Genomic DNA, 144,179 nt, shown 5'->3' with positions numbered 1-144,179 from the left:
CTTAGTTACCCTAACACAGCCCGTGTATTTACTTGTTCCATGATGATCCACAGCAGGGCTTGAAATCCTCAAGACCTTGATTTCCAGGCTGCTGTATATTCGAATAGAAATAGTGCAAGGATCACTTTCACCTCTGCCTACAGTCCTAGTTATTCTATTAGTCTGTGTATCATCCCCCAAGCTGTCTGTGTTCAAACCACCTATTGCTGCCTCAGTAGCATCAGTGAATATTCTTGCACCCCTTTCTATTTAAGTGTGTCCCATCCCTATCCCTATAAAATCAGTCTATTCTGTTAACAAGCACAGACCACACACAAAAAAAAAATTCTACTCCATGATCTTTGTACAGTCTCTCCACGGCTGAATTGATTGACAAGGCTGTCAACATGTACTCTCTCTCTCCTGTCGTTTCTGGGCAGAATTGCAGACAATTTCAAATTTAATCCTAACTTGCAAATTATTGCCCAGTATTGCTTTTGTAATACTGGGCAATAATTTGTACACTATTGTAAAAAGGATAGATCCTCTTTACACAATATCGTTCCCATTTCCCTAACAATAGAGTCATTGATAATAAGTACCTCCTGTGGGACCAGCACAGGAGATACTTATCCCCTTGAGGATTGCTTCTATTTCCTGATGCAAAGTTGTAGTTTCTGGCATTGAGTTGGGCATCTGAGAGCTTGATGGCCCCTCCCTATCCCATTTTAATTTCTTCGAGGGCATCCACCCTGTTCTTCAAGTTCTCATAAATGCTGATCAGAATGCTGTCTTTATTAATGTCTAATTTCTTTACATCCTTTTCACCAAATGCAGAGATATTCCCCTTGGTTGTATCATGTCCTGTTCCAAATAGGTCCGCAAGGCCATGATTCATAGGTAAACCCCACCCCGAGCGTTCTACCCTGAGCCACAGCATTCCCATTACTTTGAGTCTGTTGCTTTTCTGCCCTAGTCTGAGGCATGATTTCCATTTTAATTCAATTTACTTTGAGAATACTAGTCTAAACTGATGGATACCTGAATGCAGCGATATGTAATCATGCTATCAAAGTTACATTACATGTATTATGCTATACTGTTATGTTCATAGAGTTTTAAATTAGCAGTGGACTTACTAGAAATAAAATTTCTTAGCTAAAATGAAAATATACACACCAAGCTACATAACCAGAACTGTCGAGCAACTTATTTACCACAATTAAAACCTTATAATTCCACTATTGTGTACTTCAATACTAGTTATGTGATATGATATTTGTGCCCAATTGCTGCTACAAAAGTTGTATATATATTAAGCTGTAACTTACAAAATCTCTAGCTAAATTTAAAAATAAGCTAATAAATGTGAGGTGGACTATTAAACTATTTATTGAACTCAATTTAATATGCTAATTAAGTAAAAAAAAAGTAAGAAATTCTATAACTTATCTAATTGTAAAAAAAAGGCAAAATTTTTCAAAAAACTTTTCCATTTCCAAGAGTTCAATCCTTTGTCTGCACAATTCAGTTTTAATAAGTTTTCTTAAAATTTCAGTTTTTCTTTCATAATTTATTGTGAATTAAGGTAATATAATTTATTGTATGTAGAACATAAACCTACATAAATGTATAATAAAAATTATATTTCTAAATGATCTTGAACTTAACTTACCAATAAAATTAAGTGCTTAGTGCGGCAGGGTACGTGATACCCCCCCCCGTGACCTTATTATCATGCTAATTTACCACTACTAATGTACAACAAATACTGGGTGTCTATTCTAAGATGAGTAATAAACAGATCCTCTAGCTCTTAGACACTAAAATTTTGGCATTTATTAGATGATAACATACAAATTAACTGTGATGGGGTGTAGGAAACCTGCTGCACTAACAGAGGATTAATAATTTCCAAATGTTAATTTTTTTTCAGATTAGATATTTCCTAGATTGTATGTCATTGTTACTGTGTTTGTAACCTATAAAATCATTCATTTCACAAGACATTCTGTTCACAGTGTATTACTATATTACTTAATTAATAGTACAGTATGTAGTATGTATTTAGATTTGATTGCTGAAATCATATTGCACAATTTATATCTTATATTAAAAAATACTGGACAATCAGAATACCCATACCAGAAGCAGCATTCGAACTTGCGACTTTTTCATAGGCAACATTAACCGCTGAGTCAATATGTCATTATGGGTTAACATTTTGGCTTAATACTGGTAACTGTCATTCTGTAGAGAGTATAGTGATCAGAGCCGCTGTGTTATCTAATAAAAATAACAAATTACCCCTGAATATGTACACTGTACTGTGTGCATAACCTTTAAAAAAAAAAAGTCTTATATGTGCTGGGCCCCAAGGATGCCAGATTTTTGAGATTCTAGTGTATTTAATAAAAGTCAGTTAATTGAAACAAAAATATGTAAAATGATAATTGATAAAAAAAACTTCCGAGTAAGCAACCATTACAATGAATTTCATTTTTTCAAATTATTGAAATTGACTACACTGACCTTTGTAAATTGAACATCTCTGCATAGTGAACACTTCTTACCTAATGTAGAAGAAAGTGTTTCCAGACTTTAAAGAGGCTTCACTGTATATTATAAGAAAAATGAGACTCAGTTCTATACAATGTGAGAACATTTCTAGGACAGAATTCTTTAATGCCCAGTCTCAATATAGACACTCACAGTAACTTTCCTTAAGTATGACTATTGTTTTTTCACTGATGCTATACAGAGTAACTGTGAATTCTTCATTTAGTTCTATGACTGTATGTCAGTTACTTTTTTTTTTTTTTAACAGAGATAACCTGGAAAAAGAACCCACAGAAATGTTCAAGGTTCAGGCCTAAATGAATGTCGGAGAATTAATGAGGCTTGTTTGTTTGTTATTTGGTTTTTAGGAGCATTAGCAACTAAGGCCATATTGCTCCGGGGATATGCGGTGGTCATTCCCTGACCTTTCCGCATCCTCTGTATTTTGTGGTGACGGGCTCAAACAATGAGGCTTGTGACAGAGAATAAAAATGCATGGGATGCATATAAATTATCAGGCGACACAGAAGCCTATAGCAGGTGTAAGCTAGTCTGTAATCAAGTTACAAAGGAGGTTAGGCAGGTGAAGGCAGATTACAAGAAATCTTTGGCAAATGACGCAAAGAAAAATAGCAAGGAGTTCTTTACTTATGTAAACTCTAGAAGGAAGGGGATGAATCAAATTGGTCCACTTAACGTAGATGGTTCGACTATTGATGATCCTGCTCAAGTAGCTGATAAACTGAATGAGTATTATGCATCTACTTCACACATAAGGAGTTATTCAAGGAGGTGAATGCCAGAAGTTTATCAAACTAACAGGGAGCTAAGTGATTTTATAATAACTGAGAGCAAAGTGGAGGAGAAATTGTTGAAGTTAAACATAAAAAAGGCACCTGGGGCAGATGGAATCTATCCAGTTATAATGAAGGGGGCAGCAAGGGAAGTAAGCCATAATTATGAGAGCATCCTTCGTGTCAGGGGTGGTCCCCAAGGACTGGAGATGTGGTAATGTATCCCCAATTCACAAAAGGGTGACACAAATAATTATAGACCTGTTAATTTAACTTCTGTTCCGGAGAAAATAATGGAGTCACTGGTTAAAGAGGTGATACAGGTTCACCTAGACAAGACAGCAGTAATAGCTCAGACACAGCATAGGTTTGTTAAGGGGAAGCCTTGTCTGACCAATCTGATTGGATACTACGATGTGGTCACAAAGGAACTGTATGCAGAAAATAATTTTGATATCATATACTTGGATTTCAGGAAAGCTTTTTATACTGTTGCACATGGAAGACTGCTGTATGTACAAATTGGAGCAGTATGGCATTAAGGGCAAGTTACTGCAATGGATAAAAGGATGGTTGAGTGGGAGATGGCAGAGAGTGGTAATAAATGGACACTGCTCTACATGGACTAATGTTATTAGCGGAGTCCTCCAGAGTTTGGTGCTGGGCCCATTGTTGATTTGTGTATTTATCAATGATATTGATGAAGTTATATCAGGCTTAATGTCCAAGTTTGCAGATGATACAAAGGTTGGCAGGGTTGTTAATGACAGTGAAGACAGTATGCTACTGCAACAGGATCTAGAAAAGTTAGGCAGATGAGCTGAGAAGTAGCAACTGAAGTTTAACATTGACAAATGCAAAGTACTCCATATGGATACCAGTAACCCAAGAAACGTACCAACTGTGTGGTACTGCACTCAGGGAAGTGGAGAATGAAAAAGACCTGGGGATAATTGTGCAGTCAGATATGAAGTTCTCTGAGCAGTGGAGACGGGTGCCAGAGCAGGTCATGGAGTTTTGTCAGTGATATATATAGGAATTTTGCTAGCAGAGACAAGGGGATGATTATCCCTTTGTATAAGGCAATGGTCAGGCCACTCCTTGAATACTGTATACAGGTCTGGAGGCCTCATTTTATGAAGGATGCAGAGTTGCTAGAACGAGTACAGAGAAGGGCAACAAGATTGGTGATAGGAACAAAGGGGTGCACTTACGAAGAAAGGCTTAAGTTCTGCAAGTTGCAGCATCTGGAGACGAGGCACCTGCAAGGTGATGTGATTGAGGTTTATAAGGTCTTGAATGGTTTGAGCAGGCTGAATGCTGACAGGATACTTCTGTTTGCTCAGATTAAGAACCTGAGGGAACATAGATTCAAATTGAAGAAAGACAGTTGTAGAATAGATGTGTGGAAGTTTGCCTTTAGCTAGCTGGTAGTTGATTGCTGGAACAGACTTCCATCTGTTGTTGTGAAAGCTGATAGTTTAAATAAATTTAAGGCTGAACTAGACAAACATTTGGAGTGACCGAATGGGTGAAATGGAAAGTTTTTTTTTTTTTTTTTTTTTTGATGATGCTGTATAAGCTTGCTTTCTTGCGTCATATGCCTCAACTAATGCTAAATTTCGACTGTGCATATGGTGATCCGGGTCATTTTTATCCTGTCTAAAATATTGATTTGAGACTGCAGTCAGGTATGTGCTTATTTCAAATGGTCTAGAAATGCCCTTGCTATATTTAATCTTGGTTCGTATTTTAGCAAAAGTGTTAACTTGTGTGTTTTGGAAAAATGGAGAAATGAATATACCGTAAAGGATAAATGGTATGCATATCAGTGATTGGTCTAAAGATTTGGTAGCCGTATCATGGACAGAATATCAAGTGTCTTCCTAGTCACTTATTTCCACCATGTGGAAAATTTCATATCAGATTGAATTGTAACACCTAAGTCATTTCGTCTTTAACCACTTTTTGTCCCCCGTTCCTGTTCATATGTGATGTAAGATTTCTGTTCCTCAAATGTATAATCTTACATTTAGAAGCATTGAACTTTAACTGCCATTTTTCAGACCATATACACAACTTATCCAAGTCTTCTGGAAATAACATTGCCTGTCTTGAATTTTTAACCACCAATCCCACCTTCAAATTATCAGAAAACTTTGAAAGCTTCCCTTCGATACCCTCATCAGTATCGTTTATGAAAATTTGTAATTGGAGAGATCCAACACCGAGCCCTGAGGGATTCCACTTCATGTCCATCCTGAAGGCCGAACATTTATGACAATCCTCTGTTTCCTATCTTTTAGACATTCTGCAGTCCAGCATACGATCTTACCCGTAACTCCCACTTCTTACAGTTTATATAGCAGCTTTCCATTAGGGATTGTGTCAAAAGTTTTACTAAAGTCTAGATATATGTCAAAAATTGTTACCTGTATCCAAATTTTATTGACTACATAGTGGTAATTTCCAAATTAGTCAGTGTTACCTTCCCTTAATGAACCTATGCTATACTATTCTTGTCAAGCTCCTTAACCTATTCACAATACTATTCTTGTCAAGCTCCTTAACCTATTCACAATACTATTCTTGTCAAGCTCCTTAACCATGTTGCATCCTTAACTATTGACTTTCCCTACTATAGAAATCAAACTCGACTGACTTCTAGTTACCTAACTTCTACTTACCTAATTTAGAGTGAATGGATGGGTGAAATGGAAGGTTTTTTTTTTTTTTTTTTGGCTAATGCTGCATAAGCTTGCTTTCTTGTATCACATATCTATGCTAATGCTAACTCCTCTTTATCATCACCTTTGTGAATTGGGGAGATGCCATTCTCCAGTCCAAGGAGATCTTCCCAGAGTCTAATGATGTTCTCATTAATATACCCAACAATTTGATACATTCATATGCAGCCTTTCTAATAATAACTGAATATGTACTGTCCTTCCCTGGAGCATTGGCCTACTTTAACCTCAGTAACTTTTCTAGATTATTCTATCACAATTATAGCAATATGACTCCTTCCGGAGATTTGAGCTTGCTTTTGACTAAATATTAAGTGATATCTGTTCAATTTATTTATCATCTCTGCTAGGCTGTCTATGGACACTCCAAATACTCATTTTTGTACGAGGCCTCCCTATCCCTGTTCTTAGCTCTCTTGCTAGTGCTTTCTTGTAATCAATTTTATATTTAAAATTCAGTACTTATTTATTTTTTTATTTATGACTACCTCTTTTGCTGTTGCTTTTAATATACAATACACCCATGAGACAAAACATTATGACAGTCTACCTAACAGTGTGTTGGGCTGCCTTTTGCCATGATAACTGCTTTTACCTGGTGTGGCATCAACTCCATGAGACCATGGCAGGTGTCCACAGGTATCCTGGGCCAACTGGACAGAAGGTTGTCCCAGAGTGAGGCACTGGTGTGGACTGGCGATTGCTGCATCCCACAAATGTTTGATGGGATTGATGTCAAGTGAATTTAATGGATTCTGGTTATTTGGGCCACCGGTTAATCGGGACAGCCATTTATTTGGGGCAAATCTTAAAAAATAGAACCCAGTCGGGAAAATAGCCAGTGTTTACTTCGCTTAATTGGGACAACATGCCGTTTGATCGGGGCAGGAGATTGCAGCACTGGAGCACCCTATGATTGTCTCTGACTGTATCACGTGGTTCGGTCGGATTTCTGGAGTTCACAACCATAAAACAAAAACAATTAGCAGTCACATGTTTATTGGGCTTTTCTGTTAGTACAATCTATCATAAGCGGATAGTAAACTCGATCTTATTGAATTTGCGATAATAACGACAGCTGGAATTCTGTGGGTTATTATGGTGAAATGTGTTTACACTTCCATGGAATCTTCAATCATATAAAAAATTTAATTTTCAGAATCTTCTCTTCATTTCTATTTTTAAAGCTTCGTAACTCGTTACTCCGTTCTCACTTGTGCGTATCGTGTTATTTGTAATTTGTGCGCGCCATGTTCTTTGTTATTGATTGCTTATCTTTTTACTGTTTTAAATTTTAACCCCCACCCACAAATGTCAGTGAGCAGAAATGTCAACTAGTTAGTATGTACATATTACAGTACGTATTAATTATTCCTATTATCATGTATATTCTTCCAATTTTCACGTATCATTTAATTTTTTAATTGGTAAGGTATTAAAGGATAAATTTGTGCTCAATGTATCTTTACTTTTATAGCCTGTGGGTATCATTCTTCCTATTTTTGCTAATTAGAATCGCTGTTTAATAGAATTAAAATTCAATTCACAAACGTGATCACAATGAACAGCGCTTACTACACGTCGTATAGTGAACCGTACTTTACTATGGTGAGTCCATCGTAACGTGGTTTGATTGTACAGTGAACCAATTGTAAAGCGGGGGTCCATTGTATTTTTAACTATTTGCGTGAAACTTCGGATAATTGGGGCAGCTGCTTAATCAGGCCAAAATGCACTAGTCCCGGTGCATTCCAAATAACCGGAATCAACTGTATATGAAATGCTTGAACATGATCCTTGAACCATTCCTGCACAATGTGGGCTTTGACACCGATCATTGTCTTGTTGAAAGAGTCCGGTGCCATGTGAATACACGTTGATAATGTAGGGCAAAACTTGGTCCAAAACAATGCCAAGGTAGGGTCTGACAGTAAGGGTGTATTCAGTGGGGTTTAAGATGACCTAATGGCCATGATATTATCCCCCAAAACCATGCTACCACTGCTGCAGGCCTGTTTTTGCCCAACTGTCCAGTCTTGTTGCAGCTGTTTACCTACTAACCGTGGAATATGTACTCGTCTATTTACATGTTGGAGCCGAAACCTTGATTCATCAGACTAGGCAACTCTTTTCCAGTCATTAAATGTCCAGAAACAGTGCTCCTGTGCCCACTACAGCCGTAGGTGTCGATGACGGCCAGTCAGTCTGAGCAAATTAACATCGTTTACTCTATTATTATTATCATTATTATTAGCCATATGGTGCAAAGAAGCCTGAGGCTTATGCTGCACCAGCCAAAAAAAAAAAAAAAAAACAACAATTTCTGAATTACCCTGAGAGAGAGAGAGAACAAGAGTCAGAAGTAGAAAGGAATCACCAAGAAAGAGAATAATGATGATATCCAGCTCAGGACCCTGGGTGTGCCAAGCCCATACTCACAATATGTGAGCCCCCAAGGTTACTGTAAGCTTATCCGTGGTGTGCTCAGAAATGTTTCTTTGTGCACCCTGGTTGTAGCCTGTCATTAATTGAGGGATTATAAGTCATCTGTTATCCTGGACAGCACCTGCCAACGACCATTCACCTAGATTGTCAATTAGCAGTGATCAGCATGTCCGCATGTTGGACGGTTGTGTTCCTCTTCAGACCGTTCCCACCATATCTTCACTACAGTGGCCCTCTATCTGCTAAGATGCTGCCCCCCCCCCCATCTTCCTAGCACTGCATATAATTGCCTGTTCAAACTCCATCAGATCCTTCCCTTTTCACATTTCATGGACTTAGTGCTGATGAACTGTCAGGTACTCCTCGTGCCATCATTATACATGCTGAGCTGGTCAGTGACATCACTCCTAGGTGTTGTGGGATGTATTCACTCATGGAGACGGGAGTGGTCATAATGTTTTCGCTCACAAGTGTATATTCCATGAGCCCCATATGCAGCTGCAGTTTGTCTTCCAACTTCCTCTAAGTTATCACAATGTCATTTAACTTCCAGGCAGTATTAAGTAGACTGCTGTCCCTTCTCTTTAAATTTTCTATAAATTCATTTTGTGTGATGAATTTATGCCCTCTCAGGCAATTATTCTGAGCAAGAGGAAGAATCCCTTCCATCAGCATTCAGCATGCTCAAGCCATTTAAGGCTTTATACACCTCAATCAGATCACCTCGTAGGTGCCTAGTATCCAGACACGGTAATTTGGAAAACTTAAGCCTTTCTTTGTAAGAGCAACCCTTTGTTCCATTCACTAAACTTGTTGCCCTTCTCTGTACTCATTCCAACAGCTCTACATCCTTCTTAAAATGAGGCCTCCAGACCTGTAAACAGTACTCAAGGTGTACTGTATACAGGTACACCTTGTATACAGTATACCTTGAGTAATCCAGTTATTACCGTAAGATCACCGCAGACATTCCAAGCAAAGGCAAAAGCCAACAGCATGAAGTAGAGGAACTGATGAAATGCATTTCCATTGTGCAGCAAAAGTGCTTTTAAACTTAATTTTGGGACATCAATAAATATATGCTGTTCATTGGGATTGCATTCAATTTCCTGACCATTGCCTTATACAAAGGGATAACCACCTCCTTATCCCTGCTAGAAAAATTCCTGTATATCATTGACAAGACACCATGAGCTACTCTTGCAGACCATCTGCACTGCTTAAAAAACTTCATATCTGCCTGCACAATTACCCCCAGGTCCTTTTCACCCTCTACCACTGTGAGTGTGGTACCACAGAGTTGATACGTTACTCTGGGTTACTGCTTCCCATATGCAGTACTTTACATTTGTCAATGTTAAACTTCATTTGCCACCTCTCAGCCTATCTGATCAACCTTTCCAGATCCTGTTGCAGCAGCATAGCATCAGTAGTGTCCTTAACAACCCTGCCGACCTTTGTATTGTCTGCAAACTTGGACATTAAGCTTGATATACCATGATCAATATCATTTATAAATACAGAAAACAATAATGGAGCCAACACTGAACCCTGGGGGACTCCACTAATAACATTAGTCCACGAAGAGCAGCATCCATTGATTACCACTCTGCCTTCTCCCACTCAACCATCCCTTTATCCATAGCAGCAGTTTGCCTCCGGTGCCACTCTGCTCCAATTTGTGCAGCAGTCTTCCATGTGCAACAGTATCAAAAGCCTTTCTAAGGTCCAAATATATGAAATCAAAATTATTCTTTGCATCCAGTTCCTTTGTGACTACATCATAGTATCCAATCAAATTGGTCACAAGACTTTCCTCCAACAAACCCATGCTGTGTCCGAGCTATAACTGAAGTCTTGTCTAAATGATCCTGCAATGCTTCTTAAACCAGTGCCTCCTTTAATTTCCCTGGAACAGAAGTTAAACTAACAGGTCTGTAATTTCCTGTCTCCCTTTGATCCTCTTTTGTGGATTGGGGTCACATTTGCACATTTCCAGTCCATGAGTACCTCCCCTGAGCCATAATTATGAGAGCTTCCAAGGAAGCTCTCATAATTATGGCTAAGGATTTGCTTACTTTCTTTCCTGCCTCCTTTAATATAACTGGATAGATTTCATCCATCCCACGTGCCTTTCTTATGTTTATCTTCAACAATTTCTCCTCCACTTTACTCTCAGTTATTACAAAATTATCTAGCTTACTACCAGAGTTTAATACGCCTCTGGCATTCCCCTTCCTGTAACTCCTCATGTGTTAATGTAGATGCAAAATATTCATTTAGTTTGGTAGCTACCTGAGCAGGATTATCAACAGTTGAACCATCAATATCAAGTGGACCAGTCTGATTTATCCCCTTCCTTCTAGAGTTTACATAAGTAAAGAACTCTTTGCTGTTTTTCTTTGCATCCTTTGCCAAAGATTTCTTGTAATCTGCCTTTGCCTGCCTAACCTCCTTTATGACTTGTTTACAGACCAGCTTATATCTAAGGCCGACCGGGCTAGCCAGGTGGGTAAAGCGCCTGCCTGGCAACCCAAAGGTCGCGGGTTCGAATCCCGCCTCGGGCTTGGATCAAAGTACTTCAAAAACCTTGGGAGGTGCACTATGGCCACAGAAGCCGATGCGCCAATAACTACCAAACAAACAAACAAACAAACAAACAACTTATATCTATCATAGGGATCTGTGTCACCTGTTTTTTTTTTTTTTTAATGAAAACCCCAAACACGAAAGGTATCAAAACCTATAGTACTTAGTACCGTGCATGGGTTGAAGCAGAAGTATGGGGGGGGGGAGCCGGAAACTTTGCTCTAGAGACGAAACATGGGTTTCACCACTTCAAGCCTCCAATAAGCAAAGTGGTGTTAAGTGATGCAAAGCATTTATATGTATCCCATGCATTTTTCTTCTCTGCCACATGTCTAATTTGTTCATCTGACATCCATTTAGACCTAAATCTTGAACAATATTTCTTAGTTGGTATGAAAAGCCTAGTAGTTTCCAAGATTATTTCTTTGAATGCATTCCATTTTGAATTTGCTATTGGTAACATCATCAGTTGGTCCCACCATATAGAATTTAAATACTGTCTCAGACCACCATAGTCACCTTTACGAAAGCAAAAACCCTTCCCTTTATCCCTTTGAGTAAATCCCACTTCAGCACACTGTGATCACTGCCACCTAGTGGATCCTTTATCTGCAGATTCTTAATGCATGAAGAATCACTACTGATAATCAGATCAAGAGTATTACCCTCTCTAGTTGCCTTCTGAACATTCTGCTGTAGAACACAATCATCCAATAAATCCACAAAGCCTTGCTAGTGTGTGTGAGTGACCAACCCACAAATTCCAGTCAATCTCTGGGAAATTAAAATCCCCCATTATAAGACACTCTGATTTACTGGCCCACTCTATTTCTCTGCACAACTGCTCATTATACTCGTCAGATTCATTAGGCCTATAACACACGCATACTCTCATTTACCTTTTCCCAGTGTTTATGTTACACCAAACTGACTCAACATTGCACTGTCCACCCATGCAATTGGATGCACATCCTTAGATTTTGTTTCTTAACTAACAGCATAACCCCTCTTTCCTTCCTACCCTGTCTGTCCTTTCTGTACACATTGTACTCCCCAAATTCCAATTCTGCACTGCTTATATCTGTGTGACACCATGTCTCTGATATCCCAACAATATCTGCTTTTGATTCCTTGATCAGCAATTCAAATTCATCAAATTTATTTACTATATTTCCAGCATTAGTGTACATGCAAGTACTGTATACATGCACCTGTTCTTATTCTTAGTTACCCTAACACAGCCCATGTATTTAATTGTTCCATGATGACTTCCAGCAGCTCTTGAAATCCCCAGCAACTTGCTCTCTAGGCTGCTGCTCGTTACAATAGCAGCAGTGCAAGAATCACTTTTGCCTCTGCCTGTGGCTACTGTTAATCTTTTAGTTTGTGAATCCTCCCAAGCTAGCAATTTTCCCACCCACCTAAGACTCCTCGATAGCTTCAGCAGATATTCTTGCACTCTTTCTATTTAAGTGTATCCCATCCCTGTAGAAGTAGTCTCTCCTGTTAGCAAGCACAGACCACACTGAAAAAAATTCTACCCCATGAGCCTTGTACAATCTCTCCAGGGCCGAATTGACTGACAAGGCTCTCATCATGTACTCCCTCCTATCGTGTCTGAGCAGAATTGCAGATACTTTCAAATTCAACTCTAGCTCACGACTTTTTTTCAACATTGACCTGTACTTGTTAATTAAATCTGCAGATCTCTTACTCTTGAGGTAATTAGCTCTGACATGTACAAGAATATCACCTTTTGTGCCCTTGAAAGATGATATCTGCTGTACAATGTCATCAACTTTTGCCCCTGGCAGACATACCCTGGTCCTGTTCCACCTATCCTTTTTGCATAATATATTCCCTGTCTCTCTGACAATAGTCACCAACAATAACTAGTTCAAGTAGATGTGGGTAGCTTCAATAAATTTAAGGAAAAATTAGATATATTATTAGAAATAATTGCTAGATGAGATGGGTAGTGTTTTTTTTTTTTTTTTTTTTTGGCTAATGTGTAAGCTTTCTTCCTTGCATCATTTGCCTGTACTACTACTACTAATAATAATAATAATTATATACAATGGTATCACTCCTTGCATAAAGTACCTTCAACTCTTGATTTTATGGACCATTAGGGCAAAGAGATAACCATTCATTATTGCCAAATGTCCATTAAATCAAGTTCAAAACCATTTGTACCTTACCTAATTGAAAATTTACTCTGTATGTTTATGTATTAGGAACCGTGAAATAAAGTTAAACAATGAAAGAACAAGTTTTAATTTACTCTGACTTTTTGGTTGATATACACAGGTGTAGTAGAATATAATTTACAATGTTGCCATGGTCTCAGTTGCCAGAGTTGTTATTATTATTTTTTTTTTTGGCTGGTAAATTGAGGGTTTAGTGTATTGCACATCCCTGACAATGGAGTGGCCAAGAATTAACTGCCTTCTGTGGGACCTACACCTTCTGCTTGTTTATCCTGCCGTGTGGCCAAATGCATGGGGCTAGACTGCAGTGTTCATTTAGACACTGATTACTTGATAAATCTTGATTTAATTTCTTTGAAGATAGTGGCCCTATTCTGAAAACACTAAAATTCATCCAGCCAAATGCTAAATCTCTGCTTAATTTCAACATTCTCTCTCTCTCTCTCTCTCTCTCTCTCTCTCTCTCTCTCTCTCTCTCTCTCTCTCTCTCTCTCTCTCTCTCTCTCTGCACCTAGCATATACAAAATCATCATCTGTGATTATGTCCAGCTACAGTCAGGTCTGTATGGTATGTACTGACCTGATTTACGTGCATCTATGGACCTTACAATACCATTAGCAGTGCATGCAATGCACTAAGGCCACAATTTATAGAACTGGCTTTTGCAATTCCCCTCAGGCCAATGTATCCTCACTGCTCTGGGCCCTATGCTTTGCTGCTCTAGGCAGAGGCTTAATTTCAGTTAAAAAGTACATTAGACCTACTTTGATACTATACTACTACCACAGCAACAGTATGCCATATACAAGTATAATAGTAGTAATACACTATTCCCAGTTACTATAGTGATATATATGTATATTATTTAAAATTTATAAACATACGTTAATTATATACCTATAGAATAACCTAAATGGGTTGTTCAATAATTATACTTATCTCTGTACTCTTCAGAAATTTCCCATTTCTTATGAAGTTCACTCCAAATTAGTGGCTGCAATGGCTAAACATATATAAAAACAAAAAAATAATAATGATAATTAAATGTTCCTTAAATGTTTAGATAAATATCAAATAACTGCATAAATGAGACAGTTATGCAAATTTGCATAATACCTTCATTAGTTCATAAGTGTCCTATAGTCACAACTATTTATTTACTACCATTTACAATGATAGTTAAGAAAAAAACTTTAAAATTATCACAAAAAATTACCTGCATTTACAAGCACACAAGGGTATCAACTGACATACTCTCTTGAAAAAGAAAAAAGAAAAAATCATGGCAGTACACCATGGACTCTCCTTGCCACCTGTTTGTACTGTACAGACAACTTTGGATATTACCATATTATAATCCCTTTCTTCCTCTTTTTATTCATTTTTATTTAAGTTCCTTATTTATACTTCGTTGCTTCAAATTCACTTTATCAAAACTTTGCATTTTGCCATTTTAGGACATAATTGCCAGATATCTCATTATCCCTGAAGGCTATTGAAATTAACTTAAAGACCATTGATTAACATCAGTTCTTAACCAAGTTTCCCGGTCTTTACATGTGGTGTGCAAATTTTGATGTCATGCCATTTCCCTACATCAGTGTCATTTTAAAAAAAAATCAGAAACAGGAGCAATGCAAGCTCTGGTCCACGACAGACTCCACTTCTCACCCTAGCTCATTATGAATAGTAACCATTAATTACAACCCTTTGCCTCCTGTTGGTTGCCATCCCATCTGAGGACCTTTCCTATGATCCCAATATGTTTCAGATTGTACAGCAGTTCCTATGCACAATCAAGTCAAATGCTTTGATAAAGTCGTAATAATTAGAATTTCCTTCATTCAACTCACCTACAGGCAGCAGGTTGTTGGACATTGGATTAAACTGCCACCCATTGTGGCAGAGGCAAGTGAGCCTGGCTAAATTTAAAGCAGAATTAGATAGATACCTTGTGGGAATGGTATGAATATACTGTGGTATATTATCAATTTGGCTGCTTCTTACTTTTGCCACTTACCCTGCAATCCCACTTCTTTGTTGTAGTGTTTAATAAAGGCACATTTTCCTTTACTTGATACTTCAATATCGCACTCACACAATAAACAGGCCATGTTCTCATTCCCCAGTGATGCTTTTAAATAGTAGCTCATATAATAATAGCATCATAAGCTTTTTTTTTTTTTTTTTTTTTTATGAAAACCCCAAACACGAAAGGTATCAAAACCTATAGTACTTAGTACCGTGCATGGGTTGAAAGAGAAGTATGGGGGGGGGGGGTTGCTGGAAACTTTGCTCTAGAGACTAAACATGGGTTTCACCACTTCAAGCCTCCAATAAGCAAAGTGGTGGTATTGCACCAGTTGATGAGACATCTACCACATAGCATCATAAGCTTTTAAATAATAGCATCATAAGTGCTAATTTGACATTTCAAATTACAAAGTATAGTAAACTGGACAAAACTAATTTAATATGTATTATTTATATAAAGATTACAAAGTTAAGCTCTGAATCTAGCTTAACTTCTGCCCATATGTAACGTGCCAACGATATTAATAGTTAATAAATAATTTTTATTATTATTATTTTTTTTTTTAACTTCCAGAATGCCATTCCGGTAGAAGGAAAGCCCCATATACATATATAAATTAAAATTTCAGTTAATTAATAAATTATATAGTAACAAAAAGAAATAAAGCTATTCCAAACTATGGTATAACCCAGGCACTAGGGAATCGGAAGATGAATCTGTGGTAACCAAAGATGAAAAAAATATAACAGTGGAAGAACTAGAGTTAATATTACAAAAATCAAAAAACCGAAAAAGCCCAGGCATAATAGACAATTTGAATGTAGAAGTATTTAAATATGGGGGCACCTTACTAAAAAACGCACTACTAAAATTATTTAACATCATATGGCATAAGCAACAGATACCCAAAGATTGGGAAACAGGAATAGTAATCAATTTACACAAAAAAGCTACAGAAATAACCCTAACAACTACAGAGGGATAACACTGCTGTCAACTGCTGCAAAGCTATACTCTAATATACTAAAGAATAAACTTAATAAATACAGTGAACAATTCTTAGAAGAAGAACAATGTGGGTTCAGAAAAGGGAGAAGCACGATAGATGCCATTTTCTCAATACAACAAATTTTGGAGAAAAGAAGAGAATTCAATCTACCAACATTTCTGCTGTTTATTGATTATGAAAAAGCATATGACAATGTAAACCGGGAAAAACTCTGGCAGATTCTACGTGAAGAAAATACCCCAACCCAACTCCGGAAAGCGATCCAAAGCCTATATAAAAACTCAAAAGTCTGTATAAAATATTCTAATGGCCAACTATCAGACCCAATTAACACTAATAAAGGAGTCAAACAAGGATGTGGACTATCACCAAATTTATTTAATATCTACATCAATAAAATTCTTAAAGAATGGAAACAAACAATTAACAACGGAATACAGTTGAACAACAGGAATAAAATCCAAACTATATTATATGCTGATGATCAAGTAATAATTGCAAAATCCGAAGATGAACTACACATAGCAGCAAATGAACGTAATAAAATAGGTAAAAAGTACGAGATGAAAATCTCCACCTCAAAAACAAAATCAATGGGATTATGTGGAAAATTGTTATTGATGATAAAATAATAGAACAAATATCTGACTTCACCTATTTGGGAAATTTAATATCAAATGAAGGGAAAGACAACCACACTAAACTACAAAAATATAATAAAATGAATGGAACGATTAAACGCCACTTCAGAAAACAAATGACAACTGAAACAAAATTATGACTGCACAACATCACTTCAAAACCAGCCCTCTTCTACAGCTGTGAGACTTTGGGTCATAAATAAGAAAGATGCACACAAACTAGAAGCAGCACAAATGAGATTTTTAAGACCATTATTAGGCTTTACAAGACTAGACCACCAAAGAAATTTAGATATCCACGAGAAATTAAAAGTAGATAACATAATAAATGACATAAAACGGTATCAGGAAAAATGGATCAGCCACATAGAAAGAATGAACCCAGACCGGATCCCAAAATTGGCCTTTTTAACTACAAACCTACAGGCAAGAGAGATGTTGGTCGACCAAGACAATGATGGCAAGATCAAGACCACCTCCAAGAGCTACAACGGAACAGGTCTTAAAAGACCTAAGCCGGACCAAGTTCATGATGATGATGATGAAGAAATAAAGCAAAATAAAGAAAATTCTTTATTTTGCTTTATTTCTTTTTGTTACTCTTTATAATTTATTAATTAACTGTAATTTTAATTTATTTTTTAAAATGGTTGTAATTAGCTTACTAACTATAACCATTTTAGCTTAGCTTATTTGCTAGGCACTGCGCATACTCCTACCTATAGTCTAGTTGATTTTATATCCTAGTTCCCTATTTATACTTCATTTTCCAGTTAGCATTGTGGCTTTGTGTTGTGAGAGTGCTTAAGCAATCTAAGTTTAATTTTTCACTGCATAAGGGCCATTTATGCAAATCTATCATCAGTAAACTGATAGTGTATTGTTAGTTGCTGTTCAATGCATTGATTTGTGTAGCATTTTAAATGCAGTGATTCCACGACTGTTGTTGTCGTCCTCTGGCCTTCCGATGAGATGGGACTTTGGTCACACTATTTTTATTATTATTTAAAAAAAAAATTTTTTTTTTTCGTTGGTCATGTTGGTGTGATTAGTTTACAGTGTCAGATTTGTGATTTTTCACATTATTTGGCCACAGTGTTTTCAGAGGATACTAGTCTAAATCAATTTATAATTGGCTCATAAATTTGCTGTATTAGCTCTCTAACCCAAAATTTTTAGGTATGTATTCATTCCACAACACTCTCTCAGTTTAGTTTCCCCTTTCTGTTTTCTTAAATGTTTTTGTATTTTTGTACTGGTTTTCATTGCATTCACTTTTTGCAAAGCTTAACTGTTCTTCTGACCTATTTTAATTTGAATATGTAAGACAATTTACATTATATATGGAGTGCCCCCCGTAGCCGAGTGGTCAGGAACGGGAGTGCAGTAGCATGCACTCTTTGAATAGACCGAGGTTCAAGCCCCTGACTGCTAAATACGGTCGATCTGCCAACCCGCACTGGACCATCATGGCAGATTATGGTCCATTTCCCTCAGCATGAATTGTTGAGGAGGCTTCCATCCTGCAGTTTACCTTTTTTTTTATACAGCTGTCCTTGAAATTGACGTCAGTATTTATTGAAGGAATGATTCTTTAAAATACAAGGAGAAAAGGCTACACTCAGTTTTAAGTAAGAGCAGTGGGTTTTGAGTTAGTGTTGAACAGATTAGTAATGTTGTTTCCTCTTCGAGCATAATGTCACAAAGTGGGAAATGCAAATCAGATTATTACACAAAATGTTATGTAAATTGCCATACTTTATTTTTTATAAAATGTGTGATGAAAATGCAAGGCTGCAACGAACAGATTGTTGTTGTGTTAACTTCATTACATGTATGGCGAGTAGTTCATTAATGTTAGGAATATGCATACATTTGCTTTGTGTATGGTGTATGTGAAGGAAATACTAGAGCTGCAGCCACCGAATACCAATGTCATTTTCCACCAAGGTGACACTCTAATTGGTGTGTGTCTGTCAATGCTCACCGAAATTTGAAGGGATGCAGTACAGTGAAAGGACATCATGACCAAGGCCAGCCCTGATCATATTCTATGCAAACAGAAGAAGAGGTGCTGGATATCATGACATTAGATCCCTCCACCAGCACAAAAAGAGTTTCTGCAAGAACGGGTCATCTCAAAACCTTCGTTTGGCACACACTGCATGAACATGGGCTGTATACATACTATATGCAGAGAGTTTAGGCATTGCAAACTGCTCATGTGCATTCACTTGCACATGAGCAGTTTTGTTTATGGATACTTAATCATATGAACAACAGCTCTGACTTTCTTGACGGTATCCTGTGGACTGATGAGGCAACATTTGCACGAGATGGGATGTTCAACATGCACAATCTCCATACATGGCTAGTAGAAATTCCTCACACTATTCGGCAATCCAATTTCCAAGTAGAATTTTAATGTCAAAATGTGGGCCAACACTGTAGGAGATAGTAGGAGATAACTTTATTCATCACAAGTTCCCTGCCTGCCTAAACACTGATCATTACAATTTTTGCAGAGGACATTGCCAAAACTTCTGGAAGATGTTCGTTTAAGTGTACATGCCAATATGTGGTTTCAGCACAATTGAGCACCTCTGCATTTTGGGTGACAAGTAAGAACATTCTTAAATGATTGTTACTGGAATCACTGGATTGGTTGTGGAGGTCCCAGTTCTTGGCCTGCACACTCTCCTAACCTTAGCCTGTTAGATTTTTGTGTGTGGAGTCACATGAAACAAAATGTTTATGACAGAGATTAACAACTGGGATGACTTTTTGAATTGCATTCACGAAGCTGCCACTGCTATTAAACAACAAAATGATATTCGCACTTCTACTGGACTCTTTCACTGTGTTCAAGCCTGTCACAGAGCACTTATTTCAAACATGTTTTGTGATATTTCTTATAATCATGTTTCAGTTTGATTGCAGTACTAATAAAATTTATTTACTCCTAACATACAATGTTATTGAGTTTCTGAGTGCTCTTCAATTGATAGCTAAATTTTAATCAATGAACATTTATTCTGGATTTCTTGATAACCATGTACAATATGAGTAACATTATTCAGATATTTAATAATAATTAAAAAACATTTTTACATAAATAAAACATTACTAATTAAAGTAAGCTTTTTCATAATGATTGCTTTTCATAAATTTACTATTATATGCTAGAGGCAGAAATGGCATCACTAATATCTTTAATGCTCTAACTCAAAACCTGTTGCTCTTATTTCAAATTGAGTGTAGACCTCTCTCTCTCTCTCTGTGTGTGTGTTCATTTATTGTTATTTTTTGGCTGATGCTCTAAAAATTCATGTCCTTCCATCATTTGGTACAGTACAGTTATTACCCACTTATTCTTGTAATGCCTTTATGGATTAGTGATATACTGGTACTTCTGAAGCATTCGTGAATGACTTTTAATGTTGTTTTCATATATTCTCTCGCTGCTTCCTTTAATAATAAGTGGGCCCTTGTTAATCTACTAGTTTCCACATTGTTGATGTTACAGTGCTCAGGTTTACTAGCTTCCCCTTGCCGGGTAAGGACTTTCATCTGTAAAGCTTGATGCAAATTATCCATTCAGTTCATTAGCTGGGCTATCAATAACTATCCCAATTTTTTATATAATGGACTATTCTGATCTGATTTTTTCTTTTTTCTGTGTATTTACATATGTGTAAAACTCTTTGTTCTTTTTTTGCATAACCTATTTCACATGCTCAGCCATTTTTGTGGTACTGTTATATACTGCAGAGCTTTTCATTGCTTTTTAAATGTCCAATACTGTCTTTTTTGCAACATTGCCAGATGGAACACATCCCCTCATGTACTATCTGTCAGACGCCATTTTTTTATTATATATAATTAATATTTAGATATTTTTATTGAATTGAAAATGGTATTTTATTAATTAGGATTTGTATAATTTATTCTCCTTTTTTTGTTATTTAAAATATTTTGTGCTCTGTTTTTTCACAGAATTTTTCGTTATACCCTTTCCCCATGGCCATGCAAATGGGGGGTGCATTGGATGTGCCGCACTAGGCCCCTGATCTAGGGGACCCAATTGAGGGAGCCATTAAAGTCTCAAAATAAACAAGGCCCTTTAAATGTTTTGCATCTGGGCCCCCAGGTACCTTTGCACAGCACTGCCTGTCCCCTCAATGTCCAATCTGTCATATAGCTATTCCCCTTTGAAAAAAGCAGTTTCCAGAAAAATAAACATGAGTAAAAACACCCAAAGTATATGTTATAGGTGCAAATATATTATCTGTAATTCATACCGCAACCTATCCTTAAGTGTAGGTATGGAGAAAAATTATGGCTGCTAGACAAGTGGCATTTGTACTTTCCAACTAATTAAAAAAAAAAAAAAAAAAAAACATTTGCTTACACGGGATCAGTGAAAGAACAAACAAACAATAAAACCCCCACAACCAGAAGTCGCATGGGGTTGAGGTCCAGTGATCGGAGTAACCAAGATGTCTGGAAACAAATGGCTGATGTCCCGTTCGTCTGTAAAGTGTTGCTGTAACAATCTTTGGACACAATGGTGGATCCACATCCACCATGGTGTGCCACCAAGATGGTGGCACACCATCTTGCATGAATATGGTATCCTGAAGGCACCCACATTGTTGCAGCTCTGGTATTGTGAAATTTGTCGACATTTCATAACATCGCTGTCCAGTGACGGAACAGGTGCGGGGTCCAGTCGGTGTTACCTGTTCAAAAAAATATGGCCCAGTCATGAATGTGGCCATAAATCCACACCACACTGTCACTTTTGGAGAATGCGACGGGACCTCTTGGATAACTCAAGAGTTTTCTGTTGCCGAAATATGACAGTTGTGTGTATTCACTTGTCCGTTTAAGCAGAAGTGGACTTCATCACTCCAAAGGATGTTCCATGGCCAAGTGGTATCCACTGTCATTCGCACCAGAAACTGAAGTGCATATGTGAAACAAATATCTCCATCACCATGCTTTAGCTGCTGTAGCATGTGCATCTTGTAAGGATAGTACTGCAACACCTGACACATTACTAACCTTACAGTGGAATACGGCATGTCCACTTCATGAGAAACAGCTGACACACTTGCGCTACCACATGGAGATTGACTTGATAAATCCATGACAGCTATAGCCACATCTTCAACAAGAGAGGAGTCCACTTGTTTTCGACCTCTACCTGGTTAAACACCAAAATGTCCTGTCACTTCAAATTTTGCAATCATTTTGCGGACAGCACAAGCAGTCAAAGGTCCACGCCTTATGCGCTTCTGACTCCGGAATTCTCTGATAGCCGCAGCTGCATTGTTGCTGTTCTGATAGTACAGCTTCACTAATAGTGCCTTTTCCTGCAACATTGTTGGCATTGCTGCTGTAGTGCAGGCAAACATCTACTGTATGATTTTGAAGAGATTGCTTTGCTTTTATACAGTACAGTAGAGCTGAGTAGTGACACTGTGGCAATAACTTACGATTATGCAAATAACGTAAGTTATTTGCATAATCATAACTAAGATAGTTACATGCCATACATTGACTGCATTGCCTTCATGTACCTGAAGGCAATGGAGTCAATATGTTGTAACTAATTTTTTTCCCAATAAATGGCGAGTGCATTCTTTATTGTACCTGTTGTCCAAATCTCTCTTCAGTACGAGCCTTAGAACTCACTCCAGAGCCCTCTACATAGGGATACTTTAATTTTAACAACCCTGTATTTATAAATTTAAAAATTTTATAATTTTTGTTTAAATTTTTAAAGATAAATTTCATATAAGTTTTTTTTTATTTATGAAATATATAAAAGACACTTTCAAAAAATCACTTTTGTATGGCACAATATTATATACTCTACGCTAGCATGACTGACTCAGATGTCCCATTTTTGAGTGAGGAGCATTCCATTGTTCCAACAAAGATGAAGTAGGATACCAAAGAGTGTTTATTTTAACAGTGTCATTTTATTTAGAAGTTACGTCACACATACATTTGATTAATGATATTTTTCCCCAATTTTACATGGGTTTGGTCAGGTTGATTATACAACAGGTAATACTCACAGATACAGCTAACATTATTCATATGACCAAAATGTGATCCATATAATGTTCCATATAATCCATATAATGTTTCAGGTTAAAAGTGTTACAGAAAAAAGAAAAAAAAAAAAAAAAACGATAATGTTCAATAAGAATGCATTTTGTGAAAATGTATTCAGCCCTTCCTTTGAGCAACAGGACCTCATTTGGGCCCTAATCCCAGAAATATACATATAATTTAAAATCCGTATGAGAGGTTCTTGGAGAATGCAAAAATCAAACTTTTACCTCTGCCTACACAAGTAACCCCATATTTTGGAAATCCAACGTTAGAGCAATGTGTTTGATGGATTCAGGATTTCTTATCAATGGGTTGAGCTGATCCTCCCCCCCTGCATCTCAGCTTTGGAATGGATCAATAAATATTGAGGGTCTTCAGCCTTCTGCAAAGAAATTCATTTAAACCTATACACAAAAATTAATATTACCAAAATATCTACAGTTATAAATGAATTAGCAGTTGCTTTTATATAATTTGATGAGACTTGTCATCTTTAACCACAGAGTTTCATGTATTTGCAAAATAAATTAAAAAGTTTATTAAAGAGTATTAAAATAAATTTCACTTTTTTAAATGCATCAAACTTTGCAATTAAAAGTCTCATTAAATGATATAAAAGCAATTGCTAATTCACCTATTAGATAGTTACTCTTGAGATTTAAGGCTTTAGTAATTGGCATACCTAATTGCATCACAGAAATATTGCTATGCAGATCTGCCTGGAAAACTACCAGATTTACAAGAAAACATTTCAGGAAATTGTGGCAAGAGATTATCGCTTGACTCTCAGAATGATGGTTGCTGAGTTAGATATGAATAAGGAGATGATTCATCAAATTCTGCATGAAGATTTAGGGAAAAGGAAAGTCTGTGCAAAATTTGTCACATAGCCTCATGAATGAGCAGAAGCAATGAAGCCTGTCATGTGAAGATGTCATCCAAAAATTGTCAAGATTTTCACTCCAGGTGCCTTTTCTGTGATGAGGTTTGACAATTCCTCTTCCACTTTCCTCTCAGTTATCTCAAAATCATTGGATTCAGGAGAGTTCCCTATGCACTGGAGATATGCTGCAAATGTTTCCCCAATTCTTAAAAAACTTCATGTGTGAATGTAGATGCCAAATACCTATTCAGGTTTGTCAACAACCTGGACAGGATTATAGTTACACTATCATCATCAAGTGGACCAATGTGATTCAACCCCTTCTTTCTACTGTTAATATAAGTAAAGATATCTTCTGCTGTGTGCCTTGGCATTCTTTGCCAGAGAAATGTTTTGGAATCTGCCTTAGCTTGCATAACTTCCTTTTTGACTTGATTACAGCTAGTTTATAATTACCATAAGCTTCTGTATCATCAGATAATATTTATGCATCCTATGCATTTTTCTTCTCAGCCACAGGTCATAGTTCATCTGACATTCACTTAGGTCTAAGCCTGGAATGAGTTTTTAAGGTATTGAATTCATTTTGAAAAGAAGGAACAGCTTGTGTTATATTCAAACTGACTTCTTTGCTTGTAAAGTTTTTTTTGGCTTAAAATTTGTGCAAACTAGTCAGGTAGGGGAGAAATATTCTTTAATAGTTTTTTTCCAAAGGTCAAAAATTCACTCCATAATTTTCCATATAAAATTCCTTTTTTAAACTCTACTTGTTTCTTGTTGATTTATGGCGACCCATGTCAGGGATGGATTTAGGACCTAAAAACCAAAAAAAGTGCATGTAAACATAAGTCTGATTTCACCTTGTTTCTGACAGCCATTTTTGTGTTCCAGTAGGAGTAGAAGGGTTTTAGAAGCATCAGCGACTAAGGTCATGTTGCTCCATGTGTTCTGTGGTTGATTTTCTGTTTGCTGCATGAAAAACCCAAGTTTCTGGGAGAAAACATGCTGCTCTCACCTTAGACCAGAGGTTCCCAAACTGTCTCGGTTCACAGCACCCTTAGTGTCCCAGTAATTTTTTCACAGCACCCCTATGCCAAAAGAAATACCTAACACAGTGGTTTTCGACCTTTTAATATATACCTGTATAATAATTTTATTCTTTATATGGAGGTACTAAATAAAAATCGATTACAGATCACCACAAAATTAAAAAGATACGGTACAATGGATACCGTACACCTTTTCATAATGAAATAAATAATAATAATAAATTTAAGTAACTTAAACACAAATTACACAGCACCCCAAGAATGTTGTTGCGGCATCCTGGTTGAAAACCACTCACTGCCTTAGACCAACTAACTCAACCACATGAAAAATGCCTATAAAAATTCTTTGCATCATCAACAGGACTCAAACTCGGGTCTTTCCCATGTGGTGTAGGGAAGATGGCAATTTTAACAACTGTGCTACCCACAAGCGATTTATGTTCTAGCAATTCTTTCTATAAACTGAGTTAGCATAGCTGGCTTCATTCAACTGTTTACAATCAGTATTTCATAAAGGGCCTTGCTCTAGTTATATAATAACTACAGTAATTTCAGTTACTTCTGACAAGGGCACTACATTTGGATTATTGGTGCTGTGCATTTGCCATGATAATGCAGGCTTATTCAAATTAGGGGGTGGCAGATGTGCATTTCATGTATGGACTTGCTACATGCAATGCAGCTAAGGCAAGATGTCTGTATGCAGAAAACTTAATTGTCATGTGCGAAATAAGTTTGCGCAGGTAGCAAGTCATCTCCCACACTGGATGGAAAACATCCAGGTTCAAATCCTGTCAATGTCATGAGGAACTTTTATGGGCTTCTTTCACTCTGTCATTAAGTCTCAGGTAGATAGCAAGATTTTTTCCCCTGGGAAGTCGGGCTTTTCGTTCAGAAAACACTCCATTTGCAAACATAATACACTTGGCCAGATGAATAGTCTGGGTGGCCCTAGTGACATTTTTTGTACCAAATAAGACTTTACAGAGAACACATGAATGCTGTGTGGAGACTGGATCACCACATTTGTGTAAACGAACCAATTTCTGAAAGGCATTCCAACAAATCTGAGATACCTGGAACTTTCGAGCAGGTAAGAATGTCTATGACGAGGCTTTTTCAGGCTTGTATTCAGCGCACAGTCGTCATTTTTTATTATTTCCTGTAAACATAAGCAGATAGTTGCTGGAACACAAACATGGCTGTAACACAGAAACAAGCTGAAATCAGACCTACGTTTGCATAATTTTTTATTGTTTTCAAGTCCTGAAGCGGATCCCACTTGTTATTATATACTCTGTATATATACAGACATGTAGTTGTATATAGTAGAGTGGCACAAGAACATTTGTGGCACAATGTGATGATACAGACCTCTGTAAAACAGCCAGAAATGTATTATTTCTGTGCGATATGTGTGTAGTGTTAGTTTTTTCAGGCCACTTTGTCACCAGGAAGGCAATCGGCTGGAAACCCTGCCCAATGCTTGTCTACACCATGAAGTGGGCCACAACTAAGTCTGAACTGTGTCTGACGTGACTGTCTCGTACAGAATGTTCAGAGCAATTTTGGGATCATTCTATATGTATATAAAAAAATTAGTGAAGTAAAATTTAGAGAAAAAAGTAATAAAAAATGAAATAAAATAAAATACGAGCGGTGACCATTTAATTTACGGACTGGTGCAAGATTTTATGGTAACTGTTCATCCGAATATTTTGTGGATTTCTCCTCGAAATACTTTCGCTTGAACTTTAGACACTTGCCATGTACTCATGCATTAAATACTTCTTGCAAGCCATTTTTGGAAAGGTTTCGAAGTGCTTCTGTTGTGGCTCTGCAAGCATCGTGTCGGATGGGAAAAGCTTGCCTTTCAGAGCTTTCTTCAGACATGGAAACAGGAGGAAATCACACGGGGATAAGGTCGGTGAATAAGGGGGATGTGACAGAACCTTGGCATCTATTGCAGTGATCGCTGCTTGCACAATATTAGCTGCTGTACGGGGCCTGGCATTGTTTAGTGGAGAAACTACTTCACACCGAAATATGGGCATCCTACCAAGACACTCGTTGCCATATGCTTCATTTCTTTAACTGTTTCCGATGCACTTAAGCCCCGGCTGAAATCAGACCTACGTTTGCATAATTTTTTATTGTTTTCAAGTCCTGAAGCGGCTCCCACTTGTTATTATATACTCTGTATATATACAGACATGTAGTTGTATATAGTAGAGTGGCACAAGAACATTACACAATAACATATCACATATCGCTCTTCAACCTGTATGTCCGGCATGATACTTGATCCTAAACTATTGGCAGTGACACGCGACGAAAAAAACTCTCCATGCAATACTAGCTCAACAAGTACTGGCATGCACACGCAGTCTGCTCATTAGCGATCAGGGAGGGCCCTGTAGCGGTAGTTGTGGAAAGTTCGCGTGGTAAATATAAAATCTTGCACCAAACTGCAAATTAAATGATTACCCCTTGTAAAAAAAAATAATAAAATTAAAAAAAAATAAAATAAAATATAAATGAAATTATAAAAAATAAAATCCTGATCTGATGGGGAGCAAGACCAGTAGATGCCAGCAGTCCTATACCCACAGCATATTAATCAACAATAATTTGATTAATATGATTAATTATTTGATTAACATACATTCGGTTATTTAGCGCATTCATACTTAATGGTAGGAGAGTTTTCCTTTTGTTGAAAAGTTCAATATCAAAGTTTTAAAGGGAGTTGAAAGTAATCTAGTCATGAAGTAGACAAATCTCACAAACAAGAGCCAAATCAATTGAGGTCAATATATAGCTATAAAATCATTATAAATGCAATTAAATAAGACGTGCTTCCAATCTCTATCCCCCACAAAGACAAAGATCCTTATGATGTCTGAGTTGGAACAGTTTATCATTAATGATACATGGCCAGTGATGTTGTTTTAGGAGCATCAGCGACTAAGGCCATGTTGCTTCGTGCATACTGTCTGTAAATTTACTATTTTATGAAATCATTTTTTTTGTTTTGTTGAATGAAAAACCAGAGTTTCCAGGAGAAAAAACATGCTGCCCTTGTTTGAGACCGACTAACTCATCCACGTTGTAAAAAAGGCGCATAAAAATTCCTCCTGTCATCGACGGACTGGGCCAGCGATAAGATAAAATGTTTGTATACTCATTCAAAACCATATTTTATTTTTCCTGTTTAGGAAGAAGGTAACGCCCTCTTCTTATTCGGTAACAAAGGCGCCACGAAAAGTAACGTACAGGTCTAACGGTAAAGTACCTGTAAAAATTTGAAAGCAGCTGTAGAGATTGTCCTGCGGACTCTGAGGATGGCAAGAATCATGCTTGTTTTCTTGTTTTTAGCGACAAGCTTCATTTGAACTTTCTTGTTGCTTGCCCTATAAAACCACACTGGTCACAGAAGTGACCATGGGGAGAAAGACATCATGGTAATGCAGTTTTGAAAGATTGCTAGAGAACCATTAAAAGATTTTATTTTAGCAGATAAATGAAGATGACAACCAAAATTTAACTTTGATCAATAAATATTCCTAAGTATTTTGTTTCTGTTAAAACCAAGATTAATCTAAGTAAGGATTCCTAAGTATTTTGTTTCTGTCTAAAACCAAGATAAACAGACATCATCTACCACTGTTACCTGTAGGAGCTGTTTATCTTGGTTTTAGGGGGTCTGTTATCATCCAGCTTGCCTTTAAAGATGACTATCTCGGTTTTAGATTGACTGATGGTCAGTTTATTTAGGTACGTTCAGTAACACAAGTCTGATACAATAGTGGATTGGGTCTCTAAGGCATAGCCACTTACCACCAATAATAATAATAGTATCATGAATGATAGTAAGGTCATCCGCACATTCTGTAATTTTTGTATTAAAGGGAAATTATGGTACCACTTGAGAGCATCAGATTTGTAGTGACCCCAACCAACCCACTAGCCATCTATAAATCTAGCCCTGGTATGGATAGCCTTATATATTAGCATTAGTAGAGGCATATGATGCAAGAAAGCAAGCTTATACAGCATCAGCCAAAAAAAAAAAAAAAAAAAAAACACAACCACTACTCCCATTTCAACCCTCCGTTCGTTCGAAATACCTGTCCAGCTGAGCCTTAAATTTGTTTAGGCTATCAACTTCAGTAACAAGTGATGGAAGTCTATTCCACAAACCAACTGCCCGCTGGCTAAAGGCAAATTTTCGCACATCTATCCGACATCCGTCCTTCCTCAATTTGAATTTATGCCCTCTCAGGTGATTATTCTGAGCAAGAGGAAGAATCCCATCGGCATTGAGCATGCTCAAGCCATTCAAAGCCTTATACACCTCTATCAGATCACCTCGCCGATGCCTAGTCTCCAGACTCTGTAATTTGCAAAACTTAAGCCTTTATTCGTAAGAGCAACCCTTTGTTCCATTTACTAATCTTGTTGCCCTTCTCTGTACTCGTTCCAGCAGCTCTACATCCTTCTTGAAATGAGGCCTCCAGACCTGTATACAGTACTCAAGGTGTGGCCTGACCAATGCCTTATACAAGGGAATAATCACATCCCTATCCCTGCTAGAAAAATTCCTGTATATCATTGACAGGACACCATGAGCTACTCTTGCAGCTCGTCTGCACTGCTCAGAGAACTTCATATCTGCCTGCACAATTACCCCCAGGTCCTTTTCATTCTCTACCACTGTCAGTGTAGTACCACAAAGTTGATACGTTGATCTGGGGTTACTATTTCCCATATGTAGTACTTTACATTTGTCAATGTTAAACTTCATTTGCCACCTCTCAGCCCATCTGCTCAACCTTTCCAGATCCTGTTGCAGCAGCATAGCATCAGTAGTGTCCTTAACAACCCTGCCAACCTTTGTATCGTCTGGAAACTTGGACATTAAGCTTGATATACCATCATCAATATCATTTATAAATACAGAAAACAACAATGGACCCAACACTGAACCCTGAGGAACTCCACTAATAACATTAGTCCACGTTGAGCAGTGTCCATTGATTACCACTCTTTGTCTTCTGCCACTCAACCATCCCTTTATCCATAGCAGCAATTTGCCTCCAATGCCACACTGCTCCAATTTGTGCAGCAGTCTTCCATGCGCAACAGTATCAAAAGCCTTTCTAAGATCCAAATATATAATATCAAAGTTATTCCCTGCATCCAGTTCTTTTGTGACTACATCATAGTATCCAATCAAATTGGTCAGACAAGACCTGCCCTTAACAAAACCATGCTGTGTCTGAGCTATAACTGAATTCTTGTCCAGATGATCCTGCAGTGCTTCTTTAACCAGTGCCTCCATTAATTTTCCTGGAACCGAAGTTAAACTAACAGGTCTATAATTACTTGTGTCAGCCTTTGATCCTCCTTTGTGAATTGGGGTTACATTTGCACATCTCCAGTCTATGGGTACCTCCCCTGAGTCCAAAGAAGCTCTCATAATTACGGCTAGGATTTTGCTTACTTCCTTTGCTGTCTCCTTTAATATAACTGGATAGATTCCATCCACCCCGGGTGCCTTTTTTATGTTAATCCTCAACAATTTCTCCTCCACTTTCCTCTCAGTTAATAGAAAATCATCTAGCTCACTGCCAATGTTTACTTCACCTACGACATTCCCCTTCCTGAATAACTCCTCATGTGTGAATGTAGATGCAAAATACTTGTTTAGATTGTTAGCCATCTGAGCAGGATCCTCAACTGTTGAACCATCAACATCCAGTGGACCAATCTGATTCATCCCTTTCCTTCTTGAGTTTAAATAGGTAAAGAACTCTTTTCTGTTTTTCTTTGCATCCTTTGCCAAGGATTTCTCATAATCCGCCTTTGCCTGCCTAATCTCCTTTGTGACTTGGTTACAGACCAACTTATATCTATCATAGGCTTCCATGTCACCCATTAATTTGTATGTATCCCATGCATTTTTCTTCTCTGCCATATGTCTCATTAGTTCATCTGACAACCATTTAGGCCTGAACCTTGAACAATATTTCTTGGTTGGTATGTAAAGCCTGGTAGCTTCCAAGATTAGTTCCTTGAATGCTTCCCATTTTGAATTTGCTGTTGGTAACATCATCAGTTGGTCCCACTGTATAGAATTTAAATACTGTCTCAGACCATCATAGTCGCCTTTACGAAAGCAAAAACCCTTATCTTTACCTCTGATGGTAGTTACCTCCTTGAGTAAATCCCACTTCAGCACACTGTGATCACTGCCACCTAGTGGTTCCTTTATCTGCAGATTCTTAATGCATGAAGAATCACTACTGATAATCAGATCAAGAGTATTACTCCCTCTATTTGCCTCCCGAACATGCTGATGTAGAAAACAATCATCCAATAAATCCACAAAAGCCTTGCTAGTGTGCGAGTGACCAACCCACAAATTCCCGTCAATATCTGGGAAAAATTAAAATCCCCCATTATAAGACTCTCTGATTTACTGGCCCATTCTATTTCCCTGTACAGTATCTTATTATACTCATCAGAGTCATTAGGCCTATAGCACACTCCTACTCTCAATTTTGATTTACCTATGCTTATGTCACACCAAACTGACTCGACACTGCCCTGTCCATCGATGTCGACTGGCTTCACTTCCTTGGACTTTATGTGTTTCTTAACTAATAGCATAACCCCTCCTGTTCTGTCTATCCTTTCTATACACATTGTATTCCCCAAATTCCAGTTCCGCATTACTTATGTCTGTGTGACACCACGTCTCTGATATCCCAACAATATCTGCCTTTGATGTTTTGAGCAATACCTCAAATTCATCAAATTTATTTACCAAACTCCTAGCATTGGTGTACACGCAGGTATACATGCAACTGTTTCTATTCTTAGCTACCTTAACACAACCCATGTGTTTACTTCTACCGCAATGACTCCCAGCAGTCTCTGAAATATCCTGCATCTTGTTTTTCAGGCTTCTGCTCATTTCAATAGAAGCAGTGCAAGAATCACTTCCACCTCTGCCAGTGGCTACTGTTAATCTATTAGTCCTTGTATCCCCCCCAACTAGCAGTTTTCCGACCCACCTAACACTGCCTCGACAGCATCAGTAAAAATTCTTACACCCTTTCTATTTAAGTGTATCCCATCCCTGTAGAAGCAATCTCTCCTGTTAACAAGTACAGTCCAGGCTGAAAAAAATTCTACCCCTTGAGCCTTGCACAATCCCTCCAGGGCCGAATTGATCGACAAGGCTCTCATCATATACTCCCTCCTATCGTGTCTGGGCAGAATTGCAGACACTTTCAAATTGAACCCTACTTCACGGCTTTTTTTCAACAGTGACCTGTACTTGTTAAGTAATTCCGCTGGTCTCCTACTCTTAATATCATTAGTGCCAACGTGTACAACTATATCACCTTTTGAGCCCTTAAAAGATGATATTCGCTCTACAACGTCATCAACCTTTGCCCCTGGCAGACATACCCTGGTCCTGTTCCAAATCTATGTTATATATATAAAAATATATAACATAGATACATATAAAAACAATAAATTAATGTAAATTTAAAGAAGATTAGATAAAATTAGCAAAAGTTAGTGAAAATTAACATCCCCCCTCCATGGCCATACCTCTGCTGCTTACTCAGGAGCTTTGAGCAGACATATAGCCATACTAGAGGAATGCATTATACATACCCATTTCTGTTGGTTGGTTGGTTGGTTTAAAGTTTTAATGGCGCATTAGCAGCAGTGGCTATTATGTGCCAAGAAAATCCCGTTTCTGTAATCTCTATACCAGTTTTGCTAGGTTAACTTTGGGTAATTATTTGGTGGATAATTTGGAATAATGAGAGTAATCTTTTTGAATGTATGTACTTAATTTTAAATAAACAGGGTGGTTTACGTATATGGCAGCAAACTGTGATAGGAGATTCAAAGCCCTATGGGTATGTATCAGATTGAAATATCATAGTATCTCATCTCACCTACTATGATATTTAAGTACATACATTCAAAAAGATTACTCTCATTATTCCAAATTATCCACCAAGTAATTACCTAAAGTTAACCTAGAAAAACTGGTATAGAGATTACAGGAATGGGTATGTATAATACATTCCTCTAGTATGGCTATATGTCTGCTCAAAGCCCCTGAGGTATGGCCATGAGGGAGAATGTTAATTTTCACAAACTTTTGCTAATTTTCTCCAGCTTTCTCTAATCTTCTTTAAATTTACATTAATTTGTTGTTTTTATATGTATCTATGTTATATATTTTTATATATAGGGCTATCCATACCAGGGCTAGATTTATAGATAGCTAGGGGGTTTGGGGGGGCTTAGAGGGGAACAGGTATCCTGTGTGTTATCAGACACTCAGCCTAAAACACTGATGGATCCAATATCTCTCTATTACAGAAGATTTAGGAGAACTCCGGTTGGCCTGCCTCCCTAAAATCCACTCATGCACACCTTCCCGATGGTAAGCCCTGTTATGTCACTTAGGTGGCAACGAACGTGTAGAGTGGTTCTCTTCAAGAAGCCTGGTCAGCGTGAAGAGGAAAAGACCAAACCCTCCAGCATGAGAGCACAACAATACAAATGGCCCTCAGTCCCCAGGAGCTTTCACTCTCCCTCTTACGGCAGCGAGAGGATCAGAGTGGAAGCAGAGGGTGCTAAGAATCTCTGGGTACGACCAGGCTGCCATGCACGGAAACTGAACTTGGCCTGTTATAACGTACGATCACTCATCGGTGAAGACAGGATATTAGAGCTGGAAAAGGAATTAGAAAATGTGAATTGGAATATCATCGGTTTGGCTGAAACAAGAAGAAGAAATGAATCATTTATAAGTTTATCAAGTGGAAATCTGCTGTACACCAATGGAAACAGTGAAAGGAGTGAAGGTGGAGTTGGGTTTCTGGTCCATAAAGATTTTAAAAACAACATTTTGGAATTCAAAAGTACATCACCAAGGGTGTCAAGACTAATACTCAAAATTTCTAAGAGGTACAAGCTAAAGATTATAATGATTTATGCACCAACATCGAGCCATGATGATGAAGAGGTTGAAGAAATGTACACCGAAATTGAGAGTTTTCTAGATGAGCAGAAAACCCACTACACTATTATAATGGGGGACTTCAATGCTAAGGTTGGAAAAAGGCAAAACAGTGCAGAAAGAGGAACTATATGAAATTTTGGAATTGGTGAAAGAAATAAAAGAGGTGAAAGACTTGTGGAATTTGCAGAATCTCAAGGACTGTCAGTAATGAACACTTTTTTCAAGAAAAGGGTGAACAGAAAGTGGACATGGAAGAGTCCAAATGGATTAACAACTAATGAAATCGACTTCATCCTCACTAACAGAAGATATATTGTGAATGATGTTACCGTCCTGAATAAGGTAAATGTTGGAAGTGATCACAGAATGGTAAGATGTACACTTGATATAGATGTAGGAAAGGAAAGGAAAAAACTGACTCGAGTAAATAATACAAAGGTCTTTGAGATAACAGAAGAGGAGAAAAAGCAGTATGTACTGGAACTTAAAAACAAGTTTGAGCTTCTGCAGACTGCTGAGGACCAAGATATCGACGAGGAATATTACAACTTTCTGAAAGTGATAAAGCCCAAGAAACCTATAGGGAAACAGAAATCCAAAGAAGAAAAAATTAGTCAAGAAACACTTGTCATGATGAACCGAAGACGACAAATGAAGAGCGGGAAAAACACTGACAGGGAGAAAATTGAGTATACTGAGTTATGCAAAGCCATTAGAAAGAGACTCAGAGAGGACATAAGAAGATTTAACACAAGAAAAGTAGAACAAGCATTAAGGGAAAACAAAGGATTTAAATCAGCAGCCATGAGCAGTAATACAGAAAGACAAATGATACTGAAACTGAAGAATAGCGATGGTGTCCTTATAAACAGCAGAAAAGGCATAATTCAAATAGCAGAAGACTACTATAGAGAATTATACAATGAGCGAGGGAATGATACTTGCAGTAGGGAAGATGGATTGCAAAGTAGCAACACATACGACATACCCAATATTCTTCCTGATGAGGTAGAACATGCATTGAAGAAAATGAAGAATCGGAAAGCCCCGGGGGGAAGATGAAGTTACTGTAGAGTTGTTAAAATTGGGAGGAAGAGACATAACACAAAAACTGGCAAGGCTCTTCACAAAGTGCATTAGAAAAGGTGTGACGCCTAAGCAGTGGAATAATGCAATCATAGTTTTGCTGCATAAGAAAGGAGATAAATCAGAAATTGGAAATTATAGACCAATTAGCTTGTTATCCAACATCTACAAGTTGTTCACAAGAGTCATTACTAACAGATTAGAAAGAATACTTGATGAGAATCAACCGAAAGAGCAAGCTGGCTTTAGGACAGGATTCTCAACTATGGATCACCTTCACGTAATATCACAGCTAATGGAGAAAGCAAATGAATATAAAACACCATTATGCCTGGCATTTGTGGATTATGAAAATTCATTTGACTCCATACAGCATAAGGCAATGTTTCGGGCACTGGAAAGACAAGGCATAGATACCCCATATATTATGATTTTGAAGAAAATATATGAGAGTGCTACCTCCTTTATTAGACTAGACAAAGACAGTAGCAAATTTAAAATCGAGAAAGGAGTTCGACAAGGAGACACAATATCTCCGAAGCTGTTTACTGCTGCCCTTGAGGAAGCTTTCAGAAGATTAGACTGGTCGCAGAAAGGAGTCAATGTGAACGGAGAGTACCTAAACTATTTACGATTTGCAGATGACATTGTGATTATAAGCCACAATCCCAAAGAATTAGAGGAAAATCTTAATCAGTTATGCACAGTTAGTAAGGACTTTGGACTAAAGATGAATATGGCTAAAACAAAAGTAATGATGAACAAGTATGCACGGAAAGGGAAATAATGATTGAAGGAGCAGTAATTGAAAAGGTGGAGTCATATACTTATCTGGGACAAGTTATTAGCTGTAATAATGATAAATGGCTGGAAGTCAAGAGAAGAATAAATTTTGGATGGATAGCATTCAGGAAATATAGTCACATACTGAAGAGCAATATCCCAGTTTGTCTGAAACGTAAAATAATGAATCAATGTATACTCCCCACCATGACTTATGGAAGTGAAACTTGGGCACTTACCAAAAGAATGGAAGAGAAGCTGAGAACTACACAGCGAAGAATGGAACGAATTATATTGGGAATCAGACTGTTAGATAAGAAGAGAAACACATGGATTAGGCAGCAAACTCAAGTAAAGGACATTCTTATCAAAACTAAAGAACTAAAATGGTCTTGGGCAGGACACATAGCTCGAAGACATGATGACAGATGGACTAAGAAAATAACAGAATGGTACCCAAGAGGAGCTAGAAGAAAACCTGGAAGACAAAGGCGGAGATGGATAGATGAAATTCATGAGTTTTTGGGTAGTAAATGGATGGCCAGTGCTCAAAACAGAAGGAACTGGAAAGTTGCTGGAGAGGCCTTCATCCTGCAGTGGATTGAAAATGGCTGATGATGATGATGAGGGGGTTGGTTGGGGTCACTAGAAACCTGATGCTCCCAATTAGTACCATAATTTAATAAGTAATAATGTATAAATAAGTTAAGTACATATATAACCCATGCACGTATAATGTCTAATTGTCATAGGACAATAGCATTAACGTAGGAGCTAATACCCTCATTTATGCTATTTAATATTTAAATCTAAATGTCATTAGACATAATTCCAATGTATGTATATTTTTTTTTCTGCTGTTCTTTCGATTTTTGGTGCCCCATAAACTTCACTCCCCTAAGCCAATGCCACATCGGGCTCGTCCCTTAAGCCGAACCTGCCAACGGTGGCATTGTAATAGTGTAGGAAGTGTTTCTGTAATGCGCATTGGGCCCCTTGATACCAGTGGAGCAACATTTGGTTGGCATGAAAATTGTTTCTGACCAGGCCTGTTCTTCATATCTGTAGTGTATCCATCTGCGAATGGGTTCTTCTAACAGAATAATGCACCATGTTAAAAGTTCAGAATATTACAGAACTGGTTCCAGAAATATGAAGGTGAATTCAGCGTACTGCCATGGTTACTAGACCTCAATCTAAATGAGTACCTGCTATCTGAAATGGAATGAGCTCTTTAAAGAAGATACCCGCAATTCGCACATCTGTTGGACGAAATTGAATCAACCTGAAATAGTCTGTGGCATGTTTTTGACAACTCACTGAGTTTATGTTACCAGCTAAAAAGTGGGCCAACTCTATTATGCAGATGTACCTAATAAAGTTGCCGTTCAGTGTAATACTGTAATACTTATAGTCAGTTTTTTCCCTATGGCATGCGAAAATTTCCGTATTGTTGCTTCAGCTTATTTTATTTATTTATTATTATTATTTTTTTTTTTTTTTGGATGTTTGTAAAAAGCCTCAATTCTTTATTTCAAGAAAAAAAATAATTAGATTATAATTAAATAAATAATAAATTAAAAGTCAAAAGCATTCAATAAATGTAAGTTATTAATAATAAATAAAATTGATGCATTTATTTAATTAATACTTAAACCGAAATGATCGTTATAATTATCATTATACAGAACAAATGCCAACTACTGACACGCAACACATTGTTGAACCTACGATAAAAATTGTCGGTCTCTTTCAGTCGTTGTGGTAATGGCCACAGAGGAGTACTATAGTACTGTACTACTGTGGTTACACGACTGACTACTACCTATGATGAGTATCCTACGATATAATCACGATTATAGTTTGTTGCGCTAATATTTAAGCGGTTTTTAATTTTTTTTTTAAAAACGAGACAAAAATGACATTTTACTAAAACGAAGGGACGGCAGGGACATAGCAAAAAAAAAAAAAAAAAAAAAAGAAAAAGAAAAGGTACTGTCCCGTTAAAAACGGGACGTATGGTCAGTCTAATTATAGTAGTACACTAGTGTGCTAAACGTACGGACCAACACTATTTCTAAAGGTTACAACCACTAAGTCAAACGAAACAGCCTGTGGCGATTTGCATAACTATGGCCGTTCAGTAGAAAGCTGGTGCACATGCAAAAATTTGAATCGTGATGAAAGGACTCACATAAACAGATAAAAACAGCAGTTCAGTAGTTCTGGGCAAATTACCCAATGGTGAGCACCATTGTTACAGACGTTCGATTGGTTTCATACAGTGCTACAGACAACGAAATGGCTAGTACACAACATCTGGATGACTTTACCCGGGATCAAATAATTGGAAAGGTTGAAGTGTGAGGAGTGTGGCTGCAGAGTTCGGTATCGCCCATAACATCGTCTCACGCGCGTGGTCGGTCTTCAGAACGACAGGTACAGCTGTTCGAAGGACCAGTGGTGTTCGTCCACAAAAACAACGCCCAATGATGACCGCTATATACTCCTACAGGCAAGAGGGACCGACACCAGACAGCGGGATCCATTGCAAACCAGCTGCACAGGACGCAGGATATCGCGGTTTACTGTGGCCAGGCGACTCCACAAAGGTGGACTGTTTGCCCGACGACCAGTACGCTGTGTCCCTTTAACAACTGCCCATCGGAGACACCATTTGCAGTGGTGCATCGAACGAAAGGACTGGACAGCAGGTGAATGGGGTAAGGTACTCTTTTACTGATGAGAGTAGATTCAGTCTCAGCAGTGATTCTGGACGTCAGCTAATCTTGCGAGAGGTTAGCGCACGGTATCACCCCGCAAACATAACTGAAAGGGATCGATATGGCGGTCGAGGTGTTCTCGTATGGGGGGGGGTTATCTTGGATGGATGTACACAACTCCAGATAATGGAAGTTGGTACTGTAACCGGTGCACGCTACTGTACTGAGGTAATCCTTCCCCCCCATGTGCGTCTGTTCCGAGGTGCCATTGGCACCGAGTTCGTGTTTATGGATGATAACGCCACACCCCATCGCACTGCAGCTGTTGATATGCTTTTGGAAAGTGAGGACATTGTTCGTATGGATTGTCCTGCCCGTTCCTCCCGACCGATCTAAATTCCATCGAACATATATGGGACGCTCTGGGGAGACTCCTAGCAGTACGTACACACCCACCAGAAAATGTTCACCAGCTGAAGATGGCGCTGACAGAGGAATGGACGATGTTACCGCAAGACCTTACAACATTGTTCTAAGTATGTACAGGCGGTGCAAAGCCTGCATCGACATTAGTGGTGGCAATATCTCCTACTGAGGACCATCGCTTCCCTTTGTTCCATCTTTGGCAGTGATGCATCTGTATCATGGCAGCCAGTGCTATGTTGCCATTTTTTAATAAAGTCCCTCTATACCGGTTTGTTTCCGTTGTTGCGTCGGTGTTGTTTCCTTCATCATTTCTGTACCTCACGAGGTTCCTTTTTCCATATACAGGCCACTTCTATGAGAAGCCACAGTTGAAAACCTGACTGGTCCTTAAATTTTGCACACCAGTGTAGTAGTAATAGCAAATGATGCAAGAAAGCAAGCATATAGCATCAGCAGAAAGAGAAAAACAAAAACCAATTCACCCATTCATACCCTGCAAGAATTTGTCTAGTTCTCCCTCGAATTCATCCCATCCACTTTCACAACAATAGATGGAAGCCTGTTGTTGTAAAACCATCAACCACCCACTGGCTGAATGCAAACGTCTGTACATCTACCTGCAACCATGTTTCCTAAACTTAAAATTTATGCCCCCTCATGTTGTAATCTCAGAAAATGGAAGAATACCATTAACATTCAGCTAACTCAATCCATTCAAGGCTTTAAACACCTCAATCAGATCTCCCCGCAGGTGCCTGGTCTCGAGATGCTGAAATTTGCAGAACTGAATAATTTTCTAGGTAAGAGTACCCTTTTATTCCCTTCATCAATCTGGTTCCAGCAGGTCTACATCTTAAAGTGAGGCCTCCAGACCTCTATATACTCAAGATGCGGCATTATTAAAAGGTATAATCACCTCCTTATTGCTGCTAGCAAAGTTTCTGTACATCTTTGACAAAATAACATGAGCTATCCTGGCTGCATTTCTGCACTGATCAGAATTTCATGTCTGACAGCAGAATTACCCAGGTCGTTTTCATTCTCTACTACCCTGAGTGCAGTACGGTACTGTTCATAGCAGTAACCACAGAGTAAATTATCAACTGTGTTGATAATTTACTCTGTACCACACAGTTGATAAGTTACTCTGTGGTTACTGCTACTCAAGTGCAGTATGTTGCATTTGTCAATGTTAAACTGCAACTGTAATCTTCCCCAGGGGTCCCGAGCTGGGCATCATCATTCTTCTCTTTCTTGGTGATTCCCTTCTACTTCTCTCTCTCTCTTTCTTTTTTTTTTTTTTTTTTTTTGGCTGGTGCAGCATAAGCCTCAGGCTTCCTTGTACCATATGGCTAATAATAAATAATAATAATAATTTCTCAGCCCATCAAAAAAAAAAAAAACTCAATTTCCCCAGATCTTGTTGCAGTAGCTCACCTTCATGACTGTTGTTAACCACCTTGCTAATCTTTGTATCATCTTAAAAGTTAACAAACTTAACAGTTAACACTTAACTTCATCTGCAAACTTAGACATTAAGCCTGGTACACCTTCATCAATATCATTGATAAACATTGAAAACAACAGTGGACCCAGCACGAAACCCTAGAAACTCCAATAGTAAGTCCACGAAGAGCAGTACCCACTGATAACTACCCTGTCTTCTTCCACTTAATCATCTCTTTATCCATGGCAGTAACTTGTCCGTAATGTCATATTGCTCCAGTTTGCACAGCTGTCTTTTATGTGCAACAGTATGAAAAGCCTTCCTGAAATCCAAGTTTATTATGTCAAAATTATTTTTACATACAGTTCCTTGATCACTGCATCATAGTAACCCATCAGCTTGGTTAGACAAGACAAATCCATGCTGTGATTGCAGTATAATTCCATACCTGTTCAGGTGGTCGTGCATTACTTTCCTAACCAGTAATTCCATTATTTTACCTGGAAGAGACTTTAAGCTAACAGGCCTGTAATTACTCATGTGCCTTTTCATCCCTCTCTATGAATTGGGGACATATTCGCACCTTTTCTACTCCATAGGGACCTCCTCTGAATCCAAGGATACTTTCATAATTTCATAACTATTGCTTTGGGTTTGCTTACCTCCTTTAATATAGTTGAATAGATTCCATCTATCCCAGGTGCCTTTTTTTATGTCCATCCTCAACTATTTCCCCTCAACTTTCCTTTCAGTTATCACAGTCATTTAGCTCGTTAGATTTTGATAAACTTCTGGCATTCCCTTCCCTAAAGAATTCCTCATGTGTGGATGTAGATGCAAAATACCTATTTAATTTGTCCACAACCTGAGCAGGGTCATCAGCAGTTAACAGATAGATGATAGACATCAAGTGGCCCAATTGGACTCAACCCCATCCTTCTACTGTTAATACAAACATAGAAGTGTTTGCTGTTTTTCGTTGCCAGAGACTTCTCATAATCTGCCTCAGCTTGCCTAACCTCTGTGATTTGATTACAGACTAATTTATACTTACAATAGGCTTCGGTACTGTATCACCTGATAATTTACATGCATCATGAAAGCAAAATTTCCTCACACACTCTGTGCCTTGAAGACATCCTCCTTTGCTGAATCATGTCTTGTTCCAGAAAGTCTGCGAACATTTCACAAGTTGTTCATTTTTTTAGGCTGTGATGCTTTCGAGAATCGCACTTTCGGTTCTCCCTCGAGCCACAGCACTCCCTGCTATATTGTGCTTTGCTTCGCTGCTCTAGTCTGGGGCATGATTTTCGTTGATTCAATTTAATTGATTAACAATGAAAATTAATACGATTAATAAATTTAATTGATTACATGATAATGCTACACTGTGCTAACAGATTCCTAAATGGAGTGATACGTATTACTCCATCTAATTTTAAGTTATACCTTACTCTATCAAGTTCAAGATACTGTATAAGTTAAGTTATACCGTAGCGATTGCAATGTTAAATTAGTTACATTTTTGCGAAAAACTAAAAATGCCTTAGCTAAACATAAAAGATATATGCCTAACAAGTAATTAGAACCTTCGTGCTAATTGTTTATCACAATTAAAACCCTACGTTTTCTCTGCACTACTCCTTTCGTGCTAAATATTCCCGCCCAAATGTCGATAAAATAATGGTACAAATAATAAGTCGTAACTTAAAAAATCACTAGCTAAATTTAAAATAATGGTACGAACGTGACTAAGACTATTTAAACTATTTGTAAAACACAATTTAATATTTTTAATTAATCAAAAATATGGGGAAATTTTTCAAAATACTTATCCGTTTCCACGAGCCTAAAGTTCTGTGTTCTGGCATTATTAATCTCGACCAAACTACTCCAATTAACAATATTATGAAATTATGAAATAAACTTACTTTTAAATTATACGGAGATTATTATTATTATTATTAGCCATATGGTGCAAGGAAGCCTGAGGCTTCTGCTGCACCAGCCAAAATCTGAGTTACCCTGAGAGAGAGAGAGAGAGAGAGAAAAGTAGAAAGGAATCACCAAGAAAGAGAAGAATGATGATATCCAGCTGAAGACCTTTCGTGTGCCAAGCCTATACTCACCAGATGTGAGCCCATAGGAGACTTTCCGCTTATGTTTGTTTTTCCCTAAATCATTGTTTTTATTTATTTATTTTTTTTTTGTATCCTTTTTCTGCTATATTCTCTTTATCCTATATCTGCTTTCCTCAATTTGAATTTATGCCCCCTCAGGTGATTATTCTAAGCAAGAGGAAGAATCCCATCGGCATTGAACATACTTAAACCATTCAAGGCTTTATACACCTCTATCAGATCACCTCGCCGGTGCTTACTTTCCAGACACTGTAATTTGCAAAACTTAAGCCTTTCTTCGTAAGAGCAACCCTTTGTTCCATTCACTAATCTTGTTGCCCTTCTCTGTACTCGTTCTAGCACCTCTACATCCTTCTTGAAATGAGCCCCCAGACCTGTATACAGTACTCAAGGTGTGGCCTGACCATTGTCTTACACAAAGGAATAATCACCTCCTTTTTTCTACTACCAAAATTCCTGTATATCATTGACAATACCCCATGAACTGCTCTGGCCGCCAGTCTGCATTGCTCAGAAAACTTCATATCTGAAGGAAACCTTGCCTTCGTAACACTAGTTGCTCTGATAGTGTCCTCCTTTCAATCATATGACTTCTCTAAGAGGTTACTCTACTATTTATTTAGAGGGCGAGATAAAGGCTTAATGGTAAATTACCATTTTCGCTATGTTTCTTTATTGCTTCAAGGTTAATCTGTCAATGACACTTCTTCCAAATGTATTTGAAAGTAGTGCAATATCAGGGCAATCCTCTGTGAAAGCAAAATTTATTCTGCTGCGATATTAACAAAGCAGTTTAAATCTATCTGGCTATGAAGCAAAAGTGTTATAGTTGACCATTTCGAGATGGCTTGTATATGCAACGTGCAAAATATGCACCTGAAAATAGAGTAATCCCGAGTATTCAGTCTCTTTCCAAACACACATTAAAAAAATCAAGGACATTCTAGGGATAGATTCCCAGAATCTAGTAATCCTATTGAATACAGGTTTACTTATTTAGACTTCACCAAGGGCTTCTTACAAGCCTGCTGAATATCACTGTGAAGAAGCTGGATTAGGTTAGGTTGGATGTGTTTTAAGAGCCAAAGCAACTACGGCTGTGAGGCTTTAGTATATATTGCCTGTAATTTCTTGTATTCTTTGGTTGATTTTTGGATGAAAAACAATTTCCGGTAGAAAAATCATGTGATACTCAGGTGTGACTAACTAACTCACTCACGTTGCAGAAATTAAAGCCCATAAAAATTCTTCCCATCATTGGCAGGCTTCGAACTCATCTTTTTTTTTGTTTTTCATACGGTTTGAAAAGATGATAATTATATTCTATATGCTGACTGCGAGGACCAAGAGGTATTAACATTGCTAAACCAGTGGTATGTGTTATATTTTTTTATGATGAATAGCCACTTAGCAACCTGCAGCAACAGTCATAAGGACAGCCCTGGTTATTTTCCATCTCTGTCACGAGGACGTGGGTCACTTGCTCTGTTTATCTTGAAATCTACCACTCTAGGGTTTGGAAGGTAAACTCTTGGTAATTCACCTACTATATCATTACTGGGGATGCCCTCATGGGTAGCACAGTTGGTAGGATCCCCGCCTCCCACACCGGATGAAAAAAAAACCTGAGTTCGAGTCGTGTCGAAGATGGGAGGAATTTATATGGGCCTTTTTCACAACTTGGCTGAGTTAGTCGGTCTCGGGCAGCATGGTTATTTTCTCCCGGGAACTTGGGAGATTTTCCGATCAACAAACATAAAATCAACCTCAGAACCCACACAATTTAAAGACAATATACACGGAGTAATATCGCCTTAGTTGCCGATGCTCCTAAAACCGTGCAGCAACAACAATATTACTGGGGAAACCTGCAGTCTGGCCATGCCAAACAGTTGGAAGCGGTTGGAAGATCGGGGAAATCAATACGGATGGAGAGAAAAGAACGGCAGAGTCTTCTTCCTAGAAATATCAAAAAGAAGAGATAATATATAAAGCTTAATGGGTGTGGTCTGTTGTTCATCACATGGCTGGGATAAGGTCCCATGGGGAGCGCCCAGTGTCAACAATAAGACAACCCTCATGATGAGGAGACATGGTCATCATGAGAGATGTCTTGCTGGTGACATGGAAGAATGTTCCATGTTGTCAGCATTAGCAAGATAGCGACTATTTGTATAGTAATCATGAGGATCAGCAATTAATGTAATCCTTGGAAGGGCAATCAGAATGACTCTGCTGTCAGTAGAGGAGTGCAGTGGATGTGCATGGCCTTAGAGAGAGACAAAACATAAGAATGAAGAAGAGGTGCTAGCAGAATCCTGCCAAACATATTATTATTATTATTATTAGCCATATGGTGCAAAGAAGCCTGAGGCTTTTGCTGCACCAGCCAAAAAGAAAAAAAAAAAAAAATCTGAGTTACCCTGAGAGAGAGAGAGAGAGAGAGAGAGAGAGAGAGAGAGAGAGAGAGAGAGAGAGAGAGAGAGAGAGAGAGAGAGTCTGAAGTAGAAGGGAATCACCAAGAAAGAGAAGAATGATGGTATCCAGCTCAGGACTCTGGGTGTGCCAAGCCCATACTCACCACATGTAGATGTGATTTCTTGGGGATATACATTAATATTAACGGTCCACAGGCGTGAGTTCATAATCGTAAGTGTATTATGTCTGTAGAATGTGTTGGCGGGTTGATTTGCATGATTCTCATGCCCGAAAGCAGAGGCTGACTGGGTAAAAAATTCTTACCAGGGAAGACTTGTAGCGGCCTCATACTAGTGTTTATTGCCAAAATTACACCGGCCTTTATCCTTTGTCCCATCGTGGTTTCTCTGGTAATTCTTATGGCTAGTCCGCCTTTTTCCGGAAAAAGGCAGAATTACTCACGGCAGGGCCGTGTCGACAGTGAGGGAAAACGAGGGTTTTGCCTCAGATTAAAAGCTGAAAGGGGCGACAAAAGAAAGATTAAATAGTTGCCATGATTAACAGCGGAGCAAAATTTTCACTCTTGCCTCAGAAACTAAAATGGCTCGGCACGGCCCTGACTCACGGGCGGGATCCAAAACTTCCGCCTGAGATCGGCTAACTACAGCCACAAAGGAAGAGGACTTTAGAAATTCTTCCATTCATCGACGGGAATTGATTCTAGTTTTTCCAAATGAGTGGCAGACGACGATGTATCGTACCGACCAGGCTACCGTGGAGGGCTAACCCACAACTCTCACCTCGCCCTTGTGGGTAGCACTTTTGGTAGAATTTCCGTTCTTCCTATACCGGGTGGAAAAGATCTGAGTTGGAATCTCGTCAATGACGCCAGGAATTTTAAGGGTCTTTTTCACAATGTCGCTCAGTTAGTTGGTCTCATGTGAGGGTAGCTTGGTTTTATATCCCAGAAAATTGGGGTTTTCGTCCAGCAAATAGTAAATTCGTCACAGAACACACACAATTTACAGAAATATTGTATACGGTGCAATATGACCTAAGTTGCTGATTCGCCTAAAACCCTGCAACGACCAACCGTCAAATCTATCCGTTATTGGCTTGTTGACTGTATGAAACTGATTCTGGGGAGCCTACGTGACAACTGGTATTTTTCATTTTAATGTACCGCTTACTGACATAAACCACGATACAACAAAGTAGATTGACACGATGCAACAATGTAGATTTTCGCATGCATTATCGTAAAAAAAATGTATTATTTGGTAAACAATGAACGGGGAACTACCGCATATTAACTTTCACTAATATCATCGCAATGCATGAGGGGAACGTCACTGGAAACTGGCTTATACATATATTTTATACACGCTGTATAAAAAATATATATACATATATATATATATATATATATATATATATATATATATATATATATATACACGCAATTGTACACATACAATAAATATGTATATTTTAGTGCAGACGATGAAAGAAGTATATATTATATGCGGCCCGATTTCTTTTATTTGTGAAAAGTATTTGATGTTTTAATTTTATTACATCTTTCAGTTGCCTTCTTACTAGGTCTGTAATCCAATAATCGTCGAAGATGCCGTTTAATTCCAAACCTCACAATAAGAGCAAGTTCCCTTACTATTGCTCCCTACTATCTTCCCATGATGCTCCATAGAAATCAGCAGTTCGCCATTTTGGCGTTGAATGATACAGTTACGATTTCTTAGTTGCGGAGTGCACGGGTTACTTTAGTGTTGCTATGCTGCTGCTGAGTAGTGCAGTATTATGACGTTGTATGATACCATTGTCAATATACATTATAAAATGATAACTTATGGTAAGCGCTTAAGTTAACGCTTATTACACGATTAAAAATATCGTGCAGTTGTATCGGGAATTTTTTTTTTTTTTGAAGCTCTAGTGTCGTATGGTTGCTACGTTGAATACACTCAGCATTAGTGATAGCTCTTGTTGACAGAAACTGCGGTAGAGCTGTTTGAATTTTTAACTTAACTTACAGAAAACTCGCTTTACGCTATACAAAAACATGCATTTCATATGTAATTATTTAATTTATATTCCATCCTGTGAATTTAGATGATCAACAATATAATTTAATTAATGAGTGATCAGAATTTAGATTTGATTTTAGAATATCCGATGGAGTGAAACATATCAGATAAATTCACTGAAATCGATTTTAGAATATTTTAAGCTTTCAACAACCATTTTAAAACGTGGTGTGAGACGATAAATACAATTGTGTATCTTCACATCTTGGATAAATTATATCTTTCCTGTTGTGAAGATGGGATCAAGAATTCCAAGTGACAAGGTAAGTGTGAATTTTAGATATCCTTATTCTACACTTCGTTACTGTTATGAAATGTAAGGCAGTCGAGAAATAGGCCATATTTAGAAAAATAAAATAAAAAAAACCCATTCTGCTCTACTCTATCATATCCATTGATATTTGAAAAGTTTTCCATTACTTTTGTAATTTAGTTATTTTTCTGAGAATGTAGCTAATCCGACAGTAAAACATCATGGAAACTCGAATATTATATATTTTAGAAATATTTTGTATGAATAGTCCTAATTGCTGAAAAAATAAATTTTCTTATTGTTACCAGATTGAAAATCTTACTAGCAGTTCCTTTGGACTTCTTTTGTTATTTTGATAATTTTGTTGCAGTTTGCTCTAGTATGTGCACACACACACACACTATATATATATATATATATATATATATATATATATATATATATATATAGCTACTTGTGATGCTTGCTCAATAATAATAGAGGAGACTGAAGTATATCGTATGTTGAAAATTTTATTACACTAAATGTTAGCAATACAAAAATTGTTAATGGATTCCATGGGTTTGTTCAAATATTATTGAACAAGTGTTGGCTACTACTGCCTGTTTAGGTACATGCGAGTTATTCAAGTCTTTTCTTTGAGGGGTATGGATCTATCAGTACTACCCAATACTGTGGTGGCCTGAGGAATTATTCCAAACTTATAATGAGGAAACATGATATGATGGGATTAACAGTGTTTCTGCAGGAAACTATGTTGTTGTGTCTGCTTTTTGTTGTAAAAACTGTCACAGCGTTGAGAGAGGCTGGAAGATACCCATACCTTCCCTGTAGCTGCACATTTTTTTAGACTGGAATCCAGGTTTTCCATAATGCCAATTTTGTTTGATGAAAGAAGGAGACTTTGTTGAACACCCAGTCATCCTTCACCTGAACATTAAGATTCAGATCTGAATCTCAAAAACTTGTATTTCTACCGTGGACTCCAACATGTCAAATACTTCTCCGAGTTAAGTATCTCTGATTCTGTTTCTTTCTCCCAAAAAATGATGGGATTAAAAGTGTTTCTGCAGAAAACTATGTTATTATGTGTTGACAGTGTGCTTTTTATTGTAAAAATTGTCACAGCATTGAGAGAGGCACCCATACCTTTCCTGTAACCTGCACATATTCCCTTTAGAGAAAGTGGGGCATCTTGTCAAGGGCTTGCCTCTGAAAAGGTAAGCCCTTGGAAGACAAGTTTTGCACAGTGATAAATTCATGGTAAATTCATGTATTCAGTCTGAATACATGTTACCATAGTGATGGCCCAAAAGTGAGAGAAAATGATCCATGTGTAATTGGGAAAAATTCAAGCAACTAACCACGAATTGGAAAGATATAATGCATTATTTATTTTTGGCTTTTAAAAGTGATGAATTCTGTTACTGAAATCACAATAGTGAAATTATCTTGAAAATTTCTGCCATCAGATATAGAATAATAGAAAATTTCTTCCACTGGATATTTATAGAATAATAGGAAGTTTCTTCCATTGAATATTTATGTAGAAGAATAGATACTGCAGCTGAATTATCTTCTCAAAAAAATCTCTGATGCAGTCATTTGAATAATTGTCAACATCAGTTAGTAGCCCTCTGTGGTCCCATTTTACCTGGTGTTTGAAGGATTTTGGGAGAATCTGCAGTAACTATTCTTCTAATAGATTAATAAATAAAATAAATTTCCATTTATAGTCAGGATCGCTGAGGCAAGAAAAGTTTAACTTCAAGACTTTTATTACAGCTAGTTTATCAGTCGACAGCTGATAAAGGGCCATGCACTTTTTCTGGCAGTGTATGGGCTTGATTTTGTGTTGTTTAACTTTTGTATACCCAAAATAAGATACACCTGTCTTTTTATTTGTTCCTTTTAATAAAGCATCTTTAGTCTTTATGTAACGGGGGAACTACCAGTGATGGATTTCATGAAATTTTAAAAAATATTTGTCAAACCATTCCAAATTTAATTAAAATCACACCAGTTGAAATCTAGCAATTGATATTTCTTTTTTCTGTACAAATTGTATTGAAAAAAGAAAATCATAGATTAAATGTAGTATTATTAGCATTAGATAGTCTGTATTACATAACAATACTTTGTGTATTGTTATGTAATACTGATGAACATGGTGTGGCTTGTGAAGATCATCATAATCATCAGTCATTTTCAATCCACTGCAGTATGAAGGTCTCTCCAGCAACTTTCCAGTTCCTTCTGTTTTGTGAAATGGCCATTCATTTATTGCCCACGAGCTCTTGAATTTCATCTGCCCATCTCTGTTGTTGTTTTCCAGGTTTTCTTTTAGCTCCTCTTGGGTACCATTCTGTTATTTTCTTAGTCCATATGTCATCATGTGTTCAAGCAATGTGTCTTGCCCAAGTCCATTTCAGTTCTTTAGTTTTGATAAGAATGTGTCTTACTTGAGTTTGCTGCCTAATCCATGTGTTTCTCTTCTTGTCCAATAGTCTGATTCCTAATGTAATTCATTCCATTCTTCGCTGTGTAGTTCTCAGCTTCTCTTCCATTCTTTTGGTGAGTGCCCAAGTTTCACTTCCCTAAGTCATGGTGGGGAGTATACATGGGTTCATTATTTTACATTTCAGACAAATTGGGATATTGCTCCTCAGTATGTGACTGTTTCCTGAATTGCTATCCATCCGAAATTTATTCTTCTCTTGACTTCCAACCATTTATCATTATTACAGTTAATGATTTGTGCAAGATAAGTATATGAATCCACCTTTTCAATTTCTGCTCCTTTAATTATTATATCCCTTCCTGTGTCATACTTGTTCATCATTACTTTTGTTTTTACCATTTTTATCTTTAGTCCAAAATCCTTACTAACTCTGCATAACTGATTAAGGTTTTCCTCTAATTCTTTGGGATTATGACTTGTGATCACAATGTCATTTGCAAATCATAAATGGTTTAGGTACTCTCCATTCACATTGACTCCTTTCTGCGACTAGCCCAATCTTCTGAAAGCTTTTTCAAGGGCAGCAGTAAACAGTTTTGGAGATAGTCTCCCCTTGTCAAACTCCTTTCTCAATTTTAAATTTGTTACTGCCTTTGTCTAGTCTAATAAAGGAGACAGCATTCTCATATATTTTCTTCAAAATCATAATGTATGTGATGTCTATGCCTTATCTTTCCAGTGCCCGAAACATTGCCTTATGCTGCATGGAGTCAAATGCCAGACATAATGGCGTTTTATATTCATTTGCTTTCTCCATTAGCTGTGATATTACGTGAAGGTGATCCATAGTTGAGAATCCTGTCGTAAAGCCAGCTTGCTCTTTCTGTTGATTCTCGTCAAGTGTTCTTGCTAATCTGTTAGTAATGATCCTTGTCAACAATTTGTAGATGTGGGACAACAAGGTAATTGGTCTATAATTTCTGATTTATCTCTTTTCTTATGCAGCAAAATTATGGTTGCATTATTCCACTTCTTAGGCGGCACGTCTTTCCTAATGTATTTTGTGAAGAGGCTTGCTAGTTTCTGTGTCATGTTTCCTCCTCCCAATTTTAACAACTCTACAGTAACTTCATCTTGGCCCTGGGCTTTTTGATTCTTCATTTTCTTCAGTGCATGTTCTGTCTCATCAGGAAGGATATCGGGTATGTCGTATGTGTTGCCAGTTTGTGATCCATCTTCCCCACTGCTGGCATCATTCCCTTGCTCCTAATATAATACTTTATAGTAGTCTTCTGCTATTTGAATTATGCCTACTCTGCTATTTATAAGTACACCATCACTATTCTTCAGATTCAGTATCATTTGTCGTTCTGTATTACTGCTCATGACCGTTGATTTAAGTCCTTTGTTTTCCCTTAGTGCTTGTTCTACTTTTCTTGTGTTAAATCCTATGTCCTCTCTGGGTCTCTTTCTAATGGCTTTGCATAACTCAGTATACTAAATTTTGTCCTTGTCAGTGTTAATCTTGCTCTTCATTTGTCATCTTCGGTTCATCATGACAAGTGTTACTTGACTAATTTTTTTCTTCCTTGGATATCTTTTTGCCTATAGGATTTCTTGGGCTTTATCACTTTCAGAAAGTTGTATTCCTTGTTTGATATCTTGGTCCTGAAAGGTCTGCAGAAGCTCAAACTTGTTCCTAAGTTCCAGTACATATTGCTTTTTCTCCTCTTCTGTTATCTCAAAGACCTTCGTATTATTTACTTGAGTCAGTTTTTTTCCTTTCTTTTCTTAAATCTATATCAAGTGTACATCTTACCATTCTGTGATCACTTCCAACATTTACCTTGTTCAGGATGGTAACATTGTTCACAGTATATCTTCTGTTAGTGAGGAAGAAGTCAATTTCATTAGTTGTTAATTCATTTGGGCTTTTCTGTGTTGACTTTCTGTTCACCCTTTTCTTGAAAAAAGTGTAAAGTGATAATTGCTCAGAAGAAAGGGTTAGTGACATGCACAATATTCATATTTTGCACTTTTCATGACATGCCAAACTTTAAATAAATCTTGAAAAAATCTGGAAATGGAACAAATAATAGCATTTAATATATGCATATTTTTAAAAAAAATTTATTTATAACTTTATAAATACAGTATAATAAACAGAAATATATAGGCAAATTCACACATTTTTAAATTTTGTGCATTTAATGATTTTTTAAATTGATAAATGGAAGAAGCTAACAGCTTCATCAGTATAGTTCATGCACATAATTTTTTTTTTTTTTTTCCTCAATAGAATTAATACTTTTTTAAAAATAAAAGGTGTAAACAAGTTAGTTAATGTATGCAGTGCATTATATTTCATGTGTTCAATTTTTTCTTAAATTGAATATTATTTATTTTTCTGTGATTAACAGAAGTTAAAAGTAGATACAGTTATCTCCTTATCAAATGATTACTAAGATTATAACTTTAGAGAACACTTAAAAAAAACTACTTTCAGATTCTCGAAACTTAGTCACTCAGTTTAATTACAAAAACTGTATATTTATTACTCTCTTCCTTCCATATACTCTTATTTTTTTTTTTATTTTTTATGAAACAAACAATCCTCAGCAGCTTTCACTCTTCCCTCTTACGGCAGTGAGAGGATCAGAGAGGAAGCAGAGAGTGCAAAGAATTTCTGGGTACAACCAGGTTGTCATGCATGGAAACTGAACTTGGCCTGTTCAATGTAAGCTCGCCTAGGTACATCTTTTTCCAGTACATCTTTCAAAAAGACAGTTTCAGACAATTAGAAATTCTTAATAATTGTTGGATCACGTGGGAGGCTTTTTTAAATAACTTGAACTAGAAACAAATGCAGAATTTGATGTTTTGTAGTCAGTTTCCCATGCTACCATTACTATGAGTTAAAAGTAGAACAATTGTGGTGGAATGTACCTGCTGTGTACACTTACTATTCATTTTGAGAAAATAACAAATAATAATTAAAAAACCATACCAAATAAAAATGTGTCTATGTTTAGGAAGGTGCAGAAAATCACAAATTGTTATCTTCAGCCAACAATTAATGCAGGCACGTTATTTTCAAGTTACAACTCACAGGTATAGTGTTGACACTGTATGGTTAACCACATTTCGTCTCCCATCCTTTCTGTACACATTGTACTCACCATATTCAAATTCTGCAGCCTCTATAGCTGGGTGGCACAATGTTTCTGCTATCCCTTTAATGTCTGTATTTATTTACTTAACCTGTACTTCACAATTATTAAATATATCTATTGTCCTTAGAATTAGTGGTAGAAGCAAGTATGTGTGTATCTGTTTTTAATTTTAGTATCCCTAACACTGCATGTCCAGGTTGCTGCATGACCTAGTAGTCTGTTTTATTGTATTAATTAAATAAATTCAATTATTTACTTAATAATTGAATGACAGATATCATTATTATAATATAATTAATTTTAATTAATAATGTAAATTAAATTATAAAATAAATTAGTACAATTATTTGGAGTTAGAATGACTGCATATTCTTTTTTGCAGGCCAGGATTTAAACTGCTTAATGAATGAATTGGTTTAATGCTGATAATAGAATAAACTTTGCCCTCAGAGTTGCCTGGTAGTGCACTACTTTTAAAAGTAGTGCATTGTGAAAATGTTAATCTGCCTTTTTATTTAAAAGATGAATCAATGGCTAAGTGACTGATTACCCTTTTTTTAGGCACTTCAGCATATGCATAAAGTGCCTATTGTCTTCACTATGTCCATCCATCTGTCCATCTCCATATAATTACTCCTAGTAGATGGATGTTAATAAAATTTTATATTTGGCTCTTTTAGAAAGATTTGTTAAGCTATTCCAAATTTCATTAAAATTGGACCAATAGAAATCCAGCAATTATTATTTTTTTGTACGTGTGTCCATACATAATAACTCTCATCTCAGTGTATGGATTTTCCTGAATTTTGTATTTAATTCTAGTAAAAAGATTTATTCAGCCATCCCAAATGCCAGGCACTGATTGGGGGAATGAATGGGCAGTATTGGTGGATGCACTGAAATGAAATGTTTTCAGTTCATGCATAAAAGTTGCTTTTTACTCCTTTTTTTTTTTTTTTTTGTTATAAATCATGAATTATTACTATTTGCTAATGTGCCTGAAATGTAATGCAATTTGTAGATTAACTAACTTGTTTATGATGCAGTGACATCATCAAAACTTATCTGCCAGTTGCACTATTTTTAAATAAATGTGTTTGAAAGTCATACATACTTTGCTTCATGTAGGCAAAGTCAATTCTGCTGTGAGCATTAGACCATTGAATTAAGTTGGCACTTCAAATCGTTAACCTTCAATCACTCACCCTCAATTATATTCTCTTTTTTGTTTTAATTTTTAAAAAAATTAATTTTTAGATTTTTTACTTAATTTAAAATGGTGATGTATTAATTATGATTTGCTAAACCAATTATAAAATATTGAATAAAAATAAATGAGAGAAACCAATAATAATAATAATAAAGATTTTATCTTACTCTTTTAAAAATTTTCAAGATTACTCCCCCCACCCCATTGAAACTCGGATGCTTGCAAGGCATCTGGCAAATATAATATGAACATCTGTATTTTTGTCAGCTGTTCATGTTCAGCTGACAAAATCAAAGCATTACGGCAAGATTAGACACCTGTCACTGGCATCTGACAGACACTACGTGGGAACGGGAGTTGCCTAGAAGAAAGGTAGATGCTTTTGCTCACCTGGGCATCTGTATTATATTTTGTAGTTCATGGTATATCAAAATGAAAACAGAAAATACTGTATAACCAGTTAGAGAATATTGGTGTGGAAAGGAATTCATGAATTTAGTTATTCTGAGGTTTTTTTTTTTTTTTTTGTAACTTCTTTTGGTGCCTGTTGTGCAAAGGTCATATTTTCCATACTCTGGTTATGCAACTGATGTTCACACTTATATAATGATAGTGATTGTAAGTGAATATGCCATTATTGACCATTTTAAGAGAGCTCATAATGTAATATTGACTGCAAAACAAGAGTAGTCCCAAGAATGTTGATCTCCATTTCTTGTGAGTCACCTCTTCAAGGAGACCGAAAAATGGGGAGAGATAGTCAGTTCTGGGGACTCTCGTTGTAAACTGTGAACATCAGGTAATCGTATGTAGGAACTAGTGCACCATGACCAAACAAAGTAGTTGATATACCAAAGGGACATTAACATTTTTTAAATTAAAATTCAGGAAATATGTTTTAAAAACAGGAAATGTATGTAAGTTTCCAAGAACAGTGAACAAATGTTGTAATGAAGCTTTAACTGGCCTTTTGATATTATTTATTTAGTTTCTTAAATAAAGGTATTAAAAAAAAGAAAAAAAAATTCTATGGGTGGTTCAGCCAATGAATTAGTGGCTGGTAATACTGTACAACAAAGGTTAGCAGCTATGAAGTTGAACTGCCAGTTCTTTGCATTGTGATTGCTGTGGCTGTATCTTGCAGTGGTTTCAGTAAAGGTACAGCATAACGATTCTTAGTTGACACTAAAACTGTTCACAGCATTTTTTTACTGAACAAATTATGCTGATTGGAGTATGATTTGTTCCATAAAATAGTCCAATCATTCATATCCAGCTTTTAATAGGTTAGCTTGAAAATTAAAGTTATGGAGCATTTTGTAATAAGTTTCTTATTTAGCTTTGATATAGCAAACTTTATCTTTTAAATTGATCAGCCAAAAATAAATATTTGAAGTTTTCTCATTCACAAAAAACTTATGCTGTTTATCTTATGGAGCTTTGTGTACATGCACAATTGTCATAAGCAGTCAATAACTGGGAGTGACCCAGTAATTTAATATTTCTTGGTCTTTTTTTTTTGAATTTGGTATGCTGGTAAGTAATAGTTAATATATCATTTGTAATTATTTTAATGTATAGATAAAAGTTAATCACATAAAGAAATTTAAATAGTTTTAATTTTCACTGAATTTTTCTTTCTTTTTTTATCAATGGACCATCTAATATCACACTGTCATGTTGATTGACATCTGCTGCTTTGAGAAGTTGCCATTATGTGACTTTAATGTATAATGCATGTCATATGCTGTAGTAGGTAAATTATGCATGCTATAATTTATCTGCTGCAGCATATGAATTAGTTTCGTTAAGTTTGAAGAAAAGTTTGGAATGCAGTTCAGGAGCACTTTTGTGTTAAAAGTCTTCTGATTTTTGATTTATAAATGTTAACAAGTATGTATAAAGGTTGGGAGGGTAGTTAAATGCCAATCAGGCTGAACTTTTTCAGAATGATATGAACAGGCTTCATGGGTGGTCTGCAAAATGGCAATTACATTGCATTGTAATGCTGCAAAATATCAGGTTCTGCATTAGAGAAATAATAGCCCAAGAATAACTTCTACATTAGACAATGTAGAGCTGAAGTGTGTAAAAGAGGAAAGAGACAATCAAACATGAAGATTAGCATGCACTGTAAGCAAGTGGTCATGCACAAAATCCCATCCATGGTCCTATCAGTGATTTACAATGGTTTGCTGATAAGTTCTAGGCTTATAATAGAAAGAAACAAGATAATCCAATTATGTACATAGTTTATTGAACATATTTGCCTTTCATCTCCAAGTGCTTTCTGAAACAGTGTTCCAGCATTTGTAAACCTGTCAAATAGAAATCAAAAGACTGCTTCCCAAGCCATGCTTCTCTTGCTCATATAATGCAAATTTGATACACTTCAAATGTTTTTTGAGATTTAGGAAGAGGTAGTAGTCCGAAAGTGCAAGATTTGGTGGATATGGGGGAATGAAGTTGCTGGAAGCCTAGTTCAACCAATTTAGTGTGTGTGTGTGTGTGCACTGGAGCATTATCCTCCCTCTTGGCTTAGCTTTCCTCTGTGTTTGGCCTTCAATTCCTCCTTCAATTTGTCCAAAAGTGTTGGATAATGCTCATCAGTTATTGTTTTACTTTTTTTTTGAGTAGTCAATAAACAAAATCCCATCCATGGTCCAAAAGACAGTGGCCATGGCTTTCCCAACAGACTTCTGGGTGTGAAAATTCTTTGGATATTGTGCATACTGTGCCTCCACCCCTTCAACTGTTCTTTGGTCTCTGGATCATAATGAAACAACCATGTTTCATCCATGGTTACAATTTGCACCAAAAATCATTGGCACTTTTCTCAAAATGCTAAAGAATGGCAGTTGATGACATGCTGTCGCTTTTGATCAGCATTCAGACATTTGGGGCCCATTCAGCAGAAAACTTTGGCATGTTCAAAATGTCATGAATAATGTATCCAACACGTTCCCTGGGCATGCCTAGAGTCTCAGCTATCTGTTTAGCAGAAATTCATCTATCAGACAGCATCATAGTGTAAATGGCACCAACATTTTCAGCCACTGTTGCAAACTGGTCTTCCTTTCTTCTCTGCATCCCCAGTGTCAAAATAAAATCCATTTTAAATTTTGCAAACCAGCTTTTGATGGTTGAATAGCATGGAACTGGAGATATGTCGAAAAAATATCAGCATGAATTTCCTTTGGTGTTTTCCCACGTATAAACAGCTTTTTCATAACTGCTCTACTTTAAGTTTTGTTGAAAGTGATGTTTTGTGCTGACATCCTTTGTTCAACCTCTAAAAAAAATAAAAATGGATATTAGTTTTTTTTTTTTTTTTTTTTTTTTAGGAGAATGGGCTGTTTAACATAAGAAGATATGCTCTTTCATAATTTGACACCAAATTGCCAAAAAAAAAGGGAAGTGGATTGAACCAAGAATTTATCAGCATCTTCTCATACTCTATCTTTTCACATAGGGATGAGTTTATCATTCCATTATACAATTTACAAGTTAATGGTGAGACTGCATCTGGAATATTATGTTCAGATTAGGAGGTTGCATTTAAGGAAAGACAGTATTAGTAGTGGCAAATGATGCAAGGAAGCAAGTTGATATAGCATCAGCCAAAAAAAAACCTACCTACTTCATCAATTCTTTAGTTGTGTCCCTCACAGTTCAGTATTGGACTCCTTACTGTTTTCAGTATTTGTTTATTAACATTCAGCTTCTTGAATGGATTTCAAGGCAAAAAGAGGAAGGAGTGTCCTCATGAGAAGAGTCTACAAAGGTGTGGATTGCAGAGCTAATAAACGAGACATCTCATTGGGGGACAGTAACTGCTTGGTATATAATGCACCAAGTGGAGAGAGTAAATTGAACAGTGGTGGAATTTTCATATTTAAATGGGACACAGAAAGGAAGGGCATAAATATTATTGGGGAAAACTAATAGACTGGGCTTCAATAAATTTTTTGTTTGATCAGCATGTTATTGACAGTCTGAAATTTAAGGAGTAACTGGATCAGTACTAATGGTAGGTGGAGTGTGATAAGAGAGATACAGGTTGTATGGACAAAGTTTTTTTTTTATTTTGCTAATGCAACTGAAGCCTAGCTTCCTTTAATCTGTGGCCTTTATTAATATATATTAATTGCATCACCTGTTATTAGGCTGAAAGTTGCTGGTTGTTCATGAAAATTTATCCCTGACTGTAAGCTGGCACTCCTGTAGAACCTTTTATTTGCCAGTGCTCCCGAACATGTTGCAGGTTGGTGTCATTAAGGGCCATTTGAAGACTGAGTGAGCTGTTTTTCTTTCTCTTAGCAGTGTGGCAACAGTACTTGATGTCACTGCAAGCACATTTTCTAAGCACTTTATGTTTTTTTTTTTTATTTTGTTTTGTTTACCCCAGTCAAACATTTAATGTGAATAAACACCAAAATTAAAGGAAGTAAAATTTTTCCTCCCATTTATGGTATCTTCTTTCATCTAGAATATTGATATTATTAATTGATATAATAAATTAACATTTAATGTGAATAATCAATTGATGTAAAACTTTCTTTCATTTACTTTATGGCACTCTTTTATTTACAGCATTGATATCACAGATTTTCCAAGTTCATTTGGAAGCATCCAACTCAGTTATAAATATAAAATGCTATTTATTGAGAGAGCACATGTAATGTACTATATATAATTTAATTGATTCCATCATAACACTGGCATTGATAAATATTGCAAAATTTCCAAGCAAATTGGTTTAAAGTTTTCCTTCACTTAGCTTTGTAATTTGGTAAAGTGACATTTATGACTTCCTCTGTTCTCTCTCTCTCTCTCTCTCTTTCTCTCCCTCACCCACACACACACACACACACACACACACACACACACACACACACACACACACGCTTATACATTCTATTAGTATTGTGGATTATTATTTTTACTTAAGAGAAAGCACTCAGTGTATAAATAAGTTTTTTGTTATTGAAAATTTACAAAGGTCCTATTTTCAAATAATTCCTGGTGGACCAGTAAACATATCTAAATACAAATGCTGTTGTGTTACAACCACATTATTTTAATTTTGTATTAATTTTCATTATTATGAAGGTTTAATTAATACAAATAAATAATTTTATTTTAAATATTCACTTTTGCTGATACACAAGTTGGTTTGAATTTATTTTTTTTTTACGTGGGGGAATTTAGGAAGTAAATATAGTTGCTCACAGTAATAAAAGAGGACCAATAAATGAGCTTTTTAAAATAAAACCATAGGGCAGTTAACTGTGATGTGTGATTAGGAGAGTTATGCTGTACCACATCCTGCCATTAGCATTAGTAGAGGCATATGATGCAAGAAAGCAAGCTTATATAGCATCAACCAAAAAAAAAAAATCCCATTCACTCCAAAGGTTTGTTTAGTTCAGCCTTGTATTTATTTAAGGTGTTGACTTCCACAACGACAGATGAAAGTTTGTTCTAGCAATCAACCACCCACTGGCTAAAGGCAAATTTCCAAAAATCTATTCTACAACTGTCTTTCCTCAATTTGAATTTGTCCCCTCAGGCGATTAACATGGGCAAGAGGAAGAATCCCATCAGCATTGAGCATGCTCAAACCATTCAAAGCCTTATACACCTCACTCAGATAACTCTGCTGGTGCCTAGTCTCCAGATGCTGCAATTTGCATAGCTTAAGCTTCTCTTGTTAGCATCAACCCTTTGTTCTACTCACTAATCTCGTTACCCTTCTCTGTACTCTTTCCAGCAGCTCTACATCTTTCCTAAAATGAGGCCTCCAGACCTGAATGTGGTACTCAAGGTGTGGCCTGACCATTGCCTTATACAAGGGGATAATCATCTCCTTATCCCTGCTAGCAAAATTCCTATATATCATTGACAAGACCCAAGAGCTACTCTTAGAGCCTGTCTGTACTGCTCAGAAAACTTCATATCTGGCTGCACAATTACCCCCAGGTGTTTTTCATTCTCCACTACTTTAATGTGTATTATCACACAGTTGGTATGTTACTCTGGGGTTACTGCTACCAATATGCAGTACTTTGCATTTTCAATGTTAAACTTCAGTTGCCACTTCTCAGCCCATCTGCCTAATTTTTCTAGATCCTGTTGCAGTAGTGTACCATCCTTACTGTCATTAACAACCCTACCAACCTTCATATCATCTGAAAACTTGGACATTAAGCTTGATGTACCTTCATCAATATCATTGATAAATACAGAAAACAGCAATGGGCCCAACACTGACTGGGGGGACACCATTAATAACATTAGTCCACGAAGAGCAGTGTCCATTGATTACCACTCTGTCTTCTCCCACTCAACCATCCCTTTATCCATAGCAGCAACTTGCCTTTAATGCCATACTGCACCAACTTGTACAGTAGTCTTCCCTGTGCAACAGTATCAAAAGCTTTCCTAAAATTCAAGTACAGTCAGTTCTGCTATAATGCAGTACATGTGTTCCTAAAAATCTTCTTGTTATGGTATTTCACGCATTAAAAACAACAGGGTGTATGGGAGGAATAGGAGCAGAGCACTCAAAAAAAAAAGTTCAGTCTGGTGAGAAAAATACTAAAAATAAGTTAAAAACCCATTAAAATTGCTAACACAGGTTTAAACATCTTAAATTTCTAATAAATAAACAAATAATACAGTAAATGTAGCACTTTACTTTGAAAAGAAATGAAGTTTGCTTGATTGCTATTTCTGTTCACTGACATTTTTTTTTTTATTATTATAAAATTTAAAACAGTAAAAAAGATAAACAATTACGACGAACATGGGATGCACAAATTGCACAAGTGAGACAAGTTTACGAAGCTAAAAAATAGGAATGAAGAGAACAGTCTGAAATTTTTTTTCTATTTATTATTAGCCATATGGTACAAGGAAGCCTGAGGCTTATGCTGCACCAGCCAAAAAAAAAAAAAAAAAAAAGAGAGAGAGAAGTAGAAGGGAATCACCAAGAAAGAGAAGAATGATGAAATCCAGCTCGGGACCCTGGGTGTGCCAAGCCCATACTCACCAGATGTGAGCCCCTGGGGGGTTGACAAAGTTCACAAAGGGGATCACCTTTCAATCTCCTGTTTTGAACTGGGGATACATTTGCACATGCCCTTGGGAACTCCTCTGAGTCCAAGGATGCCCTCATGATCATGCTACGGGCTTGCTTACTTCCTTTGCTGCCTCCTTGGATATAACTGGATAGATCCCATCCACCCCAGGTGTCTTTCTTATGTTTAACTTCAACAATTTCTCCTCCAATTTTCTCTCAGTTATTACAAAATCACATAACTCTCTGTTAGAATTTGATAAGCTTTTGACCTCCACTTCTCTACAGAATTCCTCATGTGTGAATGTAGGTGCAAAATACTCATTTAGTTGTTAGCTACCTGAGCAGAATCATCAACAATCGAACCATTGATATCAAGTGAACCAATCTGATCCATCCCCTTCCTTCTAGAGTTTACATAAGTAAAGAAGTCTTTACTGTTTTTCTTTGCATCCTTTGCCAAAGATTTCTCGTAATTGCCTTTGCTTGCCTTACCTACTTTGTGACTTCGATTACGGACTCTTATATCTACCACAGGCTTCTGTGTTGCCTGATAATTTATATTCATCCCGTGCATTTTTCTTCCCTGCCACGAGTCTCAGTTCATCTGACATATTTGTGTTGATGCAAAAATGTGTTTAATTTTTAAGTGTTGGCAGTGAGTTATATCTACTATTGTAATTAAAAAAAATAATGATACCTGCTACATTTAGTCACCTTGTATAAGAATCATGGTCAGCTTTTAATGAAAATAATAAAAATTCTAGAGGTGGTTTGCATATTAATCCTTTTCTATTACGATATTCAGATCAATTCATTATATGTAAAAAGTTGATTTGCTGTTTGTAACAGCTTATTAATTTGAAAATAAGTTATCTTTTGAAATATGAGGGGTGGTAAAAAAATTCTGAGAACAGAGTATATAAAATGTATTAATAAATTATAGAATAGATTATTTTGATAGCTTAATGTCTTATAAAATAACATGAAAAAAAATTGTATGTCAATATCTTCTGTAGTTTCTAAAATTTAATTTTTTATGTTGGTAGGGAAAGGACGAATATCCATCAAATCAAGCATTGTTCAGTAATCAAATTTTTGACCAGTGAAATCAGGAATGCTAAAGAAATCCATGAAATAATCCAGATTGATGTTTATCTTGTTTGGTGACTGGCAATCAAGTTGGCTAAACTTTTGTCATCCTGAATATACTTTCCAATTTGTATTACTCTGAATACAAACAGGAAAGCGTGCAGTGGAAGCACAATTGTTCTCCAACCTCAAAAAAAGTTTTGAACACAACCATCATCTGGAAAAATATTGGCCTCGATTTTCTGGGACACAAAAGGATTTTTGTTAATTGATTACATTGCACTGCACCTAAAACAACAACAGGGGAATATTATGCCAACCTTATGCTAAAGTTAAAAGCTGCAATTCAAGAAAAAAGGCAAGGAAAGTTGGGTCATTCGGTTTTCCTTCTCCATGACAATGCACAAAGCCTGTGTTGCACTGGCTGAAATTCATGAATATGGATTTGAACAATAAAACCACCCCCATACAGCCCAGGTCTAGCCCCAAGTGACTGTTATTCATTCAGAAACTTCAAGTCATCCTTCTGGTACCCATTTTAAAGATGCTGAACAGCTAATAGCAGCCGTGGAAGCTTGGTTTGATGCCCATCCCAAAGAAATTTTTTTTTGGAGGATTAAATCCTTTGCAGATTAAATACAATAAGTTTATTTAACTTTTATGGTGAATACATTGAAGGGGGGGGGGGAAATTGTACATGTCTTTTATACCCCATTCTCAGAACTTTTTGACCACCCCTCATATGTTATAGTCAATGAGCATCAGTTTTTATAAATGTAAAAACTTAAATTATTGTATAATCAGTATTAAATGTTCTTTATATAATAACTATCATTAATATGTTTTAGATTAACCTTCGACTAATTTTAGTAAGTGGAAAGACAAAGGAATTTCTTTTCAGTCCTAGTGATTCAGCAGCGGATATAGCACAGTTTGTGTTTGACAATTGGCCTGAAGGTAAGAAATTCTTTATGATGTAGTGAAAACGACCAGACACACTTGAATAGACATTTGGCTAGATACACTTGAATTCCTTTATTTTGGCATTCTGTGATCCAGAAACTCATGCGGTTCAGTGAAAATCTGAAAAACAAGTGATCTGAAAAAACACCCTGATTGATTTATTACAGTTGTTGAAATGGCCACTTTGACTCCAAACAATTAAAAAGAAAAAGAAAAAAAACATCAACAGGCATTAGTACTTTCTCTAACTGTTTTATGCAAAAGTTTTGGATTCACCATGATTGAAACTAAGTACAGTAGAGCGTCGATAATCTGAACTAATTGGGATTTGGGTAGCTTGGACTTCCAATTTGTTCGGGTTTGGATTTTTGAACTTATCAAAAATACTGTTCTGGAGACTGAAAAAAAAAGATTTAGTAAGTTTAGAAATAAAATCACTAAGTTGTCTTACGTATTTTTATTCATAGGTAAAAAAACAAATGGAACTTTCAGCCACAATAACACATATGTATAGGCTTTAATTAAAATACAAGCAACCCCGGTATAACACGGTTTCGCTCTAACACGATTGATAAAGTGCGACAGTCCTCACACAACACAGCACTTATATAACATGGTTTCGCTCTAACATGATTGATAAAGTGCGACAGTTCTCACACAACACAGTACTTATATAACATGGTTTCGCTCTAACACGGTTAGAGAATTATGGTAACCTCGCATAACATGGTATTTTTTAGCTTTTGTGAGGGGAAAAACTCTGCTATTATGTTGGATGTAATTTTTGTACATTTCCATCATTTTTGCGAATTTTCACTTTTGGCTCGCTAATTGTTATGCAAAAAAAAAATTATTGGGAAATCCCCTTGTGTGGTTCTGTTGCTGTTGAACTTGCAGAAAAATCTAGATTTAAAAGTTTTATTGCTAATGGATAATGCGCCAGGCCACCGAAAAGATTTAAGTCAAATGTCGAAGTAATATTCCTACTACCTAGTACAACTTCTTTAATTAGATCAAGGCATTATATCTACCTTTCAAACTCATTACATCAGAAAATTGGTACAATGGATTTTGGAAAAAATTGATGGAAAATTGAAGTGATGGAGGCATGGAAACATTTTTCAATTGTGGACTGTATTGGAAACAGCTTTATCGCTCAAAGAAGTAAAACTGTCAACATTAAATGCGTTTTGGAAAAATGTATGGCCACAGTCAGTTCATTCAGAAAAAAAATATGGTACAACCGGCAGAAAGCGAAATCTATGCGATAGTAGACCTTGCTAAATCGGTAGGAGGGGAACGTTTTGATGATATGACTACTGAAGCCCTTCGGAGTAGCACAGTTGGTAGAATCGCTGTCATCCCTACACCGGGTGGAAAAGACGTAAGTTCGTATCCTGTCAATGACAGGAGGAATTTTAATCGATCTTTTTCATAATGTGGCTGAGTTAAGTTGGTCTCAGGTGAGGGTACCATGGTTTTTTTCTCCCGGAAAACGCATGTTTTTCATCCAGCAAAATAGAAAAAAAAAAAAAGATATGATTACTGAAGACATTCAAGAATTACTGGTAGAAAAAGAGGCTCGCGAAGCGGATTTGGTGGAAATGGCATCAGAGACAAATCAATTCAGAGGATGATAACGCAAAGGAAAATTCTGAACTTCCAAATTTTACACTAAAATTATAATATTTTTTGAATTCAGATTCTTCGACTGAAAGGAGCCCAAATTTCAAAAGGGAACTTCAAAAATGCTTAATTCCATACGATGAAATTTCGAAGACCTAGCAAGCAAAAGCAACCAAACCCAGATTAATGTATTTTAAAGAGAGCAGAAGATACATGAAATTTAGAATTGTTTTTATTTTTGTTAGCTCTTGGAACGTAACCCCCCTTTTTGTACTGGTTCTTAGTCCCGTATAACACGGTTTTGCACTACATGAGATTTTACAGGAACCTAACAACCGTGTTATACGAGGGTTATCTGTAATTACTTATTTTTTGTTGCACCATTTTCGAACTCTGTTTCTTTGCTCTCTCTCTCTCTTTTCAGCAAGCGTAGTTGAGTTGGATAGCATTCAGTTTATGGCTCATACCATCCAAGTGTTAGCACATTAGCATTAGTAGAGGCATACGATGCAAGAAAGCAAGCTTATGTAGCATCAGCCGAAAAAAAAAAAAAAAAAACCATTTCACACATCCACTCCCTTGAAACATTTGTCCAGTTCCTCCTTGAATTTATTTAAGCTATCAACTTCCACCACAGATGGAAGTTTGTTCCAGCATTATGTTAATGTCATTTTCTTTGTTGTCATCTTCGTCGGTATCATTTTCAGGAGATTCATTTTATTTTACATTCACAATTTCGTTTTCATCTAAAACAGGAAACCCTTTAGTATCAGTATCCTTTTCCATCCACTTTCATCACCTTCATTGCAACCTTCAAATCCAGGGATCGACTGAAACAAGTTGATCATTTCATTTAGTATTTATCCCTCATCTCTTCCAGTTTCTTCTGCAATAGGCCACAGTTTTTTTGTGCAGCGAGTGTTCCCATGTGTCAGCTAATATATAGCAGCTGTCCTTGAGATTGAGGTTTTTCGAAAAAGCTACAATGCTTTCTTCATTGCTTTCTGCTAAAAGTAAATGACGCAAAACTTGTTTTTTGTAGATTCTCTTCAACTTTTCAATGACTCCCTGGTCCGTCGGTTGGAGAATTGTGGTAATGTTTGTTGGAAGAAACATGGTGTTAAATCCGCTGTCTATTTTATTTAATATTTCCACTGAAGGAGGTGATGGCGCGCTGTCTAGGTAGGATAAGCAAGATCTGGACCATTTTACCTTTGCGTTTACGATACTTCTGAACATTCTGAATAAAATCATTAGTAAACCATATCAGATTACAAAGTGTTATGTTTAGTTAGTACTGTATGTATATTAATTAAGCTGTGTACTTAAGCATAAATTAATTTTTATTTTGCTAACCTGTGGATAATATTCTTCATGTATCATTTAATTTTGTTAATTGGTAAGGTAATAAAAGTGTAAGTTTGTGCTTTATATCTTCATTTTTATAGCCTGTGGATAATATTCCTCTGATTTTCGCTTATTAGAATTGCCATTTAATAGAATCAAAATTCAATTCGCAAACATAATCACAATAACCGGTGCTTGCTGTAATTATTTTATGGCACCAGCATAAAAAATAAATAAATGCTGAATTGTTCAGATTATTGATGTTTCAAATTATTAACTTTTGGATTTTCGATGCTCTTCTGGATATAAGAAAAATGCAGTCAGTTATATTTAAATGCATAAAACTAAAAATTGAGGCAAGATGCTATTATATTATACCAGCTGTTCCCAACTGGTGGTTTGGGAACCCCTGGGGGTTCGCACAAAAAATTCTGTAATGGCATCTGTTTAGATTTACATAAGTATATTATTGTAAACTACAAAATAGTTTAATATTAATTTATGCAATTTGGTTCAAAATTTATGTTTAGTTGTGGCTTGGGGTCACACCCTTACATAGTGAGCATGTGCAACAGCATGTTAGTGGGGGGGGAGGGTTGATTGTGCCGATATGTATCGCACCATTCAGCTGTGGTAAAAGGGTTATAAAAATTATAACTAATAATAAACAAAGATAGCATAAAGTAAAATAAAATTAAATATAAAATAAAGAATTGCCAATGAAAGAAACTGCATCTCCCACAATTCTTTATAATTAGTTTACTGTCTTACAGTCATCATCATCATCATCAGCCATTTTCAATCCACTGCAGGATGAAGGCCTCTCCAGCAACTTTCCAGTTCCTTCTGTTTTGAGCGCTGGCCATCCATTTACTACTCAAAAACTCATGAATTTCATCTATCCACCTCCGCCTTTGTCTTCCAGGTTTTCTTCTAGCTCCTCTTGGGTACCATTCTGTTATTTTCTTAGTCCATCTGTCATCATGTCTTCGAGCTATGTGTCCTGCCCAAGACCATTTTAGTTCTTTAGTTTTGATAAGAATGTCCTTTACTTGAGTTTGCTGCCTAATCCATGTGTTTCTCTTCTTATCTAACAGTCTGATTCCCAATATAATTCGTTCCATTCTTCGCTGTGTAGTTCTTAGCTTCTCTTCCATTCTTTTGGTGAGTGCCCAAGTTTCACTTCCATAAGTCATGGTGGGGAGTATACATTGATTCATTATTTTACGTTTCAGACAAACTGGGATATTACTCTTCAGTATGTGACTATATTTCCCGAATGCTATCCATCCAAAATTTATTCTTCTCTTGACTTCCAGCCATTTATCATTATTACAGCTAATAACTTGTCCCAGATAAGTATATGACTCCACCTTTTCAATTACTGCTCCTTCAATCATTATTTCCCTTTCCGTGGCATACTTGTTCATCATTACTTTTGTTTTAGCCATATTCATCTTTAGTCCAAAATCCTTACTAACTGTGCATAACTGATTAAGATTTTCCTCTAATTCTTTGGGATCGTGGCTTATGACCACAATGTCATCTGCAAATCGTAAATGGTTTAGGTACTCTCCGTTCACATTGACTCCTTTCTGCGACCAGTCTAATCTTCTGAAAGCTTCCTCAAGGGCAGCAGTAAACAGCTTCGGAGATATTGTGTCTCCTTGTCGAACTCCTTTCTCGATTTTAAATTTGCTACTGTCTTTGTCTAGTCTAATAAAGGATGTAGAACTCTCATATATTTTCTTCAAAATCATAATATATGGAGTATCTATGCCTTGCACTTTCCAGTGCCCGAAACATTGCCTTATGCTGTATGGAGTCAAATGCCTTTTCATAATCCACAAATGCCAGGCATAATGGTGTTTTATATTCATTCGCTTTCTCCATTAGCTGTGATATTACGTGAAGGTGATCCATAGTTGAGAATCCTGTCCTAAAGCCAGCTTGCTCTTTTGGTTGATTCTCAACAAGTATTCTTTCTAATCTGTTAGTAATGACCCTTGTGAACAACTTGTAGATATGGGATAACAAGCTAATTGGTCTATAATTTCCAATTTCTGATTTATCTCCTTTCTTATGCAGCAAAACTATGATTGCATTATTCCACTGCTTAGGCATCACGCCTTTTCTAATGCACTTTGTGAAGAGCCTTGCCAGTTTTTGTGTTATGTCTCTTCCTCCCAATTTTAACAACTCTACAGTAACTTCATTTTCCCCCGGGGCTTTCCGATTCTTCATTTTCTTCAATGCATGTTCTACCTCATCAGGAAGAATATCGGGTATGTCGTATGTGTTGCTACTTTGCAATCCATGTTCCCCACTGCTGGTATCATTCCCTCGCTCCTTGTATAATTCTCTATAGTAGTCTTCTGCTATTTGAATTATGCCTTCTCTGCTGTTTATAAGTACACCATCGCTATTCTTCAGTTTCAGTATCATTTGTCTTTCTGTATTACTGCTCATGGGTGCTGATTTAAATCCTTTGTTTTCCCTTAATGCTTGTTCTACTTTTCTTGTGTTAAATCTTCTTATGTCCTCTCTGAGTCTCTTTCTAATGGCTTTGCATAACTCAGTATACTCAATTTTCTCCCTGTCAGTGTTTTTCTTGCTCTTCATTTGTCGTCTTTGGTTCATCATGACAAGTGTTTCTTGACTAATTTTTTCTTCCTTGGATTTCTGTTTCCCTATAGGTTTCTTGGGCTTTATCACTTTCAGAAAGTTGTAATATTCCTCGTCGATATCTTGGTCCTGAGCAGTCTGCAGAAGCTCAAACTTGTTCTTAAGTTCCAGTACATACTGCTTTTTCTTCTCCTCTGTTATTTCAAAGACCTTTGTATTATTTACTCGAGTCAGTTTTTTTCTTTCCTTTCCTACATTTATATCAAGTGTACATCTTACCATTCTGTGATCACTTCCAACATTTACCTTATTCAGGACGGTAACATCATTCACAATATATCTTCTGTTAGTGAGGATGAAGTCGATTTCATTAGTTGTTAATCCATTTGGACTCTTCCATGTCCACTTTCTGTTCGCCCTTTTCTTGAAAAAAGTGTTCATTACTGACAGTCCTTGAGATTCTGCAAATTCCACAAGTCTTTCACCTCTTTTATTTCTTTCACCAATTCCAAAATTTCCTATAGTTCCTCTTTCTGTGCTGTTTTGCCTTTTTCCAACCTTAGCATTGAAGTCCCCCATAATAATAGTGTAGTGGGTTTTCTGCTCATCTAGAAGACTCTCAATTTCAGTGTACATTTCTTCAACCTCTTCATCATCATACCTTGATGTTGGTGCATAAATCATTATAATCTTTAGCTTATACCTCTTAGAAATCTTGAATATTAGTCTTGACACCCTTGGTGATGCACTTTTGAATTCCAAAATGTTGTTTTTTATATCTTTATGGACCAGAAAGCCAACTCCACCTTCACTCCTTTCACTATTTCCATTGGTGTACAGCAGATTTCCACTTGATAAACTTATAAGTGATTCATTTCTTCTTCTTGTTTCAGCCAAACCGATGATATTCCAATTCACATTTTCTAATTCCTTTTCCAGCTCTAATATCCTGTCTTCACCGATGAGTGATCGTACGTTATAACAGGCCAAGTTCAATTTCCGTGCATGGCACCCTGGTCGTACCCACAGATTCTTAGTACCCTCTGCTTCCACTCTGATCCTCTCGCTGCCGTAAGAGGGAGAGTGAAAGCTGCTGGGGACTGAGGGCCATTTGTATTGTTGTGCTCTCATTGCTGGAGGGTTTGGTCTTTTCCTCTTCACGCTGACCAGGCGTCTTGAAGAGAACCACTCTACACATTCGTTGCCACCTAAGTGACGTAACAGGGCTTACCATCGAGAAGGTGTGCATGAGTGGATTTTAGGGAGGCAGGCCAACCGGACTTCTCCTAAATCTTCTGTAATAGAGAGATATTGGATCCATCAGTGTTTTAGGCTGAGTGTCTGATAACACACAGGATACCTGTTCCCCTCTAAGTCTTACAGTATATCATGTTAAATAAATATGCTTTCCATACTAAATTTTTTTTTCACTCTTAAAGACCATTGTTATGTCAAGTATCTAGACCATTGTTATGTCTAGATACTTGATAATAATTTTATTATCAAGTATCTTATGGAATATCACTTATAAAAATGTAGTATGGGAAATATTTTATAATAAAAATTCAGAACTATTATACGATTTTAGAGAATATAGACTTAGTGGTTCACGATAAAAATATGTTGAAAGGGGTTGGTGAGTCAAAAAAGTTTGGGAACTGCTGCATTATACTATACTGCACTCTGAGCAGTATTTTAGGTGTGCTGTGTGTAATGCACACATCAGTGAAAATGTTAATTACTTCTATAAATTAAAAAAAAAAAAATGAATATTAAATATAGTTGTGTGTGTTTCCTTAAATATAAAATAAAGGAAATATCTAACCAAAAAAATTTATTTAGCTGTTCTAGAGGCAGTTTACCTTTTATGGTAAAGCAAAACAGTGGTTTCAAACTTGATCCCTGCAGAACACAAGTGTTCCACAAACTGGATCAAGGTGTTCCACCAAAAATCAAATATTGGCAGTCTTTTCCTACTATGAAAAAATAATAAGTTAATGGATAAAATTTTCTCAATTTAAAATTTTTCTGCCATTAAGTTTTAACCTTGACCACTAACAACATTTGATTTTAGAATTGTAAATGGTAACATGCCATCTGAGAAATTTTTTTGTGAGAAGTGAAATAATTCATATAGTGCCATGTACCGTTAGTGTACATTTTGTTGTGTTTTTTGGTTATATACTACCTGTTGTCCTAGTATGAGCAAAGTAATGGAAAAAAATCACTTCTTTCATAAAATTTTTGTTATTATGTGAACCATAAGTAACGTGCTATTATTTTGGAGAAAAGTATGTATGTATATTTACCCATAAAGTATAAAATTACAATTTTCTGCAATTAATAGTTTCGTATGTGCATTGTTATCTAAAAGATTAGCAGCTAGTATTAAGGACAAACAACCTAAAAAGGGAGGTGATGCAGTTTTTTTTTTTTTTTTTGAGCACCACTGTAGTACATATAAATTCAAGTTACAAGTTACTTTAGTACATAGTGCATGGTATAGTCATGATATAAGAAAAAGCAGTTTCAAATTAGTGTTTCTAGTATCATTATTCAAAAATATCTCCATTGGTTCACTCATCAGGGAGGGGGGGATTTGTATGGTTGGTTCATCTGTAGATTTGTGTCCCTGCTACTTATTTGCAGATGAGCATTAGCAGACTACAAAAGTGAATGAACAAGTGGCTAAATCAAAGTAGGTACCCTTTTCCACACTGCAGAGCCATTAATGTACATCTGTCAAATATCATTCCTGATTCAAGCTTCTTTGCCCGGCTTGTTAGGCCTGTCCTTCACATGGTAAACTTGGTGAACTTGGCTTCTGCTGTTTATTTTTATACTAATAAAATATGATTTTGTAAAAATATTTTATGTACTTTTATTTTTTGAGAAGCAGAGATAGTCACATTTTCTGCAAGTAAGTTGTTTCTATACTCTATTCACAGAAAGGAGACAGTGCATGTAAACAAGAGAAACATAAACACTCAAGAAAAATCATGCATGCTTAGGATTCAAATAGATTCAATCCTCCTGCATAACACCTTTTTGCACTGAGGTACGACTAATTTAATTAGTGGTACCTTCATTAAATTGAACTTTTATTTTTTGCCCTTGGAAGAGATTAATGTTGCCTATTAATCCTGGTCTAATTGGGCTCCAACAAGTAAACACATGATAATGGCATGCTGTTGTTTGTTTACAGCTACTCTCTCCTTTCTGTGAGTAGACATATAGTTCCTATGTTGGAATTAAATATATCAGTATTTAATGGCATTCCACATCTAACCTCCAAGTGTTCTGCCACCTGAACAAGTTTGAAAACCACTGGTCAAAGGTACTTTTCATGCTCCCAGAAAATTCTGTGATCCAGTATTTACCGTATCTCAGGGTTGCCAGATGAAAGGAGTTCAAGTCTATTATAGGCAAAAATACATTATAATTTTTTTTTATTGTTCAAATATGATTTTGTATGTTATATTGGTATTTATGGCAACACTAACATATAATTCTTTCATAAAAAGACAGAGAAAATACTATAAATCTGTGCATAGGTTACCAATAACTCTAAAAATTCTTCTGTGTTACAATTTTGTTCCGTGTCACACTTTTGTAATGGAGCAATGAACAAATATCAAATTTTGCTTTAAACTGGGAAAATGCGCAACAGAAATGTATGTGTGGCAATGAAACGTTAAATCGTAACAGTGTGTTTGAATGTTATAAGCAGTTCAAGGATGGACGTAAAGATGTTCACAATGACCCAAGAAGTTAGCATCTGTTACCCTCTTGAAATAATGACAGAGTCGCAAAAGTTTGGGAAGCTGTGGCAAGAGATTGTCATTTAACCCTCAGAATGATAGCTGATGAGTTGGATATGAATATGGAGACAGTATTTCAAATTATGTATGAAGATTTAGGGAAAAGGAAGGTCTGTGCAAAATTTGTGCTGCACAGCCTCATGGATGAGCAGAAGCAGCCAAGAGTATCATCATGCAACGACTTCATCTAGACTGGTCAAGACAACCCTAATTTCCTCGAGTGTATTATCACTTGAGATGAATGTTGGATGTTTCAGTATGATCCAGAGATGAAGCATCAGAGAATTTTGCTTATAGAAGTCCAGGATCAAGACTATGCTGATCATGTTTTACAGCAAACAGGATGTGGTTCACAAGAAATTTGTACCCGAAGGTAAGAGAGTCAATGCTGTGCTCTACATACTAGTGCTTCAAAGACTGTTGAAGCCCATTTCCCAGGTGAGACTGCAATTTCGTTGTTGTTGCACAAGAATGCCTCCACCCATTCCGCAATTGTTGTGAAGATATTTCTAATGAAACATGGCATTATACAGATCAACTATCCATCCTACTCTCCCAGTCTAGCACATCGGTGAACTTCTTTCCCAAGGTGAAAACTGCCTTCAAAGGAAAGAGATTTCAGGATGTTGAGGGCATAAAGTAAAATGTAACCACTGAACTGAATATCATTCCTTTGGACAGCTTTGCTGACTCTTTTCAGAAACTTTTAGAGTTTTTTTTTTTTATGAAAACCCCAAACACGAAAGGTATCAAAACCTATAGTACTTAGTACCGTGCATAGGTTGAAGGAGAAGTATGGGGGGAGGGGAATGCCGGAAAGTTTGCTCTAGAGACTAAACATGGGTTTCACCACTTCAAGCCTCCAATAAGCAAAGTGGTGGTATTTCACCGGTTGATGAAAGTCATCTACTACCTGAGTGGTGTAATAAGTACATTTAATTGAGTGGTGTTTACTTTGAATAAAAATAAAATCATTTTTGAGTTCTTTCATTTTGTGTTCTTTTTATTGCACCAGTCTGGAAACTTTATTGCTAATACATGTATACCAATTTATCTGTTTCCCAAATTTTATCACTTACATTTTAACAATGAATATCATTTTCACTTCACACAACTTTTCAGTTTTAGGTGCATTTGCAAATGTATACAGTGCCTTAATAGCTTCAGCATGTCTATCTATTTATATGTAACAGCTTAACCCATACCTTAATGATTGGAATTTTATAAAATTTTATATTTGGCTCATTCATAAAATGGGATAAATAGAAATCCAGTTTTTTTTCCTCCCCTGTGCATATCTCAGGTTATCGATATAAACTATAATTAGTTAGTGCTTGAAATTTTGTGGGAGTGCACTGATCAAAGGATTGAGTAGCTAATGCAGATGTGCTGAAAAAAAAGAATTCTCTGTTCAAGCACCATATCTCTTAAAATGGCCACTTTTTGAAGTTGATTTTTTGCTTCTAATTTACTAAATATGTAATAATGAATTATTACTATTTGTTCATTCTAATTTGATTATTAATCATAGAAATCAGTGAAATATATGTTGTGTTTCACTTTTTTTGAAAATTCAGGAGCAAATAAGAAAAGTTGATTGCAGAACACTTAGTGAGTGTTACATTGTGAGGTACGTAGGTTATTAATATTATAATGACTTAATGATGCAAGGAAGTGGAGTTTTTTTACATTTGTCAAAAAAAATATATATATATATATATATATATAACAACATATCTTCCATTTCTGGAAAACTCTAGGTGATATTCCAACAAAAAATATGTCTGGATGTCCTTACAAACTTATTGAATTGGTTTCTTGAACTGTACAAAGGGTAATTTTCGTGCTTCATGCACGTGGTCTGTGGAAATCATGTGGAGTGGGTCCAAAAGGTCACATAAGCATCTGTCGGTACGTCATCTACCTTTAGGGACCTGCATAACCTTGGTAAGTAGGGAAGCTGCACATAAGCATAATATCACAACATTACTCCAAATCAGCATTTGGAGTGGTGTCCTTTCTGGCTTTCATGGGCTGTAGAATCAAGGCAGAGGGTGCTGTTGGGATGATAAATCTGGCTATATATAATGTGGAGATTGTCATCAGTCAGAGTGTGTCATCTTGCATGTTGTTGGGTTTTAGGTGCATAGGCATATTGTGTAACTTTGACATATTGTGTGCCATTGTGTAATATGTCTGTTAATTGGCAATTTGCATTTATATAAGCTGAAAAACCCAGAATTGACTCACAGGAAAAGAAATCCTACTCTCACCCACCTCAGTTTGGCTAACTACAACTGCGATTGAAAAGAACTTCAGAAATTCCTTCAGTCAATTTTGGGAATTGAACCAAGACTTCTCCAAATGGGTGAAAAGTGGCAAAACCACTATACATGGAGGATGTATCATCTTGTCCATAAAGTTTGGTGGAGGCAGTCACATGCTGTGGGGCTATTTCAACTGGTTTATACCTGGTATGTTATTGTAATGCCTGAAATCATGAATTCCATGACCTACATGGACATTATGGATAATTTTGTGCTACTAACATTGTGACAGTGCTACAGAAAAGGACTAGTTTGTGTATGATAATATAAAAAAGTTGGTTTGGCTGGCTCAGAGCCTGGAATAACCCATGGAATGAATTAGAATGCTGAATTAGGCTATGGAAAAAATGACTTCCTAAACCAACTGTAGCTGCTTTTCATGAGGAATGGAGATGAATTTAGCTGACAACTACAAAAAGAGTTAAGTTGTCACATAGGTCAAAGGTATCCTATGTTAACATAGCAAAAAAGGAGCTTTTAATTAAAAAACCCAGCACAATTATGTATTAGGTTTTTGAATTAAAAGCCCTTTTTGCAACGTAGGACTTTTGACCTATGGAAAAATTAATTTAAGAACAATTCTGTATCCACTGTATTACATTTTTTGCCTGAAATGTAATGCAGTGGATACAGTACCTAAAGTTCTTTTGTGTTACACTTGATTTCTAAAGTTCCCTGTGTTTAGTATTCCATATTATGTTTTGTTGCCTAATCATTGCCTTATTCATTCATCATCATACTGCTCAGTGAATTTCATGTTAGACTGTATAATTATCCCTAGGTCTGATAATATTTTAGGGCAGAAAGCCTCAAACTATGCAAAATTCAAACTATGATTTTAATTAGTGCATTTGCATCATTACAAAATAGGTGAGTTTTTTTTAGAGAAACCAAAGTTTGTACGTTGGTATCATTATTGTAACGTCTCATATTGTGAAATCATTCATGAGTTTCCCTCTGTATACTTCAAATAAGTAATGCTTCCCCATTAAAGAAGACTACTGTTACTTATTTTCACTTGAGTACTGCTACTTAGAACTGTTTTGAAGCTGTTTGGCTTCTTATCAATGAGTGGGTAGGTACCCAGTGGTATAAGAGTTGACAATCCAGTTGTGACTTATTTACACAATATGAGAGACACCAAAAGGTATGCTTCTTAGATTAATAGTATTTTAGGACAGAAAGCCTCAAATTATGACATTAGTTAGTGCATTTGCTTTATTACAATAATGATTCCAATGTACAGACTTCAGTTTGTCTAAAAAAATTCAACTATGTAGTAATCATGCAAATGCACTAACTAATGTCATTGTTATCTCTAGGTCTTATTTCATATTCCAGTACCTTGAGTTTGGCACCACTCAGATAGTATGCTATTCTGGGATTACTGCTCTGTCCAAATGCACTACCTTCCATTTATTATTGTCAAACTTCAATTTCCATTTTCCAGCTCATCTGCTGAGTTTATCTAGATCCTCTTGAAGTAACATACTCTGATTACTATTATTAACCACTGTGCTCACCTTTGTATCATCAGCAAACTTAGGCATCAAACTTGAAATACCTACATCAGTAATATTAAATAAATTAAAAGCAGTAGGTGGCCCCAACACTGACCTTGCAGAACCTCACTCTGTCTCCTACTAAACTATTCTTTTATCCTTTATTCAGAGTAGCAGCTTGACTCTGCTACATTGCTCCAATATATACAATAGCTATACATGTGGTACAATATCATAGGCTTTTCTGAAATCTAAGTATATGATGTCAAAATTATTATTTGCAACTAGTTCCTTTGTAGCAACCTTATATTACCTAATTGGATTAATGAGGCATGATCTCTCTTTAATAATTCCACGCTCTGATTTATTAATGGCTCCACTCCTATCAAGATGATCTTTTAGTGCTTCTTTAACTGTTGATTTCATTATTTTCTCTGTCACAGAGATTAAACTTACAGGTCTATATTTACTCACTTCAACCTTTGAACTGCTCATGTGAATAAGAAATACATTTGCACATCCCAATATGTTCAGGTACTTCTCCTAAGTCTAAAAATTCCCTCAACCTTTTGCAGCTTCTTTTTAATTTTTTTTTGGTGTAATTGGATATATTCCATCAGCCCTCGGAACTTTGTTCACTTTTAGCTGCAACGGTTTGTCTTTGCACTGAACTTTCTGTTATTATAAAATCATTTAATTTGAAATCAGTATTAGATAGATTTTTGCTAGTCCCATCTCCAAAATTTTTTTCATTTGTGAATGTAGATGTAAAACCTTTATTCAGTTTATCAGCAAGCTGTGTAGGAACATTAACTATTTCACCATTCATATTGAGTGGACCAATGTGATCCATCATGCAAAGAATTTCTGCTGCCTTTCTTTGCATTCTTAGCCAAAGATTTCTCATCTGTCTTAGCTTGCCTACCATTGCTTGTCATTAAATTTAGAAATGTGATTTGTCATTGAAAATATCACAAATTACATCATGGGAAGATGCCACCAGTGTTTTGCTTTAATTTTTGTACCATCAGTGATGTTAGATTTAAATACATTCTTTTTATGTGTATCAAAATAGTTCGGCTTTGCTATAAAGAATTTACAGAATTGGCAGTTAGTATTCATAATAGCAAGGCCAAATGATGCAAAGAAGCCTACTTTTTCTGCATCAGCCAAAAAAAATAAAATAAATATAATAATAACAAAACAGAATATTCGTATTATTCCTTTTTCAGTAAGGTAACCATCTACTTTGAATTTATTCAAATTTACTGCCTCTACCACATAAGACTACCCGCTGTCTACAGGCAAACTTCACAAGATTCAAACTTTTGTTATTCCCTAATTTTTTTTTGTTTTATGCCTCCTGGTTCTCATTTTGACTACAGGGGGAAGAACTGACCTTTCTCATTCAGTTTGTTCATCCCCTTCAGCACCTTATAAACTTTAATCACATCATCTCTGAGATGTTTGGTTGTCAGACTTTGCAGTTCACATCTCTTAAGCTGTTCTTCATATGTGCAGGGCTGCCGCAAGTGGGCAGGCAAGGTAAGTGTCGCTTACGGGCGGTAGTTCAGGAGGGCGCCAAAAAGTTTTTTGACATATACAAGTCGGATCTCCGCTTAACGAACTTCTTTAAAACAAAATTTTCTATTTAGCGATATTTTTTTAAAATTCCCCTTGGTTTTTTTTTTGTCCTTGCCTTTTTCCAATTATATATATGAGGTCAGCGTTTTTATTGTTTTGGCATGAAATTTTTACGGCTGGATACCCTCACCCTTTATCCAGGCTGGGGATATGCGGTAGTCATTCCCTGACCTTCCGCATCCTCCGTATTTGGCGGTCATGGGCTCAAACCCCAGTCTAATCAAGAAGCGTGTGATATTCACTATTGCTCCTGCCCACCTGGCTACAGAGGTGCCTTTTTAAATTCCCTTTGGTAATTACATTTAAAATAGTTTCCGTAGAAAAGAAAATTTCCATATAACGAATGAATTACGAGAGACTTAATTGGGAACGCATTAACAGTTTGCACCTCCGGCCTTCAGGCAATTGAGGCAATTAGTGCTGCTACTAAGCACAAATTAAAAGTTAAAGGGATTCCCATTCTGTAACTTAGTGGTAAAACCTATCCAACCACCTGTTCCACATCCCAGAAGTCGCGCTGGTCATCTGATTGGTTAACGTTTACCAGTATTCAATACGGCAGGCAAATAATTCAGTAAACGAAATTGCAGACTTACGTTAAGTTTCTTATTATCTGGATCTGTGTTCAGTGCTGGATTAAGGTATGGGCTAGCAGGGCTCCTGCCGGGAGCACCAAAAACAGAAGAACGATGAGGCAAAAAAATATATATCCTTAGAAAAGGGCACTAAAAATTCTTTCTGCTAAGGGAGCCGAAATACCTTGGTCCGGTGCTGTCTGTTTTATATTTATATTTCACAGGATTATACTCCAGAACATGGCTACAGCCCTGTACTTCGGCGAGAAAGAGCAGAAGAAGGCAGAGATAGGACGTGAAGGCAACTCCCACTCACTCCTATTCCCCTCTCCTCCTCGCCTGCATGTTATGGGGGATGTCACGTGACATCGCAATATGTTGTAGCTGAAATGAAGAAAAAGAAACGACAGAATGGGAATTTTTTTTTAAACTAACAAAAATTACCCCCACATACGATCACTACCACTCATTCTTCTCCTCCATACATTACTAGACGATTTCACTTGCATTAACAATGAGAATTGCCCATGCACATCAACATAAATGTTTTTTTTTTTTTTTTTTCTGGGGGCTACTGCCCCCACATCCTCAATAATATAAAAAGAACCTGATACTAACAATGATGTTTGATGAAGTACACTTCATCAGACATCCTCACTGAAAACACATGTATTCCAAAGCTGTCAAATTCATAATCGTACACCATTTAACAGTCTTACATCCATCCTTTTGCAAACCGAATAACACGAAATAACAATAACACACAATAACTGAGAGCAGCAAAGCAACACAATAATTTCGCATTTCCTGCTAAAAGCAGAAGCGAATTTGCATTCAATCAAAAAATCAGAGACACAAAATGTGGTAAATTGTGCATTTTCAATAATCAGCCAATCGCAGAACTCTACCAGACAGTCACTCCGTTCTTCGGCCACGCCCACAACGGAGATACCCACGTTCTGGAGTTCAGCCAGAATAATATATATGATACTATTTTTAGCAAGCCAATGTATAGCTTTCAGGGGATCTTCAAAAGATTTATATGAAAATAAGAATGGCTTATTTGGATTACCGTGATTTAGAATTTAAAGTTTATTTTCAGAATGACTTTGTTATTTTTGTTTGTTGTTTCATTGTACAGTCAGTCCTCGTATAACACGTGTTTACACTACACGAATTCTATCATACACGATTTATAAATAGGGGAATGATATCTTATATAACACAAACCGAATTCGCTTATGCACGATTCGTCTTTGTGTTTACAAGAAATGGCAGTCGAACGCAGAATCACCCCAACCAAACGCAACACGATAGGAATGAAGAGAGATTCTGAAAATGTATTTTTGTGTTTTATATCAGTGAAGGGGAAACACATTTCACCATAACAACGTAAAACCAACACAATTCCAGCTATTGGTATAATCGCAAATGCAATTAGATCGAGTTTACTACCAGTTTATAACATGAAATTGTTTTATGGTATTAACCACTAGAAATGTGCTTTAGTAAAATGTGAGGTGTTAATAGTGTATCTCTGCCTTTACGGTGTTGTTTATTCAGTTGCTACACACATGCAGCTTTGTTTATATCAAGCATGCCCCCTCGTTTTGTAATTATGCTTTATTCCCTAAAAATGAGTAAAATACTTAAAAGGTGTGAAAAAAAAAGGAAGTGTCCTGGTGAAGACACTGTAGATTCAAGGAGAAGAAGGAAAGCAATATTGATAAACAGAGGCGGACTGGGTCAAAAATTCTTACCTGGGAAAATTTATAGTGGCCTCATACTGTTTATGGCCAAAATCACACCGGCCTCCGACCCACTGTGGTTTCCCCGGTAAGGCTTATGGCCAGTCCGCGTCTGTCGATAGAGAAAAAATATGAAATTGTGAAATGCTTTGAGCGAATGAAAGACCATGTGATATTGCACATGCTACAGACCTAAATGAGGCAATGCCGAGAATTACAAAGAATGCAGAGAAAATAAAAACAACTTTCATAGTAGGAACAACTCAAAGTGTAATTAAAATCCATTAGATTAAGACACAAATAATTGGAAGAGATGGAACGGCTGTCATCTGTTTGGGTAGAAAATCAAACAAAAAACAAGTTTGCTTACGATAGAGGCTCCACCAAATACGGAAGATGCGGAAAGGTCAGGGAATGACCACCGCATATCCCCGGAGCAGTATGGCCTTAGTTGCTAATGCTCCTAAAAAAAAACCAATAACAATAACGATAGAAGCAAAAGCATTAGCAATATTTTATTGCGTAATACAGTAGTCGTAATAAAATACTTACATATTTTATTACGACTATTTATTGTGTTTGGTAATGTTTTGGTTACAAATGTGTGTTCAATCTTGGGTGGTCGGCACCTAACCCTATTTTTCCCATAGGGCCTGTTGTTTATATTGCACGATTTTGCATTGCATGAGGGTTTCTAGGAACACAACTATCGTGCTATACGAGGACCGACTGTATTATATGTGAGATATGTTGTAATTCTTTTCTTTTTCAATAAATTAATAATAATTATTTACGCCTTATTTTATTTTTTAATCCAAATATTTTGGGGTGGCAAATTTGATTCAGCTTACTGGCGGCACATAGGGTTGCAGTGGCCCTGCATATGTGCATCAGTTTGCACTCACCACTAATCTAGTTGCCCTTCTTTGAATCCTCTCCAGAAAGTTGTGTGTGTGTTTTTTAGGTGCAGTATCCACACCTGAATATAATATTCAAATGCAGTCTACTCATCATCTTGTATACATGGTTAATGCTGTCCTTATCCCTAATGGCAAAGGTCCTGTAAATCCTAGATAGAATACCGTATGCCTTCTTAGCCTGTTTACACTGCATGGAAAATTTAATATCAGATTGAATTGTAATACCTAAGTCTTGAACCACTTTTAGTTCCTCTTCAGCCTAACTTATACATGACTCCAGGATTTCTGTTCCCAAATGCATAACCTTACATAACCATATAGTTGGAGTTTCTGCTTAGATTGTAGTACCCAAGCTTAGGGAATTATGGAACTCCGGCGCCTCCGTAGGCAGGTGGGAAGGAGCAGCAGTGCTTCGCACACGCTTCTTGATTAGACCAGGGTTCGAGCCCATCACCACCAAATACGGAGGATGCGGAAAGGTCAAGGAATGACCACCGCATATTCCCGGAGCAATATGGCCTTAGTTGCTAGTGCTCCTAAAAACCAAATAACAACAACAAAATTATGGAACTCAATTCACAAAAAAAGGATTTCACTATAAATGACAGTGCATTATTTTCTTTTTCTTTTTTTTTTGTTTATGAAAAAAAGTCCCATGCAGAGGAAAAATTCCAGATTGACCAACATGTGAAAACAACTTCGCACATTGTGACCATAGAATGAAAAAGAAAAAATGTAAACTTTTGCCATGTGTCGATTCTAGGTCAGGCCATAACAGTTTGCAAAGAATCATTTAAAAATCTTGCAGCTGTAGAGTTTATTTTTATTTACTTATCCTACGGCTAGAAAGTACACAGAATCAAATTACGTGACACAAGAACGATAGATATAAAATTGAATAAAACAAAAGTCACAAATGAACATTTAACTTATTTAAATAGTTATTTGCCATATTGGTTGCCATCAGGAAGTCTCCAGGGCAGGTCACTAAAATTGTTGCAATGATGCCACTATCAGATATACTAAAATAATGCCAATTTATTTACTTTAGTAGTTTTCTGTGTACAAAAATGATGCAGTTGCATTATTACTTCTACACAGCATATGAGGCCTAAAATGCATTAGTCTAATCTATTTGCACACCATCGGGCATCTCATATTGTGGAGTTATACTTCATAACTGGGTTGTCATCATTACAACACCAGGGTACCTGCCCACCCACCAAAGAGAGGCCAAATAGCCTTGAAACGGTGCTTTCTGGGTGGTGGTATCTGCCGAGAATAAGTAACACTAGTTTTCTCCATTGGTGAAGCTTTACTTATTCGAGGTAGTACAGTATCATGGTAATGCTTTGTGAAGATATTCAGTATGAGTACAGAGACTGTGTGTATATGAGATATTTTAGCACATATGCTAAAATGATGCCAATTTAGTTACTTTAGTAGTTTGCTGTGTACAAAAATGATGCAGTTGCACTAACCTGTATGTCTATAAGCAAAAATATTGACAACATTTCTGAAGAGGTGCAAAGCCTACTACAGGATCTTTCTTGAGCCATCGTAATCATTCAATATTTTGACACCTCCGTAGCCAGGTGGGCAGGAGCAGCAGTGTAGCACATGCTTCTTGATTAGACCGGGGTTCGAGCCCGTGACTACCAAATACGGAGGATGCGGAAAGGTCGGAAATGACCACTGCATATCCCCAGAGCAATATGGCCTTAGTTGCTAATGCTGCTAACAACATTGGATATTTTAACAGACAATCCAAACAAAATCCACATCTACAGACAGAAAAATGTTAGGTGAACTAATTTTAAAGTACTGTTCAGTTAAACAATTCTGTATATGAAATATGTGTTTTTATTAATCAAATTTTTTTTCTAGTGTGGTGTGGACTAAAAAATTAACTGCTTTTTTCAAAAAATCTCCTGTTTTTTTGGGAAGAACTCCTGTGCTTTTTGGTAGAAAACCTGTTCTTTGCTTGTTTTGGCCAAAAAACCTATTTACCTCCTGTCTACAAATACCTAAACCTCCAGTTTTTCAAAATTTGGCAACTATGTATATAGTTTTTGCTGTATTAAATACTTAAAACATTCACCTGACATAAATCCCCCCCCCAGAAACCTAAAACTATACCTATATAAGTATTATACGACCACTACTTGTGTATCTACACAATCACTGCAAGTAAAAATATTTTATTATTAATGCAATAAATGCTATACTGTAGCTTAACTCCTGCTGGCATAACAAAAAAACTTATTATTGTTAGTCACAGTTAGTATTTTTGGAAAGGAAGCAAGAAATGTTGAAATCCACACTGTGGATTTCACCATTGTAGTGCATTTTATAATTTGGATTTATTATGGGGCAATCTTGACCAATCTAATTGGATACTGTGATGCAGTAACAAAGGAAGGATGTAAACAATAATTTTGATATTATGTTCTTGAATTTCAGGAAAGCTTTTGATGTTGTTGCACATAAAAGAATGCTATAAATTGGAGCAATGCAGCATTAAAGGCAAGTTACTGCTATGGATAAAGGGATGGTTGAGTGGGAGAAGACAGAGTGGTTATTAATAGAGCACTCCAGGTTCAGTACTGGGCCCATTGTTATTTTTGGTATTTATTAATGATATTGTTGAAGGTATTTCAGGCTTAATGTATAAGTTTGAAGATAATACAAAGGTTAGCAGGGTGGCTAATAACAGTAATCAAGGTACTACTGCAACAAGATCTAGAAAAATTAGGCAATATCTTCAAAAAGGCCTCTAAGATTGGGAGAGTACATATCCAGAATTTAAAACAAATACACCAACCGTTTAATTATAATGGTTTAATACTGGAAACTATAAAATGTACCAAACGATACTACACTGTAAAATGATATATGCAAAAGACTGATTTACAAAATAAATATACGATGAAACTTTAATATACAATAAAATATAAATAAATAAAATATTTAAAATACAATAAAGATAAAAGCGATAAAACATTGACTGAAGCTTTCGGAGGCTTCCGCCTCCTTTCTCAACAACAATGATGTTTAAGCAACACATCCTTAAGTAACAGGCTCACAGCACACGTGGTTGACCAGGCGCATGCTCAATATTTCTTCCATACGATCCAGAACCGGAAGCGGCTCGGGAGCGTGGAAATATAAAACACTCGTCTTTTGCCAGGACCACAGCTTCTAGTAGAGGGTGAAATCGAACACCCCTGTCCCTATTCATACTATTGTTCTCAGACGAGCCTATCCACAAACTCTCTAGCCACTTACGGTCCCAGAAGCTATGCGCCCGGTCAAGGATGACAGCATTCACTGGGGAGACCTGATGATGTTTCTCCCAATAATGCTCAGCAATGGCGGACTTATTGAACTCTGCGGTCTGTATAGCTCGCATGTGCTCCCCCAGACGGTCTTTTAGTCGCCGTCCTGTCTCCCCCACAGTCAGGGCATTTGATCTCATATACAACCCCACTACTGGAATCCCCAGGAATGGGGTCATTGACCTGTGACAACACTTGTGTGCAACTTCTGACCCGGAAGCTACACACAGCGTGCCTGAAAGTCACGTAGCATTCTTGAAATCCGATCTGACAAGCCCAGATAGTAGGGAATATAAACTGTGGCGACTGGAACGGACGGTATTCCATGATTAGGCTCCACGCCTCTATTATATTTATCAATGACCCTCTGGGGGTAACCGCATTTCATAAGATCCGCCCTAACTTGCCCAATTTCTTTCTCTCTCTCCTCAGAGGTGCTACAATGCGTCCTAACCCTACCCAAAAGTGCCCTGGCCACGCTGTTTTTATGCTGGGCAGTCTGTGCTGACCTATAATGGGTATACTGGCTCCTACACATGGGCTTCCTAAACACTGTAGTACTAAGCTTGGGGCCTTCTCTACTCACCATTACGTCCAGGAATGGGAGGGAACCGTTCACTTCCACCTCTGAGGTGAACTGTATAAAAGGAGAGAAATCATTGAGAAAGCTAACTACATCCTCTTCTCTCCCCTTTTACACCAAAGTGAAACATCATCATTATTGGGAGAAACATCATCAGGTCTCCCCAGTGAATGCTGTCATCCTTGACCGGGCGCATAGCTTCTGGGACCGTAAGTGGCTAGAGAGTTTGTGGATAGGCTCGTCTGAGAACAATAGTATGAATAGGGACAGGGGTGTTCGATTTCACCCTCTACTAGAAGCTGTGGTCCTGGCAAAAGACGAGCGTTTTATATTTCCACGCTCCCGAGCCGCTTCCGGTTCTGGATCGTATGGAAGAAATATTGAGCATGCGCCTGGTCAACCACGTGTGCTGTGAGCCTGTTACTTAAGGATGTGTTGCTTAAACATCATTGTTGTTGAGAAAGGAGGCGGAAGCCTCCGAAAGCTTCAGTCAATGTTTTATCGCTTTTATCTTTATTGTATTTTAAATATTTTATTTATTTATATTTTATTGTATATTAAAGTTTCATCGTATATTTATTTTGTAAATCAGTCTTTTGCATATATCATTTTACAGTGTAGTATCGTTTGGTACATTTTATAGTTTCCAGTATTAAACCATTATAATTAAACGGTTGGTGTATTTGTTTTAAAATTAGGCAGATGGGTTGAGAAATGGCAGTTGAAGTTCAACATTGTCAAATGCAAGGTACTGCATATGAGTAGCAGTAATCCCAAATTAACGGTAGTAGAAAATGAAAAAGACCTGGGGGTAATTGTGCAGTCAGATATGAAGTTCTCTAAAGCAATACAGACAGTCTGCCAGAATAGCTCATGGGGTGTTGTCAATGATATACAGGAACTTTGGTTAAGGAGGTGATTATCCTATTGTACAAGGCAGTGGTTAGGCTGCATCTTGAGTACTGCCTACAGCTCTGAAGGTCTTATTTTAGGAAGGATGTAGATCTGTGGGAACAGATTCATAGAAGGCCAATGAGATTGGTAAAGAGAACGAAAGGTTGGTCTTATCAAGAAAGGCTTCAGTCTGCAAATTACAGCATTTGGGGACTAGGCACCTGCAGTGTGGTCTGATTTGAAGTGTTGAAGGCTTTGAATGGATTGAGCAAGCAAACTCAATGCTGATGGTATTCTTCTCTTACTCAGAACTACACATGAGGGGGCATAAATTCAAATTGAGGAAGGATGGTTTCAGGATAGATGTGCAGAGACTTCCTTGAGCCAGCAGATGGTTGATCATTGGAACAGACTTCCATCTGTTGTTGTGGAAGTGGGTAGTTTGAATAAATTCAAGGAAGAACTAGACAAATTATTGGAGGTGATGGGCAGATGGTGTGGGCTTTTTTTTTTTTTTTTTTTGTTGATGCTTTATAAGCTTGCTTTTTTGCGTCATATACCACTAATAGCCCAAACATTTTTTGTATTATGTTGTTGTGAAGTTGGCATTGTGCCAACATTAGGAACTTGTCTGGCCAGTTACAGTATAAACATGAAGTCACACTCTGGTGCCATAGTATATATGTTAAAAGTTTGCCTTACAGTATATGAAATGAAGCATTTTGTTATGACATGCAGCCACCAGTCAATTGCAGTGTTTACACCATAGTCTGATGTCATTAAAGTGTGAATGGTAATTTTTTTTATAATTATTTCAAAGCATTAGTGACCATGTATATTAACATTTGAATGTTCTTATTCAGACACTCTCTGGCATTTATAGTATGTTTATGCAGTTTTTTCCGTTTTCAATACAATTTCAAAGCATGATGGAAAGAGAATGAGGAAACCTGAGGAAAGAAAAAAAAAATCCGAGCCAATGCCAAAAGTGAAAATTTCAAAGAACACATACATTGTAATAGTGCTATATCATTTGCCCTTGTAGTAGAAATGAGAGTGTATATGATGAAAAGTATCCAGAGAGTCTGTCTGTCTATTGGAAAATGAAGGATTTTTTTGTTTTATATATACAGTATATATATATATATGTATATACTACAGGACAGTTGTATTAGATTAGAACAATTTGCAGAATACAGGAAAAGGATATATAGAGTAAAAAATGCATGCAGCATAATACATTATGAATTGGGAAATTACTATAGAACATCCAGTGAAATACACACCATTATTTGTTCATAATAGCAAATTTCAACGAATGGCATGGATACAGATACATAAAGGCAGTGATCAAGAGTGCAATACAAGGTCATTTAGATAGAAAGGGAAAATCATGCTATCAGCTGGTTAGCTATTTTGACAGTCTCTGATAGACTTGATTTAGGAAATAATTTTGATGTTTATTTGGATTTTACTAAAACATTTGACTCAGTCCTGTATGAGAGGTTACTCTATAAGCTGAATTTTTTTTGGGACCATAGGGAAGATCCTTATTATAAGAATTGCAGGAGGCAGAAGGTTATGATTACTCTTCACATTGGCCAATATATAAAGTGGAGGTCCCTCAAGGATTTCATTGATGAAAGGATATATAGAGTGTGATGTCAAAATTTGTAGATTGTGTCAAGATCAGGAGGGTAGTTAATGATCAGCACTTCTTCAGAATGACTTGGGTTTCAATGGATGCAGGTGGCAAAATGCAGGGTCTTAAATTAGGGAAATATCAACCACAACGTAACCTATATGCTTGGTGGGCTTTGACGTAGCCGAGTGGTCAAGAGCACGATGCAGTAGCACGCTCTTTGAGTGGGCCGGGGTTCAAGCCCGTGACCGCTAAATACGATTAATAGTTGTATTGATTGCTTTATTGTAAACTCCACTGACCTGGTGATCGTACCGGAGTAATAAACAAGAACATTTTTTAGATCTGACGTAGCCGAGTGGTTAGGAGTGCGAGTGCAATAGCACATGCTCTTTGAATAGACCGGGGTTCAAGCCTGTGGCTGCTAAATACGATTAATGTTTGTATTGATTGATTTGTTGTAAACTCCACTGACCTGTGGTTGTGCTGGAGTATAAACAAGAACATTTTTTTTAAAAAAAAAAGTAGATGAAGAAAGGGATTTGAGGGTACAATATGGGTGGACGTGAAGTTCTGCATATAGTGTAACATGTAGTGTGTTAAGGAGAGCCCATGGTGTGCTATTGATTATTTATTGAAGATTTGCTTGTAAAAGTGAAAAGATTGTAATTTCACTGTATAAAGGAATTATAAGGCTGCACTTGAAATACTGTGCCCAAATATGGAAAGATTGCACCTAAAATAAAAAAATTATCAAGCTTCATGAATGAGTCCAAAGATGGGCAACAATATATGCTTGGTGAGATCTGCAAAGGGTGGTCATATGAGGAAAAGACTTCAGATATATGAGCTATAGAGCTTGTAACTAGACCCTCAAGAAGTGATATGCTTTCTTTCAGAAGTGGTTTAAAATGAATGTGGACTAAATTTTTGCTAATTATAGATTCCAAAACTAGGGACCATAATTTCAAATTATGGGAGTGGGAGGTTAGACTAGATTGTTGGATGTTTTATTTTAGCCAGTGAGTTGTTAATTACTGCAATAAGCTAACTCCATGGGTGGCTTAGGCTGACAATCTTAGGGAATTTCAAAGGTCAGCTGGACATGCACCTACATGGGTGGGGGATCATAGGTAGTTTATTTGGCAGCAAAATCCTGTATCTTCCTTACATCACATGGCTAATACTAAGAGAAAAGGTTTACTGAAAAAAAAGGTCTATCATTAGATGGATTTACACAAATTTTTCCCATCATTATGTGACATGTTATATACTGTTAAAAATGTTTAGTTGCACAATCAAAACTGAAGACCATGCTGAAGGAATACTGCTAAAATTTTAATTACAGTGTAATAAGAATACACTGTAATTTTAATAGGTATTTTAATTTTTAAGTTTATTTTTAGTTACTAGGATACAACAGTGTGCCCAATAGATGATTATAAATACACATAAGGATCCAGTGGATTGAAGACCTCGTTTCTACATGAGAATATTTTTTTAAAATACTTCTATGTGCCTGCTGAGAGGACAGTCTCTACAAGCTATTTAGGAAAGTTGTGCACAGTATGGAGTAGTGTCAGGTGGATGATTTTGCAATCATAATAAATAGAACTACTCTGTGAGATAGTATTGTGGATAAAAATGGCTAGAATTCTTTGTGAAATCACATCTTGTGTGTGTGTGGGTGAGGGTGGGTGGGAGAGGAGCAGAGTGGGAAAGGGAAGGAAAAGAAACAAATACAGCTGTAGAATAATAATAAATTTAGATAATATAATGTCTTGCATTCTTTCCTTTTCAAAGCTTTACTTTAAATAAGTTGAAGAGAAAGTTGGTGAAAAAATATATATACTTTGATAAATTAAACCTTTAAGAAATAACTTAAATTTTTACGTCACTGGGAACTTCAAAAAATTAAGAGGTTTCATCAGAATATAAAAATAAAAAATACAATTAGACAAGGCCATTCTATTTACATTAGTTATATCACTGAGATTATTTTCTAGTATTTTTAGAAAATAAATAAATCTATCTTCTAGTATATCATTCAGAATTAAAAAAAAAGTTTATTTACAGAAACTTAATTACTTCCATCATTTAAAAATTTTGAATGCAAGACAACCACATTTTTCATTTCTTCATGAGATTTTGGAAATGATAACATGCTAACATTGGGTCTTTAAATTCGGAGGAAATGCATAATTTTGAATGTTGATATTATCCTAGTTTGTCAATTTGCATCTGGCTGTAAGCCACCACATTTTATTTTTATTTTATGGTTCCTATCTGATTTCTGAATAGTTTTATTAATTTAACTGCTAAATCACATTAATTATAAATTAAGTATATTAATATTTGTCTAGTAAGTTGTAACAGAGTAACTGTTGGTTTGTCATAAAAAGTGCTGTATGCCACTGGTATGCAGAATATTGGTTTCTTTTTACACTTGAGTATGGCCTGCTAGAGAGGAGTTTATATCTTTATTGTAATTGCTTATTGGGTGAAAATCGAGCACCATGATACATTTTATTTTGTAACAGTGTATGGATTCAGTTGTGAATTCTGCACATTGACACATCTTTTACCCCAGGATCACAGCTAGCCCTTTACGTTCTCCAAAGTGGTGCTTAATAATAAAAAGCTTGAAAATTGCTGAAGTTAATATTGATGCAAATTATTAAGTTAAAGGCACTGTTTTAACAGTTATGATTAATTATTAATTCAGTTCTTATTTGAATATTACTTGGAAAATTTTGGTTTCTTTTTTTACTTTAAAAAATACCAACTGTTTTTCCACTGGCTTTCTGGTTGAATTCTGTGCATGCTTTCATTATCAGAAAGCTCAGGTGTTTTTATATGTACAGTATAATTCTTAAAAAAACCCTTATATAATTAGATTTTTATTTTTAACAATAATAGAATGGGCTGAAGAAGCTGTGTCAAAGGCTGAAATATTAAGGCTTATATATCAAGGAAGATTTCTTCATGGAAATGTCACTCTTGGAGGTAAGGATTATAATAAACATAATCTATTTGTGTTTTTATAGCTAATAATTAATAATGTCTGATATGTGAACAGAACCATATCAAGATTTTGTGCAGATGAGTGAAAACAAGAAAATGCTAGTCCTTATTATGTGAGCGGTCCTAGCACTACTTCCATTCTCCCCTTCCCATAAAAGGCCATAATAAACCTATTTCCTATTATTGTGATCAGAATTTTTAATAATAATATTAATATAATGTATAGGGTGAAAACAAACCAATAAATTGTTACCCATATATGTCCACGAAACTTGCAAGTTTTTTGTGCAGTACGCATTGCACATGTATAACTTGATTCACAGAATATCAGATATTGCAGCAAATACATAATAGAGCAGTGTATAAACAGTAGTTCACAAAGAGTGAGAATATAATGGCTGTGCTCTGAGTTTCACCATGTCTAAAATACAAATTGCTACAAGTACAAAATCTATAATGGATTGGTATTGTATAATTTAAGAAATAGGGTAAATCATTAAACTATATGCTAGCAAACTAAGTTTCTTTCAGAGACAGTCAGTGTTGTTCACAATATAGTGTTGAGCAGGCCCAGGAAAAACATGAAATTATTGTCTCTGGAAGGTCACTCATAACTTGCCAGTACATCACCAAATGTATTTCTTGTTCACATGCATCATGTGAAAATTGCCATAGTATTGCAACCCTTTCGAGAAAAATGGATTTCTTCTTTCCAACCCTTACACTATTTTGAATCCTTCCATTTTTATTAATGATTGCCGATATAGATTCTCTCATTGGTTATGCAATGGTGATATCTTGATTTGTATTACTCATCCGTGGACAAATTTCATGGAAAAATTAGAAGAAACTTGAGTGGCTACTTTCAACATTTCCAAGTCTTTTGATTAGATTTGGTGCAAAGGATTCTTTATTATTGTTTGTCAGTAAGACTAACTGCCATGTAACTTATAACCAGTTCCTTAAGTGTTGATATCTAGGTAATTCTCCAGTGGGGAGAATTTGCGAACAAACTAGATTTGTTACTTAATCCATCTTGCTCATATTTTGAGAAAAAAATGGAAAATGCCATTGGGACTTGGAGACATGTTGACATCAAGCCTGTTCAGGATTCTTCTCGATCTCTTTTTCTCAGAAAATTGAGCATATGCTTAGTGTGGCAAGAGGAAATTTACCAAGATCATCAGTTAAGAATTAGAAGAAAAGTGAGACCTTAATAAATCAGATTCTTTTAACAAGGAGGAATGGAAGTGAACACTTTTTGTATTAAGAGGCTTCTTAATTTTGATATACCCTTTACAAAGAATACACTTTACAAAAGCAGTAGCAAAAAGCAATTTACATTGCATTTCATTTCTGTCTGTCTTCTTCTGAGATCAGATTAAACTTAAAACTTTCAAAAACTTATAGGTTACATGGCAGCTGTAACCCCGCTAATGAAACAGTAAAAATAAACCAAAGCTCTTTCAGGATTGGTTTACTTTTTATTTTTGTTTTCCAACAAAATCATAGGTATCATATAATTTATGAGTCTTTGAAGATTTATAAATTTGATTTCATTCCAGAAGGCACATTCCATATGTCCCAGAATTTAAGATACCGTTTGACATTGTTTTTAATTCTTTTTAAAGTTTATATCAAAAGGAAACAGCACTCCTAATTGAATGAAGTGTTCTTAGTGTAAGTATAATACTACATTCAAAATGACCATTCAAAATTCTGTTATAAATAAGTCAGCATGGTCTTTAGATGAAGATGGAGTAGAACCATCAGGATATATGTGAGATGGAAATTTGGATGGACAGAAGTTGCAGCCAGTATATTTGGCAAGGAACCAGAAAGCTTGACTATCATTTAGACATGATGCAAGTTTTCTACTCTTGGACTTTTCAGAATTGCGTTTAGATTTATCATTAACTTGTTTACAACTATTGCAAGCCATTTGTAATAGACTGTATTTTAACTCGAACAACTTTAGCAAATTTTTTGCAGATACTGTGGTTTAGATTAGGTGTCTCAAAATTGTTGTAAGGACCACATGAAGACAAGTGTATTGGCCTTCAAGCTGAGGCACTAAAGTGTTTTCACATCTGTATTGATGTAGAAGTTTATTTAACTAAAAATGAAGGAAATAAAAGAGTATATACTACTAAATATACATTTATTAAACAAAATTAATTTTTCATTAACCAGAACACTAATAATTGGCTTTATATGTATGTACATCTAAACATTGTTTGTACCTTTGTAGCAGCAGGAGTAACTTAGGGAATCTTTCTTTAGAATGAAACTTGTAGAACTCTGTAATTCCAATGTCCATATACATCTGGTTTAAAATGGTGTTACACTGAAACTCCACTAATCCTATTTGCATTTCCTCTGCAGTGCTGTCAACTTCACTAGCAAATGGTGTGCAAAAAAGGCTAAATTGTGATTCAAGTATCTTAAAATTATTAAATTGTGTATCAAATCATATAAATTAGAAATGATATATATATAAACTCCTTCAAAGGCTTAGGTTCAACTTAAGGAATTTAGGTTAGGGGAAATGGACCAAATTACCAGCAGTCAGTTGTTTCTTTTACTTTACTTTGAATAATTTAACATTTATCATGCATTTCTGTTACCAAATTTCTGTGCTGAAGTTTTAAGCTAAGTGCATCCAAGTGATCAGTTATGTCTGTTAAGGAAGGTAAGATTGCAAATAAAAGTATAATGATAAATTGGGACACCACCTTGGTTTTTTTCCCCCCTCCATTCTCTTCATGAAAAAATCAGTCTCCTTCCAAAGAGTTAAAAAAAAAAAAAAAAAACTCACTCCAGAATGTTTCTTTGACCAAGCCGTCTAATCTTAGTGTGATGTAGAAGTTTGCCTATGGCTTAGCCCATATACCAGTACAAGATTAAAAATTTTAACAATTATGTCCATAATTTCTCTCACATATAGACTTGCTACACAGGACTTCTTGATGTAAAATTATTAAACCTGTTTTTTGATATATTGGGATTATTAATTTTTTTCTTTTACAGTTCCACCACACCAGTATTTTTTGTGTGTTGATTGATGATGTACCATCTATAGCTAAAGATATGTTTCTCCCATGATAAGCTAGCTTTTTCAATGCACTTTTCACAACCTCCCGTGGTACCTTTCAGTAGTATTAAGTCTAGAAATTCATCAGTTATTTTCAAGCTGCAATCCACACCTCTAAAGCTTCAACATTGCACACTGTGCAGTATCCAAAGCATCTATAATTTCATCTATGGCAGAAGTCTCTTCCTATCTGAACTGATTGTTTCTTCACATTATCTGTAAACTCCATAATCCTAACGGCAACTGCACTAGTAGATTGGCATATGCCTTCAAAAATTTTCTTCTTACTAGGATAAAGTTTTGCTTGCCTTTATAAGACATTCCTTTACGAATACGAATAGGCCTTCTATGAAATAGAAGGATGATTTAGCTATCATTTTGCTTGTTGCAAAATTTGCTCTTACTAAATATTCACTAAATTTGTTAAGGTTCAGAAAATTTTTTTTGTTGCTTGGTAAAAGCTGCCTTCAATTGCAGAACTTTTTACTCTCAAAATTTTTCAGTTATTGCATTGTATTTTTCATGTGTCACGTTGTAGTGCCAAGGTGCTGTATTCCTCAGAGTAGCAACTATTTCCTGACAAATGAGGCATTTCATGTTACATTTAACTCCTGTGAAAAAATATAATTTCTCACATTTTTCTTAGAAAACACTTTTTCCTTCTGCCAGTGTTCTTTTTTTCAACACTGAAGAAATTTCGAAGAAAGAAATGTTGCACTTCCATTAAAAATCACTGTCACCAAAAAGAATTCTGTAAAGGAAAAGATAAGTAAGCATGTCTTTTCACAAATTAAAATATATGAAGTACATTGATTAAAGTTCATTTCTTTTTAATTCATGCTGGTTTCGCTCAGCAGAATTTTTTAATTTTATGTCTACAGAAGACTCACAAAAAATGTCTGAACACAGTTGAAATTTCATGAAACAAAATGTCTTACTGTATATGTGAATCAAACTATTGCACTTTTATGTGATATAGAATGAAGCACACTGTATTTGTATCTTTTTCATAGCAGTTATTTAACTCAAACTGTCTTAACTTTGTTACATGATGCACAGTTTAACTATAAAAGAGCAAAACAAATTGCAGTTAGTGACATAGTCAAAAATTTGACATCATTAGATATCCATTTAATTTTTGAAGTCTGATAATACACAAAAAAATGCTGCATACTGTTTTCCAATACTGCTACTGACTAATTATGTTTATTTGTTTTGGCTGACATGCTTTTAATCCTGGTTATAGTGAAACAGCTAAATAATGATTAAGTTAGAGATTAAAGGAAAATATTGATCCAGCATGCAACTAAAAAAAATTGAAAAATTGTGCTATTTTTGCATGCTGCACCCTACCCACAAGCCATGCATTTGAGATCCCTGGTTTAGATAAAGAATGGTAGTTTAGTATGGATTGGTGGAAAAGAAGTTCATCCCTGCAATTAAAATATATGAAGTACATTGATCGGAGTTCATTTCTTTTTAATTCATATTGGTTTTTGCTTTTACTCAGCAGAAATTTTTAATTTTTCTACAGAAGACAAAAAATGTCTGAACACAGCTGAAACGTTAAAATAGTTGATTGCAGTTGAAATGATGAAATATCAACACAATTGATACATACGCTGGTGTTCAAAGAAAGTGCATCACCTAGGAATTTCACATTTCTAACTCTTTTCCACAATGGTATGTTACATTAATGACTAGCATCACAAATAGAAATATAAACAAAAGGTATTTATTAATAGTTAAGGCAAAGCTAAGTAATATTTGACAGGTGCTCTCAAAATATTCCAAAATGAGCATTTGCAACCTTTATACAACAGTTTTGATAAACACGACAATTATGGCTGAAATGTTATCAGAAGCCCTCAATTTGCTTCAGTTTATCATTTTAAATGGAAAACAAAATGAAAAGTTCACCAGGTGCAAACTAATATTTAGTTGAACCACCTCTGGCCCTGACGACAGCAGCACACTGTTGAGGCATTGACATGATCAATTTCTGAAAATAATCAACTGATAGTTTATGGTTCCAAGCATGAATTATGAAGTTCACGAAGGGTCTTTGGTTTCTTTCTGACAACTGCAGATTCCACACGATGCCAACAGTTCTCTATAGGATTCGGGTCTGGCCAGCTAAGAGTTGTAATGGACCATTCTTCCAACTATTTTTTCACCTGTAACAAATGTAAATACATTACTGTCGAACCTCTAATGCAGAAATGAAGCTAAAGTAACTATAGAAGTGCCTACTTACACTTTTCGTCTGATGACAAGGAGCAGAGTCGTCCTGAAAGATGCAGTTACTTGGCAAGTTGACATGGTCTCTAATGGTTGGCAGCAGTTTGCCTTCCAATATAGCCAGGTATCCATTGGCATTTACGGATCGTTTTATAAATTGCAGGTGACCTACTCCGCAATACGAAATGCACCCCCCTTTTCATTTGGCTGGTAGGGAATTTCACTGTAGACACCATACAGTCTGGGTGGTATTCTTCACCACATCTACGGTGAATTGTTTGTCTCCCATCAGAGCCATGCAAGTTGAATTTCTTCAGTTATTTTCTCATCTGAGAAAATAACTGACTTCCACTGCTTGGGGGGCCACCTCCGTAGCCAGGTGGGAAGGAGCAGCAGTGCATAGCCCACACTTCTTGATTAGACCGGGGTTCGAGCCCGTCACCACCAAATACGGAGGATGCGGAAAGGTCAGAGAATGACCACCGCATATTCCTGGAGCAATATGGCCTTAGTTGCTAATGCTCCTAAAAACCAAATAACAACAACACTGCTTGGGGGTCCATTTGACATGCTCATTGCACCAAATTAATCGGGCCTTTTTCACTTTTTGTGTGAGGAGGGGCTTCTTAGGACGACAGGCTATAAGTCCATTTTTGAAGAGGCGTCTTCTGACTATTACTGCACTTGCTATCACTCCTGTCTGTTCTTCCCATTCTCTTTTCAGCTCAGACAAAGAAGCTTTACAGTTTTTAAGGCATAATGCTTCAAAACGTGGTCCTGTTTTGGCGTAGAGACTCATTTGCATTCGGTTCCATTTTTCCTATCAGCAGAACCAGTGTTCTTGAGTTTGGAAAGAAATCTACTCACTGTCGACTGATTGTAAGACACTCTATAAGCAATATGATGGGAAGAACATCCTTCCTCATGTAAAGCAACAATAGCACTCTTTCTTCATGGCATTAACTGTATGTAACTCGCTATCCTGACACAGTCAAAGAATGACTGCAACTCTTGCAGATCGTGCTTATATAGCTGAAAGTAACAGCTGATGCAATATTACGTTGCCACCTACTCTTGTCAATCTTATCTGATGCAATCTGTATGAAATATTTGCCATATACTTATGTTATATGGATGACAATTACAATTTTAAAGGGTGATGCACCTTCTTTGAACACCAGTGTATAAAAGAAAGTTTGTAACAATATGAAAAAAAAATCCGTTATGAGTGGCACACGCTTATTTCCTTTTGCTTGCAAGATAGCATTTGGTGTAAAGGTTTCAGTTTAAACCACTTTTCAGAAGTTGATAACATTCTTGAAATTTTATGTGATTTAATACACATCCCAGAAAGGTTCTGTAACAATATCATTTTTAAAAAACAGTTCAGTGTAAGTAATGTAACTTATTTTTTATCTATTGGGAAATGTCCTATTTTCTGCTTGACACAGGTTTTGCAATTTATAATAAGGCTTACCAGTAGATGAATTTCCTTGAAAGTTTCTTAGTACGTGCAATAAAGTGTGAGGATTCATGTTTATTTTTCTTTACATGCAAAGAAACCATTATAGTGTAGTTCTTTTTCTGTCCTTAGTGTAACCATTTGTAAGCAGGCCTTAACTGAACCAAGTATGCCAGCAGTAGCTGATTTGCTGTGAAAGCACCTGAACCAGAGACACTTCAGAAATTCATCAGCAAATGAAGTAGCTCTTTCTAAAACAAATCTCAGCAATTTTTTCCTTGCTGAGATTTTCCTTGCTCAACAAGGTTTTCCTTGCTGCCCACTTGTTTACACCAGGGATAAACTAAAAAAGGTTTAGTAGCATTTCATACTTGATACAATACTCTCCTGTTTTTATGATAGCTAACAGTGATTTGTTCAATTTTCAATAGAGAGATCAAAGGAAATTTTTTTTGGAAGATGTTGGGAGTTTCCATTGTGTGGTGGAGTAGATAAATAGCACAAAATAAATGAATTCCTAATTGAGTCTCACCCATTGGACTGCTTATGAGTTAACAGAGGGATAGAAATCACTGAGTTGATCCCATTTCACATTTTAATGCTAAATGACAGGAGGCTGAAATTGGTCATTGTTGAAGAGGACATCGTCAAGTTGTAATCTCTGAGGTATCAAGATTTCATCTATTAACTTGCATTTTAAATAGTTGCTTATGAGTTAACAGAGGGATAGAAATTACTGAGTTGATCCCATTTCACATTTTAATGCTAAATGACAGGAGGCTGAAATTGCTCATTGTTGAAGAGGACATCGTCAAGTTGTAATCTCTGAGGTACCAAGATTTCATCTATTAACTTGCATTTTAAATAGTTGGTGAGAAAAGATCAAGATTGGTAGATGTGTAGTGATGATTGTCTAGTATTCTCATTGGTAGATTAACAAATTGTGTAATGTTGTTGTGCAAGAGATTTGACATCTACCAGCTGGATTCATACCACTAGACAAAGTCAAATTAAATTAGGAACATTAAAATCACTAAAGAAAACCACTTCATTGATTGGAAAGCAAAATTTGAGAAAATAAAGTTTCACGGAAAAAAGTTCAGCCAGATTTGTTTAGTTGGGAATGTGATAGAGGCAACAGTTGAATTTTACAGAATGGTGTAAAGTGGCTTTGAGCCAAAGGGGGACCAAAAGAGATCAAAAAGAGGAAATTGAAGGTTAAGAGGTCTGAAAAGTTATATCAGAATGGACGTATGCACAAAGTACTACATTTAAATTTGTAGGAAAGTATCTTTTAAAAAAAAAACTGTGCTGGCAGTAAACTATTGAAAGATCCAACTAAAGATAAAAATATAACATTTCTCTAAGAAAGTTTTCTGAAAAACTTCAGACACAAATAGCAAATATTTCCGAGATTCTTTGTTTTTATTTTATCTTCAACCTTCAATGGGTGAGTACATTGTTAATGTTTATGTGTTAATGTTTCATGGGTTATTGAAATGCTATGTCCCATTGTTTCAGCACCAGATGGGATACCAGTAGAAGGAATTCTTCTTTATTCTATCATATATCATATATTTTGAATTATATTCTGTCATTTATCTTTTGGCTTTTTAGTTCATGAATCCAGCAGATTTTAAACATATTCTACAATGCAAACAAGGCCATTTTAGTAAGCAATGTGTATTTTTGTAAGTGATTCCAAAAATCAGTTCTTTTTATTTCATTGAAGCACAGTATTATGTGAGTTGATTTTTAGATATAGCATGCATGTTTCAAGATATATACCTGATTTCTTAACATAACATGGCTTTGATAGTGCGTCATGCACACTACCTGGACTCCTTCTGATCACAGTGCAGAGTAGAGGCCAGGATTATTTACTAGCTGATTGAGTTACCCCTTACAGCATTACCAATAGGTTTGGTCTGGTGGAATATCTAGCAGTTGGCATGCGAAAACCAGTTTAAAGCTGCATCCTTGAAACTAAGGAATATTGGATCTCACCATGGTGTTTGTCTTAACCTCAAATGACATGATTCCTACTGCATGACATAAGAAATGGAGAGATGCCAAAGACCAAGTATGATTTTTGCCATTAAGCAAATTTGTGAGGGCTATCTGTGAGCTGATATTGCCTAGTGTCATAGAGGTTCAGCAGGTTCTTGGTTATGTTGTTTTTCATCATTTCCAGTATAGTATATAGGTGGTCAATTCCAGTATAGTATTTTTGGACCTACGGTCTGTCCTCGTATAGCACGATAGTTGTGTTCCTAGAAACCCTCGTGCAATGCAAAATCGTGCAATATAAACAACAGGCCCTATGGGAAAAATAGGGTTAGATGCCGACCACCCAAGATTGAACACACATTTGTAACCAAAACATTACCAAACACAATAAATTATCGTAATAAAATACTTACGTATTTTATTACGACTATTACGTAATAAAATATTGCTACTGCTTTTGCTTCTATCGGAAGCAGACTCGTTTTTTGTTTGATTTTCTATCCAAACAGATGACAGCCGTTCCATCTCTTCTAATTCTTTGTGTCTTAATCTAAAGGATTTTAATTACACTTTGAGTTGTTCCTGCTATGAAAGTTGTTTTTATTTTCTCTGTATTCTTTGTAATTCTCGGCGTTGCCTCATTTAGGGCTGTAGCACGTGCAATATCACATTGTCTTTCATTTCACTCAAAACGTTTCACAATTTCATATTTTTCCTCTATCGGCAGAGGTGGACTGGCCATAAGCCTTACGGGGGAAACCCCGGTGGGCCGGAGGCCGGTGTGATTTTGGCCATAAACCATAGTATGAGGCCGCTATAAATTTTCCCGGGTAAGAATTTTTGACCCAGTCCGTCTCAGTTTATCGATATTGCTTTTCTTTTTCTCTCTGAATATGAAAAGGAAGCGTCCTGGTCTTCACCAGGACGCTTCCTTTTCACACCTTTTAAGTATTTTACTCATTTTTTGGGAATAAAGCACAATTACAAAACGAGGAGGCACCCTTGATACACATAAACAAAGCTGTGTGCGTGTAGCAACTAATAAACAACACTGTAAAGGCAGAGACACACTATTAACACCTCACATTTTACTAAGGCACATTTCTAGGGGTTACTACCATAAAACAATAAAAACAATTTCCAGTTGCGTTTCTGCTAGTGGAATCTGTTATAAACTGGTAGTAAACTCGATCTAATTACATTTGTGATTATACCGATAGCTGGAATTGTGCGGGTTTTTACGTTATTATGGCGAAATGTTTTTCCCCTTCACTGATATAAAAAACATAAATACATTTTCAGAATCTTCTCTTCATTCCTATCGTGTTGCGTTCGGTTGGGGTGATTCTGCGTTCGACTGCCATTTCTTGTAAACACAAAGGCGAATTGTGCATAAGCGAATTCAGTTCGTGTTATATATATAAGATATCGTTCCCCTATTTATAAATCGTGTATGATCGAATTCGTGTAGTGTAAACACGTGTTATATGAGGACTGACTGTACTTCCTTGCAAAAATTATTTTAAATCTTTACTTTCAATTTGAGGAATGTTGAGGTCCACCAGTATGTCTCAAAAGACATAATTCATATTGTGTGGTGCAAGAGTTAGGAGTGGGATAAGTTTGTTCTGAAGGACAATCATGCTTTGGCCACATTATTTTTGTGAAATGCTAGTATTGCACTGGGTGATGAGAATTGTCTACCTCCTAGTATTGCTTAGTGTCAGAGATACTTGGCTCTCTGACTCCTACTTTATTTACCTTCATATCTGGGTGTTTACCTTGAGTATCCTAGGCATTTGCTTCTGGACCTTTCACTGTGAGAACATATAGGGACATATATGTTCACAAAGGCCTACCAGTGTGAAGGTTGCCAGTATTTGCTGCACACAATTTACATATGATCTGAATATCTGTTCGACCAGCATTTTGGTTTTCCAAGTGCCGACCTTGGGCATTATCAGTGGAAGAACATTCATCAAAAATCTCAGGGACCAAGAAATAAATTTAATTCTGTTTTGTTTCAGTCTATCCTCTACCCTGATTAAAGAGAGAGAGAGAGAGAGAGAGAGAGAGAGAGAGAGAGAGAGAGAGAGAACTGTAATGAACTTAAGTAATATGTTTAATTTTTTTAAATTCTAAAATTAAGCATTTATACTGTAAGCAGCTTGAAAAAATACTGTTAAACATCTTAATTTTAATAGTTAACTGTTGAGAAGCTGTGTATTATGTTAAATTCAGAAAATTTAACATAATACACAGTTTTTAAATTATAGAATGTATATTGAGTGTGTACTTTGAATTTCTGATTTCATTAAAAAAGTGTTGATGATTATGATTTTTCCTTTAAATTCTATGTTGCATTATGAATTGATATACCTATAACAATTAGTTTCTGTATTAGTGTATGCATAATAGCTGTCACATTAAATTGATTAGAATGGTATATAATTTATTTTGGTTGCTCAGTTTTATAATTTCTTTTATTCATTATATTATTATTTAATTTTTTTATAATAGCACTACAACTTCCACTTGGTAGAACAACAGTAATGCATTTAGTGCCACGGGAGAATTTGCCAGAACCAAACTCTCAAGGTATGATCCTATTGAATATTTCAATCCTCACACACAAATATTTCTTGAATTTGTCTACATACGTCTAGAATGGTGTATTTAGATGCAAGTTTTTTTCCCATTGGTTATACCAAACAGTAAAGCCTGAAAACTAACATCAGTCAATCTCATAAAAAAAAAGAAAAAAAGATTAATTCTAATCAGAATTAATACAAAATCATTTAATCTTGTGTATTTAAAGAGAATTATACCTCTCTTCCTCAGGAGACAAACATAAGGAAATGTAACATGGCAACGAACGCTTTTATGGATTCTTCGAACACCTGTACCTATTTAAAAATATTATTATTTTATTCCTGTTGATGAAGCCCATGATTATATATGGTTGTGTTATTTGGTCCAAATATAAATTTACTTGTGTAGCCAGGTGGGCAGGAGCAGCAGTGCGTAGCACATTCTTCTTGATTAGACCCGGTTTCGAGTCCGTGACCACCAAATACGGATAATGCGGAAAGGTCAGGGAATGACCACTGCATATATCTGGAGCAATATGGCCTTATTTGCTAATGCTCCTAAAAAAAACCAAATAACAATAACAATGTTCCAAAGTGTGCCACTGTTTAAGGCTGGTTTTGAATATACTTGATTTAAATTATGCACATAAGACTTGAGGGTCTTATGTGCATAATTTAAATTATACACCAAATTTTGAACTTATTATTACAGAACGTGGAGATAGGTCATTCAGTAGAATGTATGATCAGTTTTTAAACATTAAACTTCATTTTAAGGAAACTAAGAGTAGGAGGTCTGAGGACTTACTTAACAAGTACAGAACAATGTTGGGAAAAAGTTGTGACTTAGGATTGAATTTGAAAATGTCTGCAATTCTGCCTAGACACGATAGGAGGGAGTATATGTTGAGAGTCTTATCGATCATTCCTTGGCACCGGGTGCCAAGCGATTGTGACTGAGCGATTTCTCTGTGCTTTCACTGTAATTTCTAAAAGGTGAATTATAGTTATCTCTTACGTTTCTCTCCTTAATAAATCCTTTTATTTATCAGCAGCTCTTTTATCAAAAGTACTGGTAGAGAGCAAGGAAGGAAAGTAATCTTCCTTTATTTTTCATATTTTATAGACTAACTCCTACTAATTTGGTCACACCAGGCACTACTCCTGTCCTTGGCGGGGCTTGGCAGAAAAGTTCATCTGCCAAGGGCTAAAAGGAGCCAACATGGAACAAAATATGTTTCCATCTTTAGAGCCGACAAGTTGTCGGCCAGAGGCAGAAAATGAACATGATTCGTCACAACTAAAGAGGTCGAAAACCAATCCCTCGGCGGCAGACTTACCTGCATTCTTAATAATGCACTCACTATCAGAACAGCCTCTCGGTAAGCTATCCCCCTTTCTAATCTAAAAACACCTGGAAAGTTGCAGGGTATCCCAAGATGGTTAAGAGACTGCAATCAGGGGACTTACTTGTTGAAACTCTAAACAGCAGGCATTCTGAAAAACTGCTAAAAATGACAAATTTTGCTGGTATTCCAGTGAAAGTAATTCCACATGCAACCCTAAATACATCAAAGGGTGTAATATCTAGTTGGGACCTGATGAATGCGATGGAGGAAGAAATTAAAGAAGAGCTTCAGGAACAAAATGTAATTGCTGTAAAAAGAATTATGATCAAAAGAGACAATATTCTCTCACCTACCAGAAATATCATTCTCACCTTTAACAGTCCAAACCTACCCTCATCAGTAAAAGCAGGATATCTACTTTGCCACACTCTTCCTTTCATACTCAATCCGTTGAGATGTTATAAATGCCAAAAGTATGGCCACTCTCAAACGACATGCAGAGGGAAACCATGGATCCTCCGATCACATTCAAAGTGATTGTTCACCGAAAGAAATGATCTGTCCCAACTGCAAAGGCAACCATCCTGCCTACTCTAAGACATGCGAGAGATGGAAAATGGGGAAAAAAAATTGTGAAATATAAAGTTGAAAACAAAGTTATTGTCAAGAAGCAAGAAAATTAATTGTACCCACTATACCTAAACCTACCTATGCTAATATTGCAAAAATATATCAAACAATAGCAACTCAAACTGATGTTACGGTTCCATCAAACATATCAATCTCCGACTGGACTCGAGCTGTCCTCTCTCAGCAACATTCCAATCCCCTTAAGCACTCAGACCAAGCAAGTAATATGCCTCTCACAATACCAGCAGAATCTCCACCTCCGCCAGTGATTGCTGCTACTTCAAAAAAGATTATTCAGGACACATCGATGGATGCAGAGTACTCATCCAAACAGGAACATCCGATTCTGGAAATATTTGAGGAAGAGATGGACACCAGTCGCCCTACCTTTCCAAAAAGAGACAAACCGAAGCCTGAATAATCGCTTTGGTTTGTCTGACATTATGGGCAAGTTACTACTATGAATAAGGAATGGGTAAGTGAAAAAATACAGAGAGTACTTATCAATGGGCACTGCTCTTCGTCGACTTCCACAGGGTTCAGTGCTGAACCCTGTGGAATTTACCAGTATTTACCAGTGATATTGATGACAGTGTATCAGGCTTAATGTCTAAGTTTGCAGATGATACAAAGGTCAGCAGAGTGGTTAATGAGTCATCAGGGTGAGCTACTGCAAGAAGATCTAGGAAAATTAGGTCATGGGCTGAGTAATGGCAGTTGAAGTTTAACATTGTCAAATGCAAAGTACTGCATCAGATAGCAGTAACTCCAGAGTAACTTATCAACTGTGTGGTACTACACTCAGAGTAGTGGAGAATGAAAAAGACCTGGGGGTAATTGTGCATCAGACATGAATTCTCTGAGCAATGCAGACATGCTGCCAGGACAGCTCACAAGATTTTGGCAATTGTATAGAAACTTTGCTAGCAGTGATAAGGAGGTGATTATCCTGTTGTATAAGGTCGTGGTTAGGTTGCATCTTGAGTACTGTATACTGGTCTGGAGGCATCATTTTAGGAAGACTGTAGATCTGCTGGAATGGGTGCAGAGAAGAGCAAGCAAACTGGTGAAGGGAACAAAAGGGTGCTCTTACCTAGAAAGGCTTCAGTTCTGCAAATTTAATCTCGAGATGAGGCACCTGCGGAGATCTCTGATTGAGATGTTTAAAGCCTTGAATGGATTGAGTAAGCTGAATGTTGATGGCATTCTTCCACTTGCTGAGACTACACACAAGGGGGCATAAATTCAAGTTGAGGAAAGATGGTTGCAGGATAGATGTGTGGAAGTTTGCCTTCCAGCCAGCAGTTGATTGATTGTTGTACAGTTTTACATCTGTTGTGGAAGTGGACGGTATAGACTTGAGGGTACAGACTGATGAAATGTGGTTTTTTTTTTTTTTTTGTTGATGCTATATAATCTTGTTTTCTTGTATCATTTGCCATTACTACTAATAATACAAAATTAAAATAATTACTTTATGTTCAGATTATTGACTTGGGTTCAACTCATTCATGGTCTTTGAAAAATGTCAGTGGTCTAGATGCCAGCTGTGGTCTGTCAGTTGGTTACCCTGGTTTGTACATTACTTACCGTGTGTGTTTGTTTGATATTGTCTCGTATTTTAATAATATATAATTTGTATTTTCATATTTCACTCTCTGTGTAGGCGTTAATCCACCTGATCTTTGAATTTTCACAAGTTGTCAGTGATGAGTACAACGAACAATTGTGCAGAGAAATAGTGGGCCAGTAAATCAGAATGTCTTGTAATGGGGATTTTAACCTTCCAGATATTGATTGGAACTTGTGGTTGGTCACTTGCATGCTAGCAAGAATTTTGTGGATTTTTTGGAGGATTGTTTTCTACAAAAACATGTTTGAGGGACAACTAGAGGGGGTAATACTCTTGATCTGATTATCAGCAGTGATTATTCATGCATTAAGAATTGCAGAAAAAGGAACCACTGGGTGACAGTGATCACAGTGTACTGATGTGGGATTTACTTAAAAATGTAACTACAATCAAGGGTAAAGGGAAGGGTTTTTGTTTTCGTAATGGTGACTACAGTGGTCTCAGATAGTTTTTAAATTCTATACAGCGGGATCCAACTGATGATGTTAAAAATAGCAAATTCTAAATGGGAAGCCTTCAAGGAATTATCTTGGAAGCTACTAGGCTTTTCATGCCAACTTAGAAATACTGTTGAAGATTTAAACCTAAATGGATGTCAGACGAACTAATGAGACTCATTAATGCAGAGAAGAAAAATGTGTGGGATGCATATAAATTATCAGGTGACACAGAGGCCTATGGCGGATATAAGCTAGTATGTAATCAAGTCACAAAGGCGGTTAGGCGAGTGAAGGCTGATTACGAGAAATCCTTGGCAAAGGATGCAAAGAAAAACAACAAAGACTTCTTTACTTATGTAAACTCTAGAAGGAGGGGGATGAATCAGATTGGTTCTCTTGATGTTCGTCTTTCGACTGTTGATGATCCTACTCAGATAGCTGACAAACTGAATGAGTATTTTGCATCTACATTCATGCATGAGAAATTCTGTAAGAAAGGGGAGGACAGAAGTTTACTAAACTCTAGGAGATAAATGATTTTGTAATAACGGAGAGCAAAGTGGAGGAGAAATTGTTGAAGTTAAACATAAAAAAGGCACCTGGGGCAGATAGAATCTATTCAGTTATATTGAAGGAGGCAGCGAGGAAAGTTAGCCAACCCTTAGCCATAATTATGAGAGCATCCTTAGATTCAAGGGAGGTCCCCATGGACTGGAGATGTGCAAATGTATTCCCAATTCACAAAGGGTGACACAAATAATTATAGACCTGTTAGTTTTACTTCTGTTTTGGGGAAAATAATGGAGTAACTGGTTAAAGAAGCATTGTAGGATCATCTAGACCAGAATTTTTCAAACTGTTTTGACTGTGACCCACTGTAGGAACCGCATTTTGTATTGTGACCCAGTACATGTGTGATAAATTAAAGACACAAACTTTGTGTGAATTATTATGTTCATTTATTCATTATTGACCAATGCTACATATTTGTGATGGATGGTACATATTTAATTGCATATATCCATTTTTGTGAAGAAATATCAATTTATTAACATTAGGAAAAAGTAAAAATTTTAAAAAATTAAAATTTTAACAAGAAATTGTAAAATTAACAAAAATGCGCTGCACAGTAAACAGTATACATTTGAATACAGGTTTTTATTTAATGAGATGGATATGCTTAATTGTTCATAAGTAGTTGATTCCACTTGGGAATACAAGAAGACAATGCTACACGCATATCTGGTGCAGTGTTGAGCCTGTTTCTATCTTTTGTTTTTAATTGAGTTAGTGTTGAAGATCCTGGTTCCCACAAATAAGTTGTCGTGAAAGGTAATGGTATCAAAATAGCTTTTTTTACTTAATAGCGGAAATTCTCCTTTAACCTTAATCCAAAATGATGACAAACTTAATTTCTCAAGATCATTCTTCAGTGTAAATGAACTACTAAGATGCAGCAATTCAATCTCTTCTTCAGGTATCAAGTTCAATTTGATTATTGACTCAGGACTTTCAAAAGTAAATGGATTTTTTATCCAAAGGTTTTTCTTTACTGTTTCACATTTCTCCCCTGGAAAATAATTATTAAAGCTCTGTGATAGAGAAGTGAGATGGTTTTAATCTGCTTAAAATATCTTCATTGACAATGTTCTCCTCAGTGTGTTGTAACAACGTTGGAAACACATAACAGGTAGGTCGATGACTTTGAAGTCTTATCTAGATAGACTTGATGACCAAGTCTATCTAAGTCATTCTGAAGAATCTGTGCTTGGCAGCAAGTATTTATTGGGATTGGGGTCTGTTTGTACATACCAATTACACTTTGCAAAGCAATGAACTAATTAAAATGCTTCCTGTGAAAAAGTGTGTCCTAATTCTCTTCTTGAGTTTAATTTCAGTATCTCAACAGGAAGTATCTAATGCAGAAAATTTTGAGATTGTTCATTTGGATTTTAGCAAAGCATTTGACTCAGTCCTGCATGAAGAGATACTGTATAAGCTGTATTGAACAACCATTAGAAGAAGACCCCCCCCCCAAAAAAAAAAAACATTAGTACTTGGACCACTATTGTTTCTGATTTTCTTAAGAAAATCAGAAACAACAGCAGCATTGTTGAGAACTTTTTTATTTCCCTTTTGTGAACATTTAAATGTTCACAAAAGGGAAATAAAAACGTCAGCTGTGCTGTAATGCAGCAAGCCTTAGTCTTGGCAAATAGCAACCCCAGAATAACTCTTATGCTTGGTCAAGTTGAATTGAAATCAGTAGAACTGGAAAGGGATTTGGGGGTGGTTAAAGTATAGGCAGGCATGAAGTTCTCCACACAGTGTAGACAGTCAGAAGGGAGGGCTCATGATTATGTTTTGTTGATGAAGTATTGAACATTTGCTTGTAGTGATATGGAGATTGTAGTCTCACTGCACAAGGCAGGTACAAGACCACATTTGAAATACTGTGTCCAAGTATGGAGACCATACCTAAAAAAAAAAAAATAAATAAAATAAAAAAATAAAGACTTGAGTTTCTTGAAAGGGTCTGAAGGTGAGTAATGTGCTTGGTGAGATCTGAAAATCTGGATGCCTGCATGTTGTCTACAGAGCTAAATAATTCTAGACCTGGTGCCTATAAATTGAAATTATGGAAGAATTTATTATTTTATATTTTTGGCTAGTGCAGCAAAATCCCAGAACAAAAATGACCCTGTGTGGCCAGCCTTCATTCTCTATAAAATGTTAAAGCCTTATGTAAGGGGGGAGAAGACTTCAATTCACCATTTCGGTAGAGCAGAGAAATGTTGTGTCACACAACACCTAGTTTTTAGATGAAGTTTTTATTCATCATTAGACAGGACTGTGAACAAATAGAATGTATGGTTTGGGCAACAGAACCTCCTCACCAGCTTTTTGAGAAAATTAACCAAGGAGGAAAAGTGACTGTGGATAGCCCCGTCACATCATGGTTTAATTAGACTCTACTTCAGTGAAACTGTTAACTCACAGTGATACCTGCACGTTCTTCTGGAACTTGTTCGTCAAAGTGGAGGACACATTCGGCATCTGAAAAAATGTTTTCCAAGGATTTGAGTTTAAAATTTACATTTGTAGCAATTAGTGCAATAAATGTTGTCCTCTGTGACAATATAATGGTTTTGTTGCCTGCCACTCATTCAGAGAGATGTGAGTTTAATTCCACTATAGACTGCAAGAATTTCTAAAGGCTTCTTCAGTTGGGGTTGTAGTCGCCGATTACAGGTGTTGGTTTTCCCATGAGCCATTCCAGGTTTTGCAGCCTGCACATTGTTCAAATCCAACTGCAAACATGCACTTTTACAGACACAATATGACCTGCATCACTATTGTGCCTAAAACCCTACAACAACGACTTGTTAACTCTGAAGCACACGTTTTTGAGGACTAGCAGAGAAATGCTGTGATGAATTGAAGACTTTGTAGCATTAAGACTGTTTTGGTTTTAATTTGGTTTGATTGTTTTAATTTCTTTCCACTTGGCTGAGAAGGGAGGCATTGAATGAAATGTGTTAATATGGTATGAGGAGATTTATCAAGATAACAAGGGTAGAGGAAAAGTAAAATACAAACAATTATAACCTATTTCATTTCACTTCCTTATAGACCCATTGGGATGTAACAGAGGTGGGAGTATAAATGGACAGAAATTGTGGCTAATATTTCTGGATAGAAATCTAAAGTCTCAACTGCCACTTGAACAAGAAGCAAGTTCCTATTCTTAGTCTTTTCAGAATAGCTTGGATTTATCGTTACCTTACCTTGAACAGCCTTGGCACTTTTTTTTTGGAAACCATGGTTTAGATAAGGATGGCTGTTTACAATGGAATTAAGGATTTCATCCCTACAGGAATAATTTCAGTTGCACAGTCTGAGCATATATTAAAATCTGGAGATTTAAAACCAAGTATGACCAAGGAAAAGTAGAACAGAAGCCTTGCAAAAATCATCCTGTCCCATTCCATTCTATCCCAGATATGAAGTTTTCTGAACAGTGTAAACAGGCATCTACGAAAGCCCATTGTGTCCTATCGATGATTTTTTGAATGCTATCCTGTAGAGATAGGGATCTACAAGACAATTGTAAGACTGCATTTGGAATACTGTGTTCAAGTATGGAGACCTCATCTGAAAAAAAAACCAAGCTTCTTGTAAGAGCCCAAAGATGGGCAACATGAATTGTGAGATCAGCAGAAGGATGACCGTATTAGGAAAGACTCTGATTATGTCTTGATTATGACTCAGAGTTTGGTAACCAGACCTCAGAGGTGACCTGACTGAGGTTTATAAGACTCTGAGAGGAATTAGTAAAATGAATGAGGGGAGAATTCTCACTGTTCTAAAAAATTTCAGAACTAGGGGGTCACAAATTCAAATTACAGGAGTTGAGGTTTAGATTAGATTGTAGGAAGTTTTCTTTTAGCCAGCGAGGAGTCATTGATTGCCGGAATAAGTTGTTGAGGCTGACAGGTTAAATAAATTCAAAGATCAGCTGGATACTTACCTGTGTGAGGAGGGAAGCATAAAATTTGTGTTTTTTTTTTGCCAGTGCAGCAAAAGCCTGTGGCTTCCTTGCACTATATGGTCCATACTATTACTATTCCACATTGTTGTAATGCAAATGATATGAGGCTAAGAATAACAGTGGCACAGAGACTCCGTTGGAGAAGAAACATTCACCAGGTTGTGAACTGTATGTGTTTAAGTGCTATTGGAAAGGAGGAGATCAAGAATTAGGTGAGTAATGAGGATTGTTTGTATTTTAGTGAGTAATATGGTCATTAGTTATAGCATTTGTTTCATCTGGGTCCATACAACAACAGATAGTTTGGTTAAAGCCATCTATTGTGTAAAATTACTAAGGAAAGTTACTTCACTGTTTTGGGAATTGGACTGGAAAAAAACTGTAATATAACCAAATAGAGTTTCAAAGAAAAAAGGTAAATGCCTGAGTGTTTTGTCAAGTTGGGAGACCAATAAAAGGCAATAAATGAATTGGACAGAATGGGGTAAAGTGATTTCTGGTCAAAGGATAGTGGGGGGGGGGAAGAGAAAATTTCAGATTAGGAATCCTCCTTCAATGACTACACTAGCCATTCCAATTTTTACTTCTGGTAATATATCAACTGTTTGCAGTCAATTTTTGTACATAGTTTTCAAAAATAGTTCTTAAAATAGTTCTTATCTTTGATTGAGGGAAATTGACGTGACACTGATTGTTGTATTATATATAAATAATAATGTTTGCATTTGCTCATAGGTGTTAGTAATGTTGAGGTGGATTAACATGTTCATTCGTGTCTGTCTACCTCTCTCTCTCTTTCTAGGATGGAAAGAGTTTTAGTGAGAGTGTATACAGTTTACCTTTGTATCTATTGCACATTGTTTGTTTCTTCTTTATTTTCCTTAACATAGTATTGTCAAAATGCTTAAGCAGAAGCAAAGGAAGTGTCTGTATCTTCCTGACAATTTCTGGTATATGTGTGTGTGCGGACAGTTTACAGCAAAAACTTAGAGGAAGAAAATCTGCAGTATTGCATATTTTTTGTACTTAAGTTTCAAGATTGGTGATCAGGACAGAACTTAGGCTCCATGTATGTGCTGTATTACCTGCACCACAAACCTGGGGATGTGGCTAACTGGGAAAATTAAAAATATGCCTTTTGCTGTTTCCTGTGGTATGGCAATGACTGCAAAACCACATTTATAATTGATATTTTTGCATGATAAAAATATGAGGCATGTCCAGAAAAAGTAAGCATAGCACTGAATATCCTAACATACACTGTGCTGCCACTTTATTAGGTACACCCCTGCTGTGCACACAAATGGTTTGTCCCACAACGTTGCAAGTCACATGACCACAGTTGTGGATATAATTGCAGCAGAACAACCTTTCTAGTATCAGTTAAGCATACAAACCATAACAAGAATGGGGAAAGGAGTGATCTAATGGACTTCGAACGTGGCATGGTAGTAGGTGCAAGACGTGCTGGACAAAGCATCTCTGGAACGGGAGTTCTCCTGAAATTTTCCTGCACCACAGTTTCAATGGTATATAGAGAATGGTGCAGCAAACAGAAAACATCCTCTCAATGGCACGCCTCTGGAAGAAAATTGCTTGTTCATGAGAGAGGTCAGAGGAGGATGGCTAGAATTGTGCAAGCAAACAGACAGGCCACAATGTAGCACATCACGTCAGAATACAATCTTGGTGCCCAGAACAAAATATCGCAATGGACCACTAGTCGCACTTTGTCGCGAATGGGCTACAACAGCCGATGGCCACATCAGCTGTTGTAGCTCATGTTGTAGCCTATCAGTGAAGAACAAGAGAGCACGCCTCCTGTGGGTGCAGCAACACCAACACTGGACTATCGAGGATTGGAAAACAGTTGCTTGGTCTGGCGAGTCGAAGTTCATGGTGCATCATGTTGATGGAAGGCTCAGAATTTGGCGAAAACAACATGAATCTATGGACCCATCATGTCTGACGACTACTGTGCAAGGCGGTGGGGAGTGTTTTCTTGGCACATGTTGGGTCCATTGATACCCATAGATTCACGTCTGAATGCCACATCGTACCTAAAAATCGTTGCTGACCAAGTGCATCTGTTCATGTTGACAGTTTATCCTCAGTCAGATGGTTACTTCTAATAATTAAGCAAAATGAGTTGGATGACTTACAGTATAGCAAGGATTCGTGTTGCAGACTTTGTGTTGAACTGTCTACTTCAACAGATTTGGACTACCAACCAGAAAAATAAAATGTACAGTACTTAATTAAGCAAAAAAAAGTTGAATGACATAGTTTGCGATTTAAACATATCTAAAAAGCAAGCAGAACTGAACTTAGTTTTAAGTTACAACAATGGAAGTTATTTGAAGCAGAAACTAAAATTACAGCATATCAGAAACATTTCAAACTGTTTTCAAAATATTTTGTTATGGAAGGCAGTGTGTTTCTAAAGCAATTAGTGGTCTTCTGAACAAATTAGGCATTGAACACAACTAATGAATGGCATATATTTATTGACGCCTCAAAATTAAGTTTTAAAGCAGTTTTGCTGCCCAATGGAAATACATTCCCATCAGTTCCTCTACTTCATGCTGTTGGCTTGAAAAAAAAAAAAATATATATATATGAAAAGAAAGTATGTCCAAGATCTTGAATGCAGTAAAGTACCATGATTTTGGTTGAAATGTCTGTGATGATCTTCAGTTAATGATTGGATTTCTCACTGGTCTAGAACTGTAGTGCCTCCGTAGCCAGGTGGGCCGGAGCAGCAGTGTGTAGCACACGCTTCTTGATTAGACCGGGGTTCGAGCCCGTGACCACCAAACACGGTGGATGCGGAAAGGTCAGGGAATGACCACCGCATATCCCCGGAGCAATATGGCCTTAGTTGCTAATGCTCCTAAAAAAAAAAAAAAAAAAAAAAACAATCTAGAACTGTTGTTTTTTATGTTTGTGAGACAATCGTGTGCAACAGAAAAAGGTTATATCGTGCAGTATTGAGAAAAAAGGAAGTTTTACTTAAGAAGTCATATAAAATATTTTTCGCTAGTTGAAACAAAATAGGTTCTTCTTCTATCTTTCTGTATAAAGCTTGGATCAATAAATAATTTTGTTAAGCCTTTGAATAAAGAAGGAAGTGGATTCTGCTACCTAAGGGAAGTGTTTCTCAATTTAACAGATGCAAAATTTAAAGAAGGCATTTTCATTGGGTCTCAAATAAAGATACTCTTCAAAGATGATAGATTTGTTACAGGATAATGAAATAACAGTTTGGCAGTTATTTAAAGTACAGCAATACCTCACATAGCACTGATAATTGGTACCGAAACTATTCCGTGTTATGTGAAACCATGCTGATTGAGGTATAATTATAATGGGTTTTAATTGAATGCGTACCAGAGAAACAGTCTATAAACAAATAATAAATCTATAAACAATTTGCACTTGATAGCCAATTAAAAAGGTTTGAAATTAAAAAAAAAAAAAATTGCAAAAATTTTATTAATGAAAGGTAACATCATGAGAGAGGAGAAAAAAAGCTTGTTTATTTAGGTATTTCAATAGTGAAGTCTGGTGAAGCCATCTCTTTTTCTCTGTGTACAAGTCTTTGTGGCATCGAATCCCATCTGGTAAAATTTGCCGTATCTTGATGCTACGTTCAACATTCAGATCTCCATTCGTAATCGCTTCGCAGGCCATGTAAACCTCCCAAAAAATTTTCTCGTTCTTCTGTTGAAAATTGTTTTGGTAGCACTTCAGTGTTATCCACTTCAGAATTGTTTTCCTCTTCTTCATATGCAGTTTGCTTGTCAATTTCAAGGACAGTTGCACCATCTAAGTCATTTGCATGTGAGTCAGTGAAGTCACGTACATTGGCAGTGTCCAAAGTTTCGAATCCCAAGTCTTTTCCGACCTTCACAATGTCTTTGCGGCAATTATCTGAACTTGCGATTCAAAACCAGTGAAATCATTTACCAAATAGAGCAAAACATGCTGCCAAACAGAACGGATGTTGTTGGCAGTGATTTCTACCCAAGATGCAGATATATTTTTGACTGTATTTAAAAGGATAAAAAATAAATTTTGAAATGAAAAGTTTGAAAAACTATCATGTCGTCTCGTCAGGATGGAATTAAGAATACTGAACACTGTTGCACGTTGAAGCTGACTGCCTAAAGGAAGCTATTGTCACATGTGCATGGTAGTTGCCACTGCAGCATATATATATGTACATATTTCTCCCTATGACAATACAGTTGCCACTGCAGCATATATCTACAGTACCTAGGCAGGTTTAGTCAGGTTTTCACCTGTAACTTCTTATAGGAGTGGCCTTGATATGGGAAAAGCATACCAAAGGAATCTCGTGAGGTACAGAAATGATGAAGGAAACAAAATGGTACAGAGGGACTTTATTCAAAAGTGGCAACATAGCACTGGCTGCCATGATACAGATGCATCACTGCCAAAGATGGAACAAAGGGAAGAGGTGGTCCTCAGTATGGCCACTTCTAATGTCAATGCAGGCTTTGCACCACCTGTCCATACTTAGAACAGTGTGGTTGATAAGTTCTTGCAGTAACATTGTCCATTCCTCTGTCAGCTCCATCTTCAGCTGGTGAACATTTTCTGGTGGGTGTGGACGTGCTGCTAGGCATCTCCCTAGAGCGTCCCATATGTGTTCAATGGGATTTAGATCAGTGGAACGGGCAGGCCAATCCATATGAACAATGTCCTCACTTTCCAAAAGCATATCAACAGCTGCAGTGCGATGGGGTGTGGCATTATCATCCATAAACACGAACTCGGGGCCAATGTCACCTCAGAACAGCCGCACGTGGGGAAGGATTACCTCAATACAGTAGCGTGCACTGGTTACAGTTCCCAGATGAGAACACCTCGACTGCCATATCGATCCCTTTCAGTGATGTTAGCGGGGTGATACCTTGTGCCAACCTCTCACCAGATTAGCTGACGTCCAGAATCGCTGCTAAGACTGAATATACTCTCATCAGTAAAGAGTACCTTAAGTAAAGATTTTGTGGTTGTAATCTTTAGAAATTGTGTTGGTCCTTAAGTTTTGCACACCAGTGTATGTATAGTACCTGTCTAGGCTATTGAATGAGTTTTATATACAGTAAATCTTCGACTTAAACTTAATTGAAAACCGTGTTATAGTGAAACCCGTGCTGTTTGAAGCCATGCTAAGTGAGGTATTGCTGTAGTTATGTATGATTTCTTGGTAGAAGAAAAGATCATAATTATGAATCTCTGGTGTCAACTCTGCTGCAGTGTTATAAAGTATTGGCTGCCAAATGCCTTTGAAAATTCATTTTCCTTATTCCCATCTCAGTTTTTCCTCAAAATTTGGGAGATATGATGAGCAAGGGTGATGGATATGTCCTCATGAGCACTTTCATCAGAACATATCCACAATCAATGAGTGGTACCTAGGTTGCTGGGATACTGTGATGAGATATTGTTGCTGTTTTCTTAAGAGAGAAAGCAAAATGAATTATAACAAAAACTCTGAGTGGAAAAGATTTCTAAGGAAACAGAATGTGTGTAGTATATTTTGTTTGATTAAACTTTTTTTAAATGAATAAGACTCATTTTTAAGATATCCTATATATTTTTATGATATTTAAAATTGGTTGTTCATTAAGTTACTAAAATTTCAGTATATCTTTCAGTGGAGATGTGATAGACATAATTTTAGTATTTTTGGAATCAGCAGATCAATTTCCAATTTCCTTTAGAATCTGCAACATGTACAAATTTTTTTTTTTTTTTTTTTTTTTTTTCTTGTGGTTGATGTAAACAGACAGACTTGTACCACTTTTAAAGGGAAGGATTCATACAGTGAATAATTAGAACACATGAAATGAGTGGTAGGTTGGGGCAACCTGTAATTGAAATTCATTCAGAAAAAGTACAGGTGGGCTTAGTATGTGGGATTTGATATCATTGAAACTAGAACAGAAACCATGTGTATTCGTAAAATGACCCAGTAAGGTTTTTGCTGGTATTGTTCTCTTCAGAGATAAATTTGTGCCATCTGTTTTACTATGATGATGTATTGATGTGAATGAGGGAATGCTAGATGGGGCACATTACATGAAGTGATGACATTTATCATTTTTTGGAGCTGTTCATTCTTTTACTTTTGTTGGTAGTGTGAATAGGCTAAATGTAGTGCATTATTATGGAAGAATTTTAATGCAAATTTAATGTACAATTAGGGAATAGCCACATTTCGGGCTTAGGAATTAATAAACTAATTTGACTTAGGAGTTAATAAACTGTGCTGCTCAATGAATTGAGCAGCACAGTTTATTAATCCCTAAGTCAAATATTGCGAAGGCATTGCTCCAAGGGAAAAAAGTGTGTTCCATTATCTGCAAGAATAAAAAACAACAAACAGTTCGCAGACAGGAGAGATAGACGTGAGACAAGAAAATGGCCTGAAATTGAAGAGGCCAAACTGTCAGATCTCATAATTTTAGCCCATTTTGGGGACTCATTGGTAAGTAAGCATTGTAAAGACCTGAACAACCAAGTATATGGATGGATATATCCGCAATATCTGAGAGTGTACAATAGCTAAAAAATTTGAAGTATGTATAAGAGTAGCCTCATGCTACAAAAGCTATAGAATATTATGCAAGGATAGTCGCAAAGCTTCATTCTGTGGCACCTCTGTAGCCAGGTGGGAAGGAGAAACAGTGCGTAGCACACGCTTCTTGATTAGACCGGGGTTCGAGCCCATCAACACCAAATAAGGAGGATGCAGAAAGGTCAGGGAATGACCACCGCATATTCCCGGAGCAATATCGTCTTAGTTGCTCCTAAAAACCAAACAACAAACGAACAACAAGCTTCATTCTGTACATAGTAGTGAGAACTAGGTTTGCTACCTAATGCCATCAAGACAGACTTCTTGACATTAAGACTCATATAATGAGAACAGTTTTCTGTGTTAAGAGAGGCTGCTGAATTTTGATAAAACATTATAGAGGATTGATAAAAATATGAAAATAACAGCTTGTGTTACAGTTCATTTCTTCCTACCTCCTGAGATTAAACTAAAATCTAAAAATATTCAAAGACTTCTAGGTTACATGATAGCTACAGTCCTGCTAACAAAGAACAATAAAAACCAAATAAATGATCTTTCAGGATTGTTTCACTTTATATTGTTGTTTGTCACGAGCAGCATAGCTTTCATGGAACTTTTAAGTCTGAAAGTTTTTAAATTTCATTTCATCTCAGAAGGCACAGAGATGTGATGTGCTAAAATTTACACATACATTTTGGTATTGTTATTAATTATTTTAAAGTTTATATGAAAAGGATATAGCTTCTTATTGCAGTGAATTGTCCTTAATTCATTAAATATCTATATTTAGTTGAATATCTTTAAAATTTATATCTAAAGGTGGGGCAGACCTCTGTTCCGTGAAGCATCCTTAGTATAAGCAGGCCCAGCACTAAGGGTATGCAAATGAGGTACTTGCCACAGGCAGTGGCTAAAATAGGTGCTGCTAGATGAGCTACTGCATATATGTGCATGTTAAGATACGATATGAATTAGGCACCTTTACAAGGTTTTGCCTCAGGTGCCACGAACGCTAGCACCAGCCCTGAGTATAAGTTTAATACTATACTCAAAGCACTTTCAAAAATTATATTACTAGTAAGTCAACAGGGTCTTGAAGCAAAATGGATGCCACTCCTAGCAATTTTTACAAGATAGAACAAAAGGTACCACAACACTAAATATAGTACTTGACGGAGAGCTACATGGAAATGAAAGAATATAATAAATCACAGTATCTGTCATTTCTGCCCTATCACTTTTTTCACATAAGGTATTACATTTCTTGCTTTCTTCCCTAGTTTTTAAAATTCCTAAATTCTCTGGTTGGGGGCTCTCATGTCTTGGTTAACCTTATCACTGTATAATATTAATTTTATCAGCATGTAATATTAGCTTTATACTGCTGTTAAATTAGTTGCTACATCAGACAGAATGGTGCATTTCTTTCAAAACATTCAGTATTATTATGCTGCTTTTGTATGATAGAATGTCCTTCAACTACTGTATTACAAAGTTTTCATTTTTACAAAATTTAAAATTCCATGAAGAAACTCATTCCATCGAGGGAATGAGTTTCTTTAAAGTCCACACACGTTCAATGAACTCACTCCTCTAAGGGTTAATATGCTTCCATTTTTTTTTTTTTTTTTTCACTTTGAAGTGCATTCATTTTATTATAAAAAAAATAGATAGTTGTTATTTGGATAAATTAAATAAAATTTACAAAATAAGGAAAACACATTTTCCTTTTTGCAATTTATGGAAAATTCTTGTGTGATACAAAATGAGATTACATCTTAGGTACATTCAATTATCATATAAAGGACTTAGAGGGTTAAAAACTCCTGTACTATATATACTTATGGATATTTACCAAAACAAGTCTATCACTTTGAAATAAGTCACCATTTAGCATAATGACAGCAACCAGTGAGTGAGTGAATCACTGATTTGAGTTATCGAATATCCAAGCGATTTATTACCCAATCTGCCTGGGGGAAATGGCAAGTACAGTAATTTGTGGACTGTCCTTATTAGAACCTTGTACTCAAATCATGCATACTGCTATGGAATCCAGTTTAGTATTTTCAAGGGAAGATCTAGCCTTGATTGTTGTGTGTGTGTGGGGGGGGGGGGGGAGTATGGGAAAATAAAGCATTTGAAAATATTTTTAATAATATTGCAGTTGATTAATTGTTATTGTAATATTATTGTAAATTTAGTTGAATGGGAACAGTGCATAATTTTCTATTATCTTTCCCCACCACACACACACACTTCACAGATGAGTCCTTAAGTATTCCGTGTATTGAAACCATGTTTTATTTTAATATGTATCAAGAAACATAATTACTTTGTTGGCTCATGAATTTGACTGCACATAGCTTTTTTTAAATTTTATTTGATTATAATGGTTTATTTTTAGTATTCCCATAGTACAGGAAAAATCTGTTTTTTATTTTATTTCTTCATGTACTGTAATTAATGCGTGGAGAAATTAAAAAAATTAATAAAACTACCCATTAAATTATGAAGATATTATAAATATATCACAATACATGGATGATAAATACACTACAATTAGAGACTAAAAAACACAAACAAAAAAAAAGTACTGTAATTTTTTAAATTTGTTTTTTTAATATTTGAATTAAGAACAGTGGCACATTTATGCATAATTATATGCTAGTCGTGAATTACTCATTGCCTAGACTACCAGTTGCAGTCAGATCACTTGCATTGTCATCTGACTAATGCCAGATTTAGGTAGTCTGGGGGGTGGGGGCTCCTGGTGGCAAAAAATTAAGATTGTAGGCCCTTGGACATTATTGTTCCTGCAAATCTGTGTCTCTTGAAGTAAATGCACTACTGAGCCTTGCTGCTGGTATTCCCACAAGGCCATTAGGTGGCTATGACTGTGCTTAATGGTGCATCAGTCATTCAACTAGTTGACTTGAGTCGCTAGCTTGTTAGCCATTACTAAGGGATAGCCACGTTGTGGGATTTGTATATCGGTACTTAAGGAGAAATGGATGCACAAGAGTAGTAGGTTAATATTTTGACATGAAATTTGTTACAGATATCCATTTTTGCTGATATTTTTTTCATTTAAAATTTTAAGACTTTGCACTTGAAAATGAATTAAAATACAGAATGGAGTGCAAGTAAGTATAAATTAAGTGTTAATCCCATTATTAAAATATTTTTGTTTCAGTGAACTCTGAAAAAAAATTAGGTCATTCTTTGTCCCCTCTCTTTTCCCTATTCCTTATTTATTATTCATTTAGTCTTTGCTATTTGAATGGTTTCCAATAAAGATAACCTTTGCAAATGGCAAGGATTTTCTGTTTAGTCACCTTGTTTACTTTATATTAGAACCAAAATTTGTATTTTTCGTGTAATTACTGGTCTTCCATAAATTTTTAATAACTTGATATTCATTGAATTTAGATAAAGCTTTTCTCATTTATTGAGTTTGAGATAGTGATATTGATAATTAAATAGGTTGTAAGATTTTTTATAATATTTTAAATAAAAACTTTTACTTTATTTGTGTAATTTCAGATCAACGGCAGAAAAGCAAAGAAAGAAGCAGTGGTTGTTGTAGTTCCACTTGCTCAATATTATAGACTTGTAGCTCCCGTTGGTTCTATACCAGCAGTTTAAGATCTTCATTCCTTACATCCCAGGGACAAGCCAACATCTAGCACATCCTGAGTTTTTAGTATCTAAATGAATTTACTTTCTCACCTCAGGATAGTTGCTCCAGTACCAAGTCATTAGGGAGGCCACTGATGTTTAAGAGAAAGTAACTAGTCTGTTTATGTTGGTTATGTTACTGCCGAAAGACAGTTGTAAACATGTCTGTCAAAAGTGCCCATGTAATGTTCTCTGTCATCTTCAGTTGGTGAAGATTTCCAGGTGAAGTCCTAAGCAGTGGCATGAGGAATTGTAGAAGTCCCTCCATTGTCGCATATGTTAAATTTTTCAAGATTAAATTTGTCACTAGAATAGCACAAAAGCAAACAACTCTCTTGTCCACGAGTGATACTTATGGTTGGATGCCAACTTGTTTGCCACAATGTACAAATTGTTTCTATTCTACAGACCTGATGGAGTTCACTCGTTCCTAGTGGGCACTTTGTAACTACTAGTGGTGGTCTCTGTATACCGCTTAGGCAGAACATTCCAGAGTGTTATGTGATATAAGGTTGTGACAATATGGTTTGATTACTTGTTCCTTAGGGACGCAATAGATTCTTGTTTGCGATATGGTTGAAATTACAAATTGGTTGAATGGTGTCTGAGGTAGAATGTGTGTACATGTGAACTGGAGAGGGAGGGGGGATGGAAGAGAGAGGAAGTAAAAATTTTGTGTTATCAGTGGCACTGACTGATTGCACCTTGAAGATCTGTAGTTTATATTAGCTGTTAAACAATGTATATAAATATACTTAAATTACATGCAAGGGTGTTGCTTTCTTCACCCTGTTCCATCCCACCCTTAAAAATCTTTTAATAAGTAGTTGAAAAGAAAGGGAATCAAATGTACTGAGTATGTACACAAATTTCTGTTCCCTTTATTTTGTCCATCCCCCACCCTCTCTCTCTCTCCTCTCTCTCACACACACACACACATACATACACACATACATACACCCTTCTACAGATTTATGAAACTTAAAAAATGGACTAAATGATTTTAAGCTTTGGAGCATACTTCTTTTTGTCCCATATACAGATTTATTAGGAAATTTTAGCTTATTCAGATAATGTAACATTTAGAGCAGCTGAAAGTCAAAAGTAAAACTTGTTGCAAGATTTTATCTAAGTGAATGAAATTAGTTTTGCTGTAAATTATTGTATATTTGATGAGTACAGAAATATCAATTGTGTAGTGCACATCTATGAATGATTTTTTATATATTTTCCCCATCCCGCTTTTTTTTTTTTTAACCTTCTTGTGGTAACCACCTGTAATCACTAACAACAGTCCAGGTGGTAGTGTATATTGAAGCTGTGTTGTTGGACCATGGATTGTCAGTTGTATTATAATACCTGTGTAATCAGAACTAGCTTACATAGCAACAGTTGTTCCAAGATCTATGTTGAAAGCTTTATTTTATGAGAATTGTTTATATAAAAAAAGTGGAAAGTTCTGTAGAGGAGCATTTTCCTTTTGTGTCCAAATGCTGCCCTTACTGGAAAATGCTATCTCTACGTGGCTTCTTTCCTCCGGTGTCTATAGTGACGTCTTGCTCTGTGTGCAATGAACTTTTAATTCTACTGAGACATTTAGGTTTTATGTTCTATCCCTGTACATATGTTGTTATTCCATACAGATAATAAAGTCACTTAAACAATCTAGTGCCTTTTGGTTTCTATTTCTGCAATAATAGAAATGTATTATGTATTAATATTTGCAAATATTTATGGTTTTCTCATAAAATTTACAGAAAATCTTTGTCTTTTACAATTCAGTGGAAACTACCTTTTTTACTGCAGATTTCAGTTTGTTTGTGATGTATTTTAAATGCAAACCTGATTGCTAAAGTCATGGTCAATATATTTTTATGCTCTGCTCAGGCTTTTCATCTTTTGTATGCAGAGTAATATGCCAGCATTACTTTCTTTTTTTGCATTTCTCGATAGTGATGTTATGGTTACTTTTGCATTACTCTTAAATATACACAACAGCATTGGATGATGAAGGTAACAAACATCATTTTGGAAAACTCTGAGACATATACAAGGTGCCAGCCAAAAGTTATGAGAATGGCCACATAACTTCTACTGATAATAGTATGAATTTTTCCAACTAGATTGTTGTAAGCCATTCTGTTTATAAAGATGTATGTAATGTACTCTGTTTTTTTGATATTAATGATCGTAATTCAAAATAACAATTTTTCCGCCATTTTTTTCTTACCAGCTTTTAACACAGCTTCTGAAATATGTTGTTATTGTAGTAGGGTTTTAGGAGCATCAGTGACTAAGGTCATATTGATCTGTGTGTACTGTCTGTAAATTGCATATGTTCTGATGTTGATTTTCTGTTTGCTGGATGAAAAACCCAAGTTTCTGGAGGGGGAAACATGCTACCTGAGACCGACTAACTCAGCCACGTGAAAAAGGCCCATAAAATACCTCATGTCATCTACGGGACTCAAACTCAGGTCTTTTCCACCCGGTGTGGGGTGGATGGCAATTCTGCCAACTGTGCTACCCACAAGGACTCGGAAATATGTCACAAACAACCTATGAAGAAAACATGCATTATCAAAAGCTCAAACAATTGAGTATTTTTCACGGTTCAAATTAAGACATGCCTTTAAATCTTGAAATAAGCAGAACAGATGAAAATGTTGAATGAGTTTGAGTTAATTCATCAAGACCAATGTCTCACTATTCATGATTTGTGTGAAAAATTGAATTTTTTTTTTTGAAGAGCTGCTAATTAATTTTATCAAAGATCTGAAAGAATGAAGAATCTGCCATATTTATTCCTTATCTGTTAAACAGATGAACAAAAAGAAAATTGACTCTGTATTATGATCTACATCAGTGAGGACTGAGATTTTTTGTCAAAAGTCATTACAGGCAATAAAACTTGGATTGGGACAATCCAGAAACAAAATGGCAATAATCTTAATGGAAATCTTTGCAGTTCCCATGTCTAAAGATGGCCAATCAAGTTCAGTAAATGTTAAGAGCATGTTTCCTCCCCTTCCCCCTCCCCAGTTGTGGTGGGGTTGTGCATCAGAAATTAATTTTCTCACAGTAACCCATAAATCAGCTGTGCCATCTGTGGGGAAATGAAATGGAGATTGGTTGAGTTTATCATGACAATGCACCACTATCTGTCCAAAAGTTTCTGACCAAGATCCAAATGCATCCTCCCCCCAAACACATCCTTTACTCTCTGCCTTGCTCCCTGCAACTTATGGTTTCTAAAGATGAAATTCATGTTTAAAGGAAAGAGATTTAATGATGCTTTGGGGAGACTAGATTCACCAAAAATCATGATAGTTACACTATTATGAAAAAAGAATTTGTCATGTTTAAATAAAGTGAATGCAGCATTGCCACATACTTTGGTTATTCAGAATACTTTCCATGAGGAATAATTTGAATTAGCTTATGATGTAAAATTAGCCAAAGTTAAACAATTTTTTTTAGATGCTTTGTCATAACTTTTGAGTAGCATTTTGTATAACTTGTTTACTTGTGCTCTTGTGCTTCCTTTCCCTGACTTGGAAATACATGGAAATATATTTTCAAAGAAGAAGGGAGTAGGTTTACCTTTTGTAGGTTGTGCCAATGTGCTATTAATATAATAGAAGTGTTGCATAATAGCAAAATAAATTTTCTAAACATATGAAGAGTGGAAAACATGCTTCCAAAATAAGGGTGAAGAAGACAAAAGTGTTTTTGTTAAACAGAAATGCTGATTTAGGTGCTGTTACAAGCAGTATCTTTTTACTTCACTCTTCTTGCAGAAATCCTTGTTAGAACAATCCCTGGTATTTTGGTGGCCAGATATCAGAGATGTGCCTGCTTTTTATTAAATTATTATACAAAAGTTGGATTTTATGTAAATGCTACAGGTTTTTATAATAACTGATTTAGGTAACAAACACAGTCATATTCTTAAATATAGATTCATTTATATTGAACTTCAGTAGCCAGTACTATATAACTGAACAAAATAAAAAATAAAAAAAATTATAGAAATCTAGTGACATTTGCCCTCACCAGAAAGCACCTACTATCTGATGAGGGAACCAGTAAGTCCTGAAACAGGCTGCCTTAATAGTACTCGTCTTTAAAACAAATGGCTAGTTAACCTTTTTTTGGGGCTATTTGTTTGAAAGTAGTATAGCTATGGTGGAAATTACAGCTATGTTTTATAACACAAGTAGAAAAAAGATGCTGTCTCAAGAAAGACATTGATCTCTCAAACTGTAAGGCTATCACCATGAGGTGCCCTGTGCTGTACCACTTCTCTAAAATGAGAATTATGTTACTTATTAGTCATGTGTTACTTGTGATCATTTCGGTCAGAAGAACCTCAAGTTCTTGTGACGAAAGTGATCTTTTACTGTGATATTGCAAAGGCACTAGCTATCACCAAAGAAGTGGTAAGAAAATACCACAAAACATTTAACTCCATTACGTATTTCCATTTCGGAATAAATACAATATTAATGTAGGTTTAGAGTGCTTTATTATCTTCAAACAAGGAAAAGGGTTTTTCCAAACATCATATAAAATAAATTTAAAATATATTTTACAGATATATAAATGATGAATATATGATAGAATATTATAATGTAAATTGCATGACATGTAAATTAAAATAAGTCAGCTGAATGGATAAGCCCTGCAAGAAGCGAATACAATGAAATTAAGTACATAATGTAGAAAAGTTGAAGAGAATAGAATGGGGGAAGTAAATTGTGAGGAAGAGTTGTGGAAGCAATACATACCTAAAAATTTTTAATACTTTAAACAGAAAACCAATACAGCATAATTTATGAGCCAGTAATAAACAGATTTAGATGCACCCCCAGAAAATGCCAAAACCAAGTAATGTGACTTATCACAACTTTGATATTGCAAGCCAATCAACCAACCACAGCAACATTAAATGGAACAACTAAAAATTAAAAAACAGTACAGCTATTGAGCAACACCTTGGAAGCCCACAGGAAAATAGTTGTGGAATCACTGCATTTCAAATGTCATTAACTATCATTTTAGTATTGGTAATAGCAAATAATGCAAGAAAGTAAGCTTATTATATTACAAGTTAGTGCAATTGCATCATTTCTGTACATAGCCAATTACTTAAGTAGTTATAAATTCATCATTAAGTATATCTCATATTGTGAATACCTTCACGCGTTGCCATGATATTCACAGTATGAGATATACTTGATGCCAATTTATAACTACTTAAGTAGTTGGCTATGTACAGAAATGATGCAATTGCACTAACTTGTATGCTAGTTAGCTCGTTATGTAACCTGAGGCTTTAGCCCTAAACTATTCTGTACTGTTCTCTTTCATGACAACAGATCGAAGTTTGCTCCAACAATAAACAACCTGCTGGCTGAAGGCAAGCTTATACATCAATTCTGCAACTCCTTACTTTCAGTTTATGGCCTCTCGTGTGTAGTCTGAACAAGAAGCAGTATGCCATTGAGTGAATATGCTCAATCCATTCAAAGCGTTAAACATCTCAATCAGATCATCTTGCAGGTGCCTAGTCTCTAGATGCTGCAATTTGCAGAACAAGCCTTTCTTCGTAAGATACCACTTTGTATCCTTCACTAATCTTGTTCCCATTCTCTGCACCCATTGAGGATTTGTGTGCAGCATTCAAGGTGTGGCCTAACCACTGCTGTTACAATAGGATAATCACCTTATTCCTGCTAGCAAAATGCCTGTATATTATTGACAAAATTAACTGCCTAGCAGCCTGTCTGCACTGCTCACAGAACTTCTTGCCATTTCTCAGCCCATCTGTCTAATGTTTCCAGATCTCGCTGCATTAGCATATCTTTACTGCCATTAATCATCCTGCTAACCTTTGTATCATCTGTAGACTTACACATAAGTCATTAGACAATCATTATCATTAATAAAGATGCACTCAGTGGTCACTGAATTATGACACCCCATCTGTAATAGCATTAGTGGCAAGTGATGCAAGAAAGCTAGCTTTTATAGAAACAGCCAACAAAAAAAAAAATAATATATATATATACACACACACATACACGCACACTTCTTCCATCCATATCCAAGAATTTATCTAGTTTTTCCGTGAATTTATTCAAACCCACTTCCACAAAAACAGGTAGAAACCTGTTACAACAATCAACCACACACTAGCTGAAGTCAAATTTCAGCAAATTATCTTGCGACCATTCTTCCTTGACTTAAATTTATGCTGCCTCGTGTATAAAGATCATCCCACAGGTGCTTAGTCTCCAGAGGTTGCAAATTGCAGAACGAACCTTTCTAGGTAAGAGCACCCTTTTGTTCCCTTCACAAATCTGGTTGCCCTTCACTGCACCTATTTCAGCAGAACTACATCTTAAAGTGAGACCTCCAGACCTGTATACAATACTCAAGATGCAGCCTAAAGATGGCATACAAATGGATAATCACCTTATCCTTATTAGTAAAGTTGTATATCATTGACAAAAGCTCATGAGCTGTTCTGGCAGCATTTCATATCTGACTGAAAAATTTCATATTTTTCAGTCAGATATGAAATATCTGACGGAGAATTTCATATCTGACCGAAAAATTACCCCAAGGTGTTTTGTTTTCCGCTACCCTGAGTGGTACCTGCTGACTCAATTTTCTTTGATCTTGTTGTAGTAGCTCACCCTGCCAACCTTTGTATTGTCTGCAAGCTTTGACTTTAAACCTGATATACTTTCATCAATATCATTAAAAAGTTCAAAACAACAGGCTCAGCACTGAAACCTGGGGGACTACACTGAAAACAGTTCATGAAGAGTAGTGTCCATTGATAACCACTCTATTTTCTTTCACTTAACCATCCCATTGTCCGTAGCAGTGACTTGCTCTTAATGCTCCAGTTTATACAGCAGTAATTTTATGTGCAACAGTATCAAAAACCTTCTTGAAATCCAAGTATATGATGTCAAAATAATTTTTGTATCCAGTTCCTTGGTCACACTGCATCATAGTAACCTATCAAATTGGTTAGACAAGACTGCCCCTTAAAAAAAATCCATATCCAGATGGTCCTGCATTATTCTTTAACCAGTGATCCCATTATTTTCCATGGAACATGTTTAGCTAACAGGTCTGTAATTACCCATGTCGTTTGATCCCATTTTATGAATGGGGATATATTCCCACATGGTTCAGTGTTGGGTCCACTGTTGTTTTGTATATTTATCAATTTTGTAATTTTTATTTGTAATTACAAAAAAATTGTAATTTTTTTTTATTGATGAAGGTATATCTGGCCTAGTATCGAAGTTTGCAGATGATACAAAGGTTGACGGGGTTGTTAATGACAGTAATGGCAGTGTGTTACTGCAACAGGATCTAGAAAATTTGAGCAGATGGGCTGAGAAGTGGCAACTGAAGTTTAACATTGAAAAATGCAAAGTACTGCATATGGTAGAAGTAACCCCATAGAAACGTACCAACTGTGTGGTACTACACTTAAGGTGGTAGAAAATGAAAAAGACCTGGATGTAATTGTGCAGTCAGATATGAAGTTTTCTAAGCAATGCAGACAGACTGCCAGGGCAGGTCATGGGGTTTTGTCAATGATAAGGAATTTTGCCAGCAGGGAAAAGGAGGTGATTGTCCCTCTGTATAAGGCAATGGTCAGGCCATGCCTTGAGTACTGTGTGCAGGTCTGGAGGCCTCATTTTAGGAAGGATGTAGATTTGCTGGAGTGTGTGCAGAGAAGGGTAACAAGATTGTTGAGGGGAATGAAGGGATCCTCTTACCAAGAGAGGCTTAAGTTCTGCAAATTGCAGCAGGAGACTAGGCACCTGCGAGGTGATCTGATTGAGGTGTATAAGGCCTTGAATCGGTTGAGCATGCTCAATTCTGATGGGATTCTTCCACTTGTTCAGATTACAAACCTAGGGGGGCATAAATTGAAATTGAGGAAGGAGAGATGTAGAATAGATGTGCAGAAATTTGCTTTTAGCCAGCAGGTGGTTAATTGTTGGAACAAACTTCCATCTGTCTTGGAAGTTGATAGGTTAAATAAATTTAGGGAGGAACTGGACAAACATTTAGAGGGGATTGTTTTTTAATTTTTTTTTGACTGATGCTGCATAAGCTCATACACTTGCTTTCTTGCATCACATGCCACTACTAGTAGTAGTAGTAGTAGTAATTATGAGAACATCCCTGAATGTTCTCATAATTATGGCTTAAGACTTGCTGCTTTTAATATGATTGGATAGATCCCATCCACCTCGTGCCTCTTTTATGTTCAGCTTCAACAACTCCTGTTCCACTTTTTTTTAATCAGCATAAAGTCATTAGTTCCCCACTCGAGGTTGATAAACTGGCATCCACTTTCCTAAAGAGTTACTCGTGTAACGTAAATGCTGAAAAACTATTCAGTTTTTCAGCAACCTGAGTAGGATCATCAACAGTTAACACATTAACAAGTAGTCCAATATGATTCAATCTCCTCTGCTGTTAATGTAAGTATAGAAGTTGCTGATTTTCTCTGCATTCTTTACCACAGTCATAATCTGCCTTAGCTTGCCTAACTTTGTGAATTGACTGCAGACCAATTTTTATCTGCATAGACTTAAATCACCTGATAATTCATATACATCCAATGCCCTTTTTTTCTCTTTTACTTGTCTCAATAGTTCTTTTGACGTGCCCTCGTGGGCACACCGGGTAGAAAAAAACAATTCGAATCCTGTCAATGACGAGGAATTTTTATGAGTATTTTTTCACAGTGTGACTGAGTTAGTCTGTCTCAGGCGAAGGGAGCATGGTTTTTTTCTCTCAAAAACTCGTTTATTATCCAATTAAACAGAAAATCGACCTCGGAACACACGCAATTTACAGGCTATACAAGGCGCAATATGGTCTTAGTCGCCAATGCTCCTGAGAAACGAAACAGCAACCTCTGACGTCCAATTAGGTCTATGCCTTGATTAGGATTTCTTTGCTGATATGAAAAGCCTGGTAGCTTCCATGATTACTTCCCTGAATGCTTCCCATTTAGAATTTGCTGTTGGTCCCACTGCATAGAATTTAAAGTCCGTCTGAGACCACTGGTCCATTACGAAAGCAAAAGCTTTTACCCATGACAGTAGTTGTGACTTTAATTAAATTACACATTAGTAATCTGATTGCTGCCACCCAGTTGGTCTTTTACCTGCAGATTCTTGATGCATGTAGAATCACTGCTGATAACTACATGAAGAGTATTGCTTCCTCTTGTTGCTTCTCTAATATGTTGCTGTAGAAAACAGTCATCAAGAAATTGCTAGTGTGGCAGCTAGAGTGCCAATCCACAAATTCCAGTTAACATATAGAAAGTTAAGAAAGTTATTGACTGGAATTACATGAGTAATTCCAGTCAACATGGCACGTCTTAAATTTAATACACTTCTTAACTAAAAGCATAACACCTGCACCCCTTCTGTTCTGTATGTCTACTAGCACACAGACATAAAATTACAGAAGCTGCGGAGGTGTTATGGTTTACATCCCTAAAACAGAAACTCGACTTTTTCGTGCAGCAAACAGAAAAATCGACCTCGGAACGCATGTAATCTACCTTGAAGAAGAGAACCGTTTGGTGTAGAAAATTTTAAAATTATTATTATTATTATTTTTTTTTTTTTTGCGTTTCTGCAGAAATGAACTGCAGTTTTTTTTTTTTTTTTTTTAATTCAAAATGTGATATGCTTTTTTCTGTGTTGATATTGTATTTATTTACCGAATTTTGCCATATGGGTAGCAGTAATCCCAGAGTAACGTACCAACTGTGCAGTACCACACTCAGGATAGTGAAGAATGAAAAAGACCTGGGGGGGGGGGTCATTGTGCAGTCAGATATGAAGTTTTCTGAGCAATGCAGACAGGCTGCCAGAACAACTCATGGGGTCTTGTCATGATATACAGGAAATTTGCTAGCAAGGATAAGAAGGTCATTATCCCTTTGTATAACGCAATGGTCGCGCTGCATCTTGAGGTCTGGAGGCCTCATTTTAGGAAGGACGTAGAGCTGCTGAAACGAGTACAGAGAAGGGCAACGAGATTGGTTAGGAGAACAAAGGGCTGCTCTTACCAAAAATGGCTTACGTTCTGCAAATTGTAGTGTCTGGAGACTAGGCACCCGTGAGGTTATCTGATTGAGGTGTATAAGGCCTTGAATGGTTCGAGCAAGCTTAATGCTGATGGGATTCTTCCTTTTGCTCAAATCACACTGAACAACAAATTTTGGGTCATATCTTGTTACGGGCATTAAAGTAAGTTTACTTTATAGATTTTGGGGTGCTAAACACGGAAATATTGCTTAAAATGGCAGATTGGCTCTTGTTTTCGAAAAAAGGTAGTTTTTTTTTTAATATTTATATAAGGTATTTTTTATTTATATGGCAGTAATATGTAGCTACGAACGTACCTGATCAAACACGGACCTTTTCGCCTGTCGCTTGTATTAAGCTTCGGGAGCATCCCCTTTCACCATCCAACAATAATCGGCTAATATGGCGACACCCCATTTGCTTTGGTATCTTTGTTCCATCGCTGCGATGTCTTGATGGAAGCGCTCACCATGTTCATCGCTGAGAGCACCACAGTTTGGTGGGAAGAAATCCAGGCTTGAGTGCAAGAAATGCCTCTTCAATGACATGTTGCACTCCACTCTTTCGCAAGAAGTAATGAAATCTTCCACAAGCTACCCATAGTTGGCGGTTTTAAAATTTCCTAGAAAACCAGTCGAAACATTTCGAAAGGCTTTCCACGCTGATTTCTCACTATCACGAAGGACACATTCGAACTGTTCGTCTTTGAAAAGTTGCCGTATTTGTGGACCAATAAAAACGCCTGCCTTAATCTTCTCTGTACTAAGTCTTGGGAATTTATCTTGCAAGTATGTGAATGCAGGATCGTTCACTTCCAAGGCCTTCACGAAATTTTCATGAGCCCCATTTTGATGTGGAGTGATGGAAGCAAAATTTTATTTGAATCTATCGGAGGTTCAAATGCTACGTTATTCATTCCAGGTGTTAATGATTTTCGTTGAGGCCAACTCGTCTTCTCGCATCCTTGGCATGACTGTCCCACTCGCAGAGAAAGCAACAATACTTAGTGTAATCCTTTTGTAGTCCTAAATGTAATGTAATCGCCATGTAAAATGGCGATTACATTTAAATAAACATATATCTGCCACTCATACTTCTGAGAGTATACACCTAAGAGGATGTTCTCCATGTTTGCTTATGTTTCTTTGCAAATATGTGGACGGCATACGCAAAGAGGTATTGAAGGCAGCATATTTGCATTGTGTAATAACAGCCCTAAGGCTGTTTATTACTCTCTCATCTTGTTGCCCTTCTCTGTACACGCTCAAGCAAATCTACATCCTTCCTAATAGCACACTGCCTTTACTGTCGTTAACAACCCTGCCAACCTTTGTATCATCTGCAAACTTCGACACCACTAATAACATTAGTCCACAAAGAGCAGCGTCCATTGATTACCACCCTCTGTTTTCTCCCACTCAGCCACCCTAAACCCTTGTAGCAACTTACCCTTAATACCATTCTGCTGCAATTTGTACAGTAGTCTTCCATGCGCAACAGTGTCAAAAGCTTTCCTGAAATCTAAGTATATGATATAAATTATTTTTTGCATCCATTTCCTTTGTAATCATATCATAGTATCCAATCAAGTTTGACAAATAAGACAGACGAGACACTTCCCCTTAACAAACTCATGCTGTGTCTGAATTATTGCTGCAGTCTTGTCTAGATGACCCTGCAATGCATCTTTAACTAGTGACTCCATTATTTTATCCAGAACAGAAGTTAAACTAACTGGTCTGTAATTACTCGTGTCACCCTTCGATCCCCCTTTGTGAACTGGGAACATTTGCACATCTGCAGTCCGTGGGGACTGCCCCTGAGTCCAAGGATGCTCTCATAATTATGGCTAAGGGTTTTCTTAGTTCCTTTGCCGCCTCCTTTAATATAACTGGATGGATCCCATCCACCCCAAGTGCCTTTGTTATGTTAACTTCAACAATTTCTCCTCCACTTTGCTTTTAGTTAAGAGCGTGTTAGTACTGAAATTGTAGTGTTGCCATGCCCTTTGACGAGAGCCGCAATTCATAATGTAGAGTAACTCGCTAATATGAGATCCCAACTGTAATTCGAAAAAAAAGAAAACAGGAGCCAATCGACAAATTTTAACGTGATTTTCGTGTTCAGCAGCATGAAATTAATCAACATTGGGTATTTTCGTTTTAGTAGCATTTTATGTGTTAATCAGTGTTATGCACCTGAGGGGGCATAAATTCAAATTGAGGAAAGACAGTTGTAGAATAGATGTGCTGAAATTTCCCTTTAGCCAGCGGGTGGTTCAGTGCTGGAACAAATTTCTTCTATCGCTGTGGAAGTTGATAGTTTTAATAAATTCAAAGAAAGAACTGGGAAAACTTTTGTAGTAAATGGATGGATGAATTGGGAAGGTTTTTTTTTTTTTTTTTTTTGGCTGATGCTGAATAAGCTTGCTTTCTTGCATCATATGCCTCTACTAATGCTCATGCTGATATATGCCAGGAGAAAAAATGTTGATGATGTTGTAGAGTAGATATCACCTTTTAAGGGCAAAAAAGCTGATATTGTTGCACACGCTCACACTAATGACATGAAGGATAGGGGAACTGCAGATATACTTAACAAGAACATGGCAATGTTAAAAAAAGTCTCGAGTTTGGATGAAATTTGAAAGTGTCTGTATTTCTGCTCAGACACGATAAGAGAGAGTATATGATGAGAGCCTTGTCAATCAAATCGGCCCTGGAGAGAGATTGTGCAAAACTTATGGGGTAGAATTTTTCGCAGCATGGTCTGTGCTTGTGAACAGGAGAGACTGCTTCTGCAGGGATGGGATAAACTTAAGAAAGGGAGCAAGAATATTTGCTGATGCTATCGAGGCTGCGTTAGGTGGGTCAGAAAACTGTTAACTTGGGATACACAGTCTATTAGGTTAATAATAGCCACAGGCAGAGGTGGAAGTGATCTTTGCACTGCTTGTATTGAAACGAACAGCAGTCGTGAAAGCAAGGTGCTAGGGATTTCAAGGACTGCTGGAAGTCATCATGAAACAGGTTAATACAGGTTTGTGTTAGGTAACTAAGCATTTGCATTAGTAGAGGCATATGATGCAAGAAAGCAAGCTTATATAGCATCAGCCAAAAAAAAAAACACCCTTCTCATTTCACCCATCCATTCACTACAAATGGTGGTCTTGTTCTGCCTTGAATTTATTTAAGTTGTTGACCTCCACTACGATAGATGGAAGTTTGTTCCAACTATCAGCCACCTGTTAGCTAAAGACAAATTTCCCACATCTATTCTACAATTGTATTTCCTCAATTTGAATTTGTGTCCCCTCAGGTGAGTAATCTGAACAAGAGGAAGAATCCCACCAGCATTGAGCCTGTCAAACCATTTAAAGGCCTTCTACACCTCAACATCACCTTGCAGGAGCCTAGTCTCCAGACGCTGCAATTTGCAGAACTTAAGCATTTCTTGGTAACAGCAACCCTTTGTTCCATTCACCAATCTCGCTACCTTTCTCTGTACTCGTTCCAGCAGCTCTACATCCTTCCTAAAATGAGGCCTCCAGACCTGTATGCAATACTCAAGGTGTGGTCTGACCATTGCTTTATACAAGGGGATAATCACCTCGATAATCACAAGGGAGTACAATGTAGACAGAAAGGACAAAAAAAAAAAAAAAACTATTATATTAGGCTAACTTAGAAAGTCACTTCCGCTACCCATATGTATTGTGTCTGTAAATTGTGTGTGTTTTCTAGTCGATTTGCCTGCTTTGCTGGACAAAAAACCGTAATTTGTCCAGGGAAAAACGTTGATATCTACGCCTCAGACCGACTAATTCAGCCCTGCAGTGAGAAAAGCCCATTAAAGTTCCTCGCGTCATCGACGGGATTCGAACTCGGGCCTTTTCCGCCCGGTGTTGGGAGGACGGTGACGATACCACTGTGCTACTCACGCAAACATACAGAAAGGACAGGCAGACAGACCTAGTATTCCACAACTTCCCCAACTGTAATAACATACCTAACCCTTTCTCATTCTCATCAGATCACTCACCTATCACTTGTACCTTCTTCATATGAAGTATTCTATGCTTCAAGACGCCCGATACTTTTGTCACGGCCTTTATATTTAGGATTACGGCACTCCCTCGGAGATAGCTGCGTTTCACTTTCGTTTTCTCACATGCAATCAACGTCGCCCCAGGGGATGCGGTCGTTGGAAGTGCTATACCACCGTTAAGGTGCCAGTCAATTAGTGACGTCAGATCGTTCTCCCGATAGTAACGTGCAAGCATCGAACACGTAATAGCCCCAAGAACGGCGAAGGGAGAACGCGACTTTTGTCAGAGAAGGATGAGTAAGCAGAACAAGAAACATGATTTCTTATGCAATCGAATCCGATAAACACATTGTCTGTCACTTCGAAATTCCATGCGTAAAAGTAAATCGATTTATGTTTGACAACCCCGATAGAAAAATAAGAAAAACTGCCCTATACAAATATGGGATTTCCCTTCTCTTCGTGGAGGGGTGTACCACCTTGAGGTACATCCCTCCACGAGGGGTGTACCTCAAGGTGGGGTGATGTCGACAACCCTCTTTGCAATCCTACTTGAACCATTCCTCGCAAAAAATCCAAATTTTAACTCCTTCGCTGATGATCTAAAATTCTTTATCAATTCAAAAGCCCCCAAACAGATACAAGAAATTAATAATGAAACCTCCGAGCAAATTCAACAGTTAATTAACTTTTTACAGCAAGCTGGACTCCACCTCTTCAATGCCAAGTCAGCCCACATGACAATCACGAAGAGGAAGGTCAAGGATGACATTCGAGTTACAGTTAATGGTGAGACAGTCCCTAAAAAGTTTCATCTCATACTGACCTGGAACTAACGTGGGACGAAGACTTAAATTTCAAGGAACACTTCCTAAAGGCAAAGACGAAGACTTATGCTGCTTTCTGGGCTATCCGCCAGGAGCTCGCAGGCTATCACAACACTGAACTGATCGGACAATACATTAATAGATGTCTCACACCCATACCACTATATGCCTCAGAAATCTGGTCCTCTGCATCTACCTCTTGATGTAACAAATTTCTGTCAGCGGTGGCTGAACCGTCTGGGAGGGAACCCGTTCACCATCTCGAAATCCATTCTCCTAGTCAACCTAGGCATGACCTCCTGGAAGTTCACTGTCTTCAAAAAAAATCTACTAACACTCACCAAGCTGATAACTCGCCAGATTGATGCCCCATGAATAGAAAAAAATAAATAAATTTTCTGTTTATATTCTGGGACGACCAAACGGTCAGAGGAGTTCACAAGATAGACAGAATACAAGAAACAGCACCGTATTGAGTAGTCACGGACTTGAACCCCGGTCACTCAAGGCACGTGTACTTAAGCACCCGCGCGCCTGACCACTAGGCTACGGCGGCCAGCAAGATATCATCGCACTAACAAGAGCAAGAAATAGAAGCCATCCCCCATTTAGGATGAAGCTATCAAACTTGGACTCCCTAAAAGGAATGTTCCCATGTAACACCAATGAACACTTCAACACCTTCTCCATTGATCCAGTAAAGTTTGAAGTCAATAAAACCTACAGATGCCAAATTATAGACCAAATCTGGACTAAATCACCAGGATTGCTGTAAAAATTGAGCAGTTTTTATCATAAATTTGTATGATATGAACAATTAAATGCAATAATATAATGAAAATAAATAAATCTGTTATGTTAGTTGCTGATAAAGAAGTCAACCTGTGTATTTAACTCTACAATTATTAAGATCTATATTATTTCAAAGTGAATACAATTAAGTAAATGTATATATCTATTTTATAATTAGTAGAATACATTAATTATATTGTAAAGATCTGAAAATTTGTATAAAAGTGTATAATGTATATTTCAAAATTTCTGTACACCCTCCTAGCCCACCAGCTCTACAGGGGGTGAACCTTGTGTTAATAAACTGTAATAATAATAAAAATATTAATAATATGAGGTTGGGGAGGGTTTATCCTCTTAGTTAAAAAAGCAAAAATGAGAGTAGCAGTGTGTTATAGGCCTAACGACTGTGATGAATACAACTAACAGCAGTACAGGGAAATAAAGTAGGCCAGTGTATCAGAATGTCTTATAATGGGGGATTTAATTTTCCAGATATTGACTTATGGGTTGGTTACGCACAGACTAGCAAGGCTTTTGTGTAATTATTGGATGACTATTTTCTGCAGCCGCATTTTAGAGAGGAAACAAAGAGAGTAGTACTGTACTCTTGATCTGCTTATCAGCAGTTTCTATTCACGCATTAAGAATCTGCAGATAAAAGAGCTACTAGGTGGTTGTGATCACAGTGTATTGATTTGGATTGTTGTTGTTGTAGGGTTTTCGGAGCATTAGCGACTAAGGCCATATTGCCCCGTGTATATTGTTTGTAAATTGCGTGTGTTCTGAGATCAATTTTCTGTTTGATGGACGAAAAACAGAAATTTCTGGGTGTAAAACTGTGAAAGCCTCGCCTGAGACCGACTAACTCAGCTATGGCGTGAAAAAGCCCCATAAAAATTCGCCACATCATCGACGGGATTCGAACTCAGGTCTGAGGTGAAATGTCCGTTAGCTCTGATGCACTGCTTGGGCGAATGGCCAACTCAAGAACCAATTTCAAGGGAATCTTGGATGGTTTATCGGATTCGATTATTTTCTTAAGGACAGCCGAGTAACGAGCGATGCCAGATAATGGGTTGCGGCATTTGAGTAATGGAATTTAAGTGTTGGCTCTGTTTAAATTTACTCTAATCATCTTATAGTATTGAAATACCTGGAGAATTATGTACTAGTTTTAAATTCACCAGTTACACAGATTAACTTGAAAATAACATTTTCCAGTGCTTACTCGTCCAACGGGTGGCTAGCAGGCAGAAAATGTACGATTTCAGGAGGGACAGCAATATTATTTAATATACGTACAGTTTTGGTACGTTTCAGATTTTAATCCGAAGTTGTTATAATTATATCCCAAAATGTTTCCAAATTGTGGGTGTCTCCCCACCACCCGAGTGAGGGGTTAATTGTATAGGTGCTCGAATGAACGTTCATTTTAGAAAATTCAGATTATTATTAGTCATGTGGTGCAAGGAAGCCCGCGGCTTATGCTGCACCAGCCAAAAAAAAATTTCTGAATTACCCTGAGAGAGAGAGAGAGAGAGAGAGAGAGAGAGAGAGAGAGAGAGAGAGAGAGAGAGAGAGAGAGAAGTAGAAGGAATCACCAAGAAAGAGAAGAATGATGATATCCAGCTCAGGACCCTGGGTGTGTCAAGCCCATACCTACTAGATGTAAGCTCCTGTATGTAAAAGATTACCAGAAATACAGCGAGAACAACTTATTATAAATATTAAATTTGTCTGTGGCAACCGACTTGATTAATATTTTGTATATTATATATAAAAAAGCAAATCTTTTGTTAATATTAAAATTTTTGTTGGAATATAGCACGCACATAACTATAGGAATATAGGAACTCAATGCCTCGCCATGTAACTGCCCTTATCTGGGCAAAAGGTGGGCCTACCCATTACTAGGTAAGTATCCATGATTTCTGTCCACTCAGTGTATATCTTTAATAGCTAATATTTGTACATTTTTGCATTTCTTCTGGGGCTGCGCTAGATTAGCTGCTGACAGCTGTTTTATGTGAACCATGCAATTGTTTCCACCTTTCTGAAATCCAAAGTCCACATGTAGGCTGCAGATTTTGAGGAACATTTTTATGGCTGAGTTATTGCTTAGCAGAATTGCAGAGTGGCGTACTTTGACTCACAAGTCGCTAATTGCTAAAGAATTTCGTTAAAACTTTATATTTCCAGTAAATAAAATATTTGACATATTAATAAAACCTCAGAACTGTAGAGAAATTAATTATAATTCACATTGCTGCTGTACGCACACTGGAATTGAAATAAATGAGAGCTCTTTTATTTTATTTTATTTTATTTTATTTTATCTTTCCTTTTAACTTGATATTTGGCTGGAATTTGGCTCCCTAGGCGACTGCCTAGATCACCTATAATAATTCCTTAGCACAGCTAGGTCCTATTTTTTCCATGAAATTTATTTATTCATAAACAAGCATAATGTAATTGAATAGTTACTGACTTTTAGTGCTATCTTCGTTTTAAAAAAAATTACCAATAGTGTTTCGTTATTCTGATAACTGTCGTTGACATTTAAAGATACATCTCTTAAATTAACATTTCACCAATTTGTTACTGAAATTTTATGTGAAAAAAAAAAAAAAAAAAAAAAAAAAGTCTGTGACTAATTCTAGAGTCCAAAATAATGAAAAACTGCCGTATAAACATGTACATGATAGCCATATAAACATATGCACGATTTTGGCGCCTGTGGCTATTTAAATAAAAAAAAAAAGGGCTAAAATAGAGTAGATACAAACCTAGTAAAATGGTACTAGGTACGTGTATTTTTATTCTTTTCATTATCATTTTATTATAATCATAAAATTTTATTTTTATTTTTTTTTAAATTCAACCAACTACGAACTTGAACCACTGGCACAACGTTTCCTTATGGAAAAGAGAAAAATTAGTTTGAGAGTCATTTTTCTCTTTTCCTTTTCTCTCCCTCCTCAGCTCAGGCCCCTAATTGCAACTGCAACGCTTGCATAGGATAGTAGAATACCCCCCCCCCCCCCGAGCCATAGCTCCGTAAGTTTTGAGAATAGCAAACATGTCCATATGCCTTTTTTTCTTCTAATCTTAACACTAGAATACTTCCTAAAATTTTTTTCGCATTCTTTTGAAATACAGTAAACTTACATATCGGTAATATTAAATAACACTCTGTTCACTATATTCAACTCTTCCACCGAATCATTCTTGTTTATTTAGTCTTTAATAAGGAGTTTACTTCTGTAAACTTCATTTGCAACCACTTATTAATAACACTTGTATATGGAATGAGACTCAGAAAAGGGCGGCTAACGCATGACCTTTAACAACTTATGGAATTACTCTCCACTATAGTACATCATGACACTTTTTATTTTAAATACTCGGTAATGCCATAAAGGTAATTAATTTACTTTTACAATACCGTGCCACATCTGTATGCTAAATGTGTGTATGACTTGTTTTCCATGCTGCTTGTACGCTGTGCATTAACATGTAACACTAAATAAAAAAAAATAATAATAAAAAAACATGTAGTGTATTGTATTGTATTGTATTGTATTATTATTATTATTGCTCTTATATTATTTCTCCCTGATTGGGGGTTCCACCTCGTGACGGGTATTGCTACCAAGTACACAGGGTGGTTGTTGTTATGTCTGATGTTACTGTTGGTCGAGGAACTCTCTGACTATCCTACAGGCGTTCAGGATTGCGACTTTCTGGAGTTCCTTGTAGATGTTCGCTGGGAGACCTATTGCTGCTAGGCTGTTATGTAGGGGTCTTTGGCACAATAACTGTGGTTGACATGATGATCAGGATAGTCGTTATTTGTTGCATATGCCACATCTCTTTGAGCTCCTGTCTTAGTTTCCTGTACTTCCTGATTTTTCCCCATGTGTTTTCTGCAGGTTTCCAGCGTTGGGTTCCGCTATGGCAATCAGATAGGTAGCCTTTTCCTTCTTGTCCACAAGGGTTATGTCCGGTCTGTTGTGCGGGATTGTCCTATCCGTTATTATCCGTTGTCCTAGTGTCTTAATTGTCTTCATGGAGTTTCACTATTTGTTTCTACATCTGGCTGGCGGCTGGGGTGCTGGACCTGATTCATGGTGTTGGGTCAGGTGCTCTGGTTGGTTGTCTTTTTGTGCTGCGATCATGAATACTCCATTCTGGATTCTGCCGTGCTGGATCAGATTCATTGCGTCGGGTCTGGTGGTCTAAAGGTTCTGTTATCCATGGCGTACAGTTGGAGATTGCTGGATAGTATCGTTATTGGTTTTGGAGGTTCCAGTGCATGTGAAACAGCAGCTGAGGAAATATTCAGTTGGACTGTGATTTTTGAAGTTTATAGTTGTGCCATCCAGACTATTGAATATTATTGTGTTTTATTATACGTGTTTTTTTTTTTTTTTTTTTTTTGCTGGCTCCTTGGTATGGGCAACCCGGGGAGCGGGATTGCTGGCACTCACTGGTATTGCACTACCTCCAGTGGGTGCGGGATTTCAAGTGCGAATTGCGCTACAGTAAAATCAGACTCAGGTAATTTAACATACTTTTTAAGGACTGCTTTGTAAAGACTATATATTCCCAAGTTCTCAAGGTAGATTTGGGCTTATGCCTGGGAGCTACCCTGAATAAGAACACACTTGCACACACACACCAGAGTTTAATGTTTGTCAGAGCATATAATTATAGGTAAATATATCTTGTATATAAATCATGTATATACTTTTATGTACATAATGTTGAGACTATATTGTGTGTAATTAATAAATGAATGAAAAAAAAATGAATATCCGTTATTATGGCGTGGTCCCAGTACAGCTTGTGGGTTGGGGTCTCTAGTACTGCCTGGAGTTCGTACTTGTAGTACAGTACACTTTCTTCGATCAACTGGTAAAGTGTAAAGTGTAAAGTGTGTTTAGGGTCAAGCGGCACCAGGGGTTTCCCCCATCTCCGCGTAGTTTACATTGTGGGTGAACCAGTTGACTGGAAAAGCCAGAGATTTAAAAGTGTATGGACTTTGTATATATTTGATGCCTTGTACTATGCTAACTGCCCGAACAAAGGAAAAGAACCAGCCTGCGCAAACTGCAAGTGGCAGAAGCTTCCCCACACGCACTCTGTTCGAGACAACAAATGCCCGGTATACGTAAAAGCAAGAAGTGCACAACAAATAAGAATAAATTATGGGAACTCTCCCTAAAAGGTACACTAACAACTGTATCAAATTTCTTCAACTGAATGCGCAGCGGGCTATTGCCGTAGCTGGTCAAATTAGACAAAAAGCTGAAGAAGAGAACCTGGACATCCTTCTGCTGCAGGAGCCCTACACCTGCGCGGGTGCTGTTCGGGGTTACCCACTCAGCTACAAAATTGTTCAGGTAGAGGGAGCCACCCCCCTGGGCTGCGGTGGCTGTCAGGAATCCCGACATAACTGTGACAAGAATAACACACCTGTGCTTGGAGTGGGCGGCCTGCGCTCACATTGTTACTCCACTGGGAGAGCTATATATCATCTCTCTGTACTGCCGCCCAGGAGCAGACATCCAACCAGCCATCCAATACCTAAATCAAGTACAAACAGAACTTATGGGTTCTAGGATCCTCGTATCTGCGGACCTAAACTGTCGATCGCCATTGTGGCATAGTGAGACTCCTGAACGTCGAGGAACTAGGAATGGCCAATATATGGAGGAATTCCAGGCTAACAGCAGCTTCGTTGTCCTAAATCGACCAAACAATCTCCCCACATTTAGTTCCACTCTCTGGGAGGTCACTATAGATGCAACAATGGCTACCAGATCCCTTGCTGGGCACCTAAATGATTGGAAGGTACAGGAAGACTGGACCTCCTCAGACCACAGGGCTATCACCTTCACGATGCACAGATCGCTTCACCGGGCTCCAACAAACAGCTACAAACTCAACAGATATGCCGTTGATAAGGCCAACTGGAACAACTTTAAAGAAGCCATAATTAGGAACACAGAGAACCTGTCTTCCAATAACCTCCACAACCAAACCCCCGATCAACACCAGCGTGCTGTCACTAATGCCATCCTACAAGCTGCGGACCAGTCGATCCGGAGAAGGGCCCCCCCCCCGGCCAGGCGCTGTGCCGTGGTGGTCGCAGGAACTTGACCTACTTAGGAGAGATATGAACAGGAAAAGACGTGCCTTCCAAAGAGCCAGACGATCCTGGCCTCCTCCTGAGGTTGAACCCCTCAGACAACAATACAGGGAAGCCAGGAATAACTACACTGCGATGATCAGGCAGCGGAAGAAACTGTCCTGGGAGCATCTGGTTTCCACAGTCGGCAATACAGACCGATGGAGCATCATATATAGAATAACCACAAACAAGTTACCAAGGGGAGAGGTCACACCCTCTACCATCACCCCACAAGGCACCATGACAAAAAACTGGCACGACACCGTCAACAACATTCTCAATGCCACCTTCAAACCCATCGAAGAGGACAACACACCTCAACAGCATCAGCTGTGCCACGCCAACAAAACCTACCAATCGGCCCAAGTGGAACAACCATTCACCCTGCAAGATTTACAAACTGCCATACAAAAAATAAAAAACAAAAGAACCCCAGGACTGGACATGCTTGAACCAGAACTGGTAAAAAAGGTGGCCGAGTATGTCCCGAACTTGCTGTTAGACTTATATAACCACTGTCTTCGTCAGGGCTGGTTCCCTTCGGACTGGAAGGTAGCCAGCATAAAATTAATCATAAAAAACCCATCAAAGCAGCAACATATACCGGAGTCCTACCGACCTATATCTCTCCTGTCTGTACTCAGCAAAGTCCTGGAACAACTTCTTAGACAGAGGCTTGAAGTACATTACACTGCAGCAAATTTAACAACAGACAAACAATTCGGATTCAAAACGGGGAAATCCACTCTGGA

General features: G+C 36.7%; 1 protein-coding gene across 1 annotated transcript; it reads left to right on the top strand.

Moving 5' to 3' along the window:
- Positions 1-47,348: 47,348 nt before the first annotated feature.
- LOC150080746 (ubiquitin-like protein 3) lies at positions 47,349-123,072 on the top strand. Its single transcript, XM_090382102.1, has 5 exons — positions 47,349-47,526; positions 63,382-63,490; positions 91,008-91,094; positions 102,440-102,517; positions 121,274-123,072. The coding sequence occupies exons 1-5, from the start codon at positions 47,500-47,502 to the stop codon at positions 121,336-121,338; spliced, it is 366 nt and encodes a 121-aa protein (XP_090238228.1). The 5' UTR covers positions 47,349-47,499; the 3' UTR covers positions 121,339-123,072.
- Positions 123,073-144,179: the final 21,107 nt, after the last annotated feature.

This window comes from Mastigoproctus giganteus, chromosome 9 (genome assembly GCF_048544385.1).
Source record: "Mastigoproctus giganteus isolate SK-2022 chromosome 9, ASM4854438v1, whole genome shotgun sequence".
NCBI classification, from domain to species: Eukaryota; Metazoa; Arthropoda; class Arachnida; order Uropygi; family Thelyphonidae; genus Mastigoproctus; species Mastigoproctus giganteus.
This window is presented reverse-complemented; position numbering and strand designations above follow the sequence as displayed.

What these genes read in the sequence shown, in the direction of transcription:
- LOC150080746 (XM_090382102.1), top strand. Translation starts at nt 47,500, where the DNA reads ATGGGATCAAGAATTCCAAGTGACAAG. An exon ending in CAAGAATTCCAAGTGACAAG is followed by an intron (nt 47,527 to 63,381) that starts GTAAGTGTGAAT and finishes AATATGTTTTAG; the next exon opens with ATTAACCTTCGACTAATTTT. An exon ending in GTTTGACAATTGGCCTGAAG is followed by an intron (nt 63,491 to 91,007) that starts GTAAGAAATTCT and finishes TAACAATAATAG; the next exon opens with AATGGGCTGAAGAAGCTGTG.